Source organism: Hesperophylax consimilis, chromosome 11, assembly GCF_061612785.1.
Source record: "Hesperophylax consimilis isolate HC1 chromosome 11, BYU_Hcon_1.0, whole genome shotgun sequence".
NCBI classification, from domain to species: Eukaryota; Metazoa; Arthropoda; class Insecta; order Trichoptera; family Limnephilidae; genus Hesperophylax; species Hesperophylax consimilis.
The window spans coordinates 14,657,671-14,801,849 of NC_142846.1; the positions used below are offsets into that span (position 1 = coordinate 14,657,671).

A 144,179-nucleotide genomic window follows, 5' to 3' on the forward strand; every position below is an offset into this window, starting at 1 on the left:
TTGATGATCAATTACATACATACACACATAATATTATAACTATACAATTAACACATCTAAATTAATATAAACTATATCTATTTAGTAACCATTGTTTCAGCATATATCTCAATCTATTTGTAGAATTGCAATTTTTTATATTAATGAGTAACATGTTGAGCATTTTTGGCACGTTAAATTCTAAGTTCATTTTTTCATTCACAAAAATAACCCAGTTCCAAATATTTTAGATTGTACCTACTGCGGACTTTATTTAAGAAAATGTAATCAGCTATCTGAATACAAAAAAAATATAAGTAACTTGCTTGAGGGCAGTGTATTAACAAATGTGAAAAATTCAACGAGATTAGTTATTTCTGGCAAAATTTTGCGACGTCATATGAATAATACACCCCCAAGTGAATCCACCAATAGGGTGATTCATGTTAATTATTATCACGTGGTTAGCATACGAATATCACGCAACCAACGCGTGATAATTATTGATGTATTAGTCGTCTAGCGTTGACACGCATTGACACGCGCGACAACTCAAGGGTGTGATTTATTTGGTCCGTGCATTTTACTAATCAGGGTTGTATTATCGGGTAATATCTGCTTCGCCTTTTCGATTTTTTGCAGAAGAATTGATATAAATAAAATTGCGTCATTTAATCACAAACCTCTGGAATGTTATTATTTTTATTAATAAATTTATTTATTTTATGTGTATTTTCGCTTAGGTTTCCCCACAAACCGGAAGAAATGGAGAAATGGTTAGAAGCAATCCGGATTCATAACAGGGTATAATACCATCAGCAGGAAACCGCGTTTGCTGTAATCATTTCCCCCCCCCAAATATATTTATCTAACTGCAAGCAGCCTCTGACGTGTAGACTGCAAAGCTTTGCCTGTTTTTCCGGTAATTATTTTGTTTGATTTTTGTTTGAAAATTTAAGCAAGTTAATTATGGATTGATCAGGTTTTAATTGATAATGTTGTTGTTTTCAGGCTGATATCGGACAGTCGCTGTCCACCATGGCCACAGGTCCTGCGAAAAGAGATACCGTCATTGTTTCTTCTCGAACAGGACTGGTTCTCGATTCTGTTGAAACTTCTTCTGTAATCGACAAGCCGGTTGTTCCTCTACCAGAATTGCAACAACCGATGTGCGTGAATGCTGTAAATAATACGTAAAATCCTATTTAACGGGCGTAAATAAATAAATAAGTATGTATTGTAATCATGTAACCTCCACACCCCCTCTTACCCCCCCTCACCAATACGCTCTCTGAAGCTCATTGCTGCTTATTCATTTGCGAACCGGAACGCGAGCCGAACTACGAATTATGGGAAAGGAACGAAGCAACCTAATATTTCTTAATAAGTCGTGGTTCAGCTCGCTTGTGAACACGCAACATTATATGATTTATCTCTCTCTTTATGTTAATCTTACATTATATTGAATTAAAGTCATTTAGTTTTAAATAATGCTATCATGAAGAAGGTTCAGAAACTAGCTGACCAAAACTAGTTGACACAATGTCTTAATTCTTACAAAATGCTTGAAGACAAAATAACTTTTAATTTAATGATAGTAGTATAATTATTTAATGATACGTATTGCTGTTCTAGTCTCTATAATTTTTATGTTGCTGTTAAAAATTTTTTTTTATTAATATTATTTTATATTAATCGGCTTTAATTATTTTGTATAATTTTCGATAGCTTACTAGATATATTCTGTTTTAAAATGCGTGCAAAAGCCCGTCTGGGCATAAAACCAAATAAAATAAAATGATGTCAAGTTACAAAGTGATTGCTTTCTTCAATAATTATACAGGGTGTATCGGCACGTACCCGACAAACTTTAACCAGCTATTCCTTAGCACATTTGGAGTAAAAAATGTTATGGGCACTTTGCTGTCCGGTAACATTTTTTTTCAACTATAAACAAACAAAAAAATCAAAAATCCACACTCCGTCACTGTCATTGGAATGGTTTCTCGTGTTCAACAGCTGTTATTAGCAAGTGTGTCAAAAAGTGTCCTCGCTCTTTCGTACACACTAAATAATAATAGTTAAAAATGAGACGAATGGTGCCGTGCCATTTCGTTATGATTGTAAAAGCGCGCCAACGTAGGTACGTACGTACATTATTCAACGAAACTCGAACAATATATTGCCAGACGGGTTTTCAAACTTTGACAAAGGATAAAACATTGGTGACATGTGGTGAAAATATGAATAGTAAATTTTTTAATAAAAAAATGTTACCGGACAGCAAAGTGCCCATAACATTTTTACTCCAAATGTGCTAAGGAATAGCTGGTTAAAGTTTGTCGGGTACGTGCCGATACACCCTGTATACCATTCCATATAAATACTATGGCAAATTAAAAAAAAAACCTATGAACAATAATAAAAATGTAAACGTTTTTGGTTTTATAGGACTTGTATAGAATTCAAAACACAAATAAAATAAATTAAAATCATTTTGTTTTATTTATCAATTCTTTTCCTGATTCAGCCCTTATTCAGCACAAAAAATTTGCTGTAAGTGTTACTTTTTGGCTTTATGTCCATATTACAACACCTCTGACAACAAATTCTCCGTGGTTTCGCTTACGAGTTTGAACGCTTGTACAAGGAGTTTAAACACAGTTGGGTTGTTAAGTTCATCTCCATATTTGTGACGTCCGCTATGTGGGGTCATTTTTAAAATGAATTTAGCTAGAAGGGGCCAATCTCGTATAATACATCAATGATATATAAGAAAATGTTATCAATAATAAATATTTTGGCTGCCATCCCATATTACGAAAGCGAATTTTCGTTTTACGTAATTAAAATTAAAATGCAAAAATTTCCCAAATGCTGTCAGTTTCCTTTTACAGTAATTAAGGTAAATCAAAAGGTTTTATTTAAAAATATTTCGTATTAGCCGTGACCAGCGATCCCGAATAATTATCTTTTTTTTATTCTTCAAATCGTGATGAATTTTATTTAAAAAATATATTTTTTACCTCTGAAACATAGTTTTTAATTTTTTGGATATGGCATCGCTGTGTAAAAGAGTGTGACCATGCATAGACAGCACACGCTCAATAAAATGCAGAAATAAACCACTAACATCAAATGCGGTGTCGATATCGGTTTTTCCTGGACATCAAGTTATACGCCATTCACACAGAGCGATTTTAGTTGATCAAGTCGAAGTTGAATGACACTTGAAAGCTAATCGACATGTGTAAATGGCCCTTCAACAGAGTTTATCAAGTTTTTAGTTGAACGATGAAAGTTGATAAATAAACTAATAAATAAATAATATTTTAGTGTGGGTGTCATTTTAAATAATATTAAATTGTCTATGATGTTTATTTCGCATTTTCGTCAGCCATCTTTTATTCTATTTCTGATATGTTTCTGATCGTGAGTTGGTGAGTTCATTGAAAGCCGTTTTGAAGTTGGATCTTTCCGATTAGTGAAAAGTGGTACAAGTTTAGGGATTTATCGTGCAAACAAAATGAAAACCAAGCGTTCTCGTAAGGTTTACAGTGAGGAGGAGTCAGATGAACCTGCTCAATCCTGGCCGCAGGAAAAATCGGATTCTGACATGTTCGAATCAAGCGACGAAGAGGTCTCCAAAAAGTCAAAGAAACGAAGGAAAAAACGAGAATCTAGTTCTGAATCCGACTCAGATGCTAGCGATAAAGAGGCTCACAAGAAGAGGAAGCATAAGAAAAAGAAACGCAAGCATTCCAAAAAGAAACGCAAGGATGCCAGTTCCGATGATAGTGAAAGTGACTCGGAGGCCAGCAGCGATGAAAGCGAGGAAGATAGTCCAGTTGTTGTGAAGAAGAGGCATAAGCACAAGCACCGGCATTCTGGAAAACATTCCAAAAAACGCCGGCACGATTCTGACCGCGATGTATATCCAGGTTTGTATAGCGATTCCAGAAATATGCACAGATTTATAAATAAACAACCGTGTTTATTTTATGAACGCTTCATTCGACCTATCGAAGGAAGGGTAACTTTATCTGTTTTGTCTACCTGGAATAACATAATGCTACCAATTCAAACTTTATACAACAGTTAAAAATTATGTTCAAAGAGTTTTATTACTACAGCGAAACATCCTTCGAATTGATGTTTTAGAATATCCTGTTTTAACAATTTTATTTAATTCTATATGTTAATACTTTAATCCTCCACTCGCCGGCATAAAAGTAGCAATGTAAAGACTGTTCAAGGTCATCCTACTAAAAATGACAATTCTTTTTACCCGATACATTATGGTATATTGATTCAGTAATGTTAATGATTATTGATTGCTTGAATTCATAATGTACCTACTGTACGAGACAATATACCGTCCGTACAATAACTGTAGATACGAAGGTAGCTGGGTACACTTGTAAGCGTTTTCAGTCTTGGTAGATGTTGCAGAAGTTTGTGGTGGAGTTTAAAGCCACAATCAGAGAGGAATTTATTTCCAGATCTGAGCTGACGAAAAGAATTTATTACTGGCAAAAACTGAATTTAATACTGAATAAAAACACTTGAAAATATTTCTTGAGACTTTGGAGACTTGGAGATGATTTTTCAGGAGAGAGGATTCCCTTTCAGAGGTAGTTGTTGAACTGACTTTGTATCGAATTTGATTCTCTATTTATAGAACGTTTTCAAATCGAGCCCTCTCGGAGGCGTTCTATCCTCTTTAGTGAGGAGTAAAATGGTTAGGTATTTGTCCTCTCTGCAATTATCTTGTTGAGAGGAAAGTTATATATTAATATGATACCTTTAACCAAGTCAGTTCAATCCACCAAAACCACCTCCCCCAGTCTCGTTTATTTATTTTATAATAAATTATACAAATTTTCATATTGGGTTTGAAGTTAAATATCTTTGGTTTGAACATTTCCCAAATAGTAACAAATATATTCAGGTATAATTTTTCATGTTATTATGTTAGCATATAATCATTTCTTGGTGTTGATATTTATTCCGTAGTTATATTTTTGCATCATTTTTCCGTAAATTGAGTCTGATGATATCACAATTAGTCACATTTGAATTTGTAATCATTGTTTGATCAGAAATTCAATGGGACATGCTGGGCTGTGATTGGTTGAAGACGGCGGCCATCATGGAATTCCATCCGGGGAGTAGTGGAGGGGGTTCTATGTAAATACTGAGTCGCTTCCCTAGCAGTGGTCATTTCGTAGGTTGGTGGCTCCGAGTGAGGTGGTGGATGGTTATTTTCAGATGTGTTTCAGGTTCTGCTATTATATTGCTATGTAATTATCTTGATTAATCACATATAGCACATCATTTGATTGAGTAATTATGATGTAAAGATTTACAATTGTGTCGGCGACACGGTATCAAGCGGTTTCGGGGTTTGAGTGTTCTTGTGATTTTTGCGTAAATATGAATTCTCTTGAAAAATTCTGGAGGTCTGGATACGTATGATACACCTACGTTTTATGCAATTCTTATATTATCTAACAAAAATGTAATCTTCTTATCACAAAGTGATATAAAAAAAATTAAACGGATCATTTCCCCGAGCAGGTCTAAAATGTTAGCGCGATTTTTTTATGTTAAATATTAACTATATTACTAGCATAAGTGGCTTTAAGTTGTGGCATTAATTACTAAATAACTAACTAAGTTTATAGTTTCATTTGAAAATCTTTACAACTTTCCGAAATAATTATTACTATTTTGTGGTCCAAAAATCACTTCTGTGGACTGATTACCTAAATTACTCCAGTATTTTTAAAATGACACTTAATTGGTTATTTAGGAATTCCATAACATAAAGCCAATTTTGCTGATAATATAGTAAATACTTAACATGAAAACTCGCGGAACACATTCGGAAGACTGACCCGAACATATCTTTTGTTCTCAGAAAAAGCCTCTGTAAGCAGCGAAAGGCTAGTAGTTCCAAGAGCCACCACAAGTCACAAGATGAAGAGTGTCTGCATGGGCAAGGAGCAGCGCCAATCCAGTGTGGAGAACATTGTTTCCTCTGAAGAGGATCAACCTAGGAAGAGGCCTGCTAGAAGAGAAGAAACCGATCACAATTCTGTGTAAGACTTTTATATTTATTTATTTTCAGGAGTCGAAGGATATAACATAGAACGCTTGTGATAAAGATATTGAAAATATTTTTTTGTTCATTGATTAGTTCAATATTATTTTCATAATAGATAGTGATATAGTAGGGCTTTAGTTATACATATGGCAATTAATGTATTTTGATTCCAGATACAAAGGTCGTCCTGAAATCAAAGATATACTTGAACGTCAGCGTGTGAAGCACCACCCACCGCGACCACAGCTTGCAGCCCAGCTCCTCTCTAAGAAGAGCGCAGAGCCCCTGGGCCCATATTACAAGGACGCCCCCAGAACCAGCCAGAAGGACAAATATCCCGCCCCACCGAGAGAGAGACCGTATGAAGCAGGAAAATCCCGCCCTGATGAATATTATGATAAAAATAGAGACGCCAAACCAAGGGAAGATAGACCCAAAGAAGACCGGGTCAGGGACCCTCGCTCCAAAGAGGACATCCGACTGCCCAGAGATGACCAGCCGAGAGATGTTCGCCAAAGGGATGTGCGACCGAGAGATGACCGACCTAGAGATGACCGACCAAAAGATGACAAACTCAGAGAATACCCTCAGAAATTCCCCGACAATAACTACAATCGCTACGGTGAAAACAGACAGAACTTTGACAGAAATGGAGGAAATAAATATCAAAACGATGAACAAAGGGAAGAAAGGTTAGTCATTCAGAGTTGATTATTAAGGACAGCTTGTTTCACAGAATTTGAAGAATTCATCTAATTCAAGTTATTTATTTATTTGTCAATGCCCTACTGGGCTTTTACATAAAGATCATAAAATAAATTTAAAACAAAAGTATAACATAAATACAAAATATAAAAAAAGCAATTAATACAGTTATTATCACACTTACTTTAAAAAAAACTTTAAATAGAAATTATATACATTTGGGGATCTAATGAGGAGGCACGAAATGAAAGACGTGTCGTGAAGGTCACAGTGTTTATTCGTGAGTCAGGTAGCCGTGATGTGAGTTGACGTAGGACAGATGTAGTATTCTCCGGATGCAGGCTGTGATGGCTGGTCAAGCGCGGGTCAGTGAGTCGACGCCGGGCGCTGGTGACCGGACTCGTTGACTGTCAGGCACTGGCGATCTTGGCAATCAGTACTCCAGTGCTGACGGGAAGGCCGAAGGTGCGGTGGACCTTGTAGGCGGTTGAGCGGGAGCTGCGTAGACCAGTGAGGATGCTGCATGTCCTCGTGGTGGTCATGGTGCGTGGATGAAGCGCTGGTCAGAGGCGCTGGAACCGGATTGATGACTGACTGACTGACGAGATCCTTCATGCTGTCGCTTTTATAAGATGAAGAAACTTCTCGAACATTTTGGTTGCTATGTAGATATTGCCAAACTAAAATTAAAAAATAAAAGAACATCCAAGAAGCTTGTTTGGAAAAAGCCGAAACTTCTAGAATGCCGTTCGAATCAAGTGGTGGCGTACAACTACATACATGTAATAAAAAAAATCATAAAAGATATTGTGAAGGTTCTATTCAAGTTCTGTTATTACATCATTATTGGCCAGTTGTTAAACATATCTGAAATGATTACAAAACTTAACTAGAACTTTCACCGAACTTGAATTTAATCCTTGAAATTTGATGAATTATTCAAATTCTGTGAACAATCCATTTTAAGTTTACCATAGAAAAATTACTTCCTTCTAAAAATTCCTTCTGTAAGTTATTCATTAATGATGTTGAGGTTTAAAATAATTTTCCCTTAGATACGGTGGACAATCAAATCCAAACTACCGTGGCAGCAGGGATAACCATTACCAGGGATCCCAAGATAGGCCGGAGGGATACAATAATAGACGAGGAAATAATTACCAAGGACAAAACTATCAGCGGGACAATAATCAAAGACAAGACGGAGGATATGAAAAGAACAATGGTAAGTCCCTTATTTCTGTGGCTAGCTTCTTCTAATGTGCAATACATAATTAAATTATGTTTTTTGTTACTTTCTGGTGATAGATAAACCGTTCATATGAAATCCACAGGACATTAAAAATCTAATTTTGAATTGAATGAATTCCCACATAATTCGAAATCTTAAGAAACAAAAACTAAAAATCCTATCAAATTCGGGTAGAAACTTCAGAGTAAATTAGTAATAATACAACTTATTTCCGCGTAAATCGAAATTTCGCTGCCGATTTCCGCCGCGGCCGACCCTTTAAATTCAGACATTCAAAGTAAATTCGTAAAAATACCGTATATTTCCTCATAAATCGAAATTTGGCAGCTTTTTTCCGCCACAGCTGGCCCTGAAAATTAAGATCTTCGTAAAAATACAGCATGTCGATTACCGTCTTGGCCTTGAAATTCAGACATTTGATGTAAATTCGTAAAAATAATTTATTTCCACGTAAATCGAATTTTCTCGACAGATTACGCTTAGGCTGCCCCTTCAAACTCGGATATTCAAAATAAATTAGAAAAAATACGACATTCCAGTGTAAATCGATCCAAGTTTACAAAATAATAATATTTTTTTTTTTTGAAGAAAGATAAACATTTCAGGGTTACGAATAACCTGACAATATTTGAAAATCTACTACCATTACCACAGTAAGCGGAAAATGTTGCTTGTGTTGTGATGGAGGACTTAGCCATCCGAGGAATTGAACACACTACGCTTGAATGGAACCCAAATGCAATGTCAACTCGGACGATATCTAATCACATGATAATTTTTTCAAATTATAGAAATAGATTTTCATGCATAAACAAAGATCGAAGTTTTTGAATTATACAAACAAATTTTCAAGCACTGATAAAAATTGTATTTTTTCAAATTACACAAACCCATTTACGTGCGCTTCAAAAAATAAATTACGAATTAACGAATTTCGATTTAAAAACCATTTCGTATGAAAATAAATTTCTGGGAATTTTTTTTGGTGAAAATTGAAAAATGTATTTTTTCGAATCATTGGGGTTGGAATTAAAGGGGTTCTACTAAGTAAATTTCCAATCATATTTAACTTTTAATATTTATTTATTTTCAAGATTATCACAATCCCAGAAATGACAGAGGAAATGAAAGAGGCAATAATAGATTCCAAGATAAGGGGGATTATTCAGCTGGAAATCAAAACACGTGAGTACAATTTATTGTTCATTTAAAGCAGTTTTTTTGATTGGCGGATGATATTGCTGGGTACAATTGAGTACAATTTATTGTTCATTTAAAGCAGTTTTTTTGATTGGCGGATGATATTGCTGGGTAAGTAATAAATTTATTTTTGTTTCTTTCAGGAGAAGGCTTGATGGCAATGACAGGAAACCGGCCGTGAAGAGAGAGCACTCGGCTTCCTCCACCCGGTACGTATCCACATGTTTGTAGGTTTGGTTGTATTGCACACGTTCAGATAATCTCACCGTGTCACCTGTTACCAAGGCTCTGGCCTATAGAAGGCGGTTGTTATGTTCTTTAAAAGTCAGCAATGGGGCTCTAGTAGGTGGATACATTTGCTATTGGCAAGTAAATCATATATTCTACATTAACACTAACCACATTGTTTTCAAAACTGTTAAATAAACACTCCTTGTACTATATTCTTATTATTTTGTTTACGGGTAATTTATAATTATTATAGTCTTTTAGACATTCTTTTATCTGTAGAATAAGCAAACTAAACATTAACCCTTTTGGAAATTCTGTGATGGCAAAAGTTAATTCACAATTTTGCTTTTGATATTTTTTAAAATCTGCTTTGTAAATTTCCAATTAACTTGAAAATTCTCCCGTATTAATTTTAGTCATCGCAAAATTCACTATCACAACTTTGTTGTTTCTGCACAGCTTATAAAATTAATATTCAAGGCCTTGCTTTACAAGTTACCTGTTACATTATCAAAACTATAAATGACATTAAATAAAATTATTGTTTGTTTATTCATTTTTTAAATAAAGAGTTATAAACATTAATGAATAAAAGACAACTAAATTTGCTTTCAGCTTCTGGCAACACACTGCCATTTTTATGTTACCCGATATAGGAAAGCGAGCTAAATACATTTTTATTTGTTTTACAGTGTCCCCAAACTCTCACCGAAATGGATATTGTCATTTATAAGAAATATTATCCGTAACAGATTTGGTGTCCAGATATTTATTACACGTCTAATGCCTCCAACCTTCTGTGGGTAACAGAGCTACTTTAATGGACTTGTCTTCAAAGAATCAGAAAAGAAAACAGTATCTCACCAATATGAGAACAGAACTCGTCCGAGAACAGATCTGAGGCAGTTGAGATGAGTTGTGATGAGTTGTGAACTATGGAAAACTGGAATAAGAATTAGGTGCCAAGTCTAAGTCATCCCAACTTATGAAGCATTATCAAAGGTTGCAATACTTCCACCAAATAGTGGATATTTTATATAGGACAGATTTAGTGAAAAATCACATTTTCAACCGAATTAACAAAAATATACTGAACCGTTTGAACACGATTAAAAATATACTGAATCGTTTGATCACGATTAGAAATATACTGAATCGTTTGAACACAATTAAAAATATAAGAATGACGTCGGCCCGATGTGGATTGACAAATAATTGCCATTCTACGAACTCAGTTCAATCAGTTTAAATGAACTTTTCAGGAATGCAAAAAGATAGAAATGCACCTAATGTGATAGCAATTTGCAAAAGATAAATTTACATCTATTATTATCTTTAGGACCTACAATCTCTAAAAATAACCACATTTTAGATCGACATTGACACATTTTAAATAAAATAGATTGGCAAATAATGATTACTCTTGCGCATTGGAGAAAGGCCATCTTTAAAGGATAAAATGAAACAATTAATAAACTACTGAACTTACTGCATTGAATGGAACATCTTCAAATTAACATCATTATCAAAGTAATCTTCAAAGAGGAAGACATTTGTGTGTTGGCGTTTTGATTTTTAATTACACATTCTAACAAGTGACTACATTCTTCAAGGGATTCAATTTCTACTGCTCTGCATTTAAGATAAAATACAAAAATGATGCTGGAGATACTAGCGCAACTAGACATTACAACAGCCTAGAGCATTTGTCATCTTTATAGTACTGCACGAATTGACTGATTTATGATTTGGACGTGCTTTCATCTACTCTTCTAAAGATTTTGCATTGTATACCTCTAGGCAAATAAAAACTCTAAAGAACATCTGATGTATTAACAAGATGAACAGATTGAAAAAATAGAATTGAACAGAAAAACAGCATTTGATCAACCCACATTACTCATAGAAATCACAATGAGGCAAATCATCAAGTTGAGACTACGAGACTTCAGAATATCACCCTGCATTGAGTCAATATTATTTCCATATTTTTGATATTGGTTGATTGTATAAAAGCAAAGATATTGTGGCGATAAGTTAACAATGCGGTGGGTTTGAACTCAACATTTCCAAGGGTACCCGTACCTTCAGAAACAACTAGTAAATTGTCATTCTGGCGAATTTCACACAGGATTATGTTGGCTGAAAAATAGAATAAAAAGTTTGTAGAATCTGATTAGAAAAACACTGCAATAAGAAATTAAAGAAAATGAATGAGGAACATACTGCATACAAATATATTTAAATTGGTTTCAAAGACGAAACATTTCAAGAAAAACGCTAGAACTGAAAATCACAAGATTTAAAACAAGCTTGCCTTGAAAAAAAAAAAAAATTATACTTTAGTGAAATTTCAAATGATTTCAACTCTACAATGAAGAGAAACTCCCAATGATTTCAACTTTACAATGAAGAGAAACGTCGGATGATTTTAACTTTGCAATGAAGAGAAACGTCGGATGATTTTAACTTTGCAATGAAGAGAAACGTTGGATGATTTTAACTTTGCCATGAAGAGAAACGTCGGAAGATTTTAACTTTGCAATTAAGAGAACCCTCAAATGATTTCAACTTTACAATGAAGAGAAATGTCAGATGATTTGAACTTTACAATGTAGAGAAAGTGCAAACATACATTGGAGTAACATTGTTAGAAGTGGTGAATAATGATTCATCCAGGGATGTACTAAACCATCAAATGACAGAACTGCACTGTAACAATGTTCTTGCAGTAAATACAGTTTGGTGATATAGTGTGTATATTAAACAAGAGCAATGTTAAAAATATACTACTGGCAGGGAAGTGAACAAATCTACAAAACTGACAATGGCTTCATCATCATCAAATTACAGGAACTGCAAGCAGAAAACAGCCAGGAAATGGAACCACTAAGATACAATTTAGCAAAATGAATGAGATCTGTGAATAAATATGGAATGTTTGTAACTTCTGTATACAGCAGAATTGGAATGGAAATAAACCAATGCTGCTTTACACTTTAACATCTATTTTGTCACGGCAAACCGCTGTTTTACAATTATAGACAAAATGACTAATTACAAATTTCAATAACTTTCCTAGTGAAATGCCAACAACCGGCACTGGAAACTGAAGTGAAGATCAAGTCAAAGTGATGACTTGAAAAGGAAAACAATGTGTAGAATTAGCCACTACTCCGTGATGGGATGAAGGGTTTATCATCACGGCAGAGAGGTCACCGAGTTTACTAATCACGGAGCATAGTTGGTAGAGTGAAGTACTTGACTGGCGAATGGTAACTCCATCATTGGAAATTATTTTCAAATGTTTGAGAGCATGAAATGATTGAAATTTAGACTGCATAACTTAATACGGTATTGAATTATCCACGATATTGGGTAGATGCAAAGTATGCACAGCGTTATATTTCGCCTTTCCTTGTACGAGGCTCTGTGGCTCAATGGAGGAGGGTGAGAACTATAAGTATGTATTTTTATAGTGAAAAGGTTTTGTAAATCTCTTTTATTATTCGATATCGCATTAGGAAGATACATGTACGCTGTTTTATGACTGCAACGCTAAATTTAAACACTTGACAGTGGTAAAGTTGTGATTCCAAGTCCCAGATTTACTGTGTCCAATTTCTTGTGATCGTCAAATAACCGCTCTCTGGGAATTAATTATTCTAATTTAATCACTTTTTATTAGTCTCCAAAAAGCATTGAAAAATCTTTTGTTTCTGAGAAATTGAACGCACGGCTTAAAATTTTTATGGTTTAATTTAGTGTATGTCTTATAAATCACATTTGATAAAAAAATAAATGTTTTAAAACTATGAATCTAACAAATACTTATTACTAATCCGGGATGTTTTACAAATATCAAACTACCAATATTATCTTGAATTTGATATAATGTATGTCTGCGTGTAAAATCTTCCAACTCAATATATGTGAACATTGAGAATCAGAGACTTTTGATATATGAATTAACAATAATGTGATAGAGATTGCACGGATTGTTAGTGGACCTTTTCCTTGTCCGCTGGCTGCATTACTGACCTTTCTGTTTTATTCAGGGACATTAAACAGGAGAGGAGGTCTGATTCACGAAGACTGGGCAGCAAGGAAAAGCCACCCAGGACCGAATACAAAAGGTTTGTACCATCAGAATTACAGCTTATTACTTTTACAAGCATTATATAAATGTTACGGTTCTAAGCTCTAATAAGTGGTGTCTTATTGTATTTTGTGATGTTTCGAAGCTTTCATGGAAATGACATTGCTAAAGAAAATAGTTGCGTTGATCTACAAATTACAAACGCTTTCATTTCACCGTTTTTATGTTTAGTTTTAAATGGTATTGCGACTTGGTTTGTCTCCCAATACACATTACATAATGCAGCATTCTCATCTGCTAACTGAAACCGTATGACTCGTGACGCCTAGAACTCGGTTACTGGGTTTGCAACGGTAAATGTTCGCTCGCAAAACTTTTTGTAACACACATTATAGGTATCGCAATCAGAGTTGAGTCGAACACTTTACTCACACAGATACATTGCTCGCTTACAACATGTTTCAAATTGGATTTTTACTTCAGATAAGAAAATTCCAGAAAAATTATGAAAATAACAAAAAAAAATAACTGTAACAACTGTGCCAATATTCAAAATCGATGATTGTATACACTTATTATCCCTTTAATGCTTATAACAATAAGTAGGCATAATCAAGACAAAAGGCTTTTTCTGAGTGACGTTTGGCAAGGACATAGCTGTCGAAAGTGTCATAATATATGTACCAATATGCAAAATTATGCACCTAGTAGTATCAGTAGCGGTCCGTGGCTTTTCATTGAGCTAGAGAGGTAAGATTGAAAAATACAACATTATTATTGATGTTGTAACTGAAAAAAAAATTCTTAATTTCTATTTTTTCCATAAAGATTTTAAAGGATTCTTTCAGTTTGGGGAAGCACTGCAACCCAAAACTAAAAAATCTTCATACAAAAAATTTTAATTTTGAAAAAATAAAGAATTTTCTTAAGCTACAACATCATTAATGTATTGTATTTTTCACAGACCGCCACTGTTAGGAATGCGTTGATCACCCCAACAACTCCTGTCTAACTACCTATACAATCACAAATTACTGAGCTGTCCAATATATTAGAGTGTAAAAAAAATGTATATACACTTAATTTTGTTTTTACATGGTGAATACATTGTAGAACACCTTGTAAAAAAGACAGTTCATTATGATGGTAGCACTGTATCCTATGTATTCTTATTTCCTCCAGGGAAGACAGAGAGGAATCAGGCGCCACGGCACGTAGCCGCCCGTCCCGCTCCCGCGTCAGCCCCGAGCGTGACGACGGCAAGCACGAGTGGGGGAAGCGCAGTGCCGGCGATAAACCCGATGAGGACGACAAGCCGGCTGGTGACAGAGACAAGCCCAACTTTGGGTTGTCGGGCAAGCTGACCGAGGACAGGAACACGGTCAACGGGGTGGTGCTCAAGTATACCGAGCCTCCCGAGGCCAGGCAACCCAAGAGGCGATGGAGGTATGCAGCAATATTTATACAAATGTTTCCAATTGTACCTTTTCATTTGTTAACAGGAACAATCAGGGGTCTAGAGTTATTTATACCTAAATATAATTATTGTTAAATTCAATCATGAATGGAAAAACCGTTGGTTCCTTAAAATGGTCTAGAATAGTGAACTGTTCCTTTTCTATGTTTAAAATAAATATTGTGGTCTACAGTGACGAAATGTCTGATTTTTTTTTGGTTATTTATTCCTAGGAATTATTATTATAATTTTTAACTGTGTGAACGAGATAAAAAGTAAAGTGACAGTTATCTTGAAAAATCCTTAAATAAAAGGACTGTGCTCTTTGAATTTTTAACTCCCTGAAATTTTTCGAACTTTTAATTAAAAATGTTTGTCTTAAGCTTTTTATCAACCCTTTTGCAATTAAAATATTGCAATTTTTAAACCTTAAGGCCAGCGCCACACTTGACGGAAATTGCGTCGCGGATCTTTCGCGACGTAAGGGGCCGTTCAAGTATTATGTAAGCACTATAGGGGGGCAGGGGGGTCTTTGCTTTGCTTATTTTTTATGACATGGGGGGGTGGGGGGGTCGAGATAGTGATTACGTCAGCACTGCTCAGCAGTAGTTATTTTTTTTTTACACATTGGCAACCCACACATTGTCTATATTTGAAAACCGAATACATATTCGGGGATTCCCACAAATAATTAATACGTTTAGGTACTCGCTTAGAAGCGAATGGGGGAATTACTGCGCGCTACTCACTTGTCAAAATTTCTTCCATCAATCTATTGTTTCGTTTCAGTACGATTGACGATTTGACGTGTTGTAAGCAAATCAAAGCAAGTTAATATTTGTGTTACCGTTGATCCTCTTTCGCTTATGAATCAATAAAAAAACAGAATACATTAACAGAAAAATGCATATAGGTATCAATTTTTACGTAAGCATGGGAGGGGGGGGGGGTAAGAGCTTTGCTTACTTTTGGTGACAAGGGGGAAGAGGGGGTAAATAATTGTAATAAATCTGCTTACGTAATACTTGAACGGCCCCTAACGCCAATACATGTAATTGCATATAAATTACAAATAGCGGGCACACTACGCGGAAGATCGGTCGTTCGCTCCGTGGCGGACCGCCGACTCTCGCGTCTGCTCCGTCCTCCGCGCACCGATCTTCCGTCGGCGGAAGATCGGCAACGTCACATTCCAAGTAATCTCACGTAGAATGCTCCTGTAATAGTTTTTCCCTTTTCGGCTTTTTTGGAGCCGATTCTTCTTTTGCAGTCCATGGTTTTGACTGTTTTTGTTTCTGGGTTTTAATGATGTATCTAAATTTTTATCTATAGTAATTAATCGGTGCCAAAACTCTGATTTTTGAGCCTAAACTGCGCCAACAGAGCTTCGCAAATGTTCATCCGAATACGTTTTTTGGTCCAGAGTAAGCAGTCAAGTGTACCCAGTGTGCGGACAGCTTTCTCATCCCATTTCCAGAATTCTTATAGCCTCTTGTCTGCTATCTCTCTAAACTTAATTCAACAGTTCTTCAGCACCATTTGGTGAACTCGAGCAATGTTTCGCTGGTGGTTGCAGTTTTTGGCTGTCCCAAACTTTCAAAGTCACCCAAGCTGGTACGGCAACGTTTAAATTCAGCTGCCCAAAATTTCAAGTCTGTAAATGATGGTGAGTCCCCATATACAGCTTCCAATTTGTGTTTTATTTTCTTAGGCATATTGCCTTTAAAAAACTAAAATATAATGACAGCTCGATACTCGATTTTGTCCGCTTTCATAAAAACACTCCCATCGACTCACTAAACTGACTGTTAAACAACAACTGCGCTTCCAAAATGGCTGAAATTTTGAGTTCCTTATTAAGCATGCGCAAACAAATTCCCCCAACTTTTGTTGACAAGTGCTGCCATCTAATACATATTCGGTTGAGGTTGTTTATGTTGAGGTTGGAAACTTTATTACCCTCGTAAAGTTTACACAACAAATAAACTTTGGCTGGATAAGCAATGTATGTATCTTATATATACAGTAGAACCTTGTTAATTCGAAATCCAGCGGACATCAAAAATCAAATTTCGAATTAACGAATTCCCACGTAATTCTAAATTTATGAACAAAAAAAAAAAAAGGCGAAAATCGAGTTCCTCGGCCGCCCCTTCAAATTTGGGTGGTATCTTTGGAGTAAACTCGTATTAATACCAATTATTCCCGTTTAAATCGAATTTTTGCAGCCGATTTCCGTCGCGATCGGCCCTCCAAGTTCAGTTATTCTAAAATACCACACATTTCCGCGTAAATCAAATTTTCGCGGCTGATTAACGTCGCGGCCGGTCCTTTAAACTCGTATATTCGAAAAATACGATATATTTATGCGTAAACCGAAATTTCGCGGCCGATCCTTTAAAATTCAGATATTTGAAGTAACAGGTGTTGCACAAGGGTCAATTTTAGGGCCAACCCTGTATATTATATACGTCTCAATTATGAGTAAATTGTTTTCTTTCGTTACATTTTGTGTACGCAGACGATACGGCACTCGTAATATCACACGAGGATTTGATTACTGCAATGAACCTTATGCAGCTTGATTTTATTGCTCTCCTAAAATGGTCTCATGACGCGGGTCTCATAATAAATGCCAAAAAAACTAAAATTATGCACATAAGATCACCACACGCCAGATACAATTTAATCCCTTCGTTATATACACATACTTTTGACTGCTTACACAGAAATGTTGCACAGCCCTGTTCATGTGAAACCATTGATTTTGTCAAAAATTATGTAAATTTGGGTGTTACTATTGACTGCCACATGAAATGGGATGTACACATTACTAATGTTTGTAAGTATCTACGGTCTATTGTGGGTAGAATTTATAAAATAAAATATTTTGTGCCTGGACGTACTTTAAAATTAATCTATCTATCTCTGGCTGAATCCACAATCCGTTATGGAATCACTTCTTGGGGACATTCTTGTAAAACTAATATAAGTTATATCCAAACATTACAAAATTGTTAATCCATAAATATACCAATGCACACAGAAACGACACTAAATTAATATACAAGTCTCTGAATGTTTTACCTGTCAGAGGATTATTGTTTTATAATATTGTAAGTCAACATCTTATATTGTCTGATTCCTTGTATAGGGAAAGAGTTTTCCATAAACATAATACAAGATTCACCCAAAATGTAGGACTGGTGGTCCCGAAATGTACCAATAAATACGGTGAAAGAACCCTAAACTTTATTGTACCAAGAATATTTAATAAACTACCAATGACAATTAAAAATATAAACGTTTTTACAGCCAAAGTCAAATATAATCTAAGGAAATGGCTATTAGACACTGAGGATTTATATTGATGCACTGCTGAAGACCTTGTTTTCCTAATTGGAATTCTCATTCTAGGGAAATGGAAAATCGTTATAAATTTGTATTACCTTATGTATATTAAAACCATAGAAGTACTTGTTGATTATATTCACTTGATTATATTTATTTGATCATATTAAATTCATTTGTGCTTGTTTTTGTTATATGAGGCTTATACTGCTTCTCACATATTTATATTTATACAATTCTTTAATTTAACGAACTTGTTATTTATGTATTGTTAATTTTATTTATCATCAACATTATACATACCCACATACTGTTTTACCATTGTACCATGTTATTGCAAAAATGTTGTCATTATGTACCTGCTGACAAACTACATAAGTAGTTTAGCAGGTTTGAATGTTAATAAATAATAAAAAAATAAAAAAATTTTAAATAGAAATTTTGTGGCCGATTTCCGTAGCGCCGAATCTTTTAACTCAGATATTCGAAGTAAATTTAGTAAACATACGATATATTTCCGCGTAAGTTGAAATTTCGGAGCCGATTTCCGTCGCTCCGGATCTTTGAAATTCAGATATTCGTAAAAATGCGATATATTTATGCGTAAATCGAAACTTCGCGGCCGAGTTTTGAATTCAGATATTATAAGTATATTCGTAAAAATATGTCGTATTTTCGCGTAAATTGAAATTTTGCGTTCGAATTCCGTTCGAAGCCGACCCTTTGAATTCAGATATTTGGTGTAAATTCATAAAACTATGGCATATTTCCGCGTAAAACGAATTTTCTCGGCCCTTCAAACTCGGATATTCGGAATAAATTGGAAAAAATACGACATTCCAGTGTAAATCGATTCCGATTTACAAAATAATAATACTAATTAGGGCGATGTATAACCACGTAAAAATACACTTTTCGGCATTTTACCTTTACGGCTGTCTTTTAAATTCAGTTTAACGAAGTTTTTCGAATTACACAAACAAATTTTCTTGTGCGGAAAAATAAATTTCGAATTAGGAATTAACGAATTTCGAATTAAAAAACCATTTTGTATGAAAAAAATTTTCTGTGGATATTTTTATGGCGAAAAATTCGAATAACGCGTTTTTTCGAATTATCGTGGTTCGAATTAACGGGGTTCTACTGTATATCTTTGCCTGAACTATTTTATGTTTCAGTTAGTAAGGTTTTCACATATATGGTCGTTTATCAATTGAATAAAATTTTAACCACTTTTTTTTAGTAAGACCGTTTGAAACATTAAACTCAAATTTCATCCTTTTTTTTTACAGTATATTGGTATACAGTGAAACTCTCTTACCAAGTTTCCCAAGGGAATGGAAATAAACTTCTAATCTGGGAAAAATTGGACCATTTTCTAAAACTTCTTCAGCATGCAAACTTCTTATATGGGAAGTGGGTTTCACTGTAGATAATATTTAACCTATATTTTGTTGCAGGTTCTACCCCTTCAAAGGCGATAAAGCTTTGTCCATCCTTTACATTCACCGGCAGTCGTGCTTCCTGCTGGGGCGCGACCGCAAAGTAGCGGACATCCCCCTGGACCACCCCTCGGTGTCCAAACAGCATGCGGCGTTGCAGTACCGCCTCGTGCCCTTCACCCGGGACGACGGCTCCAGGGGGAAGAGGGTGCGTCCTTACATCATAGACCTTGGTAAGATTATACTAACTAAACCATCTTATTGTCCCTTTCATAATATTGTTTGTTACATTTTCGACAGCCTTGCATTCTTTCCGGAAATCCACATTTGTAATGCGGTCACTTATGGTATTACCGTACATATGCCTCAGGTATTTCATTTAAAATCTGAAACTGACCACAGGAAACAAAAAAATAAACTTCACTTTTATTTAGTTAACTGTCCTCATTGATATATACGAAACGTTGTCTCAAGGAGGATGAAGCACAACATGGCTTATTACCTCAAAAGTCTATCAATACTATTTAAAATTACGCTTACAACAACACATGAAGGTAATGTGTTTTAATTTACTTTACTAGCTTTTTGCCCGTTGCAGGCAACTAATGGGTAAAAATGTGGTGCTTGGTGTAATGTTTGAATGTGGATGAAGCGAGAGGTGTGTGCCTACTTTTATATTTATGATGTTATGTTTGAATGTGGATGAAGCAATGAGTGTGTGCCCACAAATGTATTAAAATATATGTATGTTTGAATGTATGTGCCTAAAATTAGCTTTTTGCCCACAGACATAGGAATTAATAGACGAGAAGATAATGGCGAGGGGTAAAATCAACTGTTGAAGAACGAAGGGAGTGAAGCAGATTGATTTATTGACTGTGATTCGTCAATAAATCAATCTGACAGTAAATAGGCATCTCGCATTATAATATCACCATTTACTTCTTAAAAGTAAAATCTGCTTTTGAATGAATAGACATTTTTACATGGGAGCGCAAATTACTCGCCACGTTATGAACAAATTTGCGAAGTCCAAATTCGGCAAAAAAATTCGGTTCTATTTTCAGAGTCGAATATTTAGTTTAAGTATTTAGTTAAGACACTTTTATAAATGTTCATAATTTACTTCCCAGCAACCAACCGCTTTGTGTTTCGCGTCCAGACGTTTCTCGATGTGATAGTAACAACTGATTCATATTATACGATGTGAATATGCTTAAAATAAAGTAAAATAATGCTTATATATGGAATGTAATACGACAATTGGGTTTATTCTCTTTTTCACATCTATTTTTACAAGTTTTCATAGTACAAGTCAACATTTTGCCGTGTTATTTCGTAAAATGAACCGATGATGCCTCGACCATAGTTCGCACAAGAATGATGACGTCACATTTTCAAATTTCACTTGAGGCCATACGCGAGCACAGCCGACTAATATTCATATGTCTATGTTTTTGCCTAATAATTTCTCTCACCTCTGTTTCCCTACCATTTTTATCCTCCGAGATGAATTCATAAATACGAGTACCTACATAGCTTGTTAATATTAATTCATTTGATATTGCAAGTATCAAAGTATCAAAATCATCGTAACAATAATCGCAGTGACAGCAGTTCGTGTTTACACTTTGCTCTTGCAAAAAAACTAAAAAAAACCTCCGAATTCGTGTGCAAACAGTATTTATATGGAAAATTTAAGTGCCAAAAAAGTTTATTTGATAAAACAGTAATAAAATAATACTATTCTAGCGGATTCTAAACATTTTTATCGAAAGTTTTAAAACAACCTAAGATTGTGTGTTTGTTCTCATTGAAATGTCCATCCCACCGATGCCTGATGAATGCTGCCATCGGCGTAAAAAAAGAATGCTGGACAAGATTACGTCCCCATCACAAAAAAAGGCCTCGGAAATGATTTCTCCAGTGGTTGAAGATGAGGAATCTGACGGAGCATCGGACTATTCCGACGTGTCTGAAAATGAGAGTGAAATCCCAGTGTCCTCAGTCCAGATACTGAACGACACTGAAGCAAGTCTAAGAGCACTCCAAGATGTCCTTGCTGAAAAGCAGTCAAGAGTCTCAAAGGATCAACAACTGCGGATAAGCGCATATGTATCCGCTGTATTCAGATCAGTTTCACAGCTGTTATTGGAACGAGAGGGCTTCAAAGCTGATCTGGCAACAGTCAATGCCAAATTAATAGTGGCAAAGGGAGAGATCGTGATTGAAAAAGCAGAAAACCAACACAGGTTAGAAAAAATATTGCAGTTGGAGTCAGATCTAGGACCAGTGATGCGTAGAGTAGCCGATGCCACGGAAGCAAGCCTATCGTTTGCCGATATTGTGAAAAATGGCCCACAGAAGATGATACCATCAATCAACCGCTCAGGACTTAACGTTGGGACCCCCAAACCTGCTGTATGCATCTTCCCAAAGCTGGATTCTACAAAAGATAGCGACGATACGAAACAGCTACTAAAAGATACATTACGACCATCAGAACTTGGAATCCGTGTGACGGGCATTAGGAGTATCCGAAACAAAGGCGTTGTAATCCATACTGCAACACAAGAAGATCAGGATAAAATACTGAAAACCCCATGTCTAGCAAACTCGGACACTCTAAGCGCTCGATTACCCACAAAACGGCTTCCAAGGGTGATTTTCTTCAACGTTCCTCGTGACCTAACGGACGAGTGCTTCCTAAAAAATGCCTTAGCAGGAGCCCAGGACAAAGCAGGCCTAGATTTTTAGACAGTAAAAAGTTGCAAGCTAAGTCACCTTGCTGGCGCTCGAACTGGATCAACTTGCCACCGGGTCTTCGAGGTTCCTGCCCACATTCGTCACGTGCTGGTGGAGCAGGGGAAAGTCTTTGTGGACTGGAATGTGTGCCGTGTTCGTGACTTCATTGGACTTACAGTGTGCTCCAAGTGCCAAATGATCGGACATTCCTTCAAGTTTTGCAAGGACCAGCAAAGATGTGGACACTGCGCAGGCGAAGGTCACGCCCGGATAAACTGCCCAAAAGCCGCCGCCGAGCCTGTCTGCGCCACCTGTACAAGATTTGGGAAGCCCGCTGCACATCCGACTGGAGACAAGGACTCCTGCCCGGCCTACAAGGCTGCCCTTGCCAAGGACTTTGCAACTATTGATTATGGCGTCTAATTACATTGAAGAAGATGACGAGGTAGATTACGAAAATACTCATAATTTCTGTGATTGGCTAAAGTTTCATAGCAACTACAATATGGAAAATATTAATATTGTTCAGTTGAATGTTAGATCGATTTATAAATACTGGGATACTTTGAATGTCTACTTAAATACTTGTTGGAAGCATATTCATGTGTTAATGTTATGTGAAACGGCTATAACACCGAATCTTGTCTGTCTGTATAATATTCCTGGATTTAATTGTTACAACTATTGCCGAACTAAAAAATCTGGAGGAGGTATATTGCTATATGTTCGAAATGAATTCACATTTCAACAGAAAACAATAGAAACAAATCATTTTGAATGTGTGCTTGGCTCTATGACACTTCCAAACAAGAGTATTTTAAACATCATAGCAATATACCGCCCCCCCAACTCTAGCCAACCACAATTTCTTAATGAAATATCTGCCATTCTGCATACTATAAGACCCAAAGAAAATGTTTTACTTATAGGAGATATTAATCTAGACTTGTTAAATTGTCAAAACCCTATTATTATGGCATATGAAAATATAATGTCGGATAATTATTTAATCAAATGTATTTGTGACGTAACTAGAGAAGCAGTTTTAGCAGGAAAAGTTACTCGTACTTGTTTAGACCACATATTTGTCCGATTTAACAGTGGATGTAAACAAAGCGATTCTCTTTCCTCATGTGTATGTAATAATATTACTATAGCGGATCACTTTTTAACTGCAGTTAATATTAAATATAGTGCAAGGAAAGAAGCCCCAGAACACGGGGAAAGAATTTCGTTTTTATCGCAAAACAAAATCGACAAAAACATTCATAATTTTAAGTGGCACTCCTTGCTTGAGGAACAAGATTGCAATATACTATATAGTAAAATTAAAAACAACTTTAAGAATTTGTATGAACAGAGTAAAATCGTTATGAATTATAAACCCAAAAAAGACCTCTGTCAATAAAACCTTGGATAACTTCTAATATCTTAGAAAACATTAAAAAAAAAATTCATTTTACAGAAGGTGGAAGAATTTTCCTAGCAATCAATTCTTTGAATTGGAATATAAAACTTTCAGAAATAAGGTGACAAAAGAAATTATTAAATGTAAGTCTACCTTTTTTAACAATAAATTCAAAAATTATTTTGGAAATACAAAAAAAACTTGGGATGAAATAAATAAATTATTAGGACGCAAGTCCAAAAGTAGTTGTGACGAAATAATCTCGAAATATATGTTAAATACGAATAATGAAGAAACCGTAGCAGATAAGTTTGTTGAATATTTTACAAATAGTGTTAACTCTATGATACATAAATGTGATTATTTAGCATCGACCGTCAGGCCGAATGAAGTGCAACATAGTATGTACCTACCCAGAGCTACCTGCCAAGAAATCAATATTATTGTTAGCAAATTAAACAATTCAAAGTCACCAGGGATTGACAACATTCGAATGTTTGACATTAAGACACATATTAATATTTTAGGGCCTGTTATAACACACTTTATCAATTTAATTTTATCGCAAGCAGTAATACCAGATGAACTAAAAAGTAGCATCATTAGGCCAATTTACAAAGGGGGCAAACATACAGATATTCAAAATTATAGGCCAATAAGCATTGCCAGCCCTAGAAAAAATACTTGAAAAATACATTTCCATAAAACTTAATAAATATCTAGAATCTTTCTCTTTGTTGGATCCCAACCAATATGGATTTCAAAAGAAAAAAAGTACGGAAATGCTGCTTCAGGAATTTTCAAATCACATAAATTATGAATTAAATTCAAAAAAACAAGTGTTGGTTTTATTCATAGATAACTCTAAGGCATTTGATACCATTGATACAAATAAACTATTAGAAACACTGGAGGCAATAGGAATTAGAGGAAAGCTACTAGTTTTATTAAAAAATTTACTAACTGATCGACAAATAAGAGTAAAAATTCTTAAAAAATTTAGCAAAAGAAAATATATCTCAACAGGTGTTGCACAGGGGTCAATTCTAGGGCCAACCCTTTATATTATTTATGTCTCAATTATGAGAAAATTGTTTTCATTTGCTAAACATTTTGTATATGCAGACGATACGGCGCTCGTAATATCGCACGAAGATCTGGTTACTGCAATGAACCTTATGCAACATGATTTTATTGCCCTACTGAAATGGTCGCATGATGCAGGCCTCTTTATAAACGCCAAAAAAACTAAAATTATGCACATCAGATCTCCACACGCCAGATGTAATGTAATTCCTTCATTATATACACACACATTTGACTGCATACATAAAAATGTTGCACAGCCCTGTTCATGTGAAACCATTGATTTTGTCAAAAGTTATGTATATTTGGGTGTTACTATTGACTGCTACATGAAAAGGGATGTACAAATTGCTAATGTTTGTAAACGTCTACGAGCTATTGTGGGTAGGATTTATAAAATAAAATATTTCGTGCCTATAAGTACTTTAAAGTTAATCTACTTATCTCTGGCTGAATCCACTATACGTTATGGAATTACTTCTTGGGGACATTCTTGTAAAACTAATATAAGCTATATACAAACATTACAGAACTCCATTATAAAATTGTTAATCCATAAATATGCCAATCAACACAGAAGTAACATTAAATTAATATACAAGTCTCTGAATATTTTACCCTTCAGAGGATTATTGTTTTATAATATTGTAAGTCAACATGTTATATTGTCTGATTCATTGTATAGGGAAAGAGTTTGCCATAAACATAACACAAGATTCACTCAAAATGAAGGACTGGTAGTTCCGAAATGTACTAATAAATATGGTGAAAGAACTTTAAACTATATAGTACCCAAAATGTTTAACTTATTACCAATGACAATTAAAAATAATAACATGTATACTACTGCTAATGTTAAATATAATCTAAGGAAATGGTTATTGGATAATAATGATCTATACTGATGCCCCTGAAATGGAATTCATATTGTTAGAAAATGGAAAAACAATTATTTTGTAATACCTGACTACCTACCTCTATTTATGAAACTATTGATGTACTTGTTGATTAGGGTGTATCGATTTTTAACTTTTTTTTTGTTTTCAAATTCCAAGTTGAAATAAAGTTGCTACTAGGTACCACAACTTACCACAATTTTTTTTGGATTTTTAAAAAAATGTTTAGGTCTCCCGCACAAGGCCTAAAGTTTTAATTTTTTTCAAAAAATATTAATTTTTTTTTTAATTTAAAAAAATAAATTCATAACTTTTTTGTTTATTCCAAGTTAAAAAACAGTAATATTAGGGCATAAAAATAAGTACGAAACGGTTTTTTTTAATAAAATATGGTATTTTGGTCTCCCGCACAAGCCCTAAAGTTTGTTAATGTTGATGAAATTTTGTAATTTTGTGTACATATATGAACCATGTTTTTTTTAAGTTTAAGCCACCGGAATTAATTGTACTTTTCTTACAGAAGGCATAAAATGAGACAATATATATATACATAATTCTTATATACATACAGTAAAAATATATACCACATATATACTATATATATATATAATATGTTTTATACCTGAAAAAAGATAGTTGGACGGTGTAAATTGTATGAGAAAGGTGTTGAAAGAAACTAATGTTATTTGCTATTACTGTTGTTTTTTACAAAAGTATAAAAGGTTATAACATGTCATAAAATGTAGTATAAAAACTAAGTACAAAATGTTGCTGATTACTTTCCATACGACATGAGTGGCAGTTTTCTTGTTCTACTGCAAATTTACTGACTTGTTTAAGTATTCGTCCTTTCATCTTGGCTTCAAAACCTTAAATCAAAGTTATGTATAGTATTTACATAGGCCTAGTGAAAATTTTATAAATGTTATTACAGTTCCCAAATGAAATTTCAATTTAATATGGAAGACAATTCTATTGCTGAAGAGTTGGCCAAACGAAACCCCGGCAACATCTCGCACGCCAGGTGGCTTACTCTGGCAAATCGAGTCCTTCGTTTGTATGTAGCCACCGATGATCCGACCCCTCAGCTAAGAAAGCTTGCAGAGTTCATAATGAAGGTCTACATACCATCATGGTTCTCAATTAAGTGCAATCCCCAAATCCCGCAAGCTTCCATTCATTTTTTAAAAAGGATTCTTTTCCGCAATTACTTGGAAGATGAGCTAAGAAAAGTCGCCCATGCAACGTTACAGAGAAATGCTTTCATGGCTCACCCAGAGCATGTTTTGATAGCTATGCTGTTCGATGAACGAAAACATATCAGAGCCTTGGCTTATAAGGGAATCCAGAAAGCTCGCGCAACCGAAAGGAAAGGGGTAAGGGTATTTAAACCCCCTCAGATCAATTTTGATGCCGAAGACTATATAGATATGATTGACTGGCGATCCACTTCAGTAACCGAACCCCTTCTTGTTACTGATATGAGCCTAGAAGAGTTGAAGTCAATTGCGGAAACTGGCAAAAGTGGAAGGGTTGAATTTAGAATTCCTTCTCACACTCAAGCGGTGGAACGAATTGTCAAGAAAGTCACAGAAGCTTTAAAGCGAGTATGTGGGCTGATCGAAAGAGATGGTTTTATCCGTGCCAGACTGGAAGACCGTAAAGAGCTACCAACGTTCGAGACCAAGAGCCAGTACAAAACGTCTGCAAAGGATTAGAATTTAAGTAAGTTTTTTCGACTATTTTGTAGTTATAATGTTTCTAAATAACGTCTTTATCATACTGTCTTCTATATTAAATTGAAATTTCATTTGGGAACTGTAATAACATTTATAAAATTTTCACTAGGCCTATGTAAAAACTATACATAATTTTGATTTAAGGTTTTGAAGCCAAGATGAAAGGACGAATACTTAAACAAGTCAGTAAATTTGCAGTAGAACAAGAAAACTGCCACTCATGTCGTATGGAAAGTAATCAGCAACATTTTGTACTTAGTTTTTATACTACATTTTATGACATGTTATAACCTTTTATACTTTTGTAAAAAACAACAGTAATAGCAAATAACATTAGTTTCTTTCAACACCTTTCTCATACAATTTACACCGTCCAACTATCTTTTTTCAGGTATAAAACATATTATATATATATATAGTATATATGTGGTATATATTTTTACTGTATGTATATAAGAATTATGTATATATATATTGTCTCATTTTATGCCTTCTGTAAGAAAAGTACAATTAATTCCGGTGGCTTAAACTTAAAAAAAACATGGTTCATATATGTACACAAAATTACAAAATTTCATCAAAATTAACAAACTTTAGGGCTTGTGCGGGAGACCAAAATACCATATTTTATTAAAAAAAACCGTTTCGTACTTATTTTTATGCCCTAATATTACTGTTTTTTAACTTGGAATAAACAAAAAAGTTATGAATTTATTTTTTTAAATTAAAAAAAAAATTGATATTTTTTGAAAAAAATTAAAACTTTAGGCCTTGTGCGGGAGACCTAAACATTTTTTTAAAAATCCAAAAAAAATTGTGGTAAGTTGTGGTACCTAGTAGCAACTTTATTTCAACTTGGAATTTGAAAACAAAAAAAAAGTTAAAAATCGATACACCCTATTGTTGATAATACTAATTTGTTCATACATTTATTTTTACTTGCTTATTTTATAAGGCTTTTATGTTTTATGTTGATAATACTAATTTGTTCATACATTTATTTTTACTTGCTTATTATATAAGGCTTTTATGCTGCTATTTAAACTTTTCTGCAATGTAACCAATTTATGTAATTATGTACCGTTCAAATTGTATCTTATGAATGTATAAATGTTGTCTCTATGTCCCTGCTGACAAACTACAAAGTAGTTTAGCGGGTTTAAATGTGAATAAATAAAAAAATTAAAAAAAAAGTCAAAAAACCCAAATGTGTACACATGATTCATATACTAAACTGCAGTAGGAAACGTTTGAAAACACCAAAATCGACTGAATTATAATATTATTTTGTGAGCCAAAAGAGCTCAAGCGACGGGTGAGCTAAATGGGATGCACGTTGTAGTTAAACCTAGTGCACGGTGAAACGTATTAATTTTATGAAGTTTAATTCATAATATTTTGTCAACAGGCTCAGCAAACGGCACATTTGTCAACAACAAGCGCATCGACCCAAGCAAGTACGTTGAACTCCTTGAACGCGACGTGGTGAAGTTTGGCTTCAGCCAGCGTGAGTACGTCCTTCTGCACGAAAACAGCAAGGATGATGGCATGGACGACGATGACGTTAAGCAGGCGGGCGGCGCCAGTGACGAAGGCAAGCCGCGTGTCAAAGAAGAACATAGCAATTAGCCAGAACAAGGTAAGGCCATACTTTTATATATTTTATAAGAGTAAAATAATTTCCCTGTGAAAATTCCACAATGGAGGACTGAACTGATAGTTTTTCCAAAGTAGGAAAGTTAGCTGTCCACAGTGGAGTGCTGATACCAACCCTGATGTATGGCACATTGAGCCAAGGAACTGGCAGAGGAAGAATGAAAGTATACTGAATGCTCTCTGAGACGCGAGCATGGTAAAACTTTGTATGACCGTCTTAAGGATCTGGAAAGAATACAAGGCTGATGTAAGTAAGCGTAATGGTTAAGATTGAGAAAGGGACGTTTGAATGTTTGGTCATGTAGAGCGAATTAATGAATATATGATGCTAAAGATAATGGTGAATCAAATACATTTTATCAGGTCATGTCAAGAGACAAAGTAACAGGAGAGTTTGTATGAATGTGAAAGAAGCAAGGAGTGCGCGTGCCGAGACAGAGTTATGTGGCAATCTCTGTGGCATTGTAGAAACGATTTGATGATTAGTTGCTTAATTTCCTTTGTGAGTACATAAGTAATTATTTATCAAATTAAAAAAGAATCTTTTCAAATCGAGGGATTTAAGTAGGTACCTACCTACCTTCAAATAATTTATTTTAGCAGAAAATTATTATTTTAATTCTATATTTGAAAAGTGCATATATAGCTTATTTTTGTAAATCATTTTCTAAAGTGGAACCGCAAGTTAAACCTTTCTTCCACAGAGATACATGATTCCAATACCCATCTTGTCTACCCAAGTCACAAACTTGTCACGCACAGTTCGTACACATCGCTACTGAAATTGCAAGACCTGCGTCATCGCCACCAATAAGGAACTGCAGTGAAAACTTTATGGCTAAAAATATATATATACATATTCATATAGATCAACAAACGCTTTTTCTGAATATAAAAATGAATGTACTATTATACGTAGAATTTATAAATCGTCATTTAAAAACCAATAAAACACAATGTTGAGTATCGAATACTTGCGTATCCCTGTGGAAGGGCCTTACATTGATTTTTCATTGATCAACAACTGTTGAATCTTAACTTTTTTGTTTCATTCACTGAACAGAAAATCTATAGATGTGTAATCTATACAGATTTGAAATAAAATTGATGTTACCATTTTCATTTGGACTGAGTCCTGACCGTAGAATTAAGAATGGTCCCGACTGATAATGGAGTAGATCTGTTTACTGAATAATATGTTTTAATCAATTTTAAATTTATTTTATTAACTAATATAAATGTTTATTTCTCAGGTTTGCCAATTCCGCACACTTTTCACACCAAACCAAGCAGCCTCCGTGGGGGAAGGCTTATTTATGTGATGTTCAAACTGACTTTGTTCATATTTTAAAACTAAGTACACCCAAATGTTATAAAACTTAGATTTTTTAGTTAATGTTTAGTATACAATAGGGTTAATGATTTCTACGTTTTAAGTATTATTGTTACATTATGGGCATTTTTAAATATTTTGCGACAGTGGTGAAAATTTTCATTCAAAAGGCAATTTTAATTTTAAAAGGCTAGTATCACATTTGGTGATTTTGCAGTGCTATTCCAACCGTGTACATGGTTTTATATGTAAATTGATGGCGCGGCTAAGTGGCTAATGTGTTAATAAGCCCTGCGATTTACACACAAAACGATGTACGCGGCTGAATCACGCTGCTAAATCGTGCTGCTAAAATGACAATGTGAAACCGCACTAAGTTTGTTTAGATATTCTTGATGTCTATAAAAAAGTTGTTTGATTCGCATATTTTTGTTGCCTAAAAACTTTTAGGTACGAATTAAAGGGTGAAGTGAGGAATGCATATATTATTTTAAGGGTTTCTATCAAAAGCAATTTTGAATGAGGCTTGGGATATAAAAGAGGATTAATAGAAATTGTACCCATTAATAATTGCATAATATAACTATCAGTATTCATTAATTTGAGTTGGACCCGTACTAAATAATAATCAGGTTCAAAGAAAAGCATTTTTTTTTTGCATTTTAACAAATAGCCCAAAATAAGTAGTGTTGTTTCTAAAAAGACGTGTTATGGACATTAAATACACGCAGGGTAGCTCACACCTACAATGGTACCCGCCTGGAATCATCCTTGCGAAAAGCAAACCGGGGGCATATCCAGCCCGGTTTGCGGCAGAGGTTTTTTTTCTCTAATTCTATTAAAAATAACATTCAGTATTCCATCGAATGTGTTCGAATTTAGACAAGATTGCACAACCGACTCAGAGTAGGCTGCGGAAGCATGATTTCTATGGCAAAAAGTTCCTGGCAGCTAGTGTAATAATTAGTACCTTGTAGAGAAATAATCAGCCGGTTCCAGCTTGGCATCCAGCACCCAGCCTCAGTCTGCTAGCACGCTTATAGATGTTTGTTTCACTTTTGTAACTACCAATTTTTCATTTATTGTAATCATGAAATGAGGTACATTATGTATGTTATATATTATGGACTGATTTGAAAGACAGAAATAAATTTGTATAAAGTTCCTTTAGTGTTTCCCTTAGTTTGTGTTGTTTTAGTATTTCTAATCATGATTGGGAATGTGAAATTAATTCTTGTCATAATTGAATTAGTCTTATTGAAGCCAAACGCATTTTGACTACCTACCATCTTATTGTTCTTTGTGATAATGACTATTCTTACATATTAGACTAAAACAAAGCAATAATGTTGTTTTTATACAGAATTTTAGCTTTAGAGGGGGTGTTTACATTAAGTTTGGGCTGTTTCCCAGATATTCAAATGTAAAATCCTTATCAAATGGTCAATCGGTGCCATTTTGTTTATTTTACATTTGGAAATTTCTTATTAACACCGAATCTAGGTTCGTTTCAGCTTTTGAACAAATTATGATGGGCAGAAAAGCACAACTGTCATGTTATGCTTGTAAGTTGATCACAATTCGCTAGAAAGCTGAAACAGATGTGGAATCGGCCTTTAATGGGGACCTTTGTTACCATTAAAATTACAAATGATTGGTACGCGACTATGGGAGGAGTAATTCGCATTGTAAAAATAACAAACTGGCGCAAATTGGTCATTATTTGATGACAACGTGACTTTGAAACACCCCAAGCTAATTGTAGTAAAGTTGATGTTTTCATGAATTCATGCATTGAAGACAATACAATATATTACTTAGATAGTAGAGTCGAACAGTGTTGATCTATTTGTGAATTATTATTTTGTCATCAAAATTTGGAAGAGATCAAATGGAAATCAAATGGAATGCTGGAAATATTTAGAAAGCTAATTTAAAAATAACAGCAGATGTTTGTTGAAAACAAGGTAATATTATATATACATATATATTGTGTAGTGTGTAATTAATCATTAGAATTGCTCTACTTGTGTGGGCAACCCACTTCTAAATCATATTTCTCAAATGAAAATGTGAGGAATGTTTACATTTTCTCATATATTGTGTAATAAGCAAAAAATCAAATAAAATATGATTGCAAATTAATTTGTTTTTATTTATTATTAAATGTATTGTTAGGATATACATTTTATTCGGTTCCATGATAAATCAACACATTGACAATTAAAAACCTTTAAAAAGTGATATAAAGTCATTATAAACGATGAAAAAAAATAAAATTTAAACCTAACCTAACCTACTTAACCCAGTTAGTAAAGTTTTTGTTTTATCACTTTCCATGACTTTATATATCTTTTTTAAAATGTGATGAATTATTATTTTGATGATTTATCCGGTCACCATTTTATTCAAACTCCTTTAAAAATGTATTCTTAGAATATACATTTTCCATTTTAATTAAGTAAATCATCAAAAACTTTGTAGATTAAATTTTAAACTTTACAGAAAAATAATTTGATTTCGCATTTTCTGTATTAATTTATATTTATTACACTTGTAGGAGTCAGAATATGATCGTGACTTTCTCTACAAGCTGAAGGGTAATGAACAATTTAATAAATAGTTGATCGGACACATAATGAACATGATTATATAACTTTTTATTATAATTAGAATAACGCCTTATACATATAGTAAAATATCGAGGCCCCACTCCTGCAGCACTATGGAGCGCATCTACTTTATTTTTGGACTGTGATCAATAGCAGCATTATTCAGGATTGCGTGACAGAAATTATAATACATAGTAAAATACGGAAATTTGTATTTGTGGCACTAGAAAAGTTGTAGATTTTCCCTAAAGTAAAAGTGCGAGAAAACTAACTACTTTTTACTTCATAATTTATTTAGTCATATTTAGATAGATTTTGATTAGTTGTGAGCTGGTATTGAAGAAAGGTTGGCATCGAATTTTGGGACACATTCATATCTCCTTCGATATTGGCCGATAAGCCTTCGATACCATCTCCCATAAAAAAACTACAGGCTATAGGTATTCAGGGACAACTATACAAATTGATGGGTAGTTTACTTAACTATCAGATACCAAAAAGTTAAAATTAATGACACTGCTAGCGCCTCCCGCCCTTGTACAATTTGGTGTACCCCAAGGGAGTACCTTAGGACCACTTTTGTTCAGTATTTATATAAATGATCTGTGTAACAGCAATTTTTCCAATCACATTATAACATTTGCAGATGATGATACTGTCGTTAACACATTTCAGCTGGGTATTTTTTGCGCTGGCGCTATGCTGAGTCCGGGCGAAAATAAAGGTCCCGTGCAAATTTCTTAATTTGTTTTAAATCACTATATCTTCGAAAATAAGAAAAATTTCTACATAGTAACTCCCCGAGCTATAAAAGTACTAAACGAAAATCGAATATTTGAAATGCAACTCAATTAACCTTGTAATATGCTTACTACGGTCCGCCTATCGATAATGAGCTATGAAGCCCATTTCCAATTGAATGGTTTCGTAAACAAGCAAAATTGCAGGATATGGGCTACGGAGAATCCAAGAACAGTTCATCAGCAACAATTACTCCCACTTAAGTGTACTGTTTGGTGCGGTGTATCGTCTGAAAGGATCATTGGTCCATACTTCTTTGAAAATGCACAAGGCGCCTCAGTTACGGTTAATGGTGCTGAATATCGAACTATGCTGGACAATTTTTTGAGGCCAGCTGTAGAAAACCATCCACAGTTGTGGTTTCAACAAGATGGAGCAACAGCCCACACTGCAAGGGACACAATGTCTCTGTTACGGGAGAAGCGATTTCAATTGGCCCCCACGTTCACCGGATTTAACAGCGCCATACTGTTTTCTTTGGGGTTATTTGAAAGAAAGGGTATACGTAAATAAGCCAGCGACCATACCACAGCTAAAACAAAATATTCGCAATGAAATTCAAGCCATAACACCGGAAATTTTATGAAAAGTTATGCAAAATGTCCTAGAAAGGGCACGAATGTGCGAAGCCGAAAATGGCCACCACTTGCAGGATATAATTTTTCACACTTAAGCCAAAAATATTCCCCATTAATATACTGTATAACAAAAAATAATATTATTACACATTCAAATCATATCGGTAGTTTTGCGCCACCCTGTTGTTGGGACCTTTACAAAGAGATTAGTATATAATTTAAATTTCCAAATCCGGTTTCCAAATTTAAAACCAAAATATTAGAACTTTTAAAATAAAACAATAAACATCTAGCTATTGCACCTCTTATTGAATTATTTCCTCAAGATTGACAAAACAGGCTTATACCTACAAACTATCATGTTTAGATTTGCTTGGTTTTATATGTCTAATGGTGAATGTTATATTATTGCTTTACTATTCTATATTTATAATCTTCACAATATTTTTTTACATAAACTATGTAAAATGGCTGACCGATCACCCTCGATTTAGCAGGCCACTACAACCCGTCAAACGCAGTATATTTGTTAACAATACTGCCAATAATTATTTCGTTAGCTTTCTAACTCAAAGGCCTCATACACTATGTGTCGTATTGTATCATGTTACTGCTGCCACTACCTAGCATTTACATATAATCTTTAAATTTCTTATTAACTAATTTAAGTCTGTATAACTTAGGAGTAGGAATATTCTAATTCTTATTTTTGTACTATTTACTTGCTGTTATAATATGTCAAATGGATATGGTTATGTATATGTATTTTTACTATTACTTTTGTGAACTTACAATCTTCAGAATATTATTTTTTTATGAACTATGTATGTAAAAGCCCAATGGGCGTATAAATAAATAAATAATGTTCATGCAAAAACATTGAATAATTTAACGTCTTTTAAGCATCAATGGACCGAACCAGTAGAAACAACAAAGTTAATATTCGAAGGAAAAACCTGGAATGATGTACACTGCAAAGCAGTGGTATAAAACAGCTAAAACTTTGGTTAGATTATATAATCTAGACTCTTAACTCGGAAAAAACGAAATTCATATGTTTTAGTGCGACGGAAGCGGGCCAACCTAAGGAACTATATAATATTTTTATACATAAATGGTCTGGATATAGATGCTCGACGGGAGGGACTTGAGGACTGGAGGCGAAAGCCAGGGACCGCAATCCCTGAGATGGGAAGGACACATAGATCTAATCACCACAAAGGTTAGAAAGCTCACGCACATGTTTATGCCAATTAGAAATATTGTACGTAAAAATGAACTGAAACTCATTTACAAAGCTATGTGTGGGTCACTACTAGACTACGCATCCTTAGGCTGGGGTGGGTGTGCAGAATCTCTTAACAATCACAGTTCGGACTCGGCCGATTAGTCGAAAATATCTACACGAATGGAGTTCGTACTCGGCCGGATGAGGATAGGTGAGTAAAGTGCCGGCCAACTGGAAGAAAATTTATTTTTATTTATTTATTGATTTTATTTTAGTAATTTGTACATTTAAGTTTACAAATAACTAATTAATATATTTAAAATATCTACACGAATGGAGTTCGTACTCGGCCGGATGAGGATAGGTGAGTAAAATGCCGGCCAACTGGAAGAAAATATCTACACGAATGGAGTTCGTACTCGGCCGGATGAGGATAGGTGAGTAAAGTGCCGGCCAACTGGAAGAAAATTTATTTTTATTTATTTATTGATTTTATTTTAGTAATTTGTACATTTAAGTTTACAAATAACTAATTAATATATTTAAAATATCTACACGAATGGAGTTCGTACTCGGCCGGATGAGGATAGGTGAGTAAAATGCCGGCCAACTGGAAGAAAATATCTACACGAATGGAGTTCGTACTCGGCCGGATGAGGATAGGTGAGTAAAGTGCCGGCCAACTGGAAGAAAATTTATTTTTATTTATTTATTGATTTTATTTTAGTAATTTGTACATTTAAGTTTACAAATAACTAATTAATATATTTAAAATATCTACACGAATGGAGTTCGTACTCGGCCGGATGAGGATAGGTGAATAAAATGCCGGCCAACTGGAAGAAAATATCTACACGAATGGAGTTCGTACTCGGCCGGATGAGGATAGGTGAGTAAAATGCCGGCCAACTGGAAGAAAATATCTACACGAATGGAGTTCGTACTCGGCCGGATGAGGATAGGTGAGTAAAATGCCGGCCAACTGGAAGAAAATATCTACACGAATGGAGTTCGTACTCGGCCGGATGAGGATAGGTGAGTAAAATGCCGGCCAACTGGAAGAAAATATCTACACGAATGGAGTTCGTACTCGGCCGGATGAGGATAGGTGAGTAAAATGCCGGCCAACTGGAAGAAAATATCTACACGAATGGAGTTCGTACTCGGCCGGATGAGGATAGGTGAGTAAAATGCCGGCCAACTGGAAGAAAATATCTACACGAATGGAGTTCGTACTCGGCCGGATGAGGATAGGTGAGTAAAATGCCGGCCAACTGGAAGAAAATATCTACACGAATGGAGTTCGTACTCGGCCGGATGAGGATAGGTGAGTAAAATGCCGGCCAACTGGAAGAAAATATCTACACGAATGGAGTTCGTACTCGGCCGGATGAGGATAGGTGAGTAAAATGCCGGCCAACTGGAAGAAAAATGCATACTCAAATAAACACTTAAAAGTTCAATGATTCCTGGAAATAATTAAATAATGGACAGTTAAATTAACTTTTAATGGGACACAACCATCGATCGACATTATCAAGTAGTTGACCGATTTTAGCCAACCATATCGTCGCATTAATTCGTAGACTGCGTAACTCCAAATTTTTCGAAAATACGTTTTTAATGCCATCTGGTCTTAAAATTAGACCCGCATCGACTAGTAAAACTCGAAAATTTAAAAAAAAATTAACCTTTTAGATAAACACAAATTAGGAAACTGCGTAAAATTATGGTGCCATTTTTACTCGCGAATACTTCGTAACTCCTTAATTCAGTATTGGCCGGTGAGCCGTGCACGCTTGTTGTGTTTTTGACTGAGGAAATTTATTTACGGTGTAATAGTTTTACCGTGAAATTAACTTAGATAAGTTGATTAATCAATTTTGAACATTTTATAACCTTAATTTTAATTGTGAAGTCATGAATAGTGTTTTGTATCTGTAGTCTAAACTGACGTCTTCTGCACCGTGTGACGCTCTGCCGTAGCTCTCTTGTTTTATGTGCCTCTGCGGTTTCGTAAATACCTAATAGGTCCTTGTTCTGTGATTATCTCTTCTTCAAGGTCACCATCTCTTTGCAAGTGGATCTCCTCCTGATGCATATCCGGATCCGGTTCTTCACTGTCCTCTTCAAACAAACCCAAAATATTTACGGTGGAACGTGCGGCAATTCCATCTCGTCTCTCCTCAGACACAGTCCATTCTCTGTCAGGCATCTTCCGCGGGCACATGTCTTGGTATGCCATCTACTTCGATGTTGTTGACTGAAGTAAGTCCTGTCACCCTTCCATGCACGATGTGCATCTCCCATCTACTGGTTTAACCGCAAGAAGATCGCCCACTTAGAGCTCAGTCAATACTTCCTCTTCTATATTCACTTGCGCAGAAGGGTGTCACCACGAGTGTGAAGTGTGAACTATACTAGACAGCGCAATACCTCGATCATCCTGACTTTTTGCAGCCAAAGATTGTACCGAAACACTGCCTGCAGGGGATCGCTTCCACTTCTGGCTGCAGTTCTCTTTATTGTTTGATGATGTCGTTCAACTATACCGTTTCCAGCTGGTCGGTATGCCGCGCAAAATCTTTGACGAACATTCCATCTCTTACACTTATCTGTAACACTGTAGGAACAAAATGCAGTACCATTGTCCATGAGAACTACTTTGGGCGGGCCTCTTTCCCGAAACACTTCTTCCAAATGTCTGATAACACTGGTCAACACATTTTTTGTCCCTTTAACGAAAGTAGCCAAATCTGACAGGAAATTTCACGCTGATTTCAGATATGTGATTAGTTTTTTTATATCATGTCAGGTTTTTATGGGTTTTAAGTTTTACTAAAATGTGTATTAATTCATTTTTATTCGTGAGTTATCATTGATTTTTTGATTTTTGACCATCCATTCCATTTGGTCATGCTGCAAACATGAAAGAAAACTATGACAACATGAAGCTGCTGTTAACAAAAAATAAATTTGTAAAATACGAATGGAAAATATGTGGTGATCTAAAAATAATAGGGCTCCTACTAGGACTGCAAGCGGGATACACAAAGTATTGTTGTTTTCTGTGCGAGTGGGACAGCAGAGACAGGAAAGACCAAGGACTGGCCTACTAGAAAGCACCTTAAACCTGGCACGAAGAATGTTCAACATGCTCCCTTAGTAAAATCTAAAGATATCTTACTTACACCCTTACACGTTAAATTGGGTTTGATGAATTTTTTTCAAAAGGCTTCTCTAAGGATGGAAATGGCATGATTTACTTAAAGCAAAAGTTTCCTAAGGTCAGCGACGCAAAAATTAAAGAAGGAATATTTGTGGGACCACAAATAAGGGAGGTCTTGACTGATCCGAATTTTATAACAGTGTTGAGACCAGTCGAGCTAGCCGCTTGGTCAGCCTTCAAGAATGTTGTCGAGAACTTTATTGGAAGTCATTAAAGTGAAGACTATATCAGCATTGTGTCTGAAATGCTCATAGTCTATAAAAATATGGGATGTAACATGTCACTAAAAATACACTTCCTTCACTCTCATTTGAATTTTTTCCCCGAAAATATGGGAGATGTCAGTGACGAGCACGGCGAACGATTTTACCAGGACATTGCGGATATGGAAAAGTGATACCAAGGAAAGTGGAGTCCATCTATGATAGCAGACTATTGCTGGACCCTGCAGAGACTCTCAAAATACTCACAAGCGCAAATCAAAAAATTAAATTGAATTATGTAGTTTTGAAATTTTGTTAAGTAAGTACCCGTCATACTATGGAAGAATTATGTAAAAAAACTTAAATAATAAAAAAAACTGACCTATTAAAATTTTTTTTTGTTTCATATCGTGTTTATGGATACTAAATACATATAAAAAAAATAGCTATGCAAGGGACAGCACTTAAAAAAATAAATGTCGACCAGTGTAATCGAAGCTGCATTATCTGACTCGATTTCCCGCCACACGGCAAATCTACTTGGACCGCAATCGATAAATGTGAGTAAACATTTCCTACCGAAATGAGTAACATCAATTGCCAAGCGACTCCAGGTTGTCACAACATTAAGATTACCCGCTTCATGGGATGATGGTGGAGGGTCAATTGTCCTGCATTGTACGCAGGAACGCACGCATCTATCGACGTCCTTTCTTCTCGCCTCGGGATCGACCAGCCGGGCAAGATGAAGCGTTCACTTTACTCCAAAGCTGAGCATGAAGAGTTTCTACGCTTAAAGCACATGTTTGCTCACCAGTTCCACTTTCAAATCTCTCCCACCTATCTTCACACTCTGAGAAGTCTCTTTCACAACGTTTCCTGTCATGGCTACTCTTTGCCCGGGTCTTGCAAACCCTAGTAAGTGCATCAGTTTTATTTCTACAGGACAACAAGGGTGATCGACAATGTCAGATCAAATTCTTCTACAATCTCCTTCATCAACTCCAAGCGTCACTTAACAATCATCTCTGACACGACTACTCCCGGTCAGTGTAGATCTCATCCAGCACAAAACCGTCGCCGAATCTGTAATGATCTCCAGAGTTTGAAGATTTCACTTGAGAGTCAGATTTAATCCCTTAAGGAAGGAAAAGTACCAGCATTTACAAGACTTAAAACAGACATTAGAAAAGGATTACCACTCCTTAAACGATAACCTTCCGCATCATTAAAATGCATCTAAATAGACTGCCTCGACATACACATACATTTTTGTGTTTTATTTTGTAAATGTAAAATTCCTATCTCCCAAATTTTCCGCTAGGTTGTTCATAAAACTGTTCGCAGAAAAGTATGTATCTTTTGTAAAATGCGTATCTCCATTCTCGGTTTTTACGTAAACTTCCTAACTCCGATTTGAAATAGAAAGCCTTAACTTACAAAAGTTTAATGATTGAAAATAAATTTCCAAATATATTATATGTTCGAAACATAAATAAAAAGAATAAGCCGTCTTTAATTTTTTTTCACTACGAGGTTTTTTGTGCCTCCTGTAAAATTTTACATTTGGGAGTTACGCATTCTACGAATTAATGCGACGATATATAAAGTATACAATAGGTATTCCATCTAGAGCAATTACCAAATTAATGTCCGGTCAGAGGCTGAGTTGACATCGCTTTTGGGTTCCACCCAGGCGTAGTGTGTTCAATTCCTCGGCTAGCTAAGTCCTCCATCACAACACAAGCAACGTTTTCCGCTTACTATTGTCAGAATATACATTTTATTTATTCACACCCATGTGTTGTTAGAATGTACATTTTATTCATAGAATATACATATTTATGTATTTGCTCTCTCTCGGGAGCAGTATCAGATTCCTACCTGCTCCGGACAATTTGTGATCTTGTGCGGTATGTATTAACATTTAAAACAAAAGGACTGTTGGAATAGCAGTTTGGATCTAGATCCAAATAAATCATGCTAGCATAAGAACCTACACTCACTGCGCTGTGCTACGCATGTTGAACATTACAGAACAGATAAGGGAAAAGAAATACAACTCATTATGAAATTCTATTTATTGTCAAAAATTAGGATAAAGATGTGCCACTTTTAATAATAGTGGTGTTTAAATGTAGTTTACAAAAATTATCTTACACTTCTGATGAACTTAAAAAAAAAAAAAAAAAAAATACACGGGATAACACCACACATATTAGTGATTTTTATTAGTTCCGACCAAAGATATTAGAATATGAGGAGATATGCTGCGAGGTATGCCTGACCGTTGGCGGTTCCGGTCTATTGAGCGTGATTTTAATACGCCAAGAAATCGTCAATTTAGTTAAGTTCTTGTTGTCACAAAGAATTGTTCGTCCTCGTTTTATTCAAAATGCCGTCTTGTTCAGTGCAACTTTGTGAAAATGTGACAAGCCAAATGGAATATCATTTCACCGGCAAGTACAAAATTAAAATACGATATCAATATTTAAATGAATTTTCAAAGTTGTCATTGACGTAAGCTCCCGCACTCTGCCGTAGAATCTATCATGGCCGGTACAGCAAAGCTAGTGATGGCACGCGATTTCGTTGAAATACCGACTATCGATATTTCATCTCACTAACTTTTTTTTAAATGTATTATTTTTGTTTATAATTATTGCCGAGACGCTAATGGTGGTAGAAAAAAGGCAAATGTTTTTCTTTTCAAATACAAAATATTATTACCTATGATTGTTTTTACCCATGAACTTTGGTTGGAAAGATGGAACTTATGCATCTTTTATTTATTTATAATGTATTACAAAAAACATGGTAAGTAACACATTATTCCCAATGAGTTGAGATAAAACTCATTAACCGTCTCTCCCGACGTTAATAGTTCTTTCTTGTAGTAATTAAGTTGAAACAATGTGTTACTTAAATAATTTGTGCATATTAACAAGTATGCTGAGTAAGGAAACTGTAGCCCATTCAGCCTTACAACATATCCCAATGAGGATGCCAGAGTCTCACTGACTTGTTCTGTATTCCATGAAAAAAATGTGATTATTAATTTATGTTAGGTAAATTTATCTCAGTTTTTTATCTTAAATAATTTCAGATTTCCAAAGGAAGAAAATATCAAAGAAAAATGGATTGATGCAACGGGGAGAAAGGCATAGCGGTTTCCTACTTGCCATAGCATCATTTGCTCGTCTCACTTTGGCCAAAATGATTTTAATCCAGCAACAAAAAATCGGAGACTATTTGCACGGGCTGTTCCTACATTTAACTAACACTCATGTATGCGATTTGGTGCGTTTTCTATTTATTTTTTATAAAGCATATTTCTAGAAATTTATTTGTTATTTATTAGTTATTTGTTCTCTCAAGTGAACTCACAACCTCTACTTCAATCACTACAGTGAACCCACGACAAAATTGTAAACATTTCAATCTACCCAATGTAAAAAAACCAAAGAGTAAATTAAAAAATAAAGACCTTAACATGGGTAGAGCACCCAGTTATGCACAAAATATTGTAAAATTATTGATTGTGAAACAATGTGGTAGATACGTTCAGTACAGCCCTGGTACCTCCCCACCACCTTCAGCCTCACAATATACCCTAGGATCTGTTATGCCATATTCTCACTGGCTCCAGATGATTGGGAGCAGATAGGATTCTCATTCGTTGCTCAAATACAGAATAAATTAAAATAAGTAAACAATGAAAAATCTCATTTTATAAAAACACACATTACGTGTGTTATTGTGATTAACATTATTGGACAAAACTAAAAAATAGAAATTTTGCTATCTAATTGTAGGTATGAGATAATCGACATGGGTTGTCACACCAAACAAGTCCAGATCACACTTATTCCTTATCATCTGTTCTGATAATAAGAACTTTTTATGAAATGAAAGTTAAACTTGAATAATTTGATTGAAATATCAATATGTGTGTTGCATTCCCTATTCGTATATATGTTTATATTTGTATGTTTTGCTAATCGCGAAAGTCGTCGGAACGTCTATGCACGGGAATCTGGGGTAGTATTAGTGCCAACGAAAATGATACGTTTCATGTGTTGACACTTTACCGTAAGCGAAGGCGTGCAGTAGTATTGGTTAACAAAAACTTTTCGACAGCATATCTCCTCATACTCTAATATATTTGGTTTCGAAATTTAAAAAGCCTTGTTGATTTCAAAACTCCTATAGCAACAAAGTGTAGTTACACCACTTTTCTAATATTATCCTTCAAAAATAATGTATAGCCCGGGACAAATAATTTTACTGCTGCAAAGCTAAATACAGGTAGGACAGAAATGTTTTGAACATTTGATTATAACGAACAGATACTGGCAGGCACTGTTTTTTCAAAAAGCATGTTTTTACCTGTCACAGGTGAAATATATATAATACAGGTATATAAAAACACATGCATATTCAAAGGCAACGTTGTGTCAAAATTTCAAAGCAATCGGTAAAGAACTTTTGGAGATTTAAGATTTTGAACAAACAAAGATTTAAATTTACATTTATATATTTATAGATAGATGATTTGGGTGATTTGTGTGGCGATCACAATATTAAAATGCTTGAAACAAAAACAATATACAATAATGATTGATTCATAAACACTATATACAAAAAGTACTGATTATAAAAAGATTAGTAAATAGTTGGGAATTAACAGTCTCAAAGATTCAATAGGATATTACCAATACGAGTACTTTTATAAACATTTTAATAATATCTGTCATTTGGATTCATACCTAGAGGGTAAATAAAACTAAATGCTTTGTACTTTATAGCTCATAGCTGCAACTTTTCAAAACAATAACAGAATACAAAGAATAATGGAAGAATTATTTAAAGTAATTAAATAAATATTACCTACACTACAAAATGCACTCATATGTAAAAGTCTTCATATTTACAAATATTTTATTTAACTTTTTTCATTATCAGAAAGGATTGCGGAAATACTGCTGTGTAAAGTATGAAAAATGTTGAGTTAACACTAAATTATAATTATATTTACACAATAATGTACTTAATTTGTGATGGAATAAGGAGAAAATCAGGATTTCTCAGTATGTAATACTGACTAATAATATTACTAAATGCTTAGCTGTTTTCAGTAAAGGGCAACATAACAATATAGATTTATAAAAAACCAGACCATTGACTGATTATTTGAATTTGGTAGATAAAAGAAGTAGTTTTTTAAGTCTTTATGATTACCAATACAGAATTCACAAAAGCTAAAATATTATGTGCTATCTGCATTTAAATCTAACATAACTTTCAGATAAAACTACTGACAAGAAAATAATATCAATATTATAATAAACATAATAATTATTTACAAAAGATTCAACAAAATGAGAATTGAATTCAAAATCATTATTAACTGGATTTTTATGATTTTCCAGAACAAAATGTTTAAGGTTGATATTTTTTATGGAAAAGTTTCAGATTAAAAAACTAATCGCTTTCCATTCATTTAGAAAGACAGAATTTGAAAATTAAATCATAAAAAAATACCTTAAACTTTTGGAAATCAGCAAAATAAGTCTGGGAAAGTAATTACTCGACTAGCATGGTACAAGCTTTAATTGTTTGCTCAAACATTTAAACAACATAATTATGTGACAGTAGACAGTAGTAAGGTTGTGTTTTCAAACAATGCCATCAAAACAACAGTTCTATCATTAAGCGGCAATAAAAAATAATTGATTTGTTATGCTTGATTCACTACTATTCCTCAAAAGCAATTTATAAATAAATAAAAAAAGTGAAATAATGTTTTTATCATTTCACATGATCTTAAAACAGACCAAAATAATGTTGCTAACTCAAAATTGCAGAGATGACAAAATGTTAATTTTTGCTTCAGTGGGAATTTCCAGGATCATTGTTCAAACAATCCCAACACAGCAAAAGAAAATATAAAAGTAAGATATGTACATCTTCGTACTTCAGTAATATTATAATGTATATCTATTCTACGTAAATGCTTCATAATAATTGACTAAATTTCCAAAATGGTGGAAATCATGAAAATGTTGTGCAGCAAATTATCATACACAACTACTTTTGTGATGAAAAGAAATAAAAATAATAAATAACAATCATTTGAAATTTCTGTATAAAACAAACATAAAAATAAAGGTTAGATTGATTTTTGTTATTATCACTTATCACTGAAAAAAAAAAATGTGATGACAATAAGAAATTCAAAATAACAGCCCACTGTTACAAGTTTTATAAACTTGGCCACTATAACCACAAACTAAAGTACAACAAGTCATGTGATTGTTCTCAGCATGGTTTTGTTACCTACACTTGAATCAAGACGATCCGCCGTTGCGAAACCGTTTATAGAATTTAATAGTCTTCTCTGTTCACTACGCGATGGACTAGTTATCCTGTCTTCGTCGCTTGTGTGACTAGTCCCGCTATTTGTTCGCGAAACGCTGTTTTTCAAAATGCCGTTGGGTACAAATGTTTGTAGGGAAGCCGGTCGAGGTCCACTATCGTCACCGCATTGGCCGGATAACCTCAAACTATTGCGGTAAACAACATCGTTCAGATCTGATTCTAACACTCGAACTTTGAACCCGCTGGGATAGTGAACTTGAGCTGTAGAAGAACTTGGAATGAAGTTGACGGATCTCCCGTTTTCTGGATTTCGACTTCGACTCGTAGAATTACTCCGATTTAAAGAGCGTCGATTAATTGAATGCCTATTATCCATTGTGTTGAAAGACTGTCTGCGTTGAATGCTTCCTCTCAAAGAATTTGTTTGAGGAATATCACTGTTGAACATTTTTCTGGAAGCATTGCTTCGTATACTAGATCTGGGGACTTCGTATCCGTCGACACAGACGGGAAGAGACTCTCCGTGGTAAATTAATTCTAAGTATTTGCTAGCTCCGTCTGGGCCAACTTCCTGGCTTTGTGACGTTTCTGAAGATATCTGAGTAGATTCGTTGACGAAGTCAGAATCTCCTGGAATAAGATATGAAAATTAGAGTTGACAAGAATATAAAAACTAAATATTTGTTAATACATAATGATTCCATTTTATTTTATATTATAAAGCATGCAATGAATAATTAGTTACCTGAGAAATTGTTTTGATTTTCATCCATAAAATAAGCTCGGTTATTCACCCCTGCAAAAGCAACACAATCTCAGTAACATGCTGGGTTAAGCGTACATGCGTAAACTTCTTATGACAGCCTTGAAAAAATTATATTTTTAAATGTGTTTAAAATCACTGGAACAATGATGATGATGAACACGGTGATGTGATTTTAGGTATTGTCAACTTAGCTACCAACATTTGACTGTTACTGCAAAGGTCCCTAATGTTGGGTGTTAAATACACTGATTCCTTCGATTCCAATAGACAAATGACCTGCTTCTGCTTTAATTGTATCAGAAGAACAAAAAGTTTTTTAAAATTTAATGATTAAGTCCAGAAGCACACAAGCAACTTTAGTAAGATGTATTTAAACATATGGACGCCGGAAAGGCAAGACAAAAGATTTAATCAAAATTGTCGTTTACGTCCTTTTGCCTTTTCGGTGTCGATATTGTCTACAGAGTGAAATATTAATGCTGTCCGAATTTCAATTGAAGGATTTTATTTTTAAATAGTAGCAAAGTAAGAAAGCAGTGCATGCCAAAATGCGCAAGATTAGGTGCAATAAAGTTAGCAGCCCAACAAAATGTTAAAGTATTTACCATCAGCCACAACGGTGATGTACTGCGGTTCATCATTGATGCTAATAGTCAGCACCGTGTCTCCATTCAAACTGGCCATCAGGTGCTGCAGAACCTCCAGGCAGTGTTTGAAGGTCGGCCGGTGGTCGGGGTTATAGCTCCAGCACTTTTGCATCAGGTCAAAGCTGGAATACAACATTTTATTAATTTATGTTTGTTTTTAATTCACTGCAGGAAACTCTATTAACCGCTTGAATGCCAGAGAATCCCCAGCGGATATTTTAGAAGCAAAACATATTTATTTTAAGCGCTTTGCAGATTCCATGTCAGACGTCATATTTCTGTCCTTATTTACAGGAAAGCCTCATTTGACTTATATTTATTATGAAAGAACACTTATTTAGCTGGAAAATGCAACAAAAAGCAAGTATTATATTAGTATTTTATTATTTCTTCATTATATTATATTTTTATTGTGAAGAATGATTATTTTACTCGAAAATTTAACAAAAAGCAAAAATATATCTTCATGTTTTTATATTTATAAATATATAAACACATTTTCTATCTTGTAAGATGGTAAAATTTAAAAATACATTATGTATTACGAAAATAGTGGCAGCTGGCGCATGGCAGCGGCTACGCATTTTAGCTTGGCATTCCACGGGTTACTGAAGGACTGAACGTAGTTGGCACTAACAAAAAATTGTCCAAAGAAGACTAGCTAGCAGTCCACAATAGAGTGCTGATATCAACTCTGATGTGTGGCAGTGAGGGATAGAACTGGCAGAGGAAGGGTGAAAGTAAACTAAATGGTGTAGAAATGAGATTTATGAGGCATATATGTAGTAAAACCGAGTTACAAAAGTGGAGATCTGGAAATAATACAAGGCTAATATGTAAGTGTAATGGTTAAGATTAAGGAAGGGTTGCTTAGGCTTAACTCACGCCAATGACATTGACTAAATTGCCGGGCTTCCTTTTGAGGGTACCTTGGGTAAGGAGCTGCAAATGACTGGTTGGGCCAGTCGCTTCCCTTTGGTCTTGAAGTGTAGTGTCTACACATGTTCATAGGGGTAATTATTCTCCTCTCTAAACAGGAATGCTTTTTATATGTCACAGGGCTGAGAATTAATAGTAAAGTCCCACAGTTACGTCAGCCTTGTAAAAGCTACACGACAAGGTGTGAGAAAACTTTGGAACAGATAAACATTTATTTCTATTTCAATTTTATTTATTAATTTTATTTTAGTAATTTGTACATTAAAGTTTACAAATGACTAATTAATTTTTACATTTTAATATTCTATGTTTTTTCTTGTTTTATGTGGCTTCTGCACAACATCTTGAATTTTTCAATTGGGGCAGTGTTTAGGTTTTCCGGCAGCGCGTTATAGTATTTCATCCCTTTATAGAATATACTGTTCTGTGTATTCGCCTTGTCCTTTTTGGTAGCCTGATTTCATTGCACGTCCTAGTTATATGTTTGTGTATGTCCTTGTTGTATAGAATTTTATTTGAAAAATATTTCGGTAGCAGGTTGTTTACTATTTTGTGTACAAATATCATCGTGTTCAAGGTCAACATCTATTTCACCGTTAGCCAATTTAGTTCGTTTAACATTTTATTTACTTTTGAATATCTATTTCGTCTGAGTATTATTCTCATTGCCCTATTTTGGAGAAATAATAATATTTTAGTTATGTGCTTCTGAAGAAAGAAGGTTATATGATGCAGAAGTGAATGGTAAAAGACGTTGCGACCCCTGCGGAGAAATGGTGTGATGGTTAGTTAGTTAGTGAGTCAGTTTAAAAGAGATAAAACCACTCACAGTTCTTGGGGACAGTTGAGCGGGCGCAGTAGCGTTCCGCCGCCCTGAACGTAGCGCATGACTGCGTGGTTGGAGAGCGCGGCGTAGGGTTGCATGCCGAGCGCGCACACCTCCCAGCACAGCACGGCCCATGCCCACACGTCGCTGGCGCGGCTGAACACCCCGTCCGTCAGGCATTCCACGGCCATCCAGCGGACGGGGAGCAACCCTGAAATGTTAATACAGTTTAAATATTGTGATAGTATAATGTATTTAGTGTTGCGGGCATCTAATCTTGCTAAAAAACCCCTTATACAGGGTGGCGCAAAACTACCGTTGTTGGTTTGAATGTTTAATAACTTTTTAAATTTATTTATATTTTGATATAACAAATAGAGTGTTGCCACGAGAAAGTATAAGTGAGAAAAAGGTCAAATATAGGGAATGAATGAGTGCATATGTAAATAAAAGGGCAAGAGAGCAAGCTCTCTCTCATAACGGATTGATAACTAGGCATAGATGGAAACAACATTTCAAGCAATGTTCAACTGCACAGAATTTAGTTACAAGAAGGCTATAACAACAGGCCTCATAAATAAATATTAATGTTAGCTTTTATTATTCTTTTGCAAATTTTTACTTTAATAATGTTCCACTAAATTATTATGTATATCACATGGTTATAAAAGCCCATATGGGCGTATAATATAAATAAATATAGGTACACTACATAAATTTGATAAACACTAATTACCTTCTCCCTCCTTCCGATAATAATCATTCTTGTAGATGTCCCTGGTCAGTCCGAAGTCTCCGATTTTTACTATCCTACCAGTGGAGTGGTGTGACACGAGGCAGTTGCGGCAGGCGAGATCTCGGTGAACAAAGTGCATCTCCTCCAGGTAACAGCAGCCGGAAGTCACGTCCAGGCACATGGAGAGGAGGTCGCCAAGGGTCAGCGAATCGTTTGTGTACTGGTGATGAATTAAATTGGTTAGTGATGATAAACGTGGTAAACATTAATAACATATATTACTTAAAGTTTTTTTAAGTTAATGTCTTACACATCTGACGTAACAAATGAATTACGTAGTGGCCACGGTCATGCAGCTGTCAACTGTCAAGGTGACAGAACTCGTACGAAGAAACAATATTCCATGCTCTCTCCCTCACGCCCCCCTATAGCTTTCGTGTGAGACTAGAACACAGTACCATATAGGCCACGCCCAAAAACTGCATTCATAGTATAGTGTCGTGTGAGGCTAGCAATACAGTTGACAGTTGAAGGTGCTTGATTTATTGAAGATTAAAAGCTCAAACCAAGGCAGTTGTGTCATACTTCAGTTTTCATAAAAGTCATTCCTAATTTTCTAATGAAAATTCAAAATCTGTCAAACGGTGCAACAAAACTCTCAAAAGGTGAACTCTGGAATCGTGAAAATTAGTCAAAGAAGCTATTCCACGTCATAGGATCTAAATTCCACCATGAGCTATGGAGGTTTGAAACATCCATTTAACTGCTAAAATATAAAACAAGATGCTACACACTCTATATTTTGCAATTATGTATTCAGTATTTCGAAAAAAAGAGTGTTGAAACTATAATTTAGAGTTTCAGTAATGTAATTACCTATTAATTTGACTTGGGTATATTATAGAAACAAACAGTACATGGTTTACAGAGATGAAACAATATACAGGAATAAGATACTTCATGTTGGATACCTATGATATGTTTCCGTGTAATGTCTGCTAAGTGGTATGTTTATTCCTTCATTTATTACCATGTGACGTGTGTAGTATATAGATGTGATTGTGTGTAATGTATGTGTGAGTGTTTGTGTGTGTCTGTATGTATGCGTATTGAACAGTTTAAATTATTGAAAGATGCTACGTTTGAATTTGGGCAGTGAATCCGAAAAAATGTCAATGTTTGGAGTTTTGACAAATATTATTTAGAGTATGACAACCTTGGTTAATTGTCGAATTAGATGCTGCACTTGTTTTATAATTATGCGTTTTGAGTAGCACTGTATGTAATAATAACAATATTAGTTTTCTCACCAGCAGAGGTCTCCGTGTGCGCAGGTACCCCAGCAGATCCCCTGCCTCCATCAGCTCCATGATGATGAAATGGGGGTCGTTGTCCAGACACACTCCCAGCAGGCTGAGGATGTGTTTGTGCCGGAAGTTGGACATGAGCTGGGCCTCCTGCAGGAACTCGGATTTCTCCTGGTCGGTGGCGCCCTTGCGGAGTGTCTGGAAACAAAGAAAGGTGATGGATTATTGTTTATTCCATTAATATCATATACAGACATATCATTGAACATAATACTCTGGCAATACTGACTGGTCAATTAGACAGTATAAATTGTATTAGAATAGGTAGAACCTCTCTTATATCCAGACTGTTACCTGGTCTAGACGTTTCCGCAATCTTTGTATTTGGTCTAATAAATATATAATTATCCATATCGAAGTATAATTGTAGCTACCTGATCATCCACACACAGAATATACTTAACAGTAACATAAAAATTTTACAACTGCATTCCTAATACATATATATATACATTGTAGGAAAAATTGCCACTTGTGGTATTTTTAATGCTCCTTTAAAACTAACGGGTATCATAATATATATTTTTTTTTTTTTTTAGTTTTTTGTATACATACATATGTAACATAATCATGAGTAATTAAGCCTGCAACATTGATTAAAAAACTGTAAAAACACATATATGTATACAATATATAACCTTTACGAGAGTTATATACATGTGCATAGCATGGGTTAAGTACTCTCTATAAGTTGTTGTAACCTAAAAATGGCCACAAACAAACACGGTTGCTGCCACAAAACAAATTTGAAAACCACGTGAAAGATACTCTCGGTGACGCTCAGGTGAAAGACCATAATTCGGAAAAGAAACATTGCTTGAAATGGCTTTAACCGTGTTTGATGGCCAGATCTGAATAGCCAAATGCTTCCCAACCTTCCTCTTCACCATCTCCTTCATCTCTCCATAACTTTCGGTCTCAAAACATAGGTTACTCCAATTGGAGATGGTATAGTCTCACCGGCTCAAGATGGTTTACAGAAGTTGGGACTCTTCATTAAAAATATATCATTTTACAGAAGGTTTATAAAATTTAACAATTAACCACAGACAACTTTCCAGTTCAATTCTAAAAGTGTTCATAAGAATGAATAAGATTTGAAGATCTCATGGGCCCAACATGCAATCAAGTGTTTTGCTTCTTTTTACGGTCAGAGAGGTGGATGACGGTGGTTACAAAAGGGGTTCTGATATCGTTCAGCCATTTAATAGTAATCAGCGTTCTGCTGTGCAAGAAGGACAAGCCATATTGATGAAGTATAGTATTTACCTTGATGGCTACCCTAGTCTCCGAGGACTTTCCCTCAAACACCTCTCCAAAGGCCCCGGAGCCCAGGAACTTGGACAGCGTGATTTGGTCCCTTCGTATGTGCACTAAGCCGGTCATGTCCGCCCCCTCCTGCTGGCAGGCACCCCCCCTCCCGTAGAGGACAGACTGCTGGAACATGCCGCCTCCGCCCCGGGAACGTGGCAACTCTCGTAGTGTGGCCAGTTCCATGTCGGGACCGCGGAGAGTGGATGTTGGTATGGAGTGATGGAGACTTTTCTTGTCGCGCCGCTTTATCACTGAAAATTGAAGACCTTGGGATAAAAACCTCAAATTTCGCTAATGGATTATTTTTCAGGAGAGCATTTAAACTGAATATGTACCATGTTTCTACTGATTTATTGATCATAGATTCAGCTTGTAAGCATTGAATAGGTTTAGCAGATAAATATGCATAATAAAATTTTATGTGCGAAACCTATTCACATATAAAGCATTTGATTAGAGTAGGAGATAGAACTTGTGATCAATGGTTTCTACATTAAAGCACACTGATTTGTGAATTTTTGCCACATTTGTAAAAATAATATCAAAAATATTTACTCACAATATACGCAGACTCCGATACCCAAACCTAGAGCCCCAAGTATGGAGATGCCTATCCCGAGGACGATGGCCAAGTAGTCCTGGTGGACCACCATCAGTTTTGCCTCCGAGAAGTCAAACTCTTCACTCGGTTCCGACATGTCGCTCCAACCGTAGGAGTTCAGGGCCTGTACGTTGAATGTATATCGCTCGCTAAGCTTTAAGTCAGCTATGATCCAGTAATTATCTGAAATAAGATTGAATTTGAACATGTTTATTAGTTACAAGTTAATCTTTACAACACAATCTATTGCATCACGTGGCACGTTTTGACACAATGTGTGTGTTTTTGAGGAACTTCAAGGAAAACAGTAAATATTATACACAGGACTGAGGGCGGGCGCAATTGGAGCAGTCCACTCTGGGTGTCAAATTGTTAAGGCGCCAAGTTGCTGATAATACTTAACAGTCCTAACACATCGCCCTTGAGATTATTTTTCACAATAACGGAGCTATACAAAAATTCAAATCATTCGATTGTATCATTGATTACAGTGATCACCTACCTAGACGTCTACTGGTTTTGATAAGGGGCGTCAAAATTTTCCTATCGCCAGGTGTATGTATGGTGATATTACGTAAGGTTATATGATTAAGATGATGTTAAGCGAAATAACTGCCTAACTCACTCTTAAATTTACTGATATATTTACACGCTAGCGGGATCTAGTTGCCATCTATTTTGAATAAAATAATAAAGTGATTCTTCGTAAATGAAAAACATAACGGGGGTTAGAAATAAGACAAAGGTGGCTGACATTACTGTCACAATGTTCTCACGCAAATGGTGCTATATTTGGCATGCATACAACTAACGAAAGATGGACAAGTATATCACTAACGAAAGACAGGTGAAATTCAAACAACAACCTATGACTTGAAACTGAGGCCGCTCACAACAAAGATAGACTGATGAATTAAAGAGAACTTGATTTTTGAAGCATGATTTACCAAGAGACAATTGAAGAAATATGAAAATGGGGCTTTACGGAAACAATAGAACGCTTAGGACCAAGTTTTGTTAAACAACCTGACCTTAATGTTAACCTACCGGTTCCATTGTAGAGCATTTTCCACCCATCCTTCAATGGTTCATCAGTAGCTTCAATCAGCATAGAATCTGCATTATCTTCCACACTGAAATAGGGCAAATCTGATTGTGGCAGTGAATAATTAGCCTCTCTCTTATTCCTTGTATTCACGAGATTGACATCTTCAAATATTCTTTCACCATTCCAATAACTCATCAGTGATTGGTCGTTCATTTCTTTGTCTCGGGTCCATGGGGGGAAAGGTTCACGAGTTGTATGGGGTGTCAGTATGGCTCGGACATTTCGGTGTGTTCGTATCCTCTCGCCTTCGGAAGGTTTGGAGTGACCGTAGAGTCGGTATAACATGACGGGGCTGCCGTGAGGAGCTGACGCAGCCCATTGCAGTTGGTACACGGTTCCAGACAAATGCTGGATGACAGGCTTTCCAGGGATGGATGGACGATCACCTAAAACAGAATTATTTTTAATTATTACTAAAGACCAGTTTATACAAATTAAATACATTTAAAAACATTAAAGCTTACATCCATTTCTTTTTAAATATGTAAACTACTTTTTGAACTTTTCCACAAAAGAAATGTGTATGGAAATAACTCAAATATTTAGACAGTAACGCGGCGCATGATCATGGGAGAGGAAGAAAGTTTTTTGAAATGGGTATTTGGAAGGTTATACAATGAGAAACATGGGATTGATATATTTAAATGTTATGACTCACCCAGGGTCTCAAAGAGGAATTTGGTGTCCTGCGGCCAGATGTAAGGCACTGTATTATTCAAGTAGACGATTTTGATCCGGAATTTGTACTGTGTTTTTGGAAGTAGATTCTGCACCACATAGTTGATGGAGCCATCCGATTTCTTGGAGCCTTCATCTTCAACAACCTTCCAAGCTTCAGATCCCATCTCGGTGTACTCAATATAGTGCCTGAAAGTAGTGAAATAATTGAAATCATTCAATAAACTAATTTAAAATGTAATATGTAACTAACAATCGGAGAGATGAGGGAAGTGGACTCTTTCGTCGTGGGGCCTTCAGGGAACCAACGGGGAGTATACTCTTCCCCCTTGGGGCCTTCGGGGAACCGAGGAGTGGAGAGGAGAGATGATGCCCTCTTCCCTAGGGAACCTTTAGGGAACCAAAGAGGAGAGGAGAGATGTGGCTCTCTTCTCTTGCGGGGCCTTCAGGGAACCAAGGGGGATTGGAGAGGAGAGAAGAGACCTGGGAAGACTCATTGTGGAACCAGAAGACAGCAACATATACAATGACAATCCTGGTGGACTTTATAAAAGAGACTGGGTGACTGTCAAAGGAATGAGGTAAAATGGGAGATAGCACAATGGACCTATGTGCTCACGCTCACGGGAACTATATGTAAACCGTCTCCGCTCTATAAAAAAAAAAAAAAATAACAATCCATAAACCTCAATAACCTTTTGCATTCCAAGCGCATGGCCATATATGGGTTGAATAAATATGCAGAATATCGCAGTGCGTGACATGATTTTTAGATTTACTTATAGATAGAAGAAAAAGTTTTTTTTTTAAAGTACATTCTACGCATCGGTTCTGGAGGCCAATTGCTTACAAAAGTACTTTAATACAACCTTAGTAAAATAGTTTTGAAACAATATGCATGGCCACGCAACCTCCCACAAAACCTTATTTTGAATATAGATAAGATTAGTGAGTTGCCAATATGACGGTTTTAAAGTCAGATAGGAAAGTTCCGAGCCCCATCATAAGTTCATCAACTATTCATTGAGTTATAATCATAACTTACACTGAAGTCTGTATGTCTTTATATGGCATCCAGGAAACGTGCATCACATATGGTCCAGAGAAGGTTGCCACAATATCACTGGGTTCGGGATAAGTTTCTATGGAGATAATTTCACTGTCAGTTTGCTCGTCGCTATTGTAGGAGTAGGTTCGCACCCACACGGAGTATTTCTGTGACGGCATCAGTTTTAAAAGGTCAGCTTGGGTCGTGGTCTGGTTGGATGGAGACTTGGTTTTTGCAATGAATATGTGCTCTGCAAACAATCAAATAGTTCATTAACATTCATTTAACTTGTGTTGCATGCATTAAATAAAGAAATTACAATAGAATCTCGTTAATTCCAAATTCATGGGATAACAAAAATTTAATTTCGAATTTACAAATTCCCATGTAATATAAATAATATATATAAGACGCCGAGAAACGAGTTTCTCGGCCACCCCTTCAAATTCTTTGGAGTAAATTTGTAATAATACGAATTATTCCTGTGTAAATCGATTTTTCGCAGCCAATTAACCACCACAGTCGGCCCTTCAAGTTTCATTAGTTCGTAAAAATAACACACATTTCTGCTTAAATCACATTTCCGCATAAATCACATTTTTGCAGCCGATTACTGTCGCGGCCGGCCCTTTAAATTCGGTATTCAACGTAAATTCGTAAAAATACGATGTATTGCTGCGTAACATGAATTTTCTTAGCCTTTCAAACTCGGATATTCTAAACAAAGTCGAAAAAATACAACATTCCAGCGTAAATCGATTGAGATTTACAAAATAATAATAGTAATAAGAACGATGTATAACCACATATTGATTTCTCGGCATTTTACCACAACGGCTGTCTTTTAGATTCAGATTTACAAAATTTTATGATTTATTTTTCCAAATATTGAATTTTTTCGAATTACACGAACAAAAATAAATTTCGATATAAAAACCATTCTGTTTGAAAAAAATTGTCTGAGGATATATTTTTGGTGAAAATTTCGAATTCTGCGTTTTTTTAAATTATCAGGGTTTGAATTAACGGGGTTCTACTGTACATGATAAAATAAAGCCTTTGAGATGTGGACCTTTAGTAAAATGTTAACAGATTTCTAAAACCCTACATAATTCAAGATTTCATTGTAAACTGATTATGGGATTAAATTCACTCACAAGATAGTTGCCAAAACATATGAATCCATCTCTAACGGGATAGGAAATTCCCGCCAGCCGCTGCGCCGGGCTAACTGCCGTGCTATGCCGCCGCTTTAATTAATTTATTTATTGGACAATTTGCCGCTTTTGCGAGATATCACCTCAGGGGTGCTTTACAGCTTTGTTTGTTATCTTATTACTTACTTCGAGAATAATTCCCAACTAGTGTTTTTTTTTTCAAAACGATCCTTTCCTGTGTTTTAAGCTATGTTGAAAAATTATTTGTACCGTATATCAGTGAATCGTCTTCGTTAGAACAGCCAACAATTGTATGAAGATAAGCCTGAACTAAAATATCATTTGGTAATTGCTCATTATAGCTATTAACTCGCTATTGTTATAATCAAGTTCGTCTGTGTATGAATTATATTAATTTTTTGATAAAATATTCTGACAAATCAAAAAATAAATTAAATCAATTATTTCAGAACCCATGTGAAATATCAAATTAAAATTCATTTGTTATATTTTACATCTCTCTACATAAATAAAAATGTTCTATTTTTTCTCTATCTGCTCAGACCAATGGCTAAAGAAAATTCCTTATTCAATGGCTCAGACAGACTGAGCCAGAGCAATGCGTGGCGCGGTACAGCTAGAAATAAAACAGTTATTTATTTATTCATTTATGCCTGTTGGGTTTTAATATAAACAAGTAGAAATTAATTACATTACATAGTGCATTCAAATATATTTACTGCCTTCATAGTTAAATTCACCAACATTTTGTATTGAAATCCTGAAAATTGAGACTGGAATATTGTTTTTAATTCTTGCCTTCTACACTAAATAAATCTCTTTACTTTGATTTGTTACTTTGTTCCCATCATGTCTACAGTGCGGTAAACAAGTCCATTCTGCAGAAGCCTATAACATTTATGAAATGGTTTTTGGCGACCTCAGAAGAGTGATAGTATTAGTACCTTTGATTCTTTGGTTGGGTTTGAAGTTGCCCTCGGTCCTCCAGTGTATTTCGTGCCACAGGTCCAGGTCTGCGCCTACTGCTGTGGAGGGAGGGGGCAGCTTCCACTGGACCCTGGCGTGATGTGGCGACAATACTACTGCCTTAACGTCCAGGGCTGAAGGTGGAGCTGGAACCATGTTAAACTTTAATAACTTACATATCAGAATACATACTGGGAAAGTTAGGGATTAAGATTTAATTTCCATGTACATATATATTATGCACTCTCATCTAGAGTGGAATATGTTCTTAGAATTGCCCTAATAAAGAACCTTAATTTTTTTTTTAACAATATTCCAAGAAACTTAAAATCAGATTGACAGTGAACGAAATTAAAAAAAAATCAATGGATTGTTCCACTGAAGTGAATCCAACCAGCAACTTAAATTCAAATGCATAGACCACTATGTTACAGAGCTGGGTTTACCGAGCAGGTTTTAATAACCTATACTCTATGGCAGCGATAGGCAATTGGTTTTGGTGGCAGGCCATATAAATGTCAATTTTGTTACGGGGCCACAAAAAAAAACCGTTCCTTGACTCGGAAATGATCAAATAGTGCATGCAAGCTTACTATTTCACATGAGAGCAGCCAAAATTGAAAACTAGCTTTCACACTTCCTGTCGGCTTGTTATATGGAACTATTAATTAACTATTATCATGGAACTATTGGAGAGTAAAGTAAACAATTTACTTATGAAGGATTTGAAAAATACAAAGTTGTTCTGTTGCTATCGATGAATCTACCGACAAAACTGAGAGTTCAGTTGAGCGATTTCGTAAGACATACTGTGGGCTGCATGTACTGTGGACTGTTCAGAAATTATTATAGCTGATCGCTGCTTTATTGTCTTATTTTCGAAACAGAACAAAAAAAATGTTACAATTACCTCCTGCAGAAGTTCTAAGCACAACTGGCGGTCCCATGACAGGTTTCACTTCGACAGCATCTCCGTAATAATTACTGATCTGCACCGAGAATACGTACTTCGAAAACGGTATCAACCCTCCGAGATACAACTTCTTTTCAAAAGTTCTTACTTTCGTGCAAGCAGTCTCATTACACTGCAAAGCCTCGTCTTCCGAGTAGGGCTGATAATAAACCGTATAGTACGGTGTGGCCATGCTTATATTTGCACATATTTCATATTTTAAAACTTGCGGCAACTCTAATGTGAGGCTCGTTGAAGATCTGTTCATTAATTTGACTTGAAGAGGTGCTTGTTTAGGGTACAAACAGTTTTTGTTCGGGTACGGTTGTATCTTGCTGCCTAGTGCAACGATCTTTTGGCCATTTGTTATGTTGATGTCGTTCATTCGGTTCATCCGGTCGGAATTCTTTTCGGTGGAATGCATCTGCTTTTGTGAAGAGTTGGTCCAATAGATGTATTTGCTGTCAACGGTGATCGAAGTTGGAGGAAGAGCTGAAAAAATAGTTTGATTAATATAACGTTACAAATGGTCAATAAGAATAGCACTATTTTTTTTCTCAAGTTTAACTTGTGTTAGGAAATGCGTTTCCACGGAATCGAACCGCGTATAGAAATGTAATATATATTCAAGAATACCTGGCTAGCTCAAGCAGGTACCGTGTTTTTAGTTCGTTTGAGTTAAGAGAGATCAGACGCCTTCTAGGAGTGGACAAAACAAAGGGAAGTGCTTACCGTGCCTCTCCTATTACATTACAGTGCCTATACTTTCCACTTATAGAGTGCTACAACGTGTCTTAAGTATAATATGAAGCATATTATAATGTCTACAACACATCTGTTTTTTATTTATTACTTCTCACAGAACACAAAGCCTAATTTAATTTTTTTTTTTTTTTTTAAAAAGAAAGTCAAACATTCCCAGGTTACGAATAACCTGACAATATTTGAAAATCTCCTACTACCACCACAGTAAGCTGAAAATGTTGCTTGTGTTGTGATGGAGGACTTAGCCAGCCGAGGAATTGAACACACTACGCATGGGAGGGACCCAAACGCGATGTCAACTCGGCCACCGACCGGTCATATACAGGGTGTCCGGAAACTCGTAGTACAAGCGGGAAACTGGTGAATCTACATCACATTTGGAGTCGATTTTGTAGTATTTTTTTATTTTTATTTGAGCTTTCGTTATCGAGTAAATCGAGTTTGAAGTTGATTTTTTTTTGTTTTTTTTTTTTTTTTTTAATCAAATTCTTATAAATTATTACTGAAGATCAAAGTACCCAACTAATTAAAACTATTTGAAAGTAAAACAAATGAAGAAACTCGGATTTGAAGCATTATTTTGAAATCACCCTTCATTTAACCCGGTGTAATCATAAAATATTTCTGCTCTGCAGGGTTAAAACATCTGTTATTCAACCCTAAACACCAGAAAAAACTTTAACCCTAAAATAGCCGAAAAATATTTTTTTTGGTTTTTTTTTTTTTTTTTTGAAAATGCTCAAATCAAAAAACTTTATGTTTTTTTGTGTTCCCCATGTGGTGTAGATTCTCCAGTTTCCCGCTTGTACTACGAGTTTCCGGACACCGTGTATACATATAGTTCTATTTAGTTAATAAAAAAAACCTAGTTACCGTGATCATTCCACCTCGTTGCATTCACCAGCACCTTGCAATAACACCCATTCATATCCGAGGCGGTGATGTGCTTCAGCCACGCGTCCGTCCAGTAAATCTTCCGGCTCTTGGGGTTGGTCAGGTCGATGGTGAATCCGAGGCCCACGGCCGGGTTCTCCGGGCAGTTGCAGGGCTTGGCGCCGGTCGGTTGGCCACGGTAGTCAATGGTGTTGTTGCGGTCGGGCTGGCCGCCGAAGAAGGGGCGGATATTAGTGCCATCGATATCGGATGTCATGAGCTTGCCGAGACCATGGTGATTCATCTCTATCCAGTATAATGATCTGAAATAATATTTTTTTATATTTCTTTATTCAGTAATTTGGCATGGTTTATTTTTGTCCAGTTTTTTGTGAAAATGAATTATCTATGAGACATTTTTAGTGTTTTCAGTATCTACACCAAGGGTGGCCAACCCGCGGCCCTCTGGGTGTCTACTTGTGGCCTGCGGAGCATATGCACACATTTTTTTCTTAGTGTACATAAAACCACCAAAAAAACATTCCAACATTCGTAGTTCGTATCATATCTCGTATACGGAAGTATTTCAGTACATTGATTCAACTATCAGTTTTGCGCGTCTTGCGAGTCTTTCAAGTATTGGACGTATTTTGCGTCCCAGAGAAGTGTGTTCCTCTAACCGAAATACGGATTATCCGCAATGCAAATGCACCAGTAGGACGTGAAAAATTGTGGGGAATTTTTCGACAGGGAATTCTCTAGCTATTTGTGGGGAATTACTTTTCTTAGAATTTCTCTAATCCCCCCCATGGATCCGAAAAAATATTGTGGGGAATCCAGCACTGAGAGAGCAATACCCCAATACCTCATACACTAATTCCTTTCGGCATACCATTACTTGTAAAACTAATTACAAGAGCGAAATAGTAGGGAACAGGTATTTGGACTAGGTATTTATTCATACTTGTACCAGTTGTTCCAAGTATCAAGACGAGCTAGTATGACTCACTTCTAGTACGGCCCGGTAGGAAATCTAATTTCTAAAATCTGGCCCAGCTGCTGAAAAGGTTGGCCACCCATGATTTACACAGAGGTATAAAGATGGTTGTCTTACGACAATTTGAAACTAAGTTAGGTCAACATAAATGGTCTGGTAACCCCACAATGTTCAAAGGCGAAATTTTACTACATATTTCCTCTCTCCTGAACAATTTCAAAAATGTGACAACTGACCGCCTTTGACTTCTGAGGTACAGATTTTAGAATCTTACGACCACCAATCTAGGCACATGCCTATATTATGAATAAACATGATGTAAATGGTGAAGCAAAATTCTAAAATGTGCTAAAAATATGAAGCCAGATCACATAATATATGGCAGATTAATATTACACTTTTTTCTTACGTTTAATAAATCCATCATCAAAACATACATTTCTGACATTATAAAATCAGATTTAGAAGTTGCAGATTTGTAACAAACCAATAAGAACGCAGAAATAGCCTTTTCCAAGATACATAAAAATATGAGTTTGTTACAAACATGGCAGTGTCATGTTGTTTTTAAAATAACATCAGGAGAGTCACAAAGTTTGAAACAATTAATTATTCAAAAAAGCAGAAATATGTTTTTCATAAATAAAATTTTCAAGAAATTTCAGTTTGGTCGTGCGCAGCATGGATTTCCTGAAAATATTCATACAAAAAACTACAGCTACAACATCAACAATGACATTTTTTGTAATATTAGCACTCTAGATTTCCCAAAAGTCACGAGCCGCCACTGGATTCTACATGGTGGTAGGAGTAAAAAAGATAAATAATTTTGTCATCAAATCACCAGCCTTATCTCTTTTTTTTCGATTTTTCTTACAATTTTATATTTCCATAAATTTTATTACAAGATACAGTTAACTCTTTGCACGCGGCCGTATCAACTGTTGTTACGGCAAAAAGTCTATACTCACACGCGGCTGTATCAACAGTTGATACGGCAACTTTGACGGCCGATATTCCCGCTCTCTTTCGTCATAAATGTATTTCTTGCTCACTTTGACATTTGTAGAACTATCACGATGCTGACATCTACAAGAATTTCTCAAAAATAAAATTTTATTTCATAAAAAAAGATCGATAACCAAGTGCGCCTCTTCGCGCCTTTTAGTCCTTTAGCTTACATTTTTGTCAACGGATGGCGTTAGTACTCGTTTGTCATTCACAACTTCACAACTTTTCATAACTAAGAATGATAAGTGATCATGGTGTCCCACTTGTGTCTATAAACACAGTGGCCTAAGTACACACACACCGAGAGTGGTTTATTTATGACGCCGAGTGAATGGCGGGACCACATTCAAAAGATACGGTTCGTCTTTGTATGAAATTTTATGTTTTTGTTTTTATAAACATCTAAGAGTGTTGACACACGAGGATTTGTTTTCATATTGTGGAGAATAATCTGTTCCGTCTATATAGTCCAATAAATCATGCCAGAATGCTATAATTTGACATTTAATTGCATGCATAGGTATTTGAAAATATGTACCGCGTACGGGTATAGATAAAACGGAGCATATTAACGCGTTCAAAAGGTTAACTAATAAAGCTGATGCTTGTGCTTATGAGAGGAGAACTTATTATTACTTACTCATATATTACAACTATTTGTGTATATTATAGTGTAAACTTATAAAATGAAAAAGTTTAAAATGATGTTACACAGTGATAATTTTAAAAATGAAGTTTATTGTTCAAAGTGAAACGTTACAGAGTGAAGTTAAGAGAAAAATAGACATGCAGCTTTAATATTTTACCTCGTAACAGGCGACACCTGCAATCTCTTGATGTGCAGATTTCTCTGCAGGATCTTCTCCAGCTTGACCAGTCCGTCCTTGTCATATATGTTTAGGTCCATGCGGTACAGCATGCACTCGTACTGGTCAGGGGAGTTCTCCACCTGGGACCAGTACAGCATTCGGGCCACCCAGTCAACAGTCAGACTCAGGGCGGTACCGTTGATTGACAACACCTGGAAAAACAAAATTTATTTTATCGAATTTCTAAGAAAAAGAAACATATTTTAAAAATTGTTAATGGTATTGAAGACATCCCTGATTTAATAAACCTTATTGCTTTTCATATACCAATCACATGTTGGACGCCAAATTGAGGACTGGCAAAGTGTGAGGCAAGAGAAGCAGAGAAAGGTAACCAATGTGCCGGAGTGACAAGTATCAGTGGCGACGGTACGTCACTGTCCGCAGCTCTCCACGCAACGCAGAGCCGCGAGGAGTGAAGGAGCCTTGTCCGCCATAGAAATTGTATTGGGGGTTTGTTCCTCAGCAATGAGGAACAAATGAGGAGAAACAAGAATATCCAAAATTCTATTTAATTTTAACAATATATATCAGAACTTAGTCTTTTAGTAACTTGCTTGTACCTAAATTGCTGTTTGTAATACTTTTACAGAAGTAGTTGGTTTTTTATTTTGTTATTTGTTTTTGGGGTGTTATGCCGTGTTGCGCTAACTCCTTCTTTAGCCAACGTTTCGGACAGCATTGCAGTCCATTATCAGGGCAGATGTGTTATCTGAAGTTGTGGTGAAATGTGAGCTTATGTTATAGGGTGTGATACCGTGTTGCCAGCTCCAACCCTCTGAGCTAAGACTTCAGATAACACATCTGCCCTGATGATTGACACTGCAATGCTGTCCGAAACGTTGGCTAAAGAAGGAGTTAGCGCAACACGGCATAACACCCCAAAAACAAATATACTTTTGGCCGTGAAAATCTTAAATCATATTTGAGAAGTAGTTGGTGTTTATTTAACTGCGTGGAGTTTAGATACAAGAAAGCTATAATGTCATATCTCTTCAATCAATATTATCAGTGTCAAGCTGTTACAAGTAAAACATGAAAATATTATAAACATAGCGATTGAGCACCTTAGTGTGTCCCGTCTTGTCCATCCGCGACACATAGATCTCCTGCTCCTGGTTCATCCAGAAGATCATCCGCTCCCTCAGGGACACGGCAAAGTCCTCGGGCTTCCCCGGACTCCGGGAGACGGTGTAGGTGTGCCCTTCGCCCAAGTCCAGGTCCGCCACCTTGATGGAGTCAAAGAAGGAGATGGCCAGCCTTGGAACGGGCGACTCGGTGTCGGTAGCCGAGGAGACTATGTGCGTTTTGGGACCGTAGCCTGCGTCGGTGAAAGCTTGGACCTACAAAATTACAATGACTTATGAACTTTATCTTAATCATAAATATGAACCATAAAAAGTTATTTTTTTGCCTTCTATAAATTCTAAAATTATTTCATGCACATACATTTTCGCCGTGAGCCAGTTGATCTATTTTTGCAATAACTTGTGTTTTGCAAAACGATGTTTTTATAAACTGTACCGTCTTACCAGGTAATGTGTTTATGTATTTATAAAAATAGTATATAATCTACCATAAGCAGTTTTCCCAGAGTAGCTACATATATTCAGAGGAGCAATATTTTTAATTATGCCTATCGGCAACGGCGGCACACAGGGGGTTAAAACAATAATGTCGTTAGGAAATGGTTCCCGATGGTGATGAAGGTTAATTGGTATATAAGTTTAATTGTGTGTGTGGGAAGGGGGGGTGGGGGTGGAGATACAGAGTTTGATAGTTCTTGAGGATTTGCAATGTGGTACCTGGCAGTAGTAAGTCACGTTGGTGCGGACGCCCCTCAAGGTGTGTTCGTACTGCTGCGGGGGTAAGACAGTGGGGGAGGGGGCCCCCCCTCCACTGTACCAGCAGTGCACACTGTACCCGCGTACAATGCCATTCATGTGGATGGGGCGGTCCCAGCGGAATACCACGCTGGCTTCCGTGTCGTTCCTACCAACAATAAGTCACTGTTAATAATTTGTATTCATTTAACTACTGGGATGCTGAACTTCCGTCAAATATAAATACCCCCATGTGTCAACGGTAAAATGATATTTAAAATATCAAGGATAATAGCAAGATATATTATTTCGTTACCAAGAGAATTAAATACATGTACAAATACATACACAAAACCGAGTCATGTGCGGTTGAGCTGTCATGCATAGCATAGCATAAGCATATCATGCAGCGGCACTTGACGGGTGTAAATGTTAGATATCTGCTGGCATTCAAGTGGGTAATAATAAATATACCTTACGATGGTGTGAAGCCATTTTGTTACATAGGTTCACTGACTGATTTAATATTTAACTAGCGATATCACACCACTGAAGTGTGATATGTGTGAGAACTATCCCAATCTATCTCATACGCAACATGCACATATAGGGATAGCCGCCGATGTAATATATATTTTATAATATTATTGGGTGGCGTACTTTACTAGCTGTGAATTATGCAACACAAACAGCCTGGGCCTGGTGGGTGGGGTAGGGGGCGCCTGGGGGGAGTGGAGCCCCACCCGCATGGCCCCCGCAGCACCCCAGTAAGTGTAGGCTCGCACTGACATCTCCACGGGGCTGTAGGGGGGCACCATGCCGCCATCGTAGGTGATCATGGCTTCTGTGGTGGTGTGCTGGAATGAAAAAATTGTCAATTATTCGAATTTTCACAAAGGTAAAAAAAAAATCATATATACATACCAAGGAAACGAATAAACTGACAATATCAAGCGGAAAATGTTGCTCGTGCAATGGTAGAGACCGAACTAGCAGTGGGTTGAACCCGCTGCACCGCTGTGGAAACCTGACCCTCTGGACCACTCGACCACTAACCGGTAGAAGAGTAATGTTTTAATGTGAATTAAGCAAGGAATGTGTGCCAAGTAGAACTTTTGGTTTCGAGCCTGCCCTGAGAGTTTTATGTTTATAAATTTATGTGGGTTTCACTACTTTGTTTCCAACATTGGATTATTTTTTGTTGGTTTAGAAAGTACTGTATGCCTATTTACAAAAACTAAATAAAGCTTTTCATTAAAATCAAGAACAGCAAACATTATTATAAAGGAGCTGGCCAACTTCGAATTTGAAACACGGCGTGGAGTAAATGTAAAAAAATGATATGAGAATTTAAAATCAGTACCATCTTGCTAGCATGGAATTGATGTGGGAAAATAGTGACTAAAATAAGATCATCACTAAATGATGAAACCTAAGGGTACGTATTTTTTATTACTACATTTGCGAACCGAAATGCGAACGGTACCACGAATTACGGGAAAGGAACGAGTCAACTGCAAGCGGCATTTCACGCCATTTACGGTTGCTTCGTTTCTTTGCCATAAGTTGAGGTTCAGTTCGACAGTTCGGCTCGCGGATGTATACGTAGCATTAGATACTTGGATATTATTGAGATCAAAGTTTAAATCTCGAAATATTAATGAGTTTTTTTTTAATTGTAAACCCTCCAGCGTTTTAGGGTCATATATGACCAGGTGTCCATATTTTATTAAATTATCTTTATTTTTTTGCTATTATGCGGAAATACATAATTTTTTTGACATTAGAAAAAGAAATAATTTTTTTTCTAGTTTGCCTCAAACATTTATAATGGAATAAAATTCTAAAAATATCAAAAATGAATAATTCATATTTAGCGCCGCTATCGTAACAATCGGTTTAACTTATTTTTATTATATGAACGAGATAAAAGTATAGTTTTCTTACAAATTCCCCAAACAAAACAAATGTGTTTTTGAAATATCTAGTTCTCTCAATTTTTCTACGATTTGAGTAAAAAATGAAGTAAAAATGTGGTTAGCGTTTTTGACTACATTTTTCACGTTTGATAAAAAAATTGTATTATTTAGAAATAGAAATGTTTATTTTAAATGCATACACCGGAAAGATAATTTTATATACATACCTAGTTTCTAAAGCAGTATTTGTTTTTACGGAAAATTAAAAAAATAAGATGTAGGTATATAGCACATTTGAAATACACAGAAAAATTGCAAACTGAACAAATGTGAAGAAAATACTGAAGGGCAACGATTTTTTTTTTGTTTTTTACTTTTGTGCAGTTTATTTATTTTTTATAATATTAATTACATTTTATGCAAGGAAGCTTTTGACTGTCCAACTAGGAAGGTTTACGGTTTTAGGACAGTCAAAATAACACGTTTCAAATTATCCTAGAGGAATATAGGATTTAAGAATAGAGAAAATAAGTATGTAAAAGCAAAGATACAACTAGGCGTTCGTGATAAATAATTATCAGATAACATTTTTTAGTAATATTTCGGAATCAGTCCTGCCTAGATCTAGTAAACATTTTTTTAATTTTGGACCGAAGGATGACAATTCACACAGTTTCAGCTGTGAGGGGATATTGTTATATATTTTAGAACCGAGATATGAGAATAGTTTTTGATAAGCCGCTCTGTTGCTTGTTGGAACGGAAAGCTCATTTCTTCGGCTGTTTTTATTATTTTTTTTTTTTTATGAACATGGATTACCATTTTTTTCATATAACACTGTCGGACATCTAGTATGTTAAATTCCTTGAAGAGAGCGTAGCTCGAATATCTGAAAGGTTTCTTCATAATAACACGTAAAATAGATTTCTGTGCCTTCAATAACGGGTTTAATGTTGTTCTTTCTGTACCTCCCCACCCAATGTAACCGTAGGTTATGATAAGAGTTACACAGCCCATAGTCTTGTTTTTTAAAATTTCCCGTAATGAAATAAATATATGAATCAGTGTGCGCACTCTTTTAGCTACATTTTCAATCTGGTTCTTCCATTTGAGGTTATAATAAATTATAACGCCTTAATCACAGACATAGGAATTAATAGACGAGAAGATAATGGCGAGGGGTAAAATCAACTGTTGAAGAACGAAGGGGGTGAAGCTGACTGTGATTCGTCAATAAATCAATCTGACAGTAAATAGGCATCTCGCATTATAATATCACCATTTACTTCTTAAAAGTAAAATCTGCTTTTGAATGAATAGACATTTTTACATGGGAGCGCAAATTACTCGCCACGTTATGAACAAATTTGCGAAGTCCAAATTCGGCAAAAAAATTCGGTTCTATTTTCAGAGTCGAATATTTCGTTTAAGTATTTAGTTAAGACACTTTTATAAATGTTCATAATTTACTTCCCAGCAACCAACCAGCTTTGTGTTTCGCGTCCAGACGTTTCTCGATGTGATAGTATATTATGTTTCTACAACTGATCCATATTATATGATGTGAATATGCTTAAAATAAAGTAAAATAATGCTTATATATGGAATGTAATACGACAATTGGGTTTATTCTCTTTTTCACATCTATTTTTACAAGTTTTCATAGCACAAGTCAACATTTTGCCGTGTTATTTCGTAAAATGAACCGATGATGCCTCGACCATAGTTCGCACAAGAATGATGACGTCACGTTTTCAAATTTCACTTGAGGCCATTCGCGAGCACAGCCGGCTCCAATGGAACCGGTATGGGGAGTGGGGGTAATACGCTTTTAATCACTTAGGGCAGGTCTACTAATATTCATATGTCTATGGCCTTAATAAATTCAAAGCAAGATTAGTTACTTGGATGTTTTATTTGAAAACTTTATTTTAATGATAAAAATTTTATCTTATATTAGAAGTTGGAACTTCAGTTCCAACTTATAATTTTTTTTTGATTTAAACATTTCCCGAGGACTAAAAATTGCCAGTACAGTAATCCCGGTTCTGTGAAAATCTCCGGGATCGAAAGCTCTACTGCCAAGACATAGTTGTGTGGCATTTTTATCTCTACGAGGGATGTTTAGTTTTTTAGAAAATACGGCAATCATTTTTACGATTTTTCTCTTTTTTTATTTTTTATTATGACGCAGCAAATTTTGTATTTATTTACAATATATAATTGGGAAACACAAAAAAAAGCCACCGGAGATACTTACTTCCTCATGAATATTGTGATTGTACTCAATCTTGATCTCATAGAAGACTTGTCCATAGTTGACTTTGGTGACGGGATTCCATGTTATATTAAAGGTATTCCAATCACCCAGGATGCTGATAGAAGTGGGATCCACGGACTCTGGGATGACGTTAATAATTTCTTTGTCAACTGGAAAAAAAACAATACATTAAATAGAATTATTCATTTATAATTATGTAAAGGGGTTTGATGATAATAATATGTTAATAAATAATTAGTGATATTAAAATAACATTACAATACATCTAAACTTCTCAAAAAATTAAGATTAAATGTAGCAAGTAAGAAGCACTTATGTTTCGAATAAATTTAATTCAAACATTGTTCATGTATGACAAACATAGACATTCAAAAAATATGTTTGCATGAACGGAATAAACGATAGGACCGGGAGCCATTTTGGTATTCAAAAGTTGGGTCGAAAACTATCTCAAAGCCAACTAGTTTACAGACTTGGGAGCCTTTCGAGGTGTTAAGTGATTAAGTCAGTGCCGTGCCATAATAAAGCAACAACAGTTGATGGCGGCAATTTTTGTTGGTACTCGTTGTTACTACTGGTTTGTGTGTTTTTTTACCGCGACCATCTAAATAAAAGTGGTTAAATTATTTTAAACAGTGAATTTTGCTTGGCAACAGCAGTAACTTCGTAATTTGGCAATTGCGCCCCCAGACCTTTACACTCTCGGCCTTGCATTTTCTCTAAGGACGCATAAAATCTTCAGGCAGGAAACAATTATATTATTTATAATAATCGGTAATAATAAGTAACTTGCGTGTATTTACAAATGTTTTTCCTTTGTTTTTACTAGTGTTTACAGAGTTATTTAAACGCCTTCTCAATTGAAGTAAATTTTTTGTTTGCCACTTTGAGATTTCTATAGCGCGTCAATGTGGTGATATTTAATGCATTTGGATTTTGGAGACAATCTTTTTAATTTCGATTCTAATGTGAAGTAAAACCCAGGTTTGTGTAAAATGCTTTGTTTTTAGACGAATTTTAAATAAATGCAATGTAAACTCCAATGAGTTTGGAGTTTGCATTTATTTTTTCTTTCCTTCTGTAATCCTTTAGGTACTGTTTGTATGTATAAGCTAATCCAAAGATATACTACACAAATGTTTGAATGGAGTTACAGGAGAATAAAATACAAAACTGAATCGAAAAAGAAGTAAGGACCCCAAGGAAGACATAGTACAATGAAGTGAATCATACACTTGTTGTCGCATTATGTCAAAAGTAAGTTAATGTGGATGAAGCAAGGGGTGTGCCAATACAGAGATGTGTGGCAATCCATCCTCTCTGCCTAACCCTGAGGAGAAATGGCATGATATAGTCGTCCCAGAGAGAGGTTGTTTGTGATGTCATCATATCTTCTGTCTTTCTCGTTTTCATATATAACGTGTGAGAAGAAGATTTTTGTGTAAGCATTTTAGGATGGTCGTCGATGATGATCGCATACAATCTCTTTTTATAATAGATACTGTCACATTGAAATACTGTTTAGTTGTGTTTAGTTCACAAGGTGACAAGGTGTCCTAAGGTTTCTATTGGCATTGTGTCTTATCTCGGGACTCGTGCTGTCCTTTTAATGAGGAAGGAGTGAATGCATGAAAATCAATGTGTACAGATGTTATTACGTACCAGGGTTCATCTGCAGGTCAGGATCCACAACTGCAATCATGTTGACATTGGAGGTGGTGACCACATTCAAAGTGGCCCTGTTTTGCCCGCTCAGATCTGATATGACCGCATTAGAGTCGTCTTGCAGCCAGATCAAACGTTGGCTGAAGTAGCACAACGGGCCCGTTATTGTGGTTCCAGATAAGGATGTTATTAGAGTTCCAGATACCTAGAATTATTATCAATAATAGACAGTATAATTTAAAAATATGTATTATTGTAAGAGACAAAACAGAAACACTTGATTCACAGCAGTTGAAATAAGTATTTCACAAGAAATTTTAAAAGAGACAAAATTTTGATGTCTTTTTCGAATGTGCAGAAACTTACATTTGCATATGTGTGTTATTTTTATCCACGCAGCGTGTAAAAAAAATACATTTTTAGACAAATAAATTAATCAGCCATTAAGTTGGCCGGTATGTCATGGCATTCAAACATGAACCTAAAAAGTCTTGAACGGAACTATTTAAGAAATTAAATTTAAGTCTGTGGGGTGAGGGGAAAGATGTATGAAAACTGCAAAAACCTACTTAAATTTCAATGACGTATCCTATTCCTTGCCTCATAAAATACCCAAAAAAATCATGAGCCGTTATAAGTACATTAACACACAAATAAAATTATAATATTTCACTAAACACCACATTGAATACAAATCATAAAAGATGGCTGCCAGCCAATTGCCAAAAACCAAAAAATACTTGCAGAACTTAATAATTATATTATTAAATTTGATTTTAATCAAATAAAAAAATGAAGTCAGTGTTTATGTTTGACTATATAAGTTTTATTGTTTGTTTACCTCCATTCCTGGTTTCAGCACATCGGCAGTGGGGGCTTTATACAAGTTGGTTCCTTCATAACCGTGAACGATCCAATACAGCTTCTTACCCTGGAGGTCTACCGTCAAACCCATCACTGAAACAACAGATCAGAATAAATAATACACAAAATAAAATAGTTTTACCTACCAATAAAATTTACTTTATATAGGTACTTAACCTAATTTTAAACCCTCTTATGGTGAGAAGCATTCTCAAATTGAAAACTTTTATCCTCAGCATGCTCTAATATCAAGAACACGAAATTTCGTTACAGGAGACAATCTCATTGGTTAGTTTGCGGATTTCGCCATTTAGATGAGAATTCCTTCAATATTCCCCTATTCGGGAATATTAGTATCAGCATAACATTGTGGACTGGTAGTATTAATGAATTTACCTTGTTTCCTAAACAGCTGGGCAGGATAATAGGTGAACTTGTGTTCCCCATTAAGCCTTGCACACTCTATGGCATGGCCTGTGTTCCAGTAGATGAAGCCTTCCAACGAATCGAGCTTAAGTTCTTTGCCCACTGTCACTATGGGGACGGGTTCACGCATACCGCCTCCAAGGTTACCTCTCGTAATCTGCGAAACATTAAAGTATTAAGGACGGTGCTACATTTTGGGTTTGTTAACACAAAAAAAACTAAGCAAACAAAAGCTGAGTAAAAAAAATGGCACCTACTAGCAGGTGCCAAAGTTGCATGAAATATTAACAAACTGGCGCACAAATTTCGCATCTGCGGCGGTAAAGAAATTGGCCTGCTTTAACTGACCGGGGCAAAACATTTGGAGAGGTAGCAGTACTGAAAATTTCTTAAATAATCGATTTCAATCGAAACAGGCGGAAAATTGGAAATATTAACCTTATCGTCATCTACATAAGGGGTGCGTGATTTTGTCTGATTCTGAATGTTACACGCCGCGGTGCATCGCCTTAACTTTATGTGTTGGTGACACAGAAATTATGCAACTGTTAATTTATTTATTTAACTATTATTACTCGCCCTAATGGGCTTTTACACACTACAAAGTTTAATAGTAAAGTATCACAGTTATTATAAATTCTAAAAAATTAAAACAATAAAGGAAACATAATACAACGAAAAAAGAAAAAATATTAAATGTTACAACAAAAGCATATGATAAAATAAGATACATTAGTAAAAATGATAAGAAGTTTCACATTTTTTTTTTTTTTTTTTTTTTTTAAATTTTTAAAAAAGAAAGACAAACATTCCCAGGTTACGAATAACCCAACAATGTTTGAAAATCTCCTACTACCACCACAGAAAGCCGAAAATTTTGCTTGTGTTGTGATGGAGGACTTCGAAGGAGGAATCGAACACGCGACGCTCGGGTGAGACCCAAGCGCTATGCCCACTCAACCACTGACCGGTCATAAATAGATATTCAAAATAAAAATAAAAATATATATATTGCGGAAATTATAGATGTCTATTTGTGTCTCGATATATAAAAGAATTGAAATAAACAATATTTATATTGATTATTTTTAAGATGAAATATATCTCCCAGATCAGAATATTTATTTTCGAGACTGTGAAGTCTTGGAATCGGGGAATTTTGAGAAGACAGTGTCCTGGTGTTGTAAAAATAAAAGGGTATTAAATTTATGAAAATAGCTTACAGTTGTTCTCACAGGGGACAAATAAAGCCATACATTAACCCTTGAGACGTTGTTGATTTGCACGGATCGAACCTTCTACAAGCTTCCATTTTTTCAAAGACAATAACAAGCACTATTTCGTTCTCTTTCTGACATAAAAGAAATAATTAATTTTTAGATGAGAGGAAGAGAGATATGTATATGCATTTTAATAATGTGCGGTCGTTCTGGGACAAATATGGTCTTAGGAGAGTATAATGCGCGCACGGCATTTGGGACTGTTTGGGTCTTAGAAGGTCCCAAGGGTTAATTTATCGAAGAAAGCAAACACTTAGTAGCTTGACATTATATAAATGAAAAATTTTCTAACAATGAAAATATAAAACTGTTTTATATTTCCTTTGTTCTGAAGAAGGTTGAGTGCAATCAAAACCGGTCGACCTATATAATTCAAATAAAGTGGTATAAAACAAAGTAGAAATTTTATCTTTCAAACATTGATTAATAAGAAGTTTTAATCCCAACATAAATGAATGTTTTATACTCACAAGCTGTTGTTTAGGGCTAGACCAGTACAATTTCCCTCCAACCCAATCAACGGCCAGACTTCCCACATTGTCCATATCGTGCAGCCACCCTTTCTCATTGCTGGTGGTGTTGTACCACATGACATTGGATGAGTTGGACACCATGTACAGCTGGTCCTTGTACCAAGAGATGTCGGTGATGTGCATGTCCCTCAGCTGGGACTTGTGTATCAGGGTGTGGATGTTGTTGCCGGTTAAGTCCGACCTAACAACTCCTTCTTTCGCAGACCAGAGAATGGAGCTAGGTAGGCCGCTGCGTGATGTGGGAAGAGTTTTGGCGGAGAATTCTGAAGACCATGGACCTACATGATAGAATAATATTAGATTAATTACATCGAAGCATTACTACAAAATTCAACTAAATTGTGACAACAGGTCTTTTCAAGTTTTATATTATTAAAAATTATAAAAATTTGGTCTAGTTATGTATTATATATGGTGTATGGAAATTTGTAGTTCAAGCTGGAAAATGGTGCATCTATCTACACATTTGGAGTCAATTTTGAGGCATAAATTTATTTGATTTGAGCTTTCATTTTTGAGTAAATCCAATCTGTAGTTGATTTCGGTCAAAAAAAATCAGTCGCTCAGGAGTCGAATCAGGGGGTTAATATGTTAATCCTTTAGCTCCTGAAAATATTGTTTTTTTTTAATTCACTGGTTTCTTGCTAGTCCCACGAGTTTCCGGACACCGTGTATAACTTACCAGTGCCTGATGAAGTAACGGCTGCAACTTTGATGATGTAAACCGTTTCTTCTTTTAAGCCTTCTGCAATATAACTTGTGGAACCAGAGAGTGTTCTGAAAGAAAAAGCAATCATAAATTTGTATAAAGTGTAGGTATAATAATACTGAATCATTATTTTTATTTGCTCAGAACACTTGATTCAATATTGATAACTTTTTGAATGCATTCATATTTATGTGCAGGATAAATCTCTCGCAAGGTTTTCTTCAACTCTTTGCAATCATCTGCTTTATTTATGTACAATTTGTACGCGGTCGCATCACACGTTTGATAGCTTATTAGCGATACTTCGGTTGCCGATAATACAGCGCTCCTCTAAAATATAAAATCTGTGCGTGACAAGAGTGAACTATTTCGCAGGAGTTCAAAATCTACTCAGCAAATGACGCACTTACAAATACACATTTGACCGTACACCTATTACACACGCGCAATGTAATATTTGGTCTAGCACCGACACAGTGGTTTTTGATATTTATGTTTATAAGTGATTTTAGGCCCTCTCGTGTTAATTAACGCAGTGTCCCGACAGCCATTTTTGTTTTTATAAACATCTCTAGACGTTTTTCACATTTTTGATTCATTTGATTCTATATTGCATTATTTTCTATCTGCCATGATAAATCTTTTCCGCATGTGGGCATTGATAAACTTCAACAAATTAACCCGAACAAAAGGTTAAGTTAAGTATTGTAAAACAGATGCGTACTTGTAAATGGTGGAGTTGCCAGAGATGATGTGCAGGATGTACCCCCAGTGTTGCCAGGCACCCGCCCCCTGTAGCCCCAGCCGATGGGGACCTCTCCAGCTGATGCGTCCCTCCGCATGCCCCATGACCCCCTGCAGTCCCGTGGGGGGATTAGCCGCCACGGGGATGGGCTGGGAGGAGTTGAAAGCTACCATGACCTGAGAAATAAGAGCACAAATAAATAGAAGACAAAGAAAAAGCATTGCGAAACCTAAACTTGATGGCTGGATGGTGTTGAGGTCAATACCACATCCTTGGGCATTTGGAACAGACAGCAGGAAGATTGACAATTATGTAAAAATGTTTACTGTAACTTAGCAATTAAACATAATGCCATTTATCTGCAGGGTTTAGCAGCTCTGTCATGACATTTAAAAAAAATTACATTGAATCCGCACAGGAGGCGCCGAGGAAAATAATTCTTGGGGATGCTGTAAGGAGGTTCTTTTTAAGGAAAGAAAACAGAGCAAGTTTTGGGAAATTAAAAGGTTATGAGGGTTATACTGACTATTGACATGACTTTAAGAATATGATTCACTTTATCGTGGCTTGTCTCCTTGGGGGATCCACGACTTGTTCATCTTAATAATAACTTGTGGGGAATTAACTATAAGAAGGAATTGAAATTAAAGAGTTTTTAGCTCACATCTATCTATGTAATTTGTATAGTAAGTTATAATATAAAATTAGTCACGGTATTAAAACTGCCGATGAGGTCCGGGTAAATATTGTGGAAGTAGCTGTCTTGTCCTTCGTAATATTCCTCATTCAGTACATCTTTCCCATTTATCCAGTAAAACAGGCCATTTGCAAAGGACAGGGACTGCACTGAGTAGAACATGGCGCTCTGTGTGTTGCTCCTAAAGTCTGATACTTCGCGACTGGAAAATATTACAAAAAAAACAATATGAATTATAATAATGCCGTTACACCAAAATCATTTTCTTATCAGACGGAAATAAGCAGACTAAGAAGAAGAAGAAATTACTAAATTAGCTGCAATTTTCATGAGAAGAGATATATCCTTCATAATACTTAAGTGGTTTTAGGCAAACAAAGCAGTAAATAGCTACAGATATTTGTATTGCACTACATATTTCTAAACTAATGTTTAGAGTTTGAGGAACATTTAACACAAGTATCCTTTTTAAATACATCTATTTGAACATCACTTTTGTTTTCGGTAATGAATGAATGCAAATTTCGGAAGTGGAAATTAACCCACTTCCTGATATACAATCGAGCTGAATCTCGCCAGGTAGACTCGTTGTCAATGATATTACATTCTATCAATTTTTTATGGCAATCACAGACGCACACATACATGCTTTCTTTGAAATCTGATGACATTACAGCAGTCAATATATGAAATAAATGTCGGTCCTACCCGATCGGCATTTGGCGAGGTTGTTAGCCTGGTTGATTCCAGTCCCTGAGAAGGAAGGTACAATCCTCAGTCAAACCAATTTTATTTTGTTATAAATTTTAAAAGACTTTTTAAAATGGATGTACTGTGTAATAGTATGTTATCTGCATTTTACTACAATTAACCTCAGAAACACCGATTAAAGTAAGCCAGGTACGTATCTTAACACCACATATACACAATAATGTATTTCAGAATTTCAAATAACATTATTTACATTTTATAATGTTTTTAGTCACTGAGGATCAAAATATCATTTATATTTATAATGTTTTTAGTCACTGAGGATCAAAATATCATTTATATTAATAATGTTTTTAGTCACTGAGGATCAAAATATCATTTATATTTATAATGTTTTTAGTCACTGAGGATCAAAATATCATTTATATTTATAATGTTTTTAGTCACTGAGGATCAAAATATCATTTATATTTATAATGTTTTTAGTCACTGAGGATCAAAATATCATTTATACTTATAATGTTTTTAATCACTGAGGATCAAAATATCATTTATATTTTTAGTCTAAATAACCTCAGGAATACGCCTTTAAACATGTTTATTTAAATGTCAGAATTTCAATTGCATAATATTTACCCATCTAGGGAAACTGAGAGAACAGTGTTCCTCTTGAGGTGCGCCACCAGGATCCTGAAGTTGGTGTGATCCAAGGTGAAGGCACCCAGGTTGGGTTCCTTGAGGATCTGTTCAGGAGTGATATTGTGCTTGACTCCGTTGGATATATCGGCCAAGTCCAGGCGGTATAGACCACCACTTGCTCCAGGGATAGCCCAGAACAGGTATCTAAACAATTCATTTATTAAATAAATAATATTAACAACTCTCAAATGAAAAATATGAAACAGAAAATCAGAAAAAGATTTGTTTGCATCTAGGAATGATTTCCTAGTAAATTGGTAATTCATTCTCTACACTGAGCATTTACAAGACTAAAGGCTATGTTTTATTATTTGCTGTTTTTAAGGGTTCCTTGGCAAGATTGTAAAGGTTGAATTCCGAGACATTGTTTTTATTTGATCTTGAAAGTATTACAGATAACATTTTCACACCAATAAAGATTGTATTTTTATTTATTATTGGAATAAATCAATGAGTAAAATCTCAAATTGTACTATTTAATTAGTGATTTTTAAATGAAAATTTGAAACAGAAAAAGATATGGTTACATCTAGAACATGCACCCAGTACCCTCGCCTTCGGTCATATTAACTGTATCATACTTTGAATAAGAAATACCATGATTATAGCAGCCAATTAAAAAGTGCGGTGAGAAAATGAAGATAACGTTGGTAGTTCTTATTCGAAGCATGATACAGTTAAATATGACCGAAGGAGACAGGGTCCCATTAGCTCAGTTGGTAGCGTAGCACCCCGGCAAGGCGAGGCTCCTGGGTTCATGTCTTAAATCCGACCGTATTCTAATATTTCTATTTCAAATTTTCGTTTAAGAATCGCTAATATTGTCTTCAATTGTTTTCAGTGGAATCCAGATCCACTGAAATCAAGTAACAGCTGGGACATTTAGAAGATAGTATGTATTTGGCAATGGTTGGTTGGTTCAGATAATATACTGTTTTGGCAATGACTTCTTCTCATTATCTGGTTACTTTGGTAGGCTAATTTAACTTTTAATGTTTTCAATGCACTTCGAAGAACATTGTATAAAACAGATACGAATTTCCATGTAATTTCTATTTGGCCACGCAAACTGCAAAACAAAGGTTGAATTATCTTCTTAACAATTTGTAGAATTAGAAGTAATTTTGACTACTTACCCATTGTAGGGATCCACTTCAATGTGAATGGGTTTGGAGTGGAAACCCGCAAAGGCAACGGTTTGCCCTTTCCCTTCGAAGTCGCACCGCATTACCTGCCAGCGCACAACTTGGTTGGGGTTTGCCCTCTTCACTTGGCCCAGGATGTAGAGGTGGCTATTCAGCCAATCCACCGACAAGTCCAGAGGAGTGTACTCTATGGAGTCTGGCGTCAGGATGGCGGTGGAAGGAGATATCTTTGAGAGGGAACTTTTGAAGACAGTGCCGCTTGAGTCAGAGACGAAAAGAATGTCTCTACGGACATCAATTCCCACACCTAAAATAACAATATATTAGATAGTAAAGAAATACTTAAATCATCTATGGTTAAGATATATTAGTTTTAGCTTCTTTGTTCTTCGTTGATTAATAATAATACATATGTATTTTTGAATGCACACTGTTTAAAATCGATTACCTTGTATAACGTTGGTGGTGTTGTAAATGATATCAGGTTCACCAGATATATCAGCAGGTTGTTGGACAATGCGATGGGACCCCCCTACAATCAGTATCGGCTGTTGACTGGCCACAGCTAAAACAAACATAAAAAGTAGTGCATTAAAACCATGCTAGTCTATCTGGCCGTGAGAATTCGAATTGTGAAAATAACAATATGTATATGTAGTTGGTACCTGTGGGCTGAGCCAGTGTGGTCACCATAACAGTGGCTTGTGGTCCTTCCCCTTCTCCATTTCTCATGGCCACTCCCACCCTGTAGTTGACAGAGGGAGAGAGACCTTGGAACATGTAGAAGAGAGTGTTCTCTGAGGCTGGTAAATCCTGGAATTCACAAGAAAGAAACTAAATAATTACATTTATTATTACTGAAACATGATCCCTTGAAACTTTAACCCAGTGTGAGAGGGGATCAACATCTCCCCAGCTTACCTAACATGTAACACATCCCACCCAATAGTAGAAAGTCCGCTCATGAAATTCTGAACCTGTTAATTATTATTATGTGAACACCGCACAAGGGTTGAGGGAGAGTTGGGATGACTGGGAATAGGGGGTGGGCGAGGGGATTTAGGTGGAAGAGGTGCAGGGGGAGGGCGGGGGATTTAAATATTATTTTATTTCTTTTTCTTATTTACCCCACAAGAGACTCAACTACCTGAAGCTGCAGTACACACACAACAGTAATGCATGCATTTGTATGACATGTTTGACGCTTAGCATATTTTTACAAAAAAAATGCAGAACTGAAATGGGAGACAATGCCACAAGAAAAAAAAGGAAAGTTAGTGCATAACTGGGAGATCCAGAAGGAATAAGATATTGCGATGATTTATGTAGATACAGAGGGAAAAATAGAAACATTAGAAGGACAGGAATGAGGCCTAAACCCAGTAATGGATAAAGCAAGGTTAAGAAGACATTTTACAAAATTTGCACTCTATAGAATAAATAAATTACCTTCAAGGTGGTGTATCCGTTTCTCTCCATCTCTGCAATCCTCAAGACGTATGACAGGATGGGCCCGTTTGGAAAAGATCCCGGCTCCCAAGAGAGGGATATCCGGTGCGAGTCCAGAGCGGTGACCCTCAGCTCAATGGGGGCAGAGGTTGGTGAGCCCGAGGGTAGGGTGCTAATGATGACGCTGGGCGCAGACACGATGGGGTCGCTGTGCCTCGGTGACAGAAGGACAGCTACTCGGAACTGGGAAATTAAGTTTATTCGATAAGTAACAGATACAGTACAAAATGTCTCTTTAGATAAAAGGTTGAGGTATTCATTGCAGGAAGTTTTTGGATAAGTAATAGATACAGTAAAAAAGGTATCTTGAGGTAAAAGAGACGAGTGAGTTATAAGGCAGAAAGGTGATTTGCTGGAAAACGGCTTAAACCTTTCGTATATCATTCTCAGACTTCATATTTTTTGTTACCAAATAATGGACTATTATTTTTCAATATGCTTATTTTTTTTGTAATTGATGTAGGCATTCGACCATAAAAAATAAAAACATTGATACACCATGCAACCCACTTTTAAAACTTCGATCTATGATTATCACATTAATAATGATTTTACACAATATTTATAATTAAAATATATATATATATATATATATATATATTTTTGATTTTACATTTGTTATTTTACACCCCATACTAATGATATTATATTTATTAGAAAGCTTCGTTAGTTCCACTCCGTTCGTTAATAAGACAGTAATATTACATAACATTACTATATTTACATATATATATTTTTTACAAAATATAACATATTAAAGCATATTTTATACACCCTCCTACAAAAGCTGACAACTTAAGAATTTAACATTTTTTTTTTTTTTTTAATATTTTTATTTATTTTATAAAATACAGTATAATGTTTAAATTTACATAGTAAGAACATATTTCAATAAAAATTAACATGTTTACCTTTACAAGAGTCTAAACATATTAGAGATATATGTATAAAATACACACATCTGTAGAAGTACAGCTTCTTATTATCGTTATGATATCTGTGGATATTATCAATTAAATAAATACTTCATCTTGCACCAAATTTTCAACACATTTCACAGTTTTTTTACTTATTCCGGGAGAGGAGCCCCCGTTGACGGTGGTGAAACTACACGCTCCGTGTTTGACGGCGTATATATTTCGAAAATGCTTCATTAATGGGGGTCTAAAAGTAGAATACCGACTCACTTGAAGCATTGCAATAGTCTAAAGAAGCTACAAAAACAGTAAGTACTCACAATTCTCTTTTTTTATGTAAATTTGTCGCATTGTATTTTTTCAACTGTCATATTCTTTGAAACACAAAAAATACAACATTCAATGTGTGTTCCTGTTCCGAACAGATAGCACGAACGTCATGATTATTGACCGGCGCGCTCTTTTTTTAATGTGTGTGTGAGAATTCATTGTCATTACGCGCTCTGAAGTTGTGAGAGTGAACGTTTTTTCATATGGCGTGTTTGGTAATAAAACCAAAAATTACCGTCTCACGCTGGATCGTTGGTTTGGTAAAATCTGCCGATTTAAGTGATAACAGGTCAAGTTTTTCACTGTTCCGACCTTACATGGTAAGGGGTATTAATATAAGGAGTAAACAAGTTTATTACCGTTTTTTATTTTTATCTTTAGATTAAACAGACAAAAAAAAACTTTTGGAAATTAACAATAATATCGCCTTTCTGCGTATAAACACTTAACCATTCACACTTTGTCAAATCAAAGATATTCTATGTATGTGTTGTGTTGTAAAGTTCCAAATAATAATATTATTTTTCTCTTTGTAGATCAATACATGATTTATCTATGGCAGCTAGAAAAAATACTCCAAACAAGGTATGCTTCAAGTAACGAATGAATGAAAAAAGATTATTGTTTAGTTGTACTAAATACACAGAATAATTTAACAAATATATAAATAATAAAATAAACTTTCTATTATTTCTCGAGGTCAAAATTATTAATTGTATAGATAATCTATCAAATATAAAATTTTGAAATATACCAAAAAAAATCCACCTTCGATTTTCTCGAAAACGAAAGATCAAATAAAAAAAGGAATAACCCAAAATTGACTTTAAATGAAAGGTAGATTCATTCACAAGTTATACCGTTTATACCACGAGTTTCCGAACACCGTGTAAAACAAACATTCTTTGTATCGGAAATGTTCCTCAAATGCGATTCGTAAAGCCAAAAGCCGTTCAAATCTAATTAGATTTGACAACAGCAAGTGAATGATGAAACATTTATAAAAAATGTCAAATTAAATGCTTTACGAAAATAGTAGGTTCTGCAAATAAGTCATACCTTTTTACTAAGTTGTTTGTTTTACTTAATATTTACGATTTCCGATTGCGTACGTTCATTGCTGTGCGACATGATGAACGCACATTTGACGTTGTATTTTCACAAGTTAATTAATGTACAATTACCGCCCTCTAGTGACAAAAAAATGAAGACATTTTGACAGTTTGAGAAAATTCGCTTAAGGTATTCATTGCAGGAAGTTTTTCGATAAGCAAGGCCCTTCTTCCACAGGGATACGCAAGTATCCAATACTCGACGATTCAAGGAATTACGACGATCTTGGTGACTACTGCCATACATCTGCGCGAAGGTTCGTACACACGCATACTTTGGTTTCCACTCACATTGACATTAAACATCGCGTCACTTGGGTCAAACATTTTGTAACAATTTGTGTGCTTTAAATCAATGCTAGGAACAAAACAGTCAACAAAGAATGGCAGGATAGAAAAATGACAGCTACCAACTGTTTGGTTGTGAGTGAGTTTATGAAAACAATCTACAGGGTTTTCCAATAAGAGGTGTTATTTTGATATTCAAAGAAAAATGCCATTTTTTAATATAAATGATCGAATGTTTATTTCATTATAAAAAGGAAGGTATGCCGTTAATAGTGAAAAATAACATCAGTCAAATGACCACCACGACCACGCCTACAGGACCATATCCTTTTCATGAAATTTTCCATAACCAAATCGCAAAGTGGCTGCCTTATGTCCTCGATAGCCTCACGAATTCCATCTTTGAGGTCTTGAATCGACACTGGGCTGTTGGCATAGACCTTCTCTTTCACGTGGCCCCAAAGGAAGAAGTCGCAAGGTGTTAAATTACAAGATCTCGGTGGCCAATTGTGATCACCTCTTCGAGAGATAACACGGTCGGGAAACTTTTCCCGTAAAAGATCAATGGTTTCGTTTCTTGTGTGGCACGTAGCACCATCTTGTTGAAAGTAAACGTTGTCCAGATCAATACCATCCAATTCCGGCCATAAAAAATCATTAATTCCTTAATTAATATTCAAAATAACACTCTTATTACTCTTATTGGAAAACCCTGTATTGTTAACGTTTTGAGAATTCAGCAAAGATTGGTGGAGACGCAGGTTTCATGATTTGGACTGCACAACAAATTGTTTATTTATTTTTATTTATTATGTGCGTCTATATACAAAGGTTTGCGACGTGAGTACACAACATTACAGTATCGGATACTTGCATATCCCTGTGGAAGGGGTGAATAAGGGCCTTACTTATCCAAAAACTTCTTCACCTTAACTTTTTAACTAAATTAGTGGAAAACGTCCCAGATAATATAAGCATAAGAAGCCATAATAATATAAGCTCTATACCAGCGATGAGCAACCTGCGACCGGCGGGCCTTTTCGTACAGCCCACTGGTCTAAATAAGATAAAAACTAAAGTCTTTTCGAATTTTATTGAGATCTATGGTTTGGTGCATTCTAAAGGAATGTGTTTTATAAAATACAAAATGTTTTCTCTAAATCTACGCTTCAATAATAATCCTTCTCAAAACATATTGGTTAGTACCCAATCAAAAAAAGAGTTTTGATAATTCTTATTTAATAGCAATCGTTCAGATTTACAGGTACTATGTATGATCACATACCGTAAATAAACATTTTCAAAATACAAAACGGTTTTGTGAAAAATCTTTTGTCTGTCCATTTTAAATCAACCGCCAAGTATTTTGCAAGTTCTTTTGTATTTCAGAATGATAGAAATCGACAGCATTTATTGGTTTGGCTAAACTCTTCAATATCAATGATGATCAAAAGTGGGTTAGTAATGAACCAACCCTGTACTTGGTGTAGGGCTGCAGGTTCTCCACACGCACAACCGAGTGGTGTCCCCAGGTCTGGTTGCGGCAGTACTGCCAGGCACCGGCCAGCTCCTCGTAGCGCCACTGCACCAGGTAGCTCAGGTTGGAGTGGCGGGAGCCCTCCCACTCCAGGGACAGGGAGGTGGCGGTAAGGCTGTCTGCCACTAGGGCGGGCGCGGGTGGAGTGCCGATCTTCTCTGAAAGAGTGCAAATATATTAATGATCAAAATTTATCGTAATGAAATATTTGGCCACAGTACCTTTTGATGGTTCCATGACAAGACAGAACTTCGACAAAATAAAACAGTGATCAGCGTGAAATTAAAATAGTGACCAGCATCAAAATAAAACAGTGCCAAAATAGAACAGTGACAAAATAGAACAATGACAAAATATAGCAGTGACGAAATATAACAGTGACAAAACAGAAAAATGAAGAAACAGAACTAAAAAACCACAAAACTAACGTAATCTATTATTTTATCGTGTTCCGTTTCGATTACCAACTTTGACGGCAGTACAGAAAATCAAACAAACAAGGAAACTTCCAATTTTTTTTATATACAGGTTTCTTTTATTATTTAAGGATGGTTTCGATCTGTTCTCCTGAGAAATCTCATTTGTGCACTTACAATTTGACATAATATCCACAGTTATAAAAACACAAGACTTTATTACAAGAATAGAATAATATACTCCTCTAGTAATTCAGTAGACATATTGGATAGCACAATGAAAATAAATTTAATATATAGATGACAAATACTTTTTTTTGCATTTATACAATAAAAGTATGGTTTATAAACCATGGCTGAGCCTGTTTTGAGGTAATAGCTAGTATAATATAATAGCTATGAACAGGTTGTAGATCTTACATTAAAAAAAGTATGTATATTTTTCTCACATTCAATAAATTAAAACCAACATTTCCTCTGAAATCATAAGATATGCAAGTAGTTACTTAAATACCTACCTACTTAATTATAAACCATTATATTATATTTGATGTAAGCAACATTTTTTAATTTCTAATAAGAAATTATACAATTTGTCTAAAGAAACGAAATTACCTCAATGCTTTTTTAAAACTGTTTTCAGCCAGGTAAGTACCATAATATTGAAAAAATGTGAATAAGAAAGTCCAAATAAACATGACTATTTCACATTTGAAAAAGAATCTTAACTGAATCATTAAAATGGTCACCATGTTGAACCGGAAACGGGACATACAAACAAATTTACAGGCAGACGAAATGCCAAATGGTCGAGTTAAAACATGACTTCGCTACGCTCAGTTAATAATACATAGTTACCTTTGAGCATCTGAAAATAATAGTTGAGGGCCCCATTGCAGCCCATCACACAGTACAGCTCCCTGGCTGAGAGGACATCTGTTGTTACATTCTGAAAACATATACAATAAATTCATTATGCACTATTTTTTTTATTTTTTGGAATAACTTAGTGAGTAAAACCTCAAATTCTAATATTTAATTATTGAAGACAATATTAGCCCTAAACGAAAATCTGAAACAGAAAAATCAGGAAAAGATACGGTCACACCTAGGACTCGAACCCAGAACCCTTGCCTTGCCGGGGCACCGCTCTACCAACTGACCTAATAGGAACCTATCTCCTTCGGTCATATTTAACTGTATCATACTTCGAATAAAAACTACCAACATTGTCTTCATTTTTCTCACCGCACATTTTTATTGGCAACAATCTTTATGTATGATCGCAAGATTCAACTCAACTAAATGCAACCTAGACAGCGTCTTTAGATAAACATATCTTATTTTTATTTTTTAATGTGCATTTCTATTGACTTTTCTGCAAGTCTAGGATGAATATATATATTTTTTTAGAATAACAAGACAATGTTGGTATGTAGTTCTTATTCGAAGTATGATACAGTTAAATCTGACTGAAAGAGATAGGGTCCCATTAGCTCAGTTGGTAGAGCGGTGCCCCGGCAAGGCAAGGGTCCTGGATTCGAGTCCTAGATGTGACCGTTTCTTTTTCTGATTTTTTGTTTCAGATTTTCGTTTAAGAATGGCTAATATTGTCTTCAATAATTAAATATTGCAATTTGATGTTTTACTCAATTCTATATATTATAAGGCTGAAGGTAGTGAGGAAGGGAAGAAGATGAGGAAGAGAAAGGTAGGGATGTAGTTGGACACTGCAAGTGTCTGAAAGTTTGGCTCAACAAATGCAAATTTTAATTCATTTGTGGATTATTGAGTTGTTTAAATTTGAAAAGGTACTTTAAATATTTTCTATGTGTGTAATAATATCATGTGTCAATGAGGATGGATTTTAACTGTTTCTAACAAGCTAAACACCCACTTGTACAATGAACTTGAATAAATTGCTCAAGATGAAGACATTCAAAAATAGTATCAGTAGTGACAGTACCTACATATTTTCATATGAAGCAGACACTTTGTGATGTGACATTGTCATTTAAAACAATACAATAACTTAGTACACATCACTTTATTTTTATACTATTGCCAACCAGGTTTCGCTACCGCCATTGTTTCATTGTAATGTTCCTTCATAGTTGTTGCAAGTTGTAAGGTGAGAAATTTTCAATAATATAAATAACTAGCTGACGAAAACCCGGTGCTGCTCGGAGTTACGAATGGATCGGAGTAAAATTTTGAAGATGTGAATTCTATTGTACCTGAAGGGTTCATTTTAAAGGTGGAAATAATATTATTGTAAGTATTTGTTTCACTTGATGGCGCCATGATTTTCACAAGCGTCCTCAACTTCTTCTACCTTTCACTTCGACATCACACATTCTTCTTACTCCCCTTTCTTCGTTCATCATATATGCCACGTTTTACCACACTTCAGTATTTGACTCATTGGTTGTCTCCGATTTTTTATACCATTCACTACTGTATGCCACATTGTTACTATTAAAAAACTACATTATACTAACACTAATTCGACACCATATCTCATTCCAGTGCAGAGTTAATGCTTCTTATTCATTTTTGTCTTTTATTTATATATCTGTATGCCTTTTATTAGTACTCACACAAACGGATTGGCAAGATGTCTCCAAAGCCTTGTTCCACAGAAAGCAGCCTAGTCCACACTGAAACAAACAAAAATAACATTTACAATAATCCATTTATAGTAATAGCAGAGATGTGCAAAATGGGTACCCAAAACCATTTGAAATGCAAAATGAAAATGGGTCAAAACTTTTCCATTTGAAAATGCAAAATACCTATTTTCAAAATGCATTGAAAATGCAAAATGGTTTCTCAGGTCAAACAATTAAAATAATTATAGAATTTTTAAACAGTTTTGTCATTTAATAATGGACATGAATGTAGAACAAACATATTACATGATGGTAAATCAAAAAATGCCACGACTACAGATTATGAACCACAAAAAATTTGCGCGGGACAAATGTTGCCAACGTAAAAACATAGAAACTGCTATCTAACATTTAATATTACAGCGTCATGGCCCCATGTTCAGTATTTGAATCAGTATTTTTTGTAATGGTATCACTCGATTGCCAGGGCTTCTACCAGGGAGCAACTTGAAAAATGTAAATTATCTCTCATAGCAAGGTTGAGGACCGACTGACATTTGGGGCTTATGAAAAAAAGATGAGTGGAGATAGTAGGAAGAATGTTGCAAAAAAGCATTTAAAATAGAAAATGCATGGAGAAAAGCATTTAAAATGCAAAATGCAAAATGGTTTTTAGAAAAGCATTTAAAATGCAAAATGGAAAATACCCATTTTGCATTTTGCATTTCCATTTGAAATGGATTTATTTGAAATAAAGCACATCTCTGAGTAATAGTAATAAAACATGTAACTCAAAATAAAAATATCAATAACTTTCAAGATAAGTAAATATGAAAAATTTAAAAAATAATCAAAAATACTTTGTGTAAAAAATAAACAGTTCTACAATTTTTATTCAAAACAAAAATGTTAGAAAAATATATTTTGGGGAACCGGTTCCTTTTCTCTAGAATTTCGCTACACAATAAAAATGGTTTTCTTCCGACTTTTTAACGAAGATGAAGTCAATTCATTTATTTAAAAGAGGCACTAATGGATATTTTTAGAGATTGGAGTAAATTCATTAAAAAAAAAACAGTTTTACAATCTTATCGGTGGCAAAAAATGGAATTAAAGAACTTTTTTGCACTGATAACCATATCTAACAGTGTGAAGATGCCCCGACTGTAGGTACTAGTGTAAGTTTATTTTCATTAGCTACATTTATTTTCAAATGCAGGACTATAATTTAAAAAAAAGTAAAATTGATAAAATGTCTCAGTTTCTTAACTAGCGACACGAAAATGGTCGCGAATGTCGGTATTTTCACGCTGACCTGTTCATCCAATTAGAGGGGTTAATATATATTTTTTAAATAATTAAAAAAAACAGTGCCTACGCAATCGGCATCCATAATCAACAGCTATAATCTCAATAATCATTACAAGTCACGGGCAGATGGACGATGTACTCTATAACGATGAATTATTGGCGCCCGATGGCAGCCATGACAGTAGACAGTACAGCAATGGCTGCCAACAACATCATGGCGGCCGCCCCCGCTTCCGGTTGGGAGCACGAGCCTAAACACATTTGTCACAATCTACGTTAGTATTTTGTGATCTACATTGTCATCTTCAAGACGGATTCTCAACCTTGGAGGTGATGATTAATGATTTGTGTTTTTATATAAATACTCAAAAGTATGCGAGAAAACATCTTCTATTTGTTCCAAATTCGTAGGCGGTGATCTGGAAAGCAATGCATCAATTGCCAAAAAAAGTTTGGAATTAGTATCCAAGGCAGAAGTAGAATGTTCTTCACAATGTTTATGTTAGATTAAAAAATAGAAGCAGAAATTAAAATTAACGCCGCTACGCCACTGGAATTTCCCTTTAACTAAAGCTTGAATCAAAACCACCCCAAGCTCAAGGCCGGGACAAATCAAATCGGCCTCTAATTTTTAGTTTATTTATTTATTTTTATAATAAGTAAAACGCCTTAAAATGATTACATTTCAAATAAAAGTATTTTATTAAAAAAACGACCAAACCACATTACAAACCCTTTCAATCGTGGTTAAAAAAATAATAACTGCCACAAAAACATCAACATTGAAAAGAGTGGTATTATAGATGCATTTATTTGAATTTCATTTACATTTATTTGGATGTGGAAATTAAGCCACTTCCAGCCATCCGATCGAACTGAAACTAGGCAGATGATAATGCATTATATTAACTTTTGGTGGCATTCACGCAGACACACACGATTTTTTATAAAATTTAATGAATTTATGGCATAACTAGGTCGTGCCGTTCGATTCATAGGGCCGTGACGGAAAGTCGAAACTCTTTCACTACATAATAAAAATAGATGAATTATTGTACAAAATACTTTGTTTTTACTGGTTGATTATTTAAATACGCGTCTTCGAGAATCCTATAAGAATATAACTTGACTCTAATAGGCGTCAAACAAGGAAGGAAAAAAATAATAGTATTGTTGTTTGACAAAGCAGAACATTGAAGAAAAATAACAAACCTAAATAAAATTTGTAGAGTTACTCTACAATTGGTAACGCGGCTCGGAACAATAATACCTACAACTATTAAATATCTTGTTCCCTAATATACAATTTTTTAAATTGGACGTTTTGACGGTTTAATTGACGATTATTGTTTATATTTAGTATTGGTTATAATTACAGTAATGTACATTTAAAAAAAAAAAATAAACTAACCTAACCAAACCTTTTATTTTATCATGTTCTGTTTTGCCACTGTTCTTTTTCATTCAGTTTAAACAAGGTCTGAGAATCGCTGGAGATGAGCGAGTTATGAAGATCGAAGGATGAAGGAGCAAGCACTTTAACTTACTGTACTTACAGTACAGCTGTAGCACAGCATACACTGGCCGCCTTCATTCAGTACGGTCAACCAGTTCAAGTTAAGGTGCTTAACTAATAAAAACCACATAATTGACTTGAATTTAAAGAACAGGGCCTTAAAATGGATTTAATTTAAAAAACTTTCATTTAAAAACAAAATTACAATATTTATTGATAATACTTGTATGATGCAATATAACGTCGAATCCCATGAAATATATTATGTATTTTGAAAAAAACTTTTGTAAGAAAACAATATTATAAATTATTATTATTATTTATTTATTAATTTAAACGCCTTGATGGGCTTTTACATTACATATTTTAAATAATTTATTGCATAATACAGTGACATCAGAAGGTTTTTATTTTTAAAACATCAACACAAAAATATCAATTTTTTTTAAGTTCACAACATATCTACAAGAAAACAACAAATATACGCAATCGATCTTTAAATATGCCAAATAAAAATGTCATTCAGGTATCTCTTGAACACAGGCAAACTTATATTAAATATGTCGATATTTGAGGTGAATTTGTTTCCAAGTATGTGAAAGCGAGAAATAGGTGCATGTATGTGATAGTTGGTACTAAAGTTATTGTTACAGAATAATATATTTTGCCTAGTAGCTCGAGGTAATAGGTACTCTGAAATCTATGAATTGCACGAGTTCACAACAGTCTAATTTGGAGTTAATAATCTTAAATAAAAAAGTTAGGTCATTTATTTTTCTTCTGTTTTCTAGTGAATGTATTTTAAGTGCATTTAGTAAGAATTTATAGTTTATGTATTGAATAGGTATGTGTAATTTGAAGTTAATAAATCGTAAAAATTTGTGCTGCACACGTTCAATATTTTTTTTATATGAATCTGGTAGTATGGGGACCACACTATTGAATTGTATTCTAACAAGCTGCGTACTAGCGACAAAAAATTAAAATAAGAAGCAATCTGAATAAAATGAAGGATTTCAGTGTTTTCCAAAAAAGTATGGGCACACGGAGAAAAGTAAGTAATGCTGATTTATTATAAATCACTTCAAATTATTGGTAATCCTGTTGAAAACGGGATTGCAGGCTGCTTCCTTATAAAGTGTTACTAAACTCGTAATAATATTGGAACACGTGTTCATACACGTGCGTTTGTCATAATATATCATGATGAAATGCAAAATGTTAGGATTTTTATGATCACGTGTTCGAACATCGTGAAAAAACATTAGTTTTTAAAGTTTATCAGGATACCTATCAATTCATTCGTTAATGGCCTACAATCCCATTTTTAATAGGAATACGAATAATTATAATAAATATTGCTAACTTATTAAGAAGAGATTCTTAATAAGTTAGCAATATTTTTTATCAGGAAGTTTTCTCCGTGTATGTATCAACAACATTATTTCACGTCTATTAAATTTACTGTAGCCTTTTGTATTACAAGAATAACTATAGGCTATATGATATTCTCAATAACAATGATAATTTTACACAATATAACAATAGTATATAACATCTCATCTTAATAATTTAATTAATCTTAATCATTCTACATTCTGTTCGCCTATCAGTTTTAACAACTACAAAATCAGGCGGGTCGCGGTACCCACCTATGATGCATTTGATTTTTTTAATGCTTTGGATTTTCAATCATATTCGTGATTTGATACTCGACAGCCGTTAAACCTGTAAGAGCAAAATAAAAAATCATGGCCGGCTACTGCTGTTTTAATGCAAGCTTCAATTCCAGACTGTATATACAATTCGTATAAACTGTAAAACATTCCCAAGTGATTTAAAATTTCGATTAATGAAAACAAAGGGTTACAATGACAATATCCATGTTTTAGTCCAATTTAATCCGTACCCGTTTACGCGCATTTAAAAGATACAAGTATCCAAATACCTCCAATAATAAACAATTTAACCAACATCAGGCTAATGGCTAATGCTAGGGTTGAAGCTGTACTCTCTAATAACCACATCCTGCCGGTCTAGATGCCACAATGTCACAATGGCACGAACATTCTATGGGCACAAAGCAGTACAAAACAAATCCAATCAGAGGTCAGTTCCAGCCACCGGGTGTCTCTAAATCACTAATTGGTCGAGTGGATGCAGCAATTAACTACCACCCGCTGGCCAATCACAGCGCGGGATAAGATGCAGCGTTCGTCTTGTCTTTGTTGATTCAGGAAGTGAGAAAAAACAATGTTGATTGCTACAACTTCAAATTTATTTCCACCAAGAGGAAATTAGTTTTTAATGTGGGTATTATTGGATGTGGAAGTTTTGATTTGACCGATTTAGTTCAGAAGAAAGAGCCGACATAATAAAGAAAAAAGTTTATTCTGTAATCATAGATGGGGGTAATATTTAGTTTTAGAGGGGATGAGATTTTGACGGACGAATGAAAAAATGGTAATTATTTACCTAACCTTTTGACGGCCTCCGTTGTCGAGGGGTAGGGTTCTCGACTAGCAAACCGAAGATCGCGGGTTCAAATCCCGGCGTAAGTAAGTAAATTTTATTTGATGAATTTGTGTTATTTCACAATTATTGATTCATTTTGAAACTGAATGCGCGATATTCTCTCTTTTTAACACTGTAAATATCTTATTTCTCACCCTTGTATAGAATGAGATAGCAAAACTATATATACTCGTAGGTATAACTCCCAACATATTTTTTCATGCCATGGATTATTTTAGTGCGTCCTAGATAAGTAGGTACATAACAAACAAAAAATTAAAAATTCACTTCATAATAGGGAAAAAAAATCAGGTAAAATCCTTAATTATTGTCCTACAGTATCGCTGTGATTGATGGCTACCTTTTTAACGGATTTCTTGTGACGTGAGACGTGACATCCTTGACCGTTGGGGTAACGTTTCTAGGACAAGTGTTCCCATTCTTCTGGGTCACCCTACCGTGAAATCTTATCGTGTGAGCTTCCACGATCAGTTGATACTTTTTAAATAATAATACTACTACGACATTCATTGAATTGCGCTGTTCTTAAAATATCAAGTACTTTATTATGTTTTAACCCTTGGGCAGTTTTGGGAGATATTCTTCACAAATAGCAAACACCGTAGTCTTTTTGGGAGATATATCTACCAGCCTGACACGGTCTCATAAAAGTTTTGCCATCTCATTCTGTACTACGCTGAGAAATATGATTTAAACAGTGTTAAGAATTCCGCGCATTTAGTTTGCGTACAAAAAAATTACCATATATGCTTTTTGAAATAATTCTTTGAAACAACTTTTAACATTTTAAAAATATTTGTCAATGTTCACAATTTTTTTAATAAATATTTTTATATTTAACGAAAAAAAAGTTAAGTGACAACAATTTTTATAATAGGTACTTTTGCCAAATTAAATACGTGTTCGCGCAATATATATGGGATTGTTAGGTATGCATCCACAGGCTTAAAGGACAAGTGTAATGTCAATACCAAATCCTGCAAATGTCCTACCTACCCTTTTACCCATCCCAAAATGTCACCATATTAAAAATATTGTTGCGACACATGTAAAATCTGACAAGTGGTGTCAGTTGCTTATCAGAGTTCGGAGTGATAATTAATATCAGACAGGGCGGTTATACATATATTTTGTGAAGTGAAATCAACTAATACTCCTGGAGACGTGTGATAGTCATCAACGGGTGAGTCCATCTTTCCTGCTTTCCAATCTGGGCTTATCTTGTGCTCCAGAAGCCCAGATTTATACCTTTGATTATTGCACTGTCCATCAGGTTTGTCGGATGCATAAATCGTCCCATAATCTATCATTCGGGGTAGTTTGGGACTGGTCCTTTGGGCGTGTGGCATAGGGCTTTAGCTCTGCACCACCTCTAAATATATAGTGGAGTCGCAGCTTCGCGACACCATTTTTGGTTCTTTCGAGCCGGATTACCAACGGGGTATTTAAAATTAACATATTTAAAGTTATAAATAAATATTATTTCCTCTTTATACTTTGTTAATTTGTATGTACTAGGTTGCATTTGTAATTATTGTTGTGTTTAAATTCCTACATACAATTAATCATGGCGACTAGCGATAGTACTCAGGATATTAAAATCAAGTTACTAGAATCGAAGATTAATTTGATGCATAATCGTGTTAATGAATTATATGAGAAAGGGAAAAGTATTGCGGACAGGGAGACGAGAAGTTCGGAGGATTTTGTTAAACAAACGGTTAATATAGCTACATATTATGCACAATTTAATACGTTGTGTGATGAATTTCATACACTTCAGTTGAAAAAGGATTCAAATTACAATATGAATTTCGATTTATGGAGTAAATTCGAAAATAAGTACTGTTTTGTAGTTTCTATACGCGAAAGCATTATAGCAAAGCAAGATTCATCACGTGATCGACAGAAATTAAATAATTCACCATTAATTAAGCTCCCACCGATCGAGATGCCATCGTTCGATGGTAATCAAGAGAATTGGTCGATATTTTATGAAGCTTTTAAATTAAACATTCACTCAAATGAAAATTTGAATACGTCGCAGAAGATGCAATATCTGATAGGGAAACTCCAAGGAAAGGCGTTATCAGTTTTTGCGGGAATACTTCCGAACGAACAAAATTATTTTTTAATTTGGGAAGCTCTCGAAAAGAAATATCAGGACAAACGCGTGCTAGGTACCTTTTATCTGAACAATATTTTGAATTTAAAATTATTGGCACCTAGTAACCCAAATGAGTTAAATAATTTTATCGAAAGGTTTGCGTCTTCCATAGCTGCACTCAAGGAATTAGGTATTGATGACCTAACCGATTTTATAATATTACATGTTGCACTGAAAAAATTAGATATACAGTTGGTGCAAAATTTCGAAATGTCTATACGGGAGAAAGCTATACCTACATATACCGATTTAATAGAATACATTCGGTCGCATGTCAAAATCCTAGAACGAACTGGGCAAAATGATAATAAAGTTGTTAATAATAAAAACAAAGTTACGCATTCATTCGCTGTGGTCGAACCGAAGTCAAGTAATAATAATCGTAACAGGTGTCGGAAATGTAATCATTCTGATCATGTTGAATTGTTTAAATGTGAACAATTTAACGAATTAAGACCAAATGCTCGCTTGCAGTTTGTGAAATTAAATAATTTATGTGTAAACTGCTTAAGCGATAAACATAAAACTGTGAAATGTCCATCTAAATCGGATTGTAGAATTTGTAAAAAACGACATCACACCGCTCTGCATTTTGAGAGCACGGTGAATACTGAAAGTCAATCGAAAAACGAAGCCATTACATTAATAGCGCGTAATAATAAACATTATAATAATTTTTCTGCGGGTAATATAGCTACGAATGTACTACTGTCAACCGCGCAGTTATTTGCTTATGACAATAAAAATAATCAAGTAACCGTAAGGTGTTTAATTGATTGCGCCTCGCAACAAAATTTAATCAGTTTAAACACTTGTAATGAATTAAATCTTAAAATAATTCCTTTAAATAATTCAGTAGTTAAAAGTGTTGGTTCAGTAGAGACACCAATATTGGGACACGTTGCGTTAAAAATTAAATCCCGCGTTTCAGAAGATACTTATAAAATTTGTCTATTAGTTGTCGATAAAATAACTGATAAGCTTCCTACACAACATGTTGACACAAAGTCATGTGAGCATTTAGTGGGTTTAAACTTAGCGGATGAATCCTGGAATGTTCCATCCGATGTTGATATCTTATTAGGTGCACAGTTATTTCCATATATTCTGCTGGGGAATAAGGTTTTATCTAAACATAATACGAATGCACCACCGGCTATACAGACAGTATTCGGGTATATTGTAATGGGTGAAATACCTACGTGTACGCCGGAGGTTTCGTGGACGTTCGGCCCCATAACCAATGTAGATTTATATAATGCGTTATCCAAGTTTTGGACGATGGAAGACATGCCTATTAAGTCGTTGATGAGTGCTGAAGATGCAGAATGTGAGAAAATGTACCTCGAGTCAGTCCAACGGGATGAATCGGGAAGGTATATTGTATCTTTACCGTTTAAGATAGATCCTAATAATTTAGGTGATTCGCGCCGTGTCGCGCAGCGTCGATATGAATATTTAGAACGGAAATTTAATACTTCGCCAGAATTGCATTGCAGTTATAATGAAGTAGTTTCTGAATATCTGGAAAAGGGATATATGAGGGTTGAAGTTCCGTCTTCATCTAATATTGATGAGGGATATTTCATTCCCCATCACGCAGTAATTCGTAAAGATAAATCAACAACTAAAACTCGTGTTGTATTAGATGCAAGTACAAAGACCAGTTCAGGGTTATCACTTAATGATATTTTGTATACAGGTCCAAATTTGCAATCTAATTTATTTACACTTTTAATTAAATTTCGCTTATTCGCTGTAGCATTAACCGCAGATGTTAAGCAAATGTATCTACGTATAATGGTAACGGAAAGCCATCGAAAATATCAAAAAATTCTCTATAGATTTCACAAAGATGAACAAATTGGAGTTTATCAATTTAATTCACTCGCGTTTGGGTTGAACTGTTCACCATTTCTAGCAATGCGAACTATACGGCAGCTAGCGAGCGATGAAAGAAATCGTTATCCGAAAGCGGCGGAAGTTGCAATTAATGATTTATATATGGACGATTTTGTATATTCTGTAAATACTATAAGTGAAGGCATCACTTTGGCTACAGATTTAATGGCGATGTTCAAGTGTGGAGGATTTGAATTAGTCAAATGGTCGAGTAATTCTCCTCATTTACTGGCCCAATTACCAGAGTCGCACCGCGCGACAATGGATTTTTCGGATAAATGTAGCATTTTAGGATTAAAATGGGATCCGATATCTGATTGTTTTCGATTTATGATATGTCCGACGGAGGAAAAAACTATATGTAAAAGATCAATTCTTTCCACAATAGCTCGTTTATTCGATGTATTAGGTTTGGTTGCTCCGGTAATTTTATATGCCAAATTACTTTTACAAGAGCTGTGGTTAGAGAAAGTAGGATGGGACGAAGAACTACCCCAAAGTATTGTTAATAGATATGTCAAATTCAAGGAAGAATTACCGATGCTTTCTAATTTAAATTTACCTCGATATTTGGGAGTAAAGGAGGACTGCACGATAAATATTATCGCCTTCACAGATGCGAGTATGAAAGCATACGGTTGTGTAATATATCTTCATGTCACGGATAAGGGTGGCAACACTACAATGAATTTGATATGTTCTAAATCCAAGGTGGCCCCTCTGAAAACAGTGTCGCTCGCTCGATTGGAATTATGCGCAGCGCTTATTTTATCTAGACTCGTTAGATCTATTATAGATACTTATAGAAATCGCGTTTCGATAAACGATATATTTGCTTTTTCAGATTCAAAAATAGCACTTTCTTGGATTCACTCGTCCCCGCACCGGTGGCAAACTTTTGTAGCTAATCGAGTTAGTGAAATTCAGGAAAATTTACCCGCGAAACATTTTTATCACATAGATGGCGTTACCAATCCTAGTGATTGTTTATCACGAGGACTACTGCCTGCTCAGCTGGTCGATCATTCTCTTTGGTGGCACGGTCCGCCCTGGGCTGCGAACCCAGTATCCGAGTGGCCTGTCGAAAGATTTTCCCCCTCACGAGAGGAGGAGAATACTTTGGAATTGAAAAAATCGCATACATTTACGATAACGTCAATAGAGGAAAATTCTCCGATATATAATCTCGCTTTAAAAATTTCCTCATGGCCAAAACTGCTGAGAATTGTGGTATATATTTTACGATTTATGCGAAAGTTATCACGCTCAACAGTTATAAATTCCACGGAATTAAACATTGCTGAAATGAATGTATTAAAAGCTTTACAGAATAGGTATTTTAGTGCCGATATACAATTGATACAGAGGGATAAATTATGCTCACCTTCAATCCGAAAACTAAACCCGTTCCTAGATCATAATGGCTTGTTACGTATAGGTGGTAGATTAACAAACGCGAATATACCTTTTGAAAACAAACATCCAGTACTTTTGCCAAGACAGGATCATATTGTCGATATAATTATAGACTTTCACCATCGTGTGAATTGTCATACTGGTGCACATCTCCTTATGTCAATAATTAGACAGCGTTATTGGATCTTATCGGGGAGAAATCTAATACGCAAAAGAGTACATGCTTGTAATTTCTGTTTTAAAACTGCACCTTCTAATATTATACCGCTAATGGCAGATTTACCTACAGCTAGAGTTCAGGAAGCAAAGGCATTTACACATACGGGTGTAGATTTTGCCGGACCAATAAATATAACCCTTTCTAGGCGTCGTGGGGTAAAAAGTCAAAAGGCATATATATGTCTATTTATTTGTTTAACAACGAAGGCTATACATATGGAAGTGGTATCAGATCTAAGCACGGACAATTTTTTAAACGCATTTAAGCGTTTTCTATCCAGACGCGGACCGGTTTCGTGTATGTACAGTGACAATGCGACAAATTTCATAGGCGCAAAGAATTGTCTGGATGACTTATATAATTTTTTAGAGGCAAATTCAACTAAAGAAGTTCTTCGCAATGAATTTAACATTCGGAGAATTGAATGGAAGACGATTCCACCCCGCGCTCCTCACTTTGGAGGATTATGGGAGTCAAATATTAAATGCATTAAATCGCATCTGTATAGGGTTGTGGGTACTCAACTTTTATGTTATGAAGAGCTTCTCACAGTTCTGACACAAATAGAGGCTGTACTTAATTCACGGCCATTATGTTTATTAAGCAGTTCTCATTATCCAGAAGCTCTTACTCCGGCTCATTTTCTGATGTCTACCCCGATTCAGCATCTACCTGCTTATGATTTGACTAATGAACGCATTAGTCTACTGAAAAGGAAAGAGCTTTTGGACCACCTCGTTCAATCTTATTGGAAGAAGTGGCATATAGAGTATCTTCACTCTCTGCAGATGAGAAAAAAATGGAATAGTCCCGCGAATAACATTCTAGTAGGTACCATAGTATTGGTGCATCAAGAGGATGCGCCTCCACTTTATTGGCCGGTGGGCGTTGTTGAGGAGGTGTTCCCTGGTAAAGACGGAGTGGTTCGTGTCGCACGCGTAAGGACCCCTTCCGGGAACTTTAAACGACCAGTCGTAAAATTGTCTCCTTTGCCTACACAATAAGTATTATTTCTTTATTTCATTATTTTATAAATTCTCGTTTTAACTTTGTAATATTAATAGCGTATTGATTAGAATATTTATATTTCATCTTACTTCGTTTTACATTTAATTTTTTACTTTATTTGAAAGTACTTAAAATTTCGGAAGGTACTTTCAACGCCGGGAGAATGTTCGCGCAATATATATGGGATTGTTAGGTATGCATCCACAGGCTTAAAGGACAAGTGTAATGTCAATACCAAATCCTGCAAATGTCCTACCTACCCTTTTACCCATCCCAAAATGTCACCATATTAAAAATATTGTTGCGACACATGTAAAATCTGACAAGTGGTGTCAGTTGCTTATCAGAGTTCGGAGTGATAATTAATATCAGACAGGGCGGTTATACATATATTTTGTGAAGTGAAATCAACTAATACTCCTGGAGACGTGTGATAGTCATCAACGGGTGAGTCCATCTTTCCTGCTTTCCAATCTGGGCTTATCTTGTGCTCCAGAAGCCCAGATTTATACCTTTGATTATTGCACTGTCCATCAGGTTTGTCGGATGCATAAATCGTCCCATAATCTATCATTCGGGGTAGTTTGGGACTGGTCCTTTGGGCGTGTGGCATAGGGCTTTAGCTCTGCACCACCTCTAAATATATAGTGGAGTCGCAGCTTCGCGACACCAATACGTTTTTTAGAATAAGTACCAACACTAAACTTAACTTATGAGGAGGGTGCCAAGAATAATAAATTATAAGAAGGGTGGAAGCCTCCCTTACACGAGTGTAATCACTAACCGTGATATTAGAGTCATTAAATTACCCGGGGTGTTCCGCCTAAGAGATTCCTTACAATAATATACCTTTTAAAAATACCTTCTTCAAAGATGGGGTGATTTAATGGGGGCTAATTTCACGGGTTTCAAAAAAATACGTAATGGTTCGTTAACAGAACAGAGACAAAACGGAACATTGATAATAAGTATATTAGACTCCTTACTTCATCCACATTCTTACATGTTCTCGTACACATAATTTATACATTCTCCTGTCGACTTCCGGTAGACTAAATATGAAATTGAAACGAAAAGAAATTAGGTATTTTTTACAATCTCGAAACTAAATTTACAATTTCAACTGACTCCATGTTTTTTTTAAATGTCTACCCCACATATTTGTATATATATCTACCACTTGGCACCTAATGGGTTTAGGGTTCGTGTCCCTACGACAAGTGACTAACAGTCAATATCTGTCAACAAACAAAAATAGTATTCATATGTGGTCAGTTAAGCAAACTATGGCTCACTGACTCTATTCAAACATGAATAGGTAAACAAACTGTATAGTTTACAAAATAATTTATTTGAAGGTACCCATATACCTTGACATATCCAACATCGCAGTTTACGAATACAAAAAGCGAGCGGTGAAATAAACTGTACATTTTGAGTAATTTGAACGTACAAGCTGCGGGTAGGGGATACAGAAGGAGCTACGACAAATTATTATCTATTTCACCACAAGGGGCCAAGGATTAAAAAATCTCCCGCCTAGTAAAAGACTAACTTTACGCACTTTGTTCTGGAATGGATAAATTATTCAGAAAAAATCTTATGTGAGTACCTTGTAAATAATGCCTATGCAATAAAATAGGCTAATGCTGTGTATACACGTGCGATCCGAAGCGCGAGCAGAACTACGAATCATGGGAAAGGAACAACTGCAAGCTGCGGTTCGCGCCGTTCGCGGTTGGTTCGCTCCTTTCCCATGATTCGTGGTTCGGCTTTTTCTTCAGCTCGCAAGTGTACACGCAATATCACAGTAAAATACCTAAATAATGTAACGATTTCTGCAAAGTTAAAAACCACATGATCTGTCCGGAACCACTGGGACTATGGAATCCCAAACTAATATTGATTAAAAATTGTATGTTGAAGGAAAAGGGGAGGGGGAGGAGATGGGAAGAAGGTTGGGAGGTACCTGGCTATTCTGGCTGGTCACAAAACACGATTAAAACGATTTCATGCAACGTTTTGATTCCAAATCTTACAGATAAATGCATATATTTACAAATTGGGTACGTACCTACTTATACTTTTTTTTTGTATTTCTTTGGCATTCACTATGTAACAATTTCTAGACATTTTTTGTTTTTAATGAGTTTTATTATTCACAATGTACATTTGTTACGTATAATTTTTTTATTAATTAGCGACCGGTTTCGACACGTCGGTGTCATTAACTAGCTATTTTAAAACTTAGTTATTTTAAAACTTAGTTTTAAAATAGCTAGTTAATGACACGGACGTGTCGAAACCGGTCGCTAATTAATAAAAAAAATTATACGTAACAAATGTACATTGTGAATAGTAAAACTCATTACCTACTTATACATTTCGACAGCAAAAGGGATAACAAATTTAAAAAAATCAATTCCAAGATGGCGTGTGGGTTGAAATTGACCTTTTACCTAACCTTTTTGATTATAATTTTTAAAACACGATTTTATTTAATTGCGTAAAAGAAACGGATTTATTGTGGGGGATGCCTCTAATAACCAATATATATTTATGTAAATATTTACCCTCAAATCAAAAATGTCATACCCTTTTGGCGGACTGTTTCTGCAACGAGTTGATGGTCGGAGTAAGATATTATAAGATAAAACAATCAAGTGAAACTTAACCAGTATAAAGTGTGCAGATTAAAGTGATTGGATAAATGAGAGGGTACTACAGTAAAGGGCGCCACGCCGGTTAAATTGGTTGCATCTGCTTTTTTTCAAAGTTGCCAGTCGCGCCAGTCTTAAAATATAATGTAATCAGAGAGATGTAAAAACATCGCACCGATTATCACCGAGTAGAAAAACGACCCGTTCGCAAGAAGTAATATTCCCGACTGTTAAAATGTTAACCTTTCATTGAAATTGCTGGTAGAAAAAAACTGTTTTTACTCATTTTAACCGTAAATTTTGCTAAGATCACTGTTGATATTTTTGTCAGAGTAAATTTTTCGGAAAAAAAATTATGCACAAAGTGTTCCTGTTTTATAATAATATTTTTAACGCCCTTTTTAGGGACTTATACATATACTCGTAAATGGCAAAAATTGTACAGTATTTATTTTACGTAACATAACTGCCTCAGTAACAATCCTTCGTATTACTTGAGTGAGTGATAAATTGAAGATGTCCACTGAGGAATACATTTGGTAGTTAGTCCCAGAATATCTGCACTGAAATAATTTCCTACTTCTAGTATCTGACGGCCGGCATAGTCCAGTGGTAACGCATTGGACTGCCATTCCGAAGGTCGCGGGTTCGAACCCGGCGTGCGCAAATAAATTTTATTTGATTAATTTGTGTTATTTCACAATTAATTAATTAAAATAATATATAGTATATTTGCGGCACGTTCCAGAGTGGAAGATACTACCAGTATCGCCCTGGTGTAAGACCACCATTCAGAATTGAAACGTTGCTCCAAATGGCTTTAGCCGTGTTTAGTGACTAGATCTGAATAGCCAGGTACTTCCCCACCTTCCTCTTTCCCTTCCCCACTTACCTTCAGCCTCACAACATCCCCCAATTGGGGATGCCATAGTCTCACTGGCTCCAGACGGGAGCAGTTGGGATATAAAAAAAAAAAAAAATGTCGTAGCGGAATCCGAGAGCTTATCAACAATGCAAGCAATTCTGGACATTCAAATGGATCATTTAGAATTTTATATATAAACTAGCCGAACTCTCCGGCTTTGCTCAGATTTTTTTTTAAAATCCATCTTATTAAAAGTGACGTTCCGCTCGTTTTGAAGGTCGAGTGTGCAAAATTTCATCGATCTCGGAATAAACCTGTAGATTTGTGTAAATATCAAACAAACGCCGGCTACCACAGACAATCTTCTTTATATAAATAGCTGAAGTGAACCCGACGTTGCACGGGTTTATTAAAGGTTTGGAGAAAAGTTTTGAGGTTGTAAATTGTAGTAAACTGGATGCGGTTTTAAGGCGAAAATAATAATCAATTGAGAAAGTTAATTTTTGTAAATATTTGATTCACTTCATCGCGTCATGTCTTCCTCGGGCGTCCCTGAGGTCTTCTACCATCCATTTCAACGTCATATAATCTCACAACACTCCTTTCTTCGTTCATTCGCACTCTATCCCCAAAAAATCTAAGCATCCTTTCTTAATCTTATTCATTTCGCTTACTTCACGCTTTACCACAGCAAAGTACCTATTCATTTCGCTTACTTCACGCTTTACCACAGCAAAGTACCTATTTATTTCGCTTACTTCACGCTTTACCACAGCAAAGTACCTATTCATTTCGCTTACTTCACGCTTTACCACAGCAAAGTACCTATTTATTTCGCTTACTTCACGCTTTACCACAGCAAAGTACTTATTCATTTCGCTTACTTCACGCTTTACCACAGCAAAGTACCTATTTATTTCGCTTACTTCACGCTTTACCACAGCAAAGTACTTATTCATTTCGCTTACTTCACGCTTTACCACAGCAAAGTACCTATTTATTTCGCTTACTTCACGCTTTACCACAGCAAAGTACTTATTCATTTCGCTTACTTCACGTTTTACCACAGCAAAGTACCTATTTCATTTCTTCCTCGGGCTCGACCTCGACTTCTACCGTTCACTTCCACGCTGCTTACACACCTTTCTTAGGTTACCACGTCCAAGCGTCATTTTACCACAAATAATTATTTGATTTAGTTCCTCGGGTGTTTTCAATTTTTTAACCATGTATTTCAACTTCATAATTCAATATCTTTATCAGCTAAAGGGAAGGTGCAATCCCAGTCTGCAATATTGCATGCGAATAATTATGTACAGTAAAAAATCTTTATAATATATAAAATTTGAGCCTGCGTAAGATTTCACAAAACTCGAAAAGTAATCGATCGATATATCTGAATATTTAAAAGTGTGTTCTTATTAGTGCCGTGAATGGTAGAAGTCGGGGACGTCCGAGAAATACATAACGCAATATCTCTGCTCTGGAATGAGATACGGAATCGAATTAAAGTCGATATAATGCAGTTTTGTAACAGTAATATTGTGGTATACAGTTGTGAATGGTGGAAGAAGTTGGAGACACTCGGGGTGGTCGCCGCATCACCCTGCATCCATCGCTCATTGAGTTGAGAGCTGAACCACAACAATGACTTTGGTTGACGTATCTTTTTGCTTTGAGTTTAAAGGTTCGAGCTATAGCTTTTAACTTTGAGCTTTTAGCATTGAGTTTTGAATTTTGAGTTTGGAGCTTTTAGCTTTGTTGAGTATTGAGGTGTTGGTCTTTAAGTTTGTCAAGAATGTCGAATAAAGTTTTCCCCGGGCTTCACGAAGAGTTTTTTTTTTAATTCAGTTTGGAGACAGTTCTTATTTTGATGTGTAATAATAAAAAGCTAGGGTTATTTCACTATGCGACGGATTCAACAGCTAGGAAATAAATACTCCGATGTTGTTGATATATTTAATAAATCAATTTCAATATATAAGCATACCTTATTAAAGTTTTTTTCATCAAGTAGGGGAATATTTTGATAAAGCTATTTAAATTGACAAACACATGAACAGTATTTTGTCAGCTGAAAGAATTTTTTTTTTCTTGTACCTACATACTGTGTGGATCAAATTCAACAATATTTTTTTTATTTATTTACATAATTTGACAGTGATTCAAATTAGAGGTTTGTTTGTTTTTTTTTACAAACCATTATTATTAATTATTTTTACATTTTCGTACTAGTTTCGAACGAGGGGGACCATGCGTTTATAGCCCCCGGTGAAGTGATTTTTTAGCTTGGCAGTACCTACTTACTGAACTCGCTTAGATTAGCTTCCACAATGTTGTGTCAAACTTATATATTTTTTTACTATTATGTAATTTAAAAAAATTATATTAAAAATCACTATTTTCAATAATGGTAAATGCAAAAAGTCATTCATTATTGTCATTAAGTTGAATTTTTTTAAAATTTTTATTTAAAACGGTAGTTGTAAGAAAAAAATTACAAAAAAAATCTAATTAACTTAACTCTTATACAGGCACATGAAAAATTATTACTGAATAATATTTTTAGATTGCTTGGAAAAATTATCAGCTAATTCCGCTATAAATGATTATTTCAATTGACTGCATAATGCATCTCGTTCATATACTCCATGACAACGAGTTCATTGATGCGGCTTATATAATGGATAATAGCAATAATAAAATTATTAATACAATCTCGGATGGTGTGGGAGGATGGTCCAGCCGTGGTTCTCCAGGCGTCTGATGTCAGATGGAATTCTATATAAGAGCTGTAGAAACTAAATAAAAACCATAACCTACAGACACATTCAAAAACTTAATCAATGAAAACATTCCTGAATATTATTGAGTATTTTTGGTTAATACGCGAATTATTTATTTACAGAGAACTGATAATATTATAAATAATGTGGGGTAAGCGTCGAAGATGACCGTAGATGGAGTCTAGATTTGTATAATCTATAATAATAATTGGATGACTTTTATAGCGCCGTTTTTGTGCAAAATCACCTCAAGGGCGCTGTACAAACTTATAATACATTTCTACAGTGATCTATGTTATTACTTAACTATTTATGGAGATTATATACAGTACAATACTTACCTGGTAGGTCACTTGAGATTAACACTTAATTAACATTATCTAATTGTTTATTAGGGAAATTTATATACAGGATTTAGGACATAATTGGAAAATTGAATATAACTGGACTTCTCTTAGGAATGGTATATTTAATTTAAGGGTACGACAGCTTAAAAAGGTAAGTTTTTAGTTTAGACTATACAAGTATTGTAGATTTTGCGTAATGTTGATTATTCCAAATTGTTACAAAAAGTAATTTCAAACACGGCTACCATCTTGACAGGATTGACCGGACCCGGAATACACAAACAAATTTACAGATAGACGAAATGCAAAGTGGTCGAGTTGAAACGGAACTTCGTTGCACTAAGTCAATTATTAGATGTTCTGCATTGACTGTTTGTTAGTTTTTTTACTGCAATCGATGTATCGATTCATGTATATATTTACAAGTTACATAAAAAAAATATGGATTGAATTCAAATGTTAAATATGGATATTAATGGAGGTAACATTAGACTAATATTAATATAGAAGTTCTTCTTCATCGATTTGCAAAAACTTGCAAAATTGCTCTACCTATATGTTAAAACAAGAAAACTTCAATAAATGAGGATTAATAAATGCGGGGCGGTATAGGAAAATTGCTCTACCTATATGTTAAAACAAGAAAACTTCAATAAATGAGGATTAATAAATGCGAAGCGGTATAGGAAAACTGCTATACCTATATGTTAAAACAAGAAAACTTCAACAAATGAGGATTTATAAATGCGAGGCGGTATAGGAAAACGCGCTTCATAGCTTCGAAATTTGCATGGCTGGCAAGGGTGCAATATTATCGTCTGCAAAGTGAAGATTGGTCTAATGGTTAGTCAAGCTCCGATGGGAGAGAGAATAAGGAGAGGATACGTAAAATACTATTTACTTAGACAAAATATACTTATCCTAGGAGTACATAAAAGCGCCTTCGTTGAAAGCTGAACATAAGAGAAAACGGGCGGCATTCACAAGTATGTGAATCTATTTTAGGTTATGCCCATTAAAAAAAACTAAAAACGGTACGTGTATATTTCAGCGAAACTGCTAGTTTCAAACTCACAAACACAGTGTTTACTCCTTAAATGGACCAGAAAGGGAGTTCTTTAGTCATGCTAGTTGACTGTACTGCATTAGTCTTATTTACGAGTATTTCTTCCTAGAAAAACTGACACATTAACAGGGACTTTCTATTCTTCTCCGAAACTAAATTGAATACTCTTGCACACAAATTTGTTTAATTAAAGATTAAAGTGAATAAACTACTGCTGTAAAGATTGATGGTATATTTTGAATACTCAAGATTTTTTACTCCAGCTCGAGCAAACTATAAAAGACGATGCACAGATACGATGTGATTTTTGTTTCAAACTGTAGTAAACAATTCATCAGCCTGTCGTCACTTGAAAGCAACCAAACAGTGGCTTTTACACAACTCACAAGTGATGATTTTGTCAAGTGGAAGTGCATGGCGATGGTAGAAGCGAAATCCGTGGGAATGTTTCAATGCTGCGATACCAACACAAATAAGCTTCCCCATCTTTGCAATGTACGAAAGATAACACACGATACATAAAACAAATCTAAACACTAACGTTTTTGGGCTATTTTACTGGCAAGATTGATAAACGTCGGGGGATGATTTACGTGTTTATTTTTATATTATGATAACTGCCCGGACACGATCAAAGTCCATAAGGAATTATAGCGAAATTAACATTCACAAAGCAAGTGGAGCGAAAATATTGCCGTAAGTGTGTTCACAAATGACATTGATCGTCTCTGGACCACTTTGATGGGGTTATAGTATCCCCTTTATTGGGAATTTCAGGAAGTGATGGAAGGTTGATAAATATCTGGATATTCAATACAGATCTCATCAATAAATACACGGTGTTCGGAAAATCGTAGTAAAAGTGGAAAACTGGGGTATCTAAATCACATTTGGAGTCGATTTTGTAATATAACTTTTTTTGATTTGAGCTTTCGTTTTAGAGTGAATTGAGTGCGATCGGAATTTTTTAAGTCAATTTTTTTAGAATAATCGGTCGCTAGGGGGTTAATATCAACTGTTTAATGTCTTTTAAAATGCTTGAAGCTTACACCAGGCATCAGAAGTTTTTTTAACACTTTATTTGCAGAATTTTTTTTTTCGATGTTTTTGGTTTCTTTGTGTGACATCGATTCATCAGTTTCCCGCTTGTACTACGAATATCTACGAGTAACTGAGTTTACGGGCACCGTGCATAGCTAAAGTAAAATCAAGCAACATTTTGAAACTGAATAGTGGTACTTAGAATAAGTTCAATTCTGGGATGTCTGCATAAACGTACATGTAATAATATTTTTTATATATATATTTATCCTCACCGATTGAACCCACGAGTCCAGAGCGAACCTATTCAGCCGAATTCAGAACCTCAGCATTCTCTTCGAATGTTTATGTTATGTAAGGTTTGCACTTTGTATTCACGACAGCTAGCCTTAAAACTTTACGATTCCAACTTCGACACGATTACGTAAAGGGCTTAAGCCTGGATTAACCAGTAGTTTATTTTATGGGCTGCTTTGAGCACACTTGAAACGACGTACCCACGCCCTAAAATACACTGAAGAATGCTAAAATATTGTAGAGCCGAGATTACGATACGTAAAGATGTCTTCGAATTCGATTTAATTGTTTAAAACATCGAAATCGTATCTTTATTCCAAGGGACAGCTCTAGTCTTGTGATATGGACATCCCTATCTGAAATATTGAAAAATAAAAGTCTACCTTCGCTATTTTCAGTGTTTTCTATTTTTTTTTCAAGCAAAAAAGTAATTTTAAAGAATTAATTATGAGTGATTTTTCACCTGCCATTCTATTTCTATTCTCCATTCATCCATTGATCCTGTGCCCCTTTTGTACACATAATATGCAACATTTACCAGTGGGTAGGTAAGGTTTTGCAAACTGTACGAATATATCATTATTGCAATATTATTATTATTGGAACTTGGAGTAACTACCTATCTACTCTAAGGGAAAAAAGACACTGAGGGGCTCGCTAGTGGCTTCAATGGAGCAATTATCCACGTACTAATATGGATTACTTTGCTTTATATTTTATTTGAATAATATATAACCAATGAACGGAAGCTAAAGCAAACCAGCACTGCTGTAGTTTGATAGGTAAGTTATTGACTAATTGTAAGTGAATGCTGTAATTTGGCCCGAATACTATAGATAGGAAAGAAATAGCTTACTACTTAAATAATTGACACTAAACATAGTGAATGATTGTCATAAATTGTATTCGACCATTTCAAATCTTGCATTTTTCGAATATGGACGTTTTTATTTAGTTACTTCAATGAATAATTTGTACAAATTGATCCCCCTAAAAAAATGACGGCTTTATTAGGTTATTACCGCTATCAAACACCAGCAGGCGTCAAAAGTTAATAAAGACATCTAAAAGTGTAATCAATTTATCTATGACTCTATTATGACATCTGACTGTGGATCATTTTATCATAATTCGTTTTATGCATTTCACGCGGGCACTGCGCAACCCTAAGGACAGCGTGTGGGGTGAAATTTATCCAACGACATCATGTTTTTTTGGTCATTTTCAAAATTTTTCGTGAATTGTTTCGGTATTACATTTTGACATATCTATAATACTGCCATACTGTCATACTGCGCTGAACGGCCCTTCCACAAATACTTGTAAAAATCTGTAGGCCACCAAAAATTGAAAGAATGCATTGTCATCGACAACGAGTATATCTGCCGAGTTTCAGCTGGATCGGATGTCGGGAAGTGTGTTAATTTCCACTTCCAAGTTGGCATTCATTCATCCCGAAAAGAAAACGAAATTCAAATAGATGTATTAAAAATACGAGCAATGATAATCAAATGACGATAAACGCAGAATTTATTGAACCAATTTGATTGAAAAAAAAAACATGGTATATTTTTGGGTTTTAAATACTTGAGACTCGTTCAGGAGGGTTAAAGCTTATTATTACAAATTGACTGGGTGCAGGGCAGTCATAAAGATGAACAAAGATACATATTTATATCCTGTGTTGCATTTAACGTCGTTTATACAATACGTAATGCGGTCATTATTGTGATTAGTTTAAACCACAGATAACATGGCTAGATAGTGAAATTGTCATGAAATACTACACGTTTCTCTGGTTGTGTCCATCAGCGTCGGGAGTAGGGGCGGCAACCGCAGGAAGCTGTAATTTAAATAAGGAACGGGCCCAAAAGGTCTGTTCATTTTAATTGACAGGTCGGAGATGTGTTTTTGTTTGATTGATACAAATTAGATTGAACAAATGTTTTAACTAAATGAAGGGTGTCTGGTCTGCTTTACATATCGTGTTAACACGTCAAGGAGCTAAGTGATGGCTCAATAAGCTGGCTTGGGCTTACAGATCACAGCTCCATCGGAGGTTCTCAACAGAACTTTCACTCACTCTAAATCTCAAGTTAAATGCGTGGACTTTGGTCTGGAGCTTTTGCCCTGTGCTTTTCTATACATCAAGGTTCTATTTGATAGTATTTGTATTACGTACTTACCTACAAAAGATAATTAAGGCGAAGCTTAGTGCCAAAGCACTATTTTGATTAATCTTTATAACGAATTGGTGTACATTATGAATACAAAAAAATATGCTTTAGATAAATTGAAGGTTTTCCTATCGCTTCGCTTGAGATACACATTTTTGGCTTGTAGCTTCCTCTTAAGGTCGAATTACCTGTCGAAGCGCCTGACGAGTGCTCGGCCGAGTCATTCGCTTTGTTACTCGACCGAGCAACTTATTGTAGAGTAGAGGTGATAATATGTGGAAGAGACAGTGGGCGAGTCAGTTCATTAAAATTAGTGTATAGTGCTGTTGCCATGATTTCGCCAAGTATGAAAATTATGACAGTTTTATAACAACAAACGTCCAAAAAAATTTAAATTTTGAATTTTATTTCCTTCACGGACTGACCGAGTGGAGAGCGAGTGAAGCGCTGAGTTGAGTATGCAGGTGGAGGGGGCCTTGCTTCTATTCACTGTCTCGCCTCACCACTCGTCCGCTATCATACAGAGTTACTGTCTGTACTGATAACATCAGTCGAGCACTGGCCCGAATGCGCTGTCTTGGCCGAGAACTCGACAGGTGTAAATCAGGCATTACATTACGATTAAGGGGTTTCGAAATTCGATACATCGACACAAATGGAAATAAACATAATTAAAAAAAATACATATCATCTTCGTATACTAGTTAGCTGAAGTCCCCGGCCATGCCCGAGTTTGCGGAGAGTTTTTCAAAAATCAGATCTATAGACAGTAGTGATTATTTTCCTTTTATTTTTAATGTGGAATGTGCAAAATACGGAGAAAATTACCGTCTACACCAGATTTCGAAAAAATCAGTGGAAATCCAGGGCAACACCGGGTACATCAGCTTATTATAACTTAAAATATTTATACAGGGTGTATCGGCACTAACCCGACAAACTTTAACCAGCTATTCCTTAGCACATTTGGAGTAAAAAATGTTATGGGCACTTTGCTGTCCGGTAGCATTTTTTTTTCAATTAAAAACAAAAAAATTTAAAATTTCCACACTACATCACTGTCATTGGCATTGCGTTTCGTGTTAAACAGCTGTTATAAGCAAGTGTGTCAAAAAGCGTCTTCGCTCTTTCGCACACACTAAATAATAATAGTTAAAAATGAGACGAATGGTGCCGTGCTATTTCGTTGTGACTGTAAACGTGCGCCAATATAGGTACACACGTGCATTATTCAACGGAATTCGAATAAAATATTTGCCAGATGGGTTTTCAAACTTTATCAAAGGATAAAACAGTGGTGACATGTGGTGAAAATATGAATAATAAATTTTTTATTAAAAAAAAACGTTACCGGACAGCAAAGTGCACATAAGATTTTTTACTCCAAATATGCTAAGGAATAGCTGGTTAAAGTTTGTCGGGTACGTGCCGATACACCCTGTATATAGGTATTATGGGACCTATATATCAAAGGTATCACGGAAAAAACATATATATTTCTTTAAAAATCTAAGATAAGTGGTAAATAGAAAGGACATGAAAAAATCTATTACGCTTTATGTCATTCCCGTATTTAATATGGAATTATAGGATGGGAATCTGCTGTATCTAAGTATATAATACATAACCTGAACACAATTAAAAAAAGCAATCGTAGAGACATACTGAAAGTACATAAGAACGCCTTCGATTCAATAATACTGAATCCTCTACAATACCGCGTATTCATCAAACAAGGTCAATTCACAATGACATAAAAAATATTTCAGGCCATAAAACCACATTTGGACAAAGAAATTATATTTATTTTGCGACGAAACTCCACAACATCCTTCCCCTAATACAAAGCGAATAGAAAATTTGAATGATTACAAATCAAGAACAAAAATATGGATGAAAGAGATGAAAAAAACTCTGAGAAAAAACATTAAAAACGACATAGAAAACTATTAAAACAGAAATCAATAACTTTAGTTCGTCTCTAGCTTTAGACTAAGAAATATAATTTACTAATACATAAATGTAATATCATATTTTGTATGTACAATGTTTAAATAGTCGGTATAATAAAAAAAATAATAAAAATAAAGTCTCTGTTCCATTACAACTCAAACTTCAGACTTAATTTTTTTCATTAACTCCAATGCAACTAATGAGCCAATTCGTTTGGTTCGAAATATTTCATTCTTGTGAACAAAGTCGGCAGTCTACAAATGGATTAGTTAAATTACTAATTATTATTATTACGATTGCATTTCAAACGAAAGCGCCACAGCATTGCTATGGATCAGACCGTAGACATACATTAATTATTTTAAAGACATTCCCAGAAAAAATATCAAATGGAACCTGGACCTTCCAATGAAAATATTTAAGGGTCCAATTAAAAAGATATTAGCAAAAATAATATGAGGGTATATGTTAAAAAAAGTTTCTACAAAGCAATCCCGATGAGTTATAAAACTCTGGGGCGCGGACGGAGGGAATAAACAATTTCGATAGAAGATAGATAGATCGATATATAGATAGATAATGTCAGGAATCAGTGGTTAAAGTAAGTCAAGTACGGTCTATATTGATTGTTTTTTGGCATAATGTAAAACACGATAAAATTCAACTTCGATTTACCAAAGACTATTAAAATAAATAAGCACAAACCCGACGTAGAAATCTACATAAAAATATTTTTTTATAATATTACATTGAATAAATAGATTAATTGTAGAAGATAAGAAATAGACGAATGAACAAATATATATTGTACGTAGAAACACAAGTAGGTAAAAAATATATTATTTACAAAACAGTTCGGTATATTAATCACAATTTAAGAGAATGAAGATTATCGTATTACTTATTCAGGGTCTATGACCAGAAATACATTGTGTGAAGCAGCAAAAACTCTTGATCGGTGAGTTCTGGCTTCATGAAATTGGCGCAGTTATATCTGTCAGGAATTTAAAGGGAAACGCAATATATACATATATATGCAATGCCATTTTGTCCAAATACATGTAACTATCATGTATATAATTAAAAAGTAAGGCAGTACCTACCTACATTTCATAAATATGTAAGAACGCCTCATTATTAGTCCAATTTAAAAAATATATATTTTAATAAGAAAAATATACCTGAACAAGCGTGTCAAGCAAGGAGTTTAAATATATATTCTCCACGGGGTCGAGACAAATTGGGTAGAAAATTACTAGCAAAATAAAAAAAATTAAACCCATACTGATTTGAAAGAAATTTATGGTCCAATTTAAACGTGACCTTTCAACTTTTAGGCCTCGGATAGGACATTTAAATTGATCAACTGTTCCAAGAAAGAAATTCGATATACCTATTTGAAAATTATAATCAATTTCACCCGAAGTAAGATAAATTAACCTCACTTTGGGCACACAAACACGCCCACAAAACATTTTTATCGGTTAACCTCTTCGGTAGGCGGAACATAGTATTGGCAAAAAATAATAAATAAACAATAATATTATACCTACTCACTGAGGTGTTAAATTAACGCAACACAAAGGAATGTTGAAAATTGGTAAAAATAAAACGGAAGTAAAACTGAACGTTTAAGAATTCCGTTTGGCATTTTTTATTTCGGTTATCACAGCAATAAAATGCATCCACTCCCGGTGCAATGGTCACGCGCGGGATAATCGTAAAATGCTCTTAAAAAAATACGCTCACCATCCAGTTCAAATGGGCCCTAAACACAACCAAAATAGACCTTCCCTGAAATCGATAAGCACTGGGTTTTCATTATCTTCAAAATAAGCAAATAGCCTCTTTTCAAAGGGAGCTTTAATAAATACACATTAACTGTTGGCTAGATGGGTTTTGTGTTGGTGTCGGAACTAGATTTCAGTGGCGTGGGTATAGTTCAGGCGGAACCAAGGGGCATTTATTAATTATATCAAAAATATATGTTTATGCATTGTTCAATTATATTATTTACTGAAAAAACGCTAAAACTTTCGTTGAATCATTTTTTAAATTGGAATGGATGTACCTATTATTATTATGAACTAAAAAATATCTTTCATTGTAACAATAATGTTAATACAACTTCGTTTAAAAACTCCTTTATATCACGCATACACATACACAGCCTAGGTAACCAATATGCAGTAGTAGCATTTTTAACAGCACCGGAAGAACTTACAAAAAAGCATTTCAAATATTTTTTAAACATATATTAATTAGTTTACATTTTGTTTCCTACAGACTAATTGTAATTTTTTGTTAATTTAAATCACATTCGTATGTTTACACTGTTTAATAGTTTTGTAACCCTTTTTTATGAAAAAAAAAGTTTTTTTCTGCATACCCCGCATACCAAATTTCTACTGATTTATAGCAAATTTCTCATCAACAAAGTACAAAAAAAGAAGTTATTTGTGAAAATAATATTTACTGTACACTTGTTATGCTGAAACGTTTATTATTTTAAATTACCTCAATAGAAAATAATCGCAAGTGTCGCAAAGTAAGCTCCGATAATTATTAAAAACACGTTTTGTTCTGTTGTTTAATACGTTATAGGTATGAAAAAATTCACAGTGTATATTTAAATGCAACTAAAGCATTTTTCGAGAGATTTTTGCTCTATTTCAAACGAGTCGTGTTTAATTAAACATTTTCACCATTTTCGCTTAATTATTATCGTTTGTTTTTAATATTAGCGCGCTCTATCTAACATTCGTATTTACGTATTTCCCTTTCAAACAATCACAAATTGTGTTACACAAATTATTCCTCGAAGGTGTAACGATACCAAAATGTCGGCGTAGGGTCTAAGCATACTCGTACTTAATGCATATAATAATAATGGTATAATTTGTATAGTGTCGTTTTTGTAAAGAATCTCCCCAAGGCCGCTGTACAAATAATATGACTTCCAAGGCTCTATCTGAGCAATTAGATACCAACAGATACAGAAAACATATTTACCTGAGTTTGGAGAATATGAGATTTTGCACGCAGAGGACACTATACCAAAAACATTGCGTATTCCCCGAGCGATTTTTAGCATATTATGCCAAGGTTGCAAAAAAAGGTTTTGAGCGATCGCTTGCCATTATGTGCCAAATTTATAGAACCTAAAAATGTGCAGTAAACGGTGAAATCCAGGTGGATTCCTTTTTCATACGTTCTCATATTAATATTTTGTGGAATGGTATTAATTAGTAATATTAAGTGTATTTTTATTTATTTGTTTGTAAGAAACAAACAGCTTTTACATAATATACAATAATAAATATACAAGTGAACTGAAGTCAAGCCACAGAAGTTTCTTATGCTAAAGTTCATAGGAAATAAAGTTTTAATATCTTAAAATTAATTTAGGGTTATAGGAAGGGGAGAGGAAGAGGAATATAGGAAGAGGATAGGAGATTTACAGTTAGATAGCATGATTTACAGTTAGATAGCATGATTTACAGTTGCTGTGTTACCCTCCATTAATATTGATATAATTACATTTATTAGAATTCTCCAATTTGTCAACAAAAAAAATAATTGTAAACATTTTTTATGAGTGGCAATGAGATTCGCAAATCCTACAATATTATAAAACACCGTGATTTTTCACAGGTCTGTACGAGTATATAGATATTGCACATTCATTTTGCTTTTATTTATGTTGTTGCACTTTACACAGCACATTACATGGTTTCACATTTGCTTTTTTATCCTTCTTTACTATTGATATAACATTTATATATTATTTATTTTATTCTTATTCTTCTTCATTTGGTGGAAGAGTTGGTGGAGGCTAAAGTTGGATGCTGATGCCAAGTCGACAGACCGGGAGACTCTTGGTTCAGCACAAATATACCATAAGGAAATGGGAATGAAAGGGGTTTTCTTCTAGGTTGTAATGTAAGTATTGCTTTATTCATGTAACAACAATTATTTTACTTTGTATGGCGAGGGGAGGCAGTTAACGTGTTTGCCCCAAATGCCCGAGAGTTGATCGCTACGCTACTCACTCCTCGGAACCCCTATTTTCATTTGTTAATATGACATCGAGTTACTAATATCATAAATAGTATTTATAATACATTTAATTACGCAAATTTAATTAAAACAATAGAATCCAAATATTATCCCCCTCATTAACAATCGCGTTTTAAATGTTACACAACCGACAAACAACCACTAATCTTTATTTATCAGTTGTGAAAAATTTTAAACTCGTTTACTTAGTAAGGCCCTATAAGTATTTGGAGGATTTTTACCGTTAGTACAAAATAATACGTTGGGCTTACTGTGCATGCTCTGAAAGTGACAAAAATTACATCAAGCGAATTAAATACTTGAATCGGGATATTTGTTTATTTACGCCCTCAGGGTTTTAGATTAAAAAAAGTCTTTATCACATGGGTGTATTAGAATTTGCATAATAATAATTTTAAAAAAATCCCAGCTACATAAAAGAAATGTGCAATTCAATTTATCCATGTTGGCACTATAATATCAAACAATAGCCATATAAATCAATAGAAAATCTTAAGCGGACAGAACACAAACTGTACAACAAACAAATTTAAAAAAAATTACATATGTTATTGATAAAGGAGAACTCATTAGAATCTACACGGCCATGTCAAGCATTATTAGAATATGGAATAATTGGATGGGGAAGTGCAAATAACGGCACTTTAAATCACCTAATTACAAAGCAAAAGCCACCTTGAAAATACAACTCTCGGATATCTTGCTTTGATCAAATTTTCAATAATCTAAATATGATGTCACTTAAACAACTCTCTTCCAAAACCAAGCTTACCAACATACCTAACAAAACACTAGATCCTTCAATCAAAGATACATCCGACAGCCAAAAACTAACACAACATTTGAACAGATAAATTTAATGTACTGCGGTATGAAACTTCACAACATATTATTACTCCCCTACAAACAGCAATAATGTAAACGTTAAGAAAACAATGGATCTGGGACACAGGGAGACACGAAATTGATAGAACATTGCCCAAACAAACCAAACACAGATTGATTGAAGTGAGATAACCAGTGTAAATTACACTATGTGATGGAAGTATAAACAAAACAAACTATGTTAGTTTTTAAATTTAAACGTAAGGTATTAAAAAAAATGTAGCACACATCCTACCTAGTGTAATAGGTATCCCTAAATACTTTAAAACAAAGTCGCAATCTTAGTACTTCTAAACTACGCAACGGATTTTGATAGGGTTTTCACTATCATTTAGAGAATTTCTTCCGGAAATTTTCGTAGAGAAAAGTCGAACAAAGCCCGGTACACGCCAGCTAGTTAGAGTTTATTATAATTATAATTGAATTAAATAAAATAAAATACATAATATACGTAAAATGTATTTTTGGGAAATCTCCGTGTGGAAAAAGTTATGAATTATCATGTTGATACGAATCATAGTAAATATCATATACAAAATTAATCAACATAATAATAACAACAACTCTTATATCAAATACAAAAAAATAGAAAAAATATACATCTTCCTACAGTAAAAAACAAAAATTAATATTAAAAGAAAATTAAAAGGTAAAAATGACTTGGTTAGTCGATGGTAAAAAAATCGACAAAAAAGCGAGTTACAGATTATATCAGTGAATTATGTTCGGAATATGCGTTACGTCAAGAGTATGAATAACAGAAGACTATATTTGATACGATGTACGAATGTGAATTAAGTGACGATTATGCTGTTATTTGTATAGTTTGATTGGTGAAAGTGGTCGTAAGTAATTCCTCACAATACAAAATACGCGCACTTTCAACAATATGCACATGTTTATTGCAGTTCAACGATCATAAGCACGTCACCCCAACACATGCGAGCCCGTCTAGTTGTCTAATTAAAATTAATTAAAAACACGACTGGAGCGTACACAAATAGCGGGGCGGGCGGGTCGGGCATTAGCGGGTTAACCAGCGGGAACAAAACATCGCAAATTACAACTAGATTTTTTCTGATTCCCTCATCCGAATATTAGCTCATTGTTTGACGATTTTTAATTAATTGTTTATTACTATACATAACAGTCATAATCTATTATTATAATAAAACTTTCCTAAAACACGCGAACACCTAACCTAACCCATACAGAAAATGACTGTCAATAACCTTGTTTAACTGGTACTAATTGTATATACTGTATGTAAATGAATAGAAATGAAAAATAATAAAAAAAAACAGTTTTGTCTGACACTTTTTTGCAGCAAAAATATAAAAAATAAAAGTGATGAATACTTTACATTGGAAATAGCAAAAAATTCATTAAAATGGGAAACCCCCACGGTAACTAAAAATAGAGAAAAAATAGTATCGCAATAGAAAGCAATAATTTAATAATACATTCAAAAGGCGAAATCGCTGCCACCCGAGAGTCAAAATAAACGTCGGTAATCTTTTAGGATCTCTGGCCATTCTTAATACGATTTTTTTTATGTAATTACTTTGATTCAACTTAATTAATATGAAAGCCAATTAATTACATTCAGGGAAATGGAAAATAATGCATTTTTTGTCTTTCAAGTTCAAGTTTCAAAATTGCATGCGATTTGAAACTGAAACTGTTCGACCAAGCCAAAGAAACCACATATATCTGGCAACCAAACTTTACAACATCCTTCCTCCAAGTCTGAAAAAGATAGAAAAGATAAATAAGCTTAAGGAAAAAATCAAAACATGGGTGAAAGAAATTAATGCAGACATACTAGAAAATGTATTAAAAACATCACAGAAACTAAATAACAGAAAATCAAAGTAATCTACCAGTCCGCCTCAGCACAGGACTACCTAAGTAAGGAGGACTAAGAACAAACAGATGAAATATTATAGATTATCATATATTGTAACTCTCACCAAACCTGTAATTAAATAGACACTAATAAAAAAAAAGTTTTTTTTTCTCGTTTGACGGAATCGTACTGGCCACACGTCACTACGATTCGTGACGGATTCTTAAAGATTACCTAAAATTCATCAGAAATATGCATATTCCAGATTTAAAATTATATTAAATTCTTTATTTTGGCTTTCACCCATTAGGGGTGATCTTGGCAACATTATATTAGATCTCCGCAGTTTTACTTAGAATATACTAAGCTCTTTGTATGCGTCTACACTACTAAAATACTAGTTTTTACATAATATATTTATTTATTTTATTTATATAAATTACAACCAATACATAACAAAATGAACCTTTGTCTGTCCAACTGGGAAGGATTCCCGTTTCAGGACAGCTAAATTGTGTATTTAGTACATAATATTCTGACAATGGAATGGCGATCCCCATTATTAAATATTTATAAAAAAATTATTTTATTTTATTTATAGAAACGTAGAAGGGACACTGATCTGATTTGCATATTTAAGATTATCAATGGTATTACAGACTCACCTGCTTTGTTGCAACTTATCCAATTCAACATCCCTTCCCGTAGACTCCGAAATAATGAATTGCTGTTCGTCAATCAACATTCTACCAATTATGGATACCATTCTCCTTTGTCCAGAATGTCGAGACTTGTCAACTCACTGTCAAGTCAAAGCATTGAATTTTGTGGTATATGCCTAAATGACTTTCGACAGTCAATACGCAATGTCTAATTTCTAATGCCCTTTGAACCATCTTCATGCTTTGACTTATTATTATCTCCCATTCTTACTTTTATATTATTATTGTCATTATTATTGTCTTCGCTCCTCATTTATATATGCTCTCCTTTCACTGTCATCTCTGTTTATAAAACTTATTCGTGTAATTAATATGTTGTTAATGGACTATTTGTCCGTAAATAAATAAATAAATAATTACATAAATACTATAAATATATACTCCTTTATTAAATATTTTGTGCATCCTACCTCAAACATAATAATGCTTTTATTTTCTATTATAAATCGGCTTTCTTCGGTCTGAAATTTACTGTTTAGATAGAAAATGGGCTGCTTATCGATTGTGTAAAAAATATTTAAGCCTGTGACAGACCAGACTGTGAGCTATATTTTCGTGGCTTGGTCTATTTTAGCATATCGCTCACCATACATATCCGTTGGTAGTGCATGGCGAGCGACATGCTGAAATAGGCCAAGCCATGATGCGTGTAGAGTAATATATCGCCTACCTTAAGGTTAAACGCGACGTTCGTTATAATGTATATGTTAAATTAATTATTTTATTAAAAAAACGCTTGTTTTCAAATTATGCTTTACATAAGCAATATGAATGTGAATAAGTAGTTTTGTATGTATAAAACTAAAATCTTTCAAGAGAGGCATACAAATACAGTACTAGTGATTCAATCCGATATAGTATTTGCATGAATTTCTTGAAAGAGTTGCTATTTTATACGGACAAAACTATTTATTCATACTCATATTACGCATGTACGGGCGCAAACAAATAATTCGTATTAATATTGTAAAGCATAACATGGAAAAAGCGTATTTTAATAAAATAATTAAATTAACGCCATCTATACATTGGCACAACTATGAGAATGCTCGTGGTCAGCATGTCTCACTAAAAGCTCTTCACTAGGTAGAAACTGCAATTTATTGAATTGCATAATTATAGGTTAACTTTAGTTGGGAACAAGGCTGCCGCGGTCACATGTCATAATAAATTTGGAAGTCCGCCGGCGAAGTGAATGATGAAGACATAAATTAAACGATACAACGCTAAAGTGGTATCGTTGGAGTCGGTTAGTTTAGTTCTAGTCCAACTCCCTAGGGGTGCTGGTTACTAGTTAGTGGTTACTCAGCGGGGGTGACGGAGATTGGTGGGACTGATTAGGTAAATTGGCCCAATGGACGAAAAGGACATAGTTCCGTTCTGAATTTAAATAAACGTCTGGATTGATGGTTAGACTTGGTACCTGTACTTATCTGCTTACCTTCTGGAGAATTAAAACAGGGATGTCCCTAGTTTGGTGGTTGTAAGACCCGAAGATGAAGAATAACTAAACTATCATGTATTACGAAAAAATGAGTACAACTTTCAAAAATAATAGCTAAGGGCGTTTTGTAAAGGGCTAGCAGCTTTTTCAATAGTTACCAGCTGCTAACCCTATAAAAATCTCAAATACGCCCAACAATCGAATTTGGGGGCCACCTCTGGGCTGGAGCCCGACAATATTTGATAAACCTACTTGGTTATGTGCAAAGGAGAGTGTTTGAAAATCCATTATTAACAGACTGATTGCCATCTCTGATGCACAGTCGCAACATGGGCATGCTGAGTCTGTTCTACACGTATATTAATGGAGTCTGTTCGAAGGAGCTAGCAGCATTGATATCCGGTGCACGTGCGTGAAACTCGACGTACACGAGCGTATCACCCGTTCACGGTTAATGTTGGCTTCTTGAGAACGGGCCACTACTTCGATAAGTTTTTGTGTAAGACGGCTCGTATGTGGAATAAGTTACCGGCATCTGTTTTTCCTCCTCCATATAATCCGGGCCTTTTTAAGATTCTATAGACCCTACCTTAACCCGCCTCACAATGCTGCCCAACCGGGTGGCAACATAGCTCCCCTGCCTCTACACTCTTGGGCGCTGTTGTGAGGTGTCACATAAAAAAGACACAAATGCAGGAAACAATTCATAATAAACCCGGAGTAGGTTTAATTTTGACAGGGATTCAAAATGACTCCCTGTTAAAATTTAAAATAATTCATGCAAACTAGTTTCGAACACAAAATATATAAAACACTTGTTGAAGATAATTTGACGGTATCTCTTTTATATCATTCTTAACAAGAGCAAAATTATTATTTTTTTAATACATTCAGTACATCACTACATAAGCAAAGGTACCGGTATGGACGCCCCGGGAACCATTATCGAATAACCAACAACCCTGCTATAGGTCATTCCAAGTGGTTCACTACGTTTGGTGACTTAGCAGGGGTGACCGGGTTCATAGGGTGAGGTTTGTCTAGGTCCTGGCGGCGGATGTGTTTGTCCACCTACTACATGGCGAGCCGAATCGGGAGAGACTGGTTGAGATTTTTTGACCTCTCCAGCCGGAATCGACCAACCGCCTTGCACCGCAGTGGGAGGGAAGGATTGATACGTCCGTCACTCCTGGACACATTGACCCCCAGATACATTCCCACCCCATATACCCTTTTCCTTCTCATAACTTCCTCTCCTTCACAGCATCCTCAAAGATGACCTAGGCCCGGAGGGAATTTTTTTATGTGGGATCTAATGTAAAAAAAATAATATATTTTTTTAAAACCTGAACCGAAGGGAGTCGCAATATATTTACATCTTTTTTTAACATAAAACATTGTATTCAATTTTTCCAATCCAAAACATTTTTATCCTGAAATCGACAAAAGATCACACTATTAACGTAATATCGAAATATGTATACAGCCTTACTAAAAACGGAACAGTCGGAACAGTGAAAACCTGACTTGCATTTCGTTCGTTTGGTTAAAACGGTCTTAAACAAAAGCTCAAGGCCGGCTTTACCACACCAATGTTGAACGGGCGTGTAATATCTTCTAACATAAAAAAGGAGAGTATCTGTGGCGGAAACCGGGAGCGGGGCGTCGATTTGATTTTTATACAAATCTAGTTTTTTTTAATTTTGCACACATGACCTTCAAAACAAGAGGAAGGTCTTCGAGTGTCAACATCTGTTTTTGAAAAAGTCTGCGTAAATCCCGGGCAACGGTTATCTTTTTATAACAAAATAAATAAACATTCAGACTGTCGACTTCGTTTGAATAAGCAACTTGCGTTTGAAACCACTCGTATACTATCTACAGTTCTTCCAATAGTTATAATTATAAATAATTTAGTACCTAATCTAATCTCTTACGGATGTCGGGATAACTCATCAAAATGACAATGAAAAGTGATATAAAGGTCATGGAAAGTGATAAAAATTAGGTTAAATAGGTTAGGTTAGTTTTTTTTCACCACTTTTAATGACATGTATGTATCAGTTTTTAAAGGAGTGTTGAGTTATGATGGAACCCTTGTACGGAGTCGTTTAAAGCTTGTTCGACATTTCGTTAGGAGAAATTACAAAACATAATATATTAACAATCGTCAATCATATATGGACGTTGAGTTCAACTGGTAGATATAAAGATTATTCAAGCAGTCAATATTATCGAATGGACACGGGTTCGAGTCCCGTTGGCGTCATGTATTTTTTATCAGGAGATTTTTTCAATGTGGATGAGTGTTTCAGGCGAACAATTATTGCTTATAAAAATAGTCAATATTATTATTTTGAATCTAACTGGTTGATTGGAACACTGCATTAGAAGGTGATTCGAAGATAATTTAGTTATGTAATTATTTATTATGGAAATCTGCTTTAATCGAGTTTTTAACCTATACAAAATAGTGTAAATTAGAATCATCGTTTTAGTATTAATAATAATAAGACACTTGCAGAAGACAGAGTCTTACTGCGATTCTGGCACTTCTGTCAAAACATTTCGTAATTATTAATAATAAGAACAGAAATGTATTTGATAGGTCAACAAAATTACTGAGAAATAAATAAGAACAGAAATGTATTCAATAAGTCATCAAAATTACAGATAAATAACTATTAGCATGAAAATACTGATAATATTCATTCATATTGCTTAAGTACGTTCAACTTAATACACTTAGGACGAGTTGTTTCACAGAATTTTAAAAACTCATAAAATGTCAAAGATGATTTACAAGTTCTGTGGAGGTTCTATTCAAGTTCTATTATTACAGCATTATTGGCCAGTTGCTTTGTAAAACAAAACAGAACTTGAATAGAACCTTCAGAGAACTTGAAAATCAACTTTGAAATTTTGTTCAAATTCTGTGAAACAACCCGTCCATAAAAAATCAAAGCGCATTAAAAAAGTTTTTTTTAACTAAAATACATGTACTTTAAAAATTATTTTTAAATGTTAAAAATGTTTGACTGAGATAGTACCTTCCTCCCCAGAGACGGGCGTTGAACGCGCTAACGACCTCGCCAAATACCAATCGGGAAGGACCGATATTTATTAATTGCTGTAATGTCATCCGATTTCAGAGAAATACGTATATGTCCGAGTGTGTACGTGTTGCCACCAAAATTTGATAGAATGCATTGTCATCTACAACTAGTCTATCTGCTGAATTTGAGCTCGATTGGATGACGGGAAGTGGGTTAATTTCCGCGTCCAAGATTTGCATTCATTCATTCCCGAAAACAATGAAATTCAAATAGACGTATTTAAAAATATATCGTCAAACCAAAGTTATTTTAATAAGCACAGTTTTGTTCGAGGTGTCACAAATTACCTTGGCCAAATTGCTTTCCACAAAAACATAACATAATTTCATTGATAATGTAGCATTTTCTGGATAGAGTAATATAAGACTTTAATAGCAGAGATTACTCGACGCTCACAATTTTATTATTTCTGATGAACGTATTACTAAAATATCAAATGTTTCTAGAGGGATCCCTAGGGATGTAAGTTATTTGTATTTAAGAGTTAAAATATATTATGTAAAACGGTTTTAAAACTTTATAAAACGTTTTCCATCTATAAAATTAGCGATAAGCACAAGATTTTATTTTTCTAAGCAATAAATTAGAAACTTCCCGAGGGATCCCTCTAGAAACATTTGAGATTTTAGTAATACGTTCATCAGAAATAATTAAAATAAACCCCACGAAAAGATCAATTTTCTAGGCCTGCTAGGGCAAAGACGACGGTAGGTCTGTTCATTACGCCGGACCGCGCGTCGTATTTTGTGCGTACACGACATCATCACTTATGTCGTTAAGAGGAAGCTACAAGCCAAAATGTGTATATTCTTGGTATACCTTATATTGTAGGTAATAGGCATTAAAATCGCTTGACAAACGGAGTCTAGAAACGTTTGATTTCAAGCACAAAACTGGTTTTTATTTATTTTGTAAATAATTTTATAAAAAAGCAAAAAAGTTAATCAAGTGAAACTGTCACAGATAATCTTAGCTATAATACTGTATTTTTAAGTTGTTTCCTTTACGCGTTCATACATTTCTATTGAAAAAAAAATTTTTTAGTAGTTACATTAAAAAAATTTATTGAGTAATTTATTTTTTTATTTGTATTCTACTCAAGCGAAACGATAGGAAAACCTTCATTTTATCTAAAGCCTATTTTTTTTTTAATTCATAATGTAAACCCATTTGTTATAAAGATTAATCAAAATGGTGCTTTGGTATTAAGCTTCGCCTTAAGATTCCCATTTTATTTCAGAAATTTGATAGGGAAAATTTAACCGCAGGTCTATCCAATACACCAGGGCCGCACGTCACATATTTTTGTATACGGCTGGTATACGCCGTTAAGATTCTGCCTTTATTTTAGGGTATTGTCTCGTCTTAAACGAATTTCATCTCCCAATCAGCCACGAAAAGTGCGCAAAAATTGCGATAAATTAAATATGCGTCATCGAGTTGCGCTTTAAGGTGCTGCCACACGCAAAGCTCACATCAAAAGTTAATGTACAGCGCATCATCTTTTCTACCGACACACGACGCTATCAAATATTTCTTCCTATGGTAGGAGAGGGGGTCAGTTGAATTCGAGAGCGGCCGAGGAACATAATTTCATCTGTCAAAGTGACAACTTTACTTACTGACAGCTTGAGCACGTTTTCGAAATGGATGATACTTGTCGCCTATTGCTGGATCTGTTGGACAGCTCATCCTCAGATGATGATGCCGCCAACTATATAATAACTTGTCGCCTATTGCTGGATCTGTTGGACAGCTCATCCTCAGATGATGATGCCGCCAACTATATAATTATAAATGCTATTTATAAACTTTTTAGATTTTAAACAATCTGCGCGTAAATAGCGCATTTTCACATAACCTGACATAACCTCTCCGTCGAATCAGGAAATTCGCAGTTCGCACGCCGATCGACGAAAGCGACATATAATAAATTATTGTAAAATAAGCTCAAGTCGATTTCCAAAAATGTCGAAGGCAAAGGCGGCAAGGACCAACACCAGGGCAGGGAATGAGAAGAGAGCACGAGAGCTGACGAGAGCAAACCAGATTACCCAGGAAAACAATTGAAAACAATCAACAAACGAACAAACTAGAAGCTTCTCTATAAGGTATCAGGCCGTCCAACTTTATCAAAAAACCGAATGATATTACCATATAAACATACTGAGTTAAAAATATGATTAATTTTGAAAGGGCGAAAATTTGTTTACTTCAAATTCAAATATTGATTATATTTATATTTTAAATATATGTTAAGTATGTTTGCCAAATAAAGTTTTTTTTATGTTTCTAAATTTACTAGCACACATGACGATATGAGCTAACATAATAAATAAGAAATGCATTATTAGGCTGCTTATAGTGCTTATGTCATGGCTGTCAAAGGGAACACGGAACTTAGTCGGTAGCTCCGCAATTAAAATGACCCCCTCTCCTTTTTACGGCGGAGAGGGGGACGCATAACTTTTCAAATATCGCGTCGGGAGCGGTTACGTAAAATAAATTCGGTTAGCGAAGTTCAGAACCACACTTATAGCGCGTTATCTTTTTACGTGTGTCGGGTCTGTATGGGATTGTATGGCGAGCGCTATTGTGCTTTATATTATCTGTTGATGTGAGCTTTGCGTGTGGCAGCACCTTTAAAGTAAAATAATGTCGATGCGGCGGATGTCGTCACAATGGTTGGTAGTTTGTCGTTCCGGACGCACAATAATGATTATTATTATTACGCAGGAAGGGCCTTTTACATCCTGTCCGCCCGTAATTAGAATAATAGAACCGGGGCCCATCGGATGCAGCAATTCGATGGGCCAAACTGCAGCATCATCAACGAATTATTGCTTTTAATTGGGGAGCAAATTAAGAGCGGGCACCCCGGAGCACGGGAGTACGTAGGAGATGAATTATGGCGCAAGGGTCGGGGGTCAAATGAAAAGCAGTAAATATGTTTGACGGTTAGCCCTACACTTTTGGGCGCATTTTTTCGGTAGCAGTAATAGAAAGAATGCACTTATTAAATAAGGTAAAGGACACGAGCGAGTCTAATGGTGATTAAATTAGGCAATGACATGGAGGCAACAAAAAGACATTTAATTTATATCGCCTGGAGAAGTAAAATGGTATAGGTATAGCCTACCTACCTACCTACATGATTTTACATAATATTCCAAAACTCGAACACGAATCTAGGTAAAAAGATAGATGGAATTCCCAAATCGAACTGATCTACTGACGTAATTTGACTGAAAAACTAGACACCTAAAACTAATAATGGATAAATATAAATTTACAGCTAATCACCCTTATTTTAGATATACTGGATCTTAAAAGACTTAGGACTGGTTGTTTCAGAGAATTTAAACAATTCTTAAAATTTCAGTTAAATTTCAAGTTCTGTTTTGTCAAACAACTAGCCTAAAATGATACAATAACAGAAATTGGATAGGACTTTCACAGAAACCGAAAATGAACGTTGAAATTTGATGAATTGTTCAAATTCGGTGAAACAACCCGTCCTAACCTGACTTACTTTAACCACTGATTCCTTGGAGTAAACTCTGCAAATATGGTTCCGGTGACTTTTTTAAACTAAAAGCATTTAAAATCTGAAATATTTTCAGAGAATTTAAACAATTCTTAAAATTTCAGTTAAATTTCAAGTTCTGTTTTGTCAAACAACTAGCCTAAAATGATACAATAACAGAAATTGGATAGGACTTTCACAGAACCCGAAAATGAACGTTGAAATTTGATGAATTGTTCAAATTCGGTGAAACAACCCGTCCTAACCTGACTTACTTTAACCACTGATTCCTTGGAGTAAACTCTGCAAATATGGTTCCGGTGACTTTTTTAAACTAAAAGCATTTAAAATCTGAAATATAGGACAGTTACGGCCGTTGTTCCCAACTTTTAGATCGATCAATCTGAGGCTCCAATCAGCCAAGCCATTTATTCAGTAACGCTCGAATCGCCTGTTTCCAAACATCTTTATCGTTGATAATCTTAAGTGGCCCCGCCCACTTTCATAGACAATGAAATGACATCAAAGTAAAAACTTTCAATGTTAAATTAACATTGGTGAGTTAATATTTTACTTTTTATTAATACAGATAATTTATTTTAAGTACCGTAATAAATACACCGACTTCCATATATTTTTTTAACAAACGCGTGTAAATATATTAAAAATAAAGCATTAGCTTGAATTTTACTAATGCTGCGAAAGCGCGAAAATACATCAATACAAAATTTGACGATCGATTTGTCTCCCCGTGTGTTAACACGAAACTAAGCAACTTTGACAAAATAAAAACCAAAAAGTAGCTAGAACTTCACGCAGAATGGGAAAATTAATATTATGGAGTTTACAACATCATCCGGCATTAACGGCATTTTCGACAATCATAAAGGTTAGAGAAATCGTTGTCATTCAATGTTTGGCTGTCTCCGCCTGTGCAACTCGATATTATCGTGCTTTACGTTCGTCCATTCCGCATAAATAAATATTATCAATAATATCGTCACTGTCCATATTCATTTGGTACCAAAAATTGTAATAAAATTGGCAATACGCAAAAGAATGCGTGAACCAAATGACTTTCAACATCATTTTTCACTCTTTTGAAACTTTTTATAACTAACCCTTTTACTGAGCCAGAGGTTAATCTAGCTGTTTGGTTCCTCTAGCTTGGTAGGAGAGTTGCATTGGAAAGAGCGTAATTGTGCATTTGAGGTATGTTGAGCCAAAATTTCGATTCAACAGTAGATCAGTAAGATTGGGAACAACGGACGTTAGGGGTGGGGAGTTGAGTGACCGGTGACGACATGCGAAGGAAAAAGTAAACTACAAAAAATGTCACCGGAGACCAAAATTTTATCTTATTATTTACTATCAGGCAGCATTCTGCTAATGCGCACATAACTGATTTATCTGACAATAAGTTTAACAGAAATTGAGATATTTTAATTTAAAAAAAAAATAGTTGATTCTTCTTTATTCTCTACAAATAAGAATCCTAAATATAAAGATATATATTTAAGCAACTGTGCATATTTTTTCCTCTATTTTCATTCTGTTAACGAAGTGACTATCTAAAACTATCTGAGACTATAATACAAAGTAGCTATCCGCGTCTGTATGTGTGTGTGCGATAAGTTCTTCTAAACTACGCATCGGATTTTGATAATTTAGAGAATTTCTTCCGGAAGGTTTATATATATAATACACGCAGATTATACTTATAGAAAGTAGATAAAAGTTGATGTTTTGTAATGTAAGTCGTAAAAAATATTTTCGGGCGCTTACATCGCTAACGCTGGCTAAAGATTTTTTTATTTATTTAATACATGTTACATTATTATGAAATTTACATAAAGTAGATATAATGAATCACCATACTAGGCGGCTGCCTGTTTCATGGTGACCAATTGAGTGCAATTAATTTGTATGAAATATGAAATCTAGTGTAAACATATGAAATTAGTAACTATAGATGAAGCTAAAATTTTGGAAAAATTGTAATAAAAAGTAGAAGATAGAAATTAGAAAGGAGAAAGAAGTAAATTAGCATCAGATTGTAAAAATGTACATAATTATATATATAATTTTTAATATGTGTGCATGCAAGCACACATGTGTATATAGCAGCAGACATACCTATATACATATAACAGCACATGTATACATACACCCATATGACGCATCCTCACGCATATAAACAATATATACACCTCTATCTGTGTTATGAGATACATCAGTATAATGTACTACGGAATTGAATACCTTAAAAAGGCCTACAGAAAAGTCCGAGATAGTACATGTCTATCTCCTAAGGATAAACCCCATCAACGCCTTGTACAAGTCAGCTAGTTTATTATAAATTGTAAAATATATATTTTTATAAGAAACGATTTTATAAAATCCGCTGATTTTTGTAAAATTGATAAGAATAAAGAAATTATATTATATTTTAAGATTGTCATGTTTAAAAACATTATGGTTTGAAAAACAAGACAGCTAAAATTACTGTTCAAAATTAATCCCATCGTATGACCGGCCACCAACACAGCAGAGTTAGATGACAAAGTCCCTTAGCGAAAAGTTAACTTAAAGCTATAGGATGTATTTAAAACATAAATCTAATAACAACATTTGTAGTCAAATCGAACCTCAAAAAACAAATAATAACATAATAAAAATATAATGTTTTCAAATGCTTTTCAATATCACATACCTATTTTTTTTAAAAACCCGATTAGAATTTAAATTTTAAATTTAATAAAATCAGCATAGTAAACTTTTCGAAAACAATAAACAGCTGTTAAGAGCAATCTGTAAGACGAAAAGTCGTGTGAAAAGTCATGGTAAATAATATTGATTACTTACAGACAAAATAATAATATGAATTTAAAAATATTATCAGTAATACAGATATAAAATACGTAGGTACGTAATATAAATCAATTATGCTGTTAAAGGTGAAAAGATTATTATTTGTTTGTACGATTGAAATTATCAAACAGAAATATGTGAGAATAGTACCTACAAATTATATTGCAATTTGCTTAGGTATGTTTAGAGTATATTCGATACTTGACTAACAGAAAGTAAAGGTATATTTCAAACTGCGAAGTAATGACGAATGTTAAAGTCATTAAAAACGATGGCAAAAAAATTAACCTAACCTTCCTAACTAACTAACTAACTAACTAACCATCACGCCGTTTCCCCGCAGGGGTAGGCAGAGAGGACGGACCGCCAAACAACTCGGTCTTGGCACACACTCCTTGCCTCATTCACATTCATACATCGTCTCATACATACTCTTCTATTATTCTGACTCTTGACATGGCCCGACTCGAGTATCTGATTCACTTGATCGTGCCATGTCTTCCTCGGGCGTCCCCGACTTCTGCTACCATTCACATTTGCATCATATATCCTCCTTACACTCCTATCTTCGCTCATTCGCTCTACATGCCCAAACCATCTAAGCGTCCCTTTCTTAATCTTACTCATTACGCTTACATCAGCCTTGCACTCTTTGCGGATCTCCACATTCCTCACACGATCAAACATGGTTTTACCACACATACGCCTCAGGGATCTCATTTCAACAGCATTCAATCTACTTTCATCCTTTCTTTGCCAGTTCCATGCCTCACTTCCATACATCAAGGTAGGTACCAGCACTCCGTTGTGGACTGCTAACTTCGCTTCTTCGGACAATTTTTTGTTAGCGCCTACGGCGTTTAGTCCTCCATTAACGGAATTACCTGCATTTACCCTTCTTTCAATATCTCTGTCAGCCTTCCCATCTCTCGTAAACATACTTCCTAAATACACAAACTCATCCACCTGCTCCAAGTATTCCCCATTCACAATTATATTGCACACTGTTTTCGTACTCTCTCTTTCAAACACCATTACTTTAGACTTACTTACATTCATCATTAACTCATTCTTCATGCATACTTCGTTCATCCTAGACACGAGAGACTGTAGATCATCTATACTATTAGCAATCAGCACCGCATCATCAGCATACAACAGGCAACATACTTTCAAATTATTCAAATTCGCGCCCAATCCCACCTCTTTCAATTCTTGCATACAATTATCCATGTATAGATTGAATAACCACGGTGACATTACGCAGCCTTGTTTAACACCTTTTGTGATGTCAAACCACCCCGTAAAACCACCGTTTACCCTAACACATGCAACGCTTCCCTCATACAGAGACGCAATTGCCTGAGTCAGATTCGTATTCACTCCATACTTGGACAACACCTTCCATAGCTTTTTCCTGTCGACTCGGTCGTATGCTTTTTGTAAATCTACAAAGGCACAGAAAAGTTTCTGGTTTTTTGCCAGAAACTTCTCAGTGAGCATACGCAATGAGAAGATCTGGTCCATGCACCCCCTTCCACTCATAAAAGCACCTTGCACATCCCATATTTTATCCTTTGTTTCCTTTCTTACTCTTTCAATCAAAATTCTACCATACAGCTTGCCAACTGGACTAAGCAGGCTAATAGCCCTATGATTCCCACATTCCATACGTGACCCTTTACCTTTGTATAATGGCATGATCACAGCCCTTCTCCAATCTAAAGGCGTGTAACCTTCCTTTAAACATTGGTTAAAAAGATTGCACAACCATGTGAGAATTACACGGCTACCTCCTTTAAAATATTCAGCAGCAATATTGTCAAACCCAACAGCCTTACCATTCTTCATACATTTAATCGAGCTTTCTATCTCATCCATGCTAATTTCGGTAACATTCACTCCATCGTCATTCATATCTGATTCGCCGCTGGAATCACTGTCACTCACTTCGCTTTCGAAGACTTCCTCGAAATAATTCATCCATCTCTCTTTTATTTTTTCCTCATTCGTCAACATTTTTCCATCTTTTGATTTTATCACTTTCATGCTTCCGTTTTCTGGGCCACTCCGGGACCTTTTGACTTCTTTCCAAAACAACTTAATGTTTTCTTGGAAATGGTTTGTCATTTTCATTCCTTCTTCCTCTTCCAGGCGTTTCTTTCGTTCTTTCACTCCAACTCTTACTTTTTTCTTACATTCCTTATATACTTCTTTCGCTCGATACTTCTCTTCGCTGGAAGCACTGCCAGCCGCAATCAGACACAACCATGCTTTCTTCTTCTCTGAGACCAGTGCTTTAATCTCATCATCCCACCATGCATCACCTTTCTTCCTACCTTGCGTACTTATTCCACAAACCTCCCTAGCAGATTCACAAAGACACACTTTTATGTGGTTCCATGTTTCGTCTATGCTTAGACCATCCATTTCCTTCGCATTCAATCTTATCTCTGCACAATTCACATACTTACTTCTCACATTATCGTTTTGCAGTTTTTCTATTTTGACTCTTGTCGGAGTTGGTACCGTTTTCACTTTAGAGCGCCAACCGCGAAAGAGGTTTACTCTCGACACTACAAGAAAGTGGTCAGTTTCGACCTCAGCCCCTCTGAAAACTCTTGTGTCCTCGGTAACAGCTCTCAACCTAGAGTCAATTACTACAAAATCAATAATTGACCTCTCATTTCCTCTTTCCCACGTATATTGGTGGATACCTTTATGATCGAAGAAAGTATTCGACACAAACAGGTTCCACTCTAAACATACTTCAAGCATTCTGTTCCCGTTGTCATTCGTTCGTTTATCCCCAAACATACCTAAGACCGAATCAAATCCGTCACGTCTAATTCCCACCCACCCATTCAAATCGCCTGCCATTATAATCCTTTCGTTCATATTTTTTAGTCTCATTACAACATTCACACCAGTCCAAAAATCATCTTTCACTTCATCGCTTTCAGAATTAACAGGGGCGTAGCAAATAACAAGAAACACCCTTGTCAAACCGATTTTAAATCTGATCCACATTATTCTTGGACTTACACATTCATACTGCAACATACATTCAATCATTCTGGGAGACAGTAGCGCTGCAACACCTTGACAAGCCCTCTCCGTATCTGGTCTCCCAGACCAAATGACGAGCCTATCATTATGCTGCATTGTACCGCTACCTTTTCTCATACTCTCTGTTATACAAAGTACGTCCAAACATTTGCTCACCATAGTATCACACAGTTCGTTCATCTTTCTTTCCATTCCTCCTCTAATGTTCCATGTACCAATTCGACATTGATCACGTTCCGTCCTCCTCTTTGCGCCACCGAAGGGTTGGCGATGTGATGGATAGCGAACCTCATCGACATTTAAAAACTAAACCAGTTAATAAAGTTTTTGTTTCATCACTTTCCATTTTTATAACTTTTATATAACTTTTTAAAGATGTGATGAATTATCATTTTGATGATTTATCCGGTCACCATGTGAAGTATAATACTAACGCTAAATAAAGTATAACTTTTTAAATCATATTTTAACTATTGAAGACCAATATTATCGATTCTAAAACGAAAATTTGAAACAGAAAAGTTAAGTTACTAGATTTGTTTGAGAATCGCTGTCTTAAATGATTAAATATTACCATTTGAGGTTTTACTTATTAAGTTATTCCAAAAATTTCACATTTTATTTTCCTTTGCTATTTTCCATGAGTTTTCACTTATTCGTTTACTGTCCAATATTTCTAATATTTTAGATATTTACTGGAATTTTTTGAAACCATACAAATTTTTGTAACCATACATATGGAAGGGACACGGGTTCGAGTCCCGTTGGCGTCATGTATCTTATCAGGAGATTTTTCAATGTGGATGAGTGTTTCAGGCGAATAATTATTGCTTGTAAAATAATTGTTACGCTTTGTGCTATGCATAAAAAATCTTGTCTTAAACATTAGTTTACCAAAAAAATAATAATTAATATTTGACAAGTTCAAGTATTTCACCTAAAAATGTAGACAATTTGTCTCGACGCCATCTAGTGAGAGAGTTAGCACTTACAATGCCTTTCTCATATAAAATAAAGTTGGTTGTTTTCAGGTGAAAAAAAATGTAACAAGCAGTAATTGTTGAATGAAACACTAGTATATATTGAATTATTTCGCGGATAAGAGATAAGCCGCCATAGCTCAGTGGTCAGAGCTGTCGACCGGAAATCGAAGGGACACGGGTTCGAGTCCCGTTGGCGTCATGTATCTTGTATCAGGAGATGTGGTTGAGTGTTTCAGGCAAATAATTATTGCTTGTAAAATAATTGTAACCATACCTACTATTTTTATGAAATTATATTGTATCTTTAATATTTTTAAGTATTAGTAAATAGACCAGATTCCAAGTTAGAACCGATAATATTTCTTTACTAATTGGATAATTAAATTAGTAAATTAAGAATGTTATAAAACATATTATTAGCTTGTATATTTGCTTCATAATTTCAATAAAAAAACATTTAAAAACATATTTTGTTGAACATTTATAAACTGTATTTGTTAAGGTTAACATTTTAATTAATTGAGACGAATTCGCAATTATAATATGTATCCACCAGGGATGTGTGTTATTTAATTTCAAGATTAATAAAAACAATAGCTTACCATTAAAATATTTTACATACACCGGTTTGAAAAATTTGTAAGACATTTTTATAACATTAGCGGTAAACAGAAGTTTTTTTCAGAATATGAATTAGTTACTTCCCTATGTATTCAGTTTAAAACATCTGAGATGTTAGTAATAGTAGTAATTTAGTTCATCAGAACTAATTAAAATATACCCCTCATGAATATACATTTTCTAGGCCTGCTAGGGAAAATTCGTCTAGAGGTCCGTCCAATACGCCGGGGCCGCACGCCGAATTTTTTTGTGCACGCCTTTGTCACTTACGTCGTTAAGATTCCGACTTCATTTAGAATATTGTGCTAAATCACTATTTTGATTAATCTTAACGAATTCTTGTAACGAATTGGTGTACACTATGAATACCAAAAATATGCTTTAGATAAATTGGTATAATAGATTAAATCGCTTGAGTAAAATACAAATAAAAAAATAAATTGGCCCGACTCAAGATCTGATTCACTTGATGGTGCCATGTCTTCTTCGGAAGTCTCCGACTTCTTATACTATTGAAAGTATTCAAAAATACGGAATCTAGACCGCGAAAAACATTGCAAGTTATGAAACCACATTCGGACAAAGAAACTACACATATTTTGCAACAAAATTCCACAACATCTTTCCCCTAGATATAAAACGAATACAAAAGTTTAATGCGTTCAAATCAAGAAATAAAAAAAATGGTTGAAAGAGGCCAACGAAAAAAGAATTAAATAATTTTAGTTCTCCTCAGCACAGGACACCAGTGAGGATGACTAAGAAATACCTTTACTATACTTAAATTCACCATAATATTTGGTATGTACAATGATTTATACATAAAAAATATTACATAAATAAAAAAATGTAACTTGCACATAATGTACCAACAGATTAAATTGTGAAAACATCTGCTACGAAACTAATCTATTGTATTTGTAAAAATTAGGTTAACAATAATGTAAACTTCCTATACATTGGTTAATGGCGCTATGAAAAATAACTAATCATTATGATTCTATAATGTTTTTCAAGTTATTAAATGAATGATTGATATGTTGACATTTTGTTCCTACCCGTGCATAATATATATCCATATCAGTAGTAGAAATAAATTAATAATAACAATTTAACCTATTTAGTTAAATCGGACGGTTAATTTTCTCGTGCCAGATTAGAAGATAATTCTGCCACTGCTGCAGTCAAATGTTATTCGCGGAAGATAACCTCAAACGTGGCCTCTTAAAAATGTATCATTTTAATAATAATCAAAATAGGTACATGTGTAGATGGCTATTTACATTTCCAGCTGTATTTTCTTCTTTTACTGGGTGAATGGTAATCTGTATGTTTCAATTGAACTGTCGAATCAATATCAGAAATTGTCAATGGTATTTTTTTTCTCGAAATGAAATGCACTTTTAGTACCTAAATTATAATGAAGACTAAGAGGAAGCTACAAGCCAAAAATGTGTAAATTCTTGCTATACCTTATATTGTAGGTAATAGGCATTAAAATCGTTTGACAAACATAGTCTAGAAACGTTCGATTTCAAGCCAAAAACCGGTTTTTATTTATTTTGTAAATAATATTATAAGGAAGCAAAAAAATTAATCAAGCGAAACTGTCACAAAAAACTTAGCTATAATACAGTATTTTTTTAAATTGTTTCCTTTAGGCGTTCATACATTTCTATTGAAAAAATGTTTTTTTTGGTAGTTTACATTTATATTTTTTATTGAGTAATTTATTTCTTTATTTGTATTCTACTCAAGCGAAGCGATAGTATAACCTTCAATTTATCTAAAGCATATTTTTTGGTATTCATAATGTACACCAATTCGTTATAAAGATTAATCAAAATAGTGATTTAGCATTAAGCTTCGCCTGAACACACTGATCTCTAAATTCCTTCCCACCCCTCTACTTTTTTTTCCTTTCCAGAACTTCCTCTCTCTTTCCTTAAAAATACCCTCCACACAGCATCCCTAGAGATGAAATAGGCTCTGAGGGAAATTACATTCCTCAGGGCCTCCTGTGTGGGGGTTGATATAAAATAAATGAAAACGTTTAATTGTAAAAGTCCGTGCATGACCAAAGAAAAAGCGTGGGTTTTATTCGGAATCACTTTAAAGTTAGGTTGCATGGTTCACTAAATGACGTCATTTCACAAATATTCAGTTTTTGTCTATCCCTCCTACTTAAATGAACATCCTCAATCTGTGTCGTACCTAAAAAGAAATGGAAGCATTCTCGTAGTAAATTAAAAACCATTATAGGTATGTATTTAAAATGACTCATGATTCATGATAATTCGTTTACCCAAAAACTGTTAATTTTTCGGTAACAATTTACCGAAAAATAAATAAATTATTTTCTACTTTTATTGGGACACAAGCTGAGGTGTACCTGGCGTTGCTGGGGGTAATCCTTAGGATATAGACATATACCATCACACACTTTTCTGTAGGCCTTTTTAATATATACAATTCCGTAGTACACACAGACATAGGAATTAATAGACGAGAAGATAATGGCGAGGGGTAAAATCAACTGTTGAAGAACGAAGGGAGTAAAGCTGACTGTGATTCGTCAATAAATCAATCTGACAGTAAATAGGCATCTCGCATTATAATATCACCATTTACTTCTTAAAAGTAAAATCTGCTTTTGAATGAATAGACATTTTTACATGGGAACGCAAATTACTCGCCACGTTATGAATAAATTTGCGAAGTCCAAATTCGGCAAAAAAATTCGGTTCTATTTTCACAGTCGAATATTTCGTTTAAGTATTTAGTTAAGACACTTTTATAAATGTTCATAATTTACTTCCCAGCAACCAACCAGCTTTGTGTTTCGCGTCCAGACGTTTCTCGATGTGATAGTAACAACTGATTCATATTATACGATGTGAATATGCTTAAAATAAAGTAAAATAATGCTTATATATGGAATGTAATACGACAATTGGGTTTATTCTCTTTTTCACATCTATTTTTACAAGTTTTCATAGTACAAGTCAACATTTTGCCGTGTTATTTCGTAAAATGAACCGATGATGCCTCGACCATAGTTCGCACAAGAATGATGACGTCACGTTTTCAAATTTCACTTGAGGCCATACGCGAGCACAGCCGGCTCCAATGGAACCGGTATGGGGAGTGGGGATAATATGCTTTTAATCACTTAGGGCAGGTCTACTAATATTCATATGTCTATGGTAGTACATTATTTTGAAGTTTCCATATGTAAGTAGTTTGGAAGAACTAAGCACACAAACAGACAGACGCGGATGGTGACTTTCTTTTATACTATTTATTATTTATATTTTATAGTTTTAGTCCTCTACGGACTATAATATGCAAGCCAAGCAGGGAAATAATTTTGCTCCTGCATCCTGGTGATATAAGAAGGCAATGTTTCCCAATCCAAAGCGTATGGAGCTATACAATTATGGCCGTTTTACATGACACCTTTTTTCATCCAGTTTGTCTAATCGGGATGAAAAAAGGGACGTGTTCTATTTTAGTAATTGGTACCGCGAGAGACGTGTGTTGGTATTCCAGATTTTCGTACATTTTAAGATGGCGGACATTATTTGACGTCTGCCACCTGTCACTGTTTTACGTAACTATATTACGTGAAAATGTTGCATGCTTATTCGGTTTATATTATATTTAAATATTAGCAAAAAGACTACAATATCTATTTATTACTGACAGTGAATGTGTATTACGTTTAGTTATTGTAAAGTTCGCGTGTTTGTTTGATGATTTAACATTTTGTTTTGAGGAAATAATACACGAGAACTTTACGTACGTACAGTTAACTCATAGAATAAAGAATATCTATGTGTGTTAACTTGATATTGTAACATCTTTTAAATTAATTAATAGAAACACGGTTAGTGATTTATTTATGGAAACAGGATTGTGAGAGCTGTTGCTTTGGCATCTGCGCTGTTGTGTTTTGGAAGTTCCATATTTCCGCATATATTATACGAATATCGTTCCGATCAAGATACGATGATGAGGTAGGCAATTTTACTAAGGAATGGGTATATATAAAAAATATTATCACAAAGGTTCTAAGACGAACGGATAGACATCGATAGGGTAATGACAAAGCTCGTAAATGACAGTAACAGATGATTTCATGATTGTGATATATGGTTATGTTCAAAGTGTTGCCATTTTGTGACGATTTAGTACCGTCTCAAAATATTATTTCTTCTCTGATGGCAACTAACTATATGCAATCGTAAGTGTGAAAATAATGATCGTGAAAAGCGAGTATTTTTCGTGTGGGTCCCGATATGGGGATCGGTATGAAAAAAGTATGGTGTAAAGCAGTCATTAGAGGCGCCCCGTACAATATCTCGTCAAAAGGTGTTCCACTATTAGAACGCGAGAAACTATGCGCGGAGACCGGATTATATCGGGAACAGGTTAAAACAGGTTACATAAGGTACGTTAGATTAGATTTACAGGCTAGTTTTTTCCATCGCTTTTAATGGCCTTAGATCACTATTTGTCACTTGTGAGTAGATTTGACACTGTGTAGTTGTCATGGAACCGCAAAATACCCTTCTTCAAATTTATTTGCTATCTATTTCCAGACGCCCTGTACAGAGTTAATTTTTATGATTAGTGCGTTGGCGCCACGGCCACGCCACACTTGACGATATTATAACGTGGACCACGGGTGTAGGAGTTCACATTTACGTGATAAAATTACTATAAAACAAAAATAACATAATAAAACAAAATAATAATTATCGATAGTAATATTGATAACAACACATTGCAGAAATTATTGTTGTAAACAAAAACAACATATTATTTTAATGGCTTCATGTATTTAGTCTGGGGAAAAAACATTATAATTTTTTTTAATCGCACCGAATTTTTTCAAACATTAATTTTCAATTAACGGTTTTTGATATCTTAATGTCACTCTCTAACTATCAGCACAGCACCAGTATTATGCATTACTTTTATATTTTAATAAAATATAGGTGTTATTTCGTGGTCTGGTTTTGAATAAACTTGCTCAATACCATTGACATAAATACACAAAAATGCGTTATGTTCACTAATCGAACAAAAAATGTGGCACGTTCCTGTTTCCAGATTGAAATCGAATAAGGAGACGCACGAAAAAAGAATAGCCACAAAGAATTTGTGCGAATGAATGAAATGGCTACAAATAACAACATACATAGCTAAATGAACGGAACGCATTAGAAAGTGATAGCCACTCAAAAAATATGTGTACGAATGAAACGGCTATAAGAACACCCCTTGTTTCTCTTGCCTCCTCGCGACACTAGTTGCGAGCTTAAAGACGGGCGAGCATATCCGCGGCAAGCATGACGTCACAGGCGAGCGACGAGCATTTTTGTATCAACGTCATGCTCAGACTGCTCGCCGCGCACATGCTCGGCTGTCATGGGCCGCATTTACCCACAGTTCTTGATGAACAAACAAGCGAGCAGAGTAGTAGAAATAAGTAGAATACGACGTATCGTCTGTCCTTCATTCTGGTTGTCCTTCACACTCTTATGTTCTGCTTTCGCTGTCTCACTTTATTTTATGCGAAAATCATTGTGAATAATTGTAGTTATTGAAATAATCAGTGATTTATTCATCTTTTTTACACATCTCAAAAGCACAGAGGGGCATTTTTTTCACAAATAGAGCCTAGAGCGACGTGTTTGTGGCAGCTGGTGACAGCTTGTCTGGCCGACGATAGCTAAAACGATAGCAAAATATTGCTAATTTATTAAAAATCTGGTAATATTATTATCGTACATCGGTTTTGACAGATGGAGATGGAGTTGGTGTTGGAAAAAGTTTTTTTACGACAATATACGAGGTGCAGGCAAAGAATAACAAATAAAGCGCCTTGTGGACGTATTTCGTGATCCAAATATTTGCCTAATCCAGGTTTAAATTTCCAATATAAAACTGTGTTTACGAAATGCGGGATGGATATCTACGATGTCAGTAGATGGGCTTAATGGGCTAAATGAAACATTCGTTTCCATCCAAATTTGTATGGAAGGCACTTCTAGTTTTCGTATTTATTCCAATGTTGCAGGGAAAGTTTTGTGGTAGTTTTCAGGTACAAAAGTTGAATTTTTTGTATGTAATATATAATATTCTTCTGTGGAAAAATATTTTGTATAAGAAAAAAACACCTGATTTCAAAAAAAATTTATTCGACTTTTTTACTTCTACCATCATGATGACATAGGTCCTGAAGGAAATTATTTTCCTATTCAAAACAAGGTCCCTACCTAGAATCTAGTTGTAAGTAGTTTTCAATGAGGTATAAGTTATTATTACGTGTAGGAGTAGACAATGAGTTGCTTTGCACTATTTGTCTTGTACAACAAAAGATTGTGTCACAGGCACAGTGACGTGCATTATATTGATATCCTTTTCGAAAAGCTCCCTCATTCCAATACGATAGGTTTAAAAATAACGTCGCTTTAATAGCTAGTATAGATATCGTGACCATCTATGTCCGTTTTGATAGGACCGTTCCGTTTTTAGGGACCCTGGAACTTTATCCCGAAGGAAAGTGTCAGGACACGGGAAAAAAAACCCGATATCAAGTTGAGAACAAAATATTATCTCAAATATTTAATAGGAATAGAAAAAAGTTTTTGTTTCTGTTATCGAGTTTAAATTGTAGACCTCCATTTTAAATAAAATAATAATATAAAAAATATAAATAACTTTTTACATAAAAAAGAGATTTCTAAGAAAAAGATGAATTCTCCTAAAACTCCCAATTAATAATTTATATTTTCTATATTTTACGGTAGTTGCCGAAGTGTAGGTATCTAATTGAAGTTTACATCATATATTAATTTAATTTCATCAATGTATTCATGTTAATATTGACATTGTTAACCCTACATAAGTTCAAGAACTACATTCCTGAATTGGGAATTTCCCGTGCTAAAAAATCTCACTGTAAGTACATATTTTGGTAACCGGTAAAAAAAACCACGGAGGTATAAATGACCCAAATAATCATGCAATTGGCAGCATTGGTCCCATTAACGGAGGGGTGGGGGGGGGGTTCAAAACCAACTATAGGTGTTCATGTTTAAATAACAAAAACTGTTCACGTACAAAATTAATGTGTACGGTAGAGAAACATCGCGCATTTCAGGTTGTTTTTTTCTCGTTGTGTCTAACTGTCTTCATTGTCTACCCCGTAAAGTCCTACAATAAGCATTATAAGGGTGCGAGGTCTATGCCAATTAACAATTTAACTATTGTCTCTCTCTCTGGTTTCAATCCTGGGATTGGTTTGCAGCAATTTCATCTAATCCCCTCTTCCATTCTTCCCTGTCTTGTGAGGCTCTTTTGACTTCTGCATATGGTGAGCAGCGCACGTCCACCAGCAGGTCCTCCAGGTACTCTCGGCGTGGACGTCCCCTAGAGTTGGTCCCCTCGGTCGTACCCTCCATTATGACATGCAAGAGGCCTTCTTGTCGTATAACATGGCCGATCCATCTTGCACGCCTTTCTGACAAGGTTCTGAGCAGGTGCCTTCCTTCTTCGATTCTTTGGAGGACCTCCTCATTTGTAATATGGTCTCTCCAGGAAATTCCTAACAGTCTTCTATAGGACCACATCTCAAAAGCCTCTAGTCTCCGTTTATCTCTTTCGGATAGGCACCATGTTTCGCAGCCGTACATCAAGATACTCCATACATAGGTCTGAGGAGTTGATGAGGAGTATTCTCAGTTTTAGGTCTATATTATTCGATTCTATTATTTTCGACCTTTTATTGAATGCAAGCCTAGCTTGATGTATACGGCTGTCGACCTCGCTCTTAGACCGACCGTCCCATGTTATTTTGCTCCCGAGGTAGACAAACTCCTTGGTGTTCTTTGGTTGTTCGGTGGAACTCCTGCCATCACTACTCTCATCTGATGTTGCGTTCGGCCTACAGTCAGCAGCTTTGTTTTGTCTTTATTTATCTTCATGTATATTTATATATATATATACATGAAGATAAATAAAGTATTGTATATATATATATTTGAAATTTTATTGCTCATCTATATATCTACTATACTATTGTCTATTGTCAGGTATTTCAATTACTAAAAACGATCACCTTGGAGAATTTTAAATTTTCCAAGAAAACTCACTTC

The 144,179-nt window shown here is 35.0% G+C and overlaps 2 protein-coding genes across 2 annotated transcripts; one reads left to right on the plus strand and one right to left on the minus strand.

Moving 5' to 3' along the window:
- The first annotated feature begins 3,408 nt into the window (after nucleotides 1-3,408).
- LOC149419841 (uncharacterized) lies at nucleotides 3,409-32,819 on the plus strand. Its single transcript, XM_089637335.1, has 11 exons — nucleotides 3,409-3,920; nucleotides 5,903-6,083; nucleotides 6,262-6,780; nucleotides 7,849-8,018; nucleotides 9,140-9,230; nucleotides 9,389-9,454; nucleotides 13,535-13,612; nucleotides 14,758-15,021; nucleotides 19,843-20,057; nucleotides 29,107-29,337; nucleotides 30,608-32,819. Exons 1-10 carry the CDS (start codon nucleotides 3,506-3,508, stop codon nucleotides 29,325-29,327), a joined length of 2,220 nt encoding a protein of 739 aa, XP_089493461.1. The 5' UTR covers nucleotides 3,409-3,505; the 3' UTR covers nucleotides 29,328-29,337; nucleotides 30,608-32,819.
- Nucleotides 32,820-45,523: 12,704 nt separating this feature from the next.
- LOC149419842 (proto-oncogene tyrosine-protein kinase ROS-like) lies at nucleotides 45,524-89,150 on the minus strand. The gene is made up of 34 exons (XM_089637552.1): nucleotides 89,082-89,150; nucleotides 87,567-87,626; nucleotides 85,825-85,915; nucleotides 84,488-84,708; nucleotides 80,307-80,549; nucleotides 79,523-79,670; nucleotides 79,306-79,422; nucleotides 78,849-79,164; nucleotides 77,650-77,856; nucleotides 76,318-76,504; nucleotides 75,585-75,781; nucleotides 74,834-74,928; nucleotides 74,089-74,429; nucleotides 72,309-72,495; nucleotides 71,890-72,005; nucleotides 71,046-71,253; nucleotides 69,363-69,532; nucleotides 65,844-66,040; nucleotides 65,166-65,352; nucleotides 64,428-64,703; nucleotides 63,298-63,512; nucleotides 60,484-60,806; nucleotides 58,804-59,337; nucleotides 57,872-58,039; nucleotides 55,747-55,999; nucleotides 54,682-54,890; nucleotides 53,963-54,409; nucleotides 52,874-53,098; nucleotides 52,270-52,565; nucleotides 50,944-51,138; nucleotides 49,634-49,853; nucleotides 48,901-49,108; nucleotides 47,091-47,254; nucleotides 45,524-46,349 (listed from the first exon to the last, which is right to left on the minus strand). Exons 1-34 carry the CDS (start codon nucleotides 89,148-89,150, stop codon nucleotides 45,646-45,648), a joined length of 7,794 nt encoding a protein of 2,597 aa, XP_089493678.1. The 3' UTR covers nucleotides 45,524-45,645.
- Between the last annotated feature and the right edge of the window lie 55,029 nt (nucleotides 89,151-144,179).

Bases quoted from the DNA above. Each gene is read 5' to 3' on its own strand.
- LOC149419841 (XM_089637335.1), top strand. From the start codon at position 3,506: ATGAAAACCAAGCGTTCTCGTAAGGTTTACAGTGAGGAGGAGTCAGAT. The intron at 6,084-6,261 runs GTAAGACTTTTA...TTTTGATTCCAG, and splicing joins GAAACCGATCACAATTCTGT to ATACAAAGGTCGTCCTGAAA. The intron at 20,058-29,106 runs GTAAGATTATAC...TTTTGTCAACAG, and splicing joins TCCTTACATCATAGACCTTG to GCTCAGCAAACGGCACATTT.
- LOC149419842 (XM_089637552.1), bottom strand. From the start codon at position 89,150: ATGTGTTTAGGCTCGTGCTCCCAACCGGAAGCGGGGGCGGCCGCCATG. The intron at 64,704-65,165 runs GTACCACATTGC...GTAATTTTGTAG, and splicing joins ACGTGACTTACTACTGCCAG to GTCCAAGCTTTCACCGACGC. The intron at 54,410-54,681 runs GTGAGTCATAAC...ATTCTGTTTTAG, and splicing joins ATTCCTCTTTGAGACCCTGG to GTGATCGTCCATCCATCCCT.